General features: G+C 33.0%; 4 protein-coding genes and 1 long non-coding RNA gene across 5 annotated transcripts; 2 read left to right on the top strand and 3 right to left on the bottom strand.

Moving 5' to 3' along the window:
* Positions 1 to 397: 397 nt before the first annotated feature.
* Positions 398 to 9,010, top strand: LOC132717952 (protein MFI-like; the record flags this gene model as incomplete). Its single annotated transcript, XM_060701537.1, has 4 exons — positions 398 to 494; positions 1,092 to 1,147; positions 1,519 to 1,575; positions 6,940 to 9,010. Coding segments are annotated over 4 exons (365 nt in total), but the record flags the coding sequence as incomplete, so codon positions are not given.
* A 1,038-nt stretch (positions 9,011 to 10,048) lies between these two features.
* Positions 10,049 to 82,853, bottom strand: LOC132717957 (spondin-1-like). The gene is made up of 14 exons (XM_060701553.1): positions 82,366 to 82,853; positions 44,043 to 44,155; positions 40,476 to 40,606; positions 31,183 to 31,259; positions 29,371 to 29,514; positions 26,638 to 26,789; positions 20,172 to 20,316; positions 19,619 to 19,725; positions 18,078 to 18,321; positions 17,059 to 17,511; positions 16,236 to 16,406; positions 15,457 to 15,924; positions 15,081 to 15,259; positions 10,049 to 12,719 (listed from the first exon to the last, which is right to left on the bottom strand). Exons 1-14 carry the CDS (start codon positions 82,556 to 82,558, stop codon positions 12,672 to 12,674), a joined length of 2,625 nt encoding a protein of 874 aa, XP_060557536.1. The 5' UTR covers positions 82,559 to 82,853; the 3' UTR covers positions 10,049 to 12,671.
* A 15,499-nt stretch (positions 82,854 to 98,352) lies between these two features.
* On the top strand, positions 98,353 to 107,446 carry LOC132717956 (uncharacterized). The gene is made up of 2 exons (XR_009624013.1): positions 98,353 to 99,061; positions 106,259 to 107,446. It is a non-coding gene; the product is annotated as an uncharacterized LOC132717956 (long non-coding RNA).
* Positions 107,447 to 111,690: 4,244 nt separating this feature from the next.
* Positions 111,691 to 114,898, bottom strand: LOC132717955 (uncharacterized). Its single transcript, XM_060701552.1, has 2 exons — positions 112,646 to 114,898; positions 111,691 to 112,507 (listed from the first exon to the last, which is right to left on the bottom strand). Exons 1-2 carry the CDS (start codon positions 114,882 to 114,884, stop codon positions 111,837 to 111,839), a joined length of 2,910 nt encoding a protein of 969 aa, XP_060557535.1. The 5' UTR covers positions 114,885 to 114,898; the 3' UTR covers positions 111,691 to 111,836.
* A 498-nt stretch (positions 114,899 to 115,396) lies between these two features.
* Positions 115,397 to 116,824, bottom strand: LOC132717951 (TRIO and F-actin-binding protein-like). The gene has a single exon (XM_060701536.1). It carries the CDS (start codon positions 116,822 to 116,824, stop codon positions 115,397 to 115,399), a length of 1,428 nt encoding a protein of 475 aa, XP_060557519.1.
* Positions 116,825 to 118,050: the final 1,226 nt, after the last annotated feature.

Raw genomic sequence — 118,050 nt, 5'->3', positions numbered from 1 at the left:
AAGAGAGAGATCTTATGCAAGAATACAGTGTCAGAATGCCCTTGTGCTGAGAGGGTTGCCTTAAGAATTGAGGCATCAGAATTGCAGCCAGTGTTTATCCCTGTGTGATAGTTAGAGGAAACTAAATGCATTTGAATATATGTAGTCTATGCATCTCTTAGCACCAGCAAGTGATGTGGTTTTGACCCCTGGTGTTGTCAACCTATTATGGAAGGTCAGTGGTTCCACTTAAATGCCTGCTTGTGCATAAAATTATGCATGAAGGGCACCTTAGGTCCTCTTCCAACAGAAAAGCTGAAATGTCACCATTACTTCAGGAATGTTTCAATTTTGCTTTTAGTTAAACCTAAAACAAAAAAAGATATTTGAGATATTTTAATGTTATACTATATAACAGGTATGGTAGCTACAGTAGAGAATTATGGAACAGATGCCCTTGAGGATTGGGAAGTAGATGAACTCCTTGACTGGACCACAAGTCTTAACTTTGAAGAGTAAGCTTTCCTTAAGTTTTTGATAAATTCTGTCTTGAATTCTCATATCACATTACATATCTTGATTGCGATGTTATAGACTCATTATGTATTTCATTATATTGTATATGAAAGAACCTTTCTGATTGGCTGATTTGTGTAAATGCCACAAGACCCCTAAATGACACGTAGACCTGCTGATTTTATCATAGCATCATATTTTTTCAAACATTTACTCATAGTATAGACAGTGGTATACAATATAGCCGTTATAGACTTATGTTTTGATCAATTTATAGTTCTTTTGACCTAATAAAAGTTAAATATTATTTTTCTCTGGTCTGAAAAAACTATATCAAGACCTCAGCATAGACTATAATTTCATATTATTGCAATATGTTAAGCTAAGCCACTGAGTTCTCAACAGTTTACAGTATAATCAGATATTTTTGTAAAGCCAAATTTTTGCAAAATCTATATTTCCGTCAAAATTTGTCAGATCAAGTAATACAGATTATCTACTTTCAATTATGTCAAATTTATATGAAACTTAGTGAACATTTACTTTGTTTCATTTAGAACAGATTGATATACTTATGTACATGGATATATTTTCAGTTACCAGAGTGGATGGAAAGAACTTGCTACCAGTGCAAACTCTGAAAAACAAATAGGTTTGTATAAAGATTTCTTCTATAATTTTTATATATTAGTATTATTTAATATTACCTGCTTTGTATTAATTTAGATTCATATTGATGTAAATATTCAAATTTTCTTACTGATTTTTTCAGGGACAAGTAGTGATATTTTGCTTCTTTATCTAATATATTTTACCATATATTTAATTAATTTAAGATCAAAACTTTTTTTTTCAATTATATGTTGACAGTTTTTGTTTTGTTTTTGGTTTCAATAAAACGGATGAGTACTGTAAAAAAAATAGAAAATAGGATTTTTTTGCAAGGGTTTTGGTTAAGATTATTGAAAATACATTAAAATTAAGATTATTTTTTTGTTAAAATACTGATTGGCCACATTGTAGCAAAAGTTCCTAGTACAGTCTGGGATAGAATTCACACAGCCTCTGAATCCACAGCAGGTTTGTGTAAAAGATTTGAAGTGAACCGCAGCTATTTTATATATTCGGCTGTTTTATATATCGTTGTATCAGTCATGTACATGTATTCTGCTTTGCCGGTCATTTATTACTGCCTTTGTATATTGAGCCTCATCCCGACAAAACTCTTATAGTGTGTTTGCGACCAGCATGGATTCAGATCAGCCTGCACATTTGTGCAGTCTGATCAGGATCCATGCTGTTCGCTATCAGTTTCTCTACTTGTAATAGGTTGGTAAGTGAACAGCATGGATCCTGATCAGACTGCACGGATGCGCAGGCTGGTCTGGATTCATGCTGGACCAGCAAACGCATTATGTTGGTTTTGTAATGGCGTGGCTCATTATGTCTGTATTGTTTTTGTTAATGATCATTATGGCCTGTTTTTAGAATTGTATTGAAGGCATCCTTGTATAAAAAAGACGTGTATGTATCAATTTTGTCTTAGAACCCAAATACTCCTTTTTCCCCAAACTTGCATTTTAACCTGAAACTGCTTTTAGGACAAACAAAAAATCATAGTACATGGATCCATCAATAAGTTTTAATTATTAGGCATATTTTATTGTTTTCTGTGTTTGAAATAATCAAAGAGCAACACAATTCATGTCAGTTTTGTAAGTAATCCATTTTTATGTCTTAACATAAATACTTTAAGCAGATTTACTTCACTTCAATGTTGTTATATTTCTAATCTTTCTGGATCATTAATTTCAGTATTTTTAAGTGTTGAAAATTGAGTATCACTCTAAGTACCCCTGAAGCTGATGCTAGGGGGCGTGAGGGATGTTGCACTTTTTCATTATCCCTTATGCACTGTGAGTGATTTTCCCTCATTTACAGACTCAATCAAACAGAGTCTGTGATTTTCGTGTAATTTTGTTGTGATTAATGCTTTAGAGAGATCATAATTTTCATGTAGATATTACGTTTAGAACTAGATAAACAGACCTAAAAAAAAAAAATCATGATATGTGTTAAACAGAAGCCCAAGTAAAAACAAAATTTCAGGATTCACAAATGGACTCTAGATTTAAACTATATGAAGCATCAACAAACCATACATATTCTTTCCTAAAACATCATTATTATTATACCAGTAAATACCAGTAGTAGACTTACTCATTCCTTGAACATATTGCAGGAGATTGTTGGAGAGAATTGGAAAACTTTCAGTTGAGATTTGTTTGCCTTTTTTTAAACATGTGTGCAATCAGAGCAAAATAAGCTTTTAAAGATGACTAAGAAAATTTTTTCTTTACAGCTTAACTGAGCACAATTTAATTAGTATATCTTATGCAGAATTGAAAAGTAGGTTCAGAGAAACCAGTTCTCAAAGATATTGTTAATCAGATGCCATGAACAGGTATGGGGGACATCTTAGTTTTATCAGATTAAAGCTTAAAACCACAATTATGCCTAGGAAACAAATAAATATTTCCTTCTTTAGAAAGGGCAAACTTGAGTTTTATATTATTTAAATAATGGTGTTAGAGTATTGTTAGTTGCTTATCACCTGAAGATAGCAGTGCTGAATTTGTCATAAAAGTAGCAAAACGTGAACAAAGTAGTATTTTAGCTTCCATACAAAATACTAAATTACTATTATTGTACCTATAGCCAAAAAAGCAAACAATGCAAAAGATGGTTCTAATAGTAAACAACTGAGTGACTGTTTGTAAACAGTTAGTATAACTGGATATTGGAAATAAAAACCTTTTGATATATGCATATTAAAGCATTTCTGAGGATAATGGGCCTTTAAAATTCACCATATAATCTTAAGAGACTTAAAATAATAAAATAACAACAATGGTCAAAAATGTCAAAAGTGAAGTGACATATTAAATACAAGTTTCTGTTTTTAGCTCTGACAAATACTGACTTGTTATATTTAGCCAATGCTTTTTCCTGTACCTTGGAGTATGTCTGTGTTTGATTTATCCTACAAGCAAATTGCTTCAGCCTATGTGTTGTGGAGAGTGATTATAGCTACATATGTATTTATGCTTTTATTATACTGGGTGTTTTTTATTTATTTGGAATTTTTCACCATAGCTTTATAAATGTGCAAAGTTTTATTTTTAATCACAATTTTTAAAAGATGAAGTACATTTTCTTTCAATACAGCTTTCGTGTTTTTTATTTGGAATTTTTCACCTTAGCTTTATAAATGTGTAAAGTTTTAGTTTTAATCACAATTTTGGAACTTGAAATACATTTTAATTTCAATACAGCTTTACATTCACTGTTTCTTCCTTCATTTTCATTAACTGCCTTTTCCTACTGCTGAAATAAAAACTTTTGTTTGAGCGAGGTCTTTAATAAATAATTATGAAAATTTACTTTCAGATTTTCCACTTGAAAAAATCCTCTGTGATATATAAAACCTTGTTATGAACATGCATATTAACTTTGATAACAAAATCTTTTGTATTTATAATACACTTCCTTTTTAAAAAAAAACTCATTACTGACTACTGAGTGGGAGTCAGTGCTAATATTGCAATATTAAGTTTAAACAGAATTATTTTGATTGTGTAGGAAGCTATAAGCTTATTGACACATTTCAAAACCAGTGGCACCAACCAGGACCAAGCAATGGGTGTAATGGTTCTTGCTCAAAGGCTACCACATGACCAGTAATCCCTAGATTACCGTACAAATGTAGAAAAATAAAACAATATGTAGTCTTATATTTAACGAATGCTTTAAAGTGATTTATTCTGTTTGTAATTAAACCATCACACACCATGCATAATCTTCTACCCCCATTTCCCTTGTCAACACCCAAAGTTGCCCATAAAAAAAAAAGAAACAAAATAATTATGTTGAAGTTTTCTGATGTATGTATTCTAGGCTTAACGAAAAAGAAACAAAATAATTATGTTGAAGTTTTCTGATGTATGTATTCTAGGCTTAACGAGGGTCTATCTGTCCTTTCAGGCACTGATAGTACGAATCCCAGAAATTTTCTGATCTTTTAATATAATTGCTTATAAGTCATCATTCACATTTAAAGTTTGTCATCATTTTATAGGTTTTTACACTAGAAGGAACTATACATCAGGCACAGGTTTGTTATATCATATACCGGTATATACATGTATGTGTGAAAACTTGCAGGGTGTAGGTGTCTGGAATTGTTGGGGTTATATCTTAGGCTAGATTGTCACTTTGCTGTCAGGTTTTGTTTTTGTTATTTTTTTTCTGGTTTGAGGAGAACATTGGATTGTGAATTTAATGTTTAATGTGAATTTTTTTTTATCCCCCGCCGAAAAATTTCGGCGGAGGATATAGAAATAGTCTCCGTCCGTCCGACCTTCCGTCCGTCCATCCGTCCGTCCGTCCTTCCGTCCGACATTTTTGTCCGGAGCATATCTCTTAAAGCATTTGAGTTATCAACTTGAAACTTCATAGGTGGATAGACCTCATTGAGGAGGAGTGCAGTGCACAAGAATGATAACTCTACTTGCATGATTTTTGAGTTATTGTCCTTTGTAATTTTTCAAAATTGATTTTTGTCCAGAGCATAACTCAAAAAGCCTATGAGATATTAATATGAAACTTCATAGGTGCATAGATCTCACTCAGGAGGTGTGCACTGCACAAGAATGATAACTCTACCTTTCATAATTTTTGAGTTATTGCCCTTTGTTATTTTTCATACCTAATTTTTCACCTGAGTGGAGCATCACTCAAAAGTGTTTGAGATATCAACATGAAATGTCATAGGTGGATAGATCTTATTGAGGAGGAATGTTGTGCGCAAGAATGATAACTCTTCCCTATACAATTTTTGAGTTATTGCCCTTTTTTTTTTTTCATGCTATTTTGTCCAGAGCTTATCTCAAAAAGTATTTGAGGTATCAACTTGTAACTTCAAAGGTGGATGGATCTCATTGAGGAGGAGTGCAGTGCTTAAGAATGATAACTCTACCCTGCATTATTTTTGAGTTATTGCCCTTTGTTATTTTTCAAAATTAATTTTTGTCCAGAGCATAACTCAAAAAGCCTTTGAGATATCAAAATGAAACTTCATAGGTGCATAGATCTCACTCAGGAGGTGTGCACTGCACAAGAATGATAACTCTACCTTTTATAATTTTTGAGTTATTGCCCTTTGTTCTTTTTCATACTTAATTTTTCAATTCAATTTTTTTCTCAAAAAGTATTTGAGGTATCAACTTGAAACTTCATAGGTGGATAGATTTTACTGAGGAGGGATGCAGCACACAAGAATGATAACCTACCCTGCATTATTTTTCAGTAATTACCCTTTGTTATTTTCAGCCATCAGTATTCACATAGGTTTCAAATCTGTAATCACTATAGCCATCAGTTTTCATTACCAAAAGACCTCTTAAAATGGAATTATTCCGCTCTACTACATATACATTCTTCCAATGAGCAAACACATTTGGCGGGGGATGGCCATGTTGACATGGCTCTTGTTTATTTTATTTTTTTGGTTAGAAGGGAAAATTGAGTCAAGTACATCTGAGTCCAGTACATTTGTATTGTGATGGTTAAAGGTTTTTGAGTGTCAAAAATATCCAGGTTGTATTCCATTTTGATGGTGTTTTTTTTTTTTTTTCTTCTTACTGTTTTTTTTTTTGTTTTTTTTTTGTTTTTTTTTTTGAGTGTTTGACATATTCATTGTTTTATTGGTTTATGGTTTTGGAAGATAATAAGTTTTTTTGACAAGGCAAATCAAATATCAATTACAATTGATTTATAATATTTTTTACTTTAAAAATAATGTTTACTGAAGATAAAAATCAAACATGTTTGTTTTTCATTACAAATAATAGGAAATAAACATATAGTTGGTTACATTGTTTTCAGCCATTTTCATTTACCAAAAGATAATTTCCTTTTTTTCATGTAATATACATGTATAAGCATGATTATGTTTTAAAGAAATTATTATATATTTTAGTACTTTTTACACTTGTATTGTGTTAAAGATGGTATATTTAGTGCTTTTAAATTTAATGGTAGCAGTGCAAGTTGTGTTGTAGTACCATTGAAATATATAATTACCTAATTTTTATACTCATTTACACGCTTTCATTAAAATAAGTATAATTTTGTTTGTTTTCATGTATTTTGGGTAGATAATCATTCAGATCCCATTTTTGCATGCAATTATACTTAATTATCAATGCTGTAGTAGATTGTAACATGCATGCACTTAGTGATATAAATTTTACTTTAGTTTTACAACAGCACTTATAGCACATTTTTTAGCATTTTTTTCTGTAAAAAAAAAAGAACTCATCTTATCATTAATAAAAAAAATCATATTTATTTTTGATCAATATTTTGTTATTTCATTCACAGAGGACAAGATGAGATTGTTAACAAGTACAGGTGACCCGTATGAGTTCACCCTGTCAACCGGTCCCTCCCGCTACCAGTCCACCCAGCAGTCGAGGAACACACCCGTGTCTAGTGTTAGTAGTACAACAGGTAGACAGCAGCAGGCCGTCAGCTGAGTCTTCACACCGTCCACCTAGGTTTTACCAATTGGAAAACTTGATATCTTAAAATATTGATACCTTTATATACATGTATTGATATCTTTATATATTGAAATTAAGATATCTAGAAATATTGATATCTTCAAGAATAATGATATCTAAATATTCATATTTTGAAATATTGATATGTTGAAATATTGATATCTTGAAATATATCGATATCTTGAAATAATTATATTGATATCTTGTAATATTGATATATAGAAATATTGATATCTGAAATTATTGATTATCTCTTCCATTTACGGAACATTTTCCTGATTATTGATTTTGGTCTATAAAATTATGAGATTCTAGCAATTTAAGTTTTAAGTCTTACATAATTGTTAATTCAGAATCTTAAGCGCTATTATTTTTTTCATTCAGTTACCCATATAAGTCAGTGGTTTGTCTTTGTGCCTTTTTCATGTACTGAGTAAATTTGATTGGTCAGTAAGAAGTTAACATTTCAGTTTTTGACCAATTATGTCATCTGTTTTCTTGTATGTAGTATGTGTTTCTATATACAAAAGTATAAAACTGTTTTGAAGTGTAGAATTAAAAAAAAGTTGTCAATTGAATTAATTTTTGAAAGTAATTGTGTATGATTGGTTAACATCAAATATGTCAAAAAGAATGGAAAAAAAGTTATAAGGCACATACTGATGAGATATTACTGACTCAGTGACATCATTTATGACATCATGTCTGACGTTTTCTTTAGTGAATTGGGGGAAATACAACACAATTTTTACCTCTTTTTGTTTATCTGAAGTAAAACAGTGCATTTGTAGAGTTGAGTATGTTTAGTGGAAGCACCTTGTTATGAATCAGTATTAAAATTAATATATGCTTTTCTTCTATTTCTTCCTCCTATTAAAAGTCCTATATCAAAACTTACTATGTTAAAATATCCTTACTTTTGATTTGGGCACAACCATTCATTATTTTTAGGAATTTTTAAAGTACATATTGACTAAAGCAAACAGTGCAGACCATGATCAGATGTCACAGATGTGCTGGCTAATCTTGGTCTGCACTGGTTGCTTGGGTAGATTCTGTTGCTGCAGAACATTTATTTGTCTGTAGTAAAACTGTTTGATTTTTGAAACAAAGATTATCTCCCTTAGAATGACTATGTATCTCGCTTGTCTCCCTTGGAATTGCAAGAACTATAATCTTATAATACTGTGCCTTACATTTCAATAATTTGCATTAAATGCAATTATAGCATTTAGATATTAAAATCATTGTATATAAAACAAATTTGGACTTTATCGAAATATTGTGTCTGGGATTTTGAAAATCATGTTTTAGCAATATGTGAAATGATAGGAATAGTTTACATGACTAGGAAATATGCATGTGCAAAACGATGAATAAATTGCCTTTTGACAAACCTGTTAACTTTTAGACACAATATAATCCTTTGAATCAAATCTTAAACAGAGTTTTGTTTTATTCTTTTCCTTTTAATTCTTTATAGAATTTATTGGTACTTCAATAAGTTAAGATTATAAAAAAAATTATTGAATCAGCATATCAAATATTAATTTGTTTTTCCTAAGTATTGCTCATAAATTGCATTTTTATTTAATATATATTTTTTGTTACCGATTACCATATTTTGTCTCACAAATATTCTTTTTACTAGTTACTAATTTCCTCAAACAAAAACCTAGTCCAATCCGTCCATAGGGGATATTTGTTTGACAAAATATGGTGATTTATTTAAATATTTAAGTTTATATATGAATTATTACTATGTTTATGTTTATTTCAAAGTTACTCTGTATTATATTATTGTAATATAATTGTGATAAATTTATATGATTGTTTGCAGTTGTTAAAGTCATGTAATAAAGAAGGCATATTGCCTAAAAGCATATTTATTTGTCTTTGTTTACTATACACGTGTTTATATATTACAGCGTGGCCCAGTGATAAGGCATCTTTCTTCTAAGCTAGATACTGCTAATTCCTTGTTTATATTAAAAACCAATGTGATAACAGTATTGATACTTTTGTTCATTTGGTATCAACAATCTTGCAACAGTCAAAAAGTCTTGTCGAACTTTTGGTGTTTGTGTTTGGTCAGTCTGCAGTTTGAAGTTCAAAGTAAATTGGAAAGTAAATTTCACTAAATTCACGGTGCTATGCCATAGTGCACACATGTATCGGTGTTTTCATTTTTTTTCCTGGTAGGGAGGGGGAGAGGAAATACGAAAGAAGATAATAAAAATGGAAAAATGGTCTTGATTTATGATCTGGTATGTTCAACAACGTCTTTCAAATTCGGCTGACAAGTAGCCATTGATTATTATCTAGTTCATCTAGTTTTCCTCAGTAAGCAATGTTAGCGTTGCAATTGAAAAATGATCTCTCAAAAAGTTCTTATTGATGATGACAATGTAAGTAGTTCTCAATTGAGTGCATTAAAGTTCATTGCGCAATGTTTCAAATTGTGAATATGTTGTGTTGAGTGGTCAGTTGCATTGGTTATGCGGGGAATGTTTGCGGTGAGACAATCAATACTTTGTTGGAGATGGTCGTTTGTGAGTGGTTAATAAGTGTTCAAAGTGGCCGCTTGGCTCAAAGTCAACCCGTCGGACAGGTTATCTAACCATTTCTGGCCGTGTTGGTTCAAATCCCGGGAGATGGTGAGGCAAGTCGTTGCTTTCTTAAGCAAGAAACTTTCCAGGCATTGCTTATTACTGACTTGTTCCAGGACCGGATTCAAAAGTGTGTGTGTCTACAGGATCGAAAAGTAAATGTTTGCATAAATTAATAATTTGATGCAAATTATTATATTCTTCCATTTTATTGTAACGCACATTAATACATATTATTATGTTATCTGGACAAAACAATCTAATCTAAATCTCGCAGGTTCTCAGAATTTCAGAATTCAAAAGAAATACAAACAATCGTTTAATGTTTTACAGTTATTTTTTTATTAAGTTTAAAAATGACATTGTATCACAATAGTATATAACTATAATAATAATATCATAACTCTATGTACACAATAAACAGTATTTACATTTTTATTTTACTCTTTTTAGCACTGCAAAAAAATATGGTTACCGCTTCAAAAGAAGCTTGAAATGCGCGGAAATATAATTATAACTATAATAAACACAAAGCATAAGCGTGGTATAAGAACTTCCTTTTTTCTCTCTTTTAAAAAAAAATAATTAGGACTTTGTTTTCTTCTTCTTAAAAATCATATCGTAAGTGTCTATACATTTTGAAATTTATTTAATTTTAAATTTTGATATGTTCTCAAAAATATTGAAGAAAGATGTTTTTACATGTTTCTATGATATATTATTATATATTATATGTTTTTATGATATTGTATCGACTCACAAAATTTCATGGTCAAAATAATGAAAGGAATCCAATACGGATTTTATTCGACAGATCGTTAAAGGACTCCACTGAGGTTTTCTACATTACCAGACTGGACATCTTTTTCCCCGAGATAAGTGCACCATTTGATGCAGTATTGGACCAGTTACGTGTGTGCATATTTCCAGATCATTCCCACAATCCGTTTTTCTAGAACAATCGTTTTTATTGTGCAAAATGACTCAAAAATGAAAACCGTTAAGACCATTTCACTCAAATCAAGTAAGGAATCGCACAAAAAGTCGATATTCAATTTAATTCAGATTATATTTACATATCATTCCTTGCAGATATTTTCTGCCTTTGATCTTCGTTAGAATTTCAAATTTTATTGGGGTTTTTTTTTTTTACACTTTTTGACCTCGGTGGATCTCCTTCGTTACTTCTTTTTATATACATGCACATTGTTCATGCTGTTGAAATTTTATCTATTTTTCATTAGTTGGACCAGCCAAAAACTGTTTTCATTTCATAGAACTGTTTTATGATTACTTAAATAAAACTCTACACTAAAATGCACCAATATTATAAACAACACATAAATAAAACAACAGTTATTTCTATAAAATGTAGTTTTGTTTCGTGACTTGAATGTGTTTAAGCCTAATAAAATAGTATTTCATTTTTTTTAAATAAACAAGTTTTACACTCAGTAAAACTAACAGATATTTACAATACATGTACTTTTGTAAACAAGAATGATTTTATTTTTTTTATAAATTTGAACACTTGGCCTAATTTTTTCAGCTGATTCACGTGCTCATTTTTTTACCAAATGGACGAAGCTATATACCATAAATCTCATTTTGAACGAATTGGCCATAATTTGAAGGGAAAAATGGATGTTATGACAACAGACAGTTTCAGGTCTTTTTACAATGTTTCTTTAACATAAAATAAAATGAACGACTATATATGAATTATTTACAAGCTAAGACTAGTAAGTATGAAAAAAGCGACGTAACGATAACATAACATGACTTTATTAAATAGAATCAGCTAAATTATTTTATTTTTTTTACTCTTCGGTAAAATTACATTTTTTTTCACAAACCATATAACTATTCTTTAAAGAAGATCATTTCATGAAATGTAACTATTAATTTATATACTATCTTATGAACGCATACAATTATGAAGGGCAATTAAAGCCAAAATTTTGCATAACTAAACAACACGTTAATTAAACAAAAATGATATTTTGTTATTTAGTGAGTTAACAATTAATAATTTTAAAAGTAGACATTTTAAATGCTCTTATGTACAAATAAATGCGTGAAATTAAAGTGAAACGCTGAAAAGTCGTTAGATATTAAGCATTTATAGCTTGCCAAAATAATTTTAGCATGTTAGACATTGCAGGATATGTAAAAAAAAACGCATTTTAATGATATGTGAACAATATAACAAAACCTACCATAATAACTTTATATAGCTTTCTAATATAAATAACATGCAGAAATCTATATCAATAACGAAAGTTTGATAAAGACCTGCCGAAAACAAAATAACTGGCACTTTACTTTAAACAGAAGTTTAACGGCATCTATAACTACAGCTGTTTATTAGACAAATTCCCTCAAACAAATTTGTCCTGAATTAGACAAATTCCTACAAACAAATTTGTCTTGAATTAGACAAATTCCCACAAACAAAGTTGTCTTGAATTAGACAAATTCTCATGAACAAATTTGTCCTGATTTAGACAAATTCTCATGAACAAGTTTATTTTTCAGTCACACAGCAATAACAGGCACTACTATACTTATAAATCACTTTAAAAAATTCTGATATCTGTCGACTTCGGATTTTAAAACAAACACACGCAGACGACATTTTTTTTCTAAAACACTTGCGCATCCGGATGGATGCATGTTGTTGTCATCACTTCATATCACACGCTAAATATCAACGTGTCAATGCAGTATCAATTTATAATCATCCACCTCTTCAGATCTGGAAGATTATCTCTCGAAATTCACTAAATACAGGAAGGCATGATAATCCCTGATAAATTAAACATGTTCAGACAAACAAAACATGATCTATGTACACTGTCTATTTCAGTTATAAATCACGTGGTATGGCCTTGACATGATTGATAGTCACTATCTATTTGAGGCTTGATCCAGTCTTAGCCTAAAATGGCGGATGTTTTTGCATTTTCTCCATAAATTCTTTCATCATCTAAAATATAAAGAAAATATTTATAAATATACAGGCGTCAGGCGTGAAACAAGGCTGTAATTTGTCCCCGACATTGTTCTCCGTATTCGCTAACGATCTTGCACGTGAAATCAACGACCTTGACCTTGGAGTAACGATTGGTGACATTAAACTTTCCTTGTTAATGTACGCAGACGATATTGTCTTAATGGCGGATAGTGAGGAGAAATTACAGTCCATGTTAGACACTGTTAGTAACTGGTGCCAACGCTGGAGAGTACTTATCAATGCAGATAAATCTAAATGCATGCATTTTCGCAAGGGCCGGGCACAACGAAGTGACTTTGAATTCAAAATCGGCAACAGTACTCTGGAAACAGTTGAAAAATACAAATACCTAGGGGTTATATTCCATGAGAAGAATGACTTTACTTTAAACAGTGAATCTCTTGGTAAAGCAGCCGGTCGAGCTCTCGGTGGCATCATTAACAAGATACACAACCTGAAAGACTTTGGCTTCAAGTCATACGAAAAATTGTATCTCTCCTGTGTTGTGCCTATACTGGACTATTGCTCATCAGTATGGGGCTTTAAGAAATATCAAGCAACAGACAATGTCCAAAACAGAGCCATGCGGTACTTCCTTGGTGTCCATCGCTTCACGCCTATTCTTGCGATGGTTGGTGACACTGGGTGGATACCTAGTGTTCACAGACGATGGGGAAATATTCTGCGACTGTGGAATAGATTAATATTGATGGACGATTCGAGAATTACAAAGAAAGTGTTCAATATTGACTACGCTAAATGCAACAATAACTGGTCTTCCGACATAAAACATGTTATGACTACACTTGGATTAAACTCAAATTACGACAATAGAACAGTTATCAACTTATCACATGCTAACGGTTTAATAGTGACCAAATATTCAAATATTTGGTCAGAAGATGTCCAAACAGTGCCAAAACTAAGAACTTACCGAATATTTAAAGACAGCTTTAAATGCGAAGACTATGTATTGTTGAACTTGAACAAGAACGAAAGATCGATACTGTGTCAATTTAGAACTGGTATTCTACCGTTAAGAATTGAAACAGGACGTTACATTGGAGAACAGCCTGATCAGAGATTATGTAGACTTTGTACCTCGAATCGTGTAGAAGACGAGAAACACTTCCTTTTTCAGTGTGAACAGTATAAAGACTTGCGTGAAAATACGTTCAGAACTCTTTTTGATTTCGTTAACGATCCTCTCATGGACATGAATCAGAGACTATCTCATATTGTTTCAAACTACCCTAGAAAACTTGCAAAATTTCTTATATCCGCATACCTTAAAAGAAGAAGTGTCTTGTTCTCTTAGTAATCAATTAACCTTGATAACTATTTTTGACTTAAACCATTATATACATATAGTCTTATATATTTAATTAAAATGAACCCATTTTGCAATGAATGTGTGTATAATATAATTATGTAATATTAGAATTCAAAGTTTTCTTTGTTTCACTATATGTCTGTGTCCGTACTATTATTGAAACTATGCCTCTTTTTATATACATAAACACGATATATTTAACGCAAGTTCAGTAACGTAATATTGTTATTCGAATATTAAATAGTGTGATCACTCTTTCACCAGTTCAGTAACACAAATTTCTAAGTGATATAAACTTTCAAAAGTAAATTGTTTTCCAAATCCCAACCTTCTCAGTAACGAGTGTTGTATATGTAATTTAAATGTATATAATGCTATGTACTTGAATAATGTATATATATGTATTATGATAATTACAATATTTGTAATATGTCGCCTAAATTATATATGTATAATAATAAGCACAATAATTGTAATATGTCGCTCAAAGTACCTTAGTAACTAATTAGTTGTTGATATTTGATAACGTAAGAAAATATATTACCAGTATTTTGTACATGTACTTCAGATCATCCTATGTATAAAAGAAGTAACTTTGTTGAATTATGTAAATAATGACATCATTGATTTCCCGGTGACATATAGGCCCAAAGGGCCGGGTGCCTTTTCTTTCATCTGTATATTATGTATCTATGTCATTTATGCACATGTCACGATAATAAACTATATCTTATCTTATCTTATATACAAATATATTATTCCTACATATCGTGCAGTTGATATATTTTAAAAATCAATTATTTTATCTAAAAACAAATTTTGATAAATTTTAATTTTGCACATTTTTTTGTAATAATGTGTCATGGAAAACATGAATATAACTTTGAGAAATTGCTTAATCTTATTGTTTGTTGTTGTTGTTGTTGTGTTGTTGTTGTTGTTGTTGTTGTTGTTGATGTTGTTTTTATCAATTTATTTTATTTCACCTATAAACTACAAACCTTTTCATCGTTGCATGGTGGTAAGCTACAAGATTGTCTCTCCATCAAACTTGGACAATCCATCCCACCATTCCGTGGCTTTTTCATAATGGAACGTTTGCGTTCCTTCACAACATCCGTTCCGCAAGTGGCTGTGCACGCGCTCCATTCGCTCCAAGGTGACACTTTACAGTCACGTGCTGAAATGTTACGATAAACACATTATTCATTTCAAGAAGAAATTTGAAATAACAGCTCATGTAACTGTATCCATTACAGAAATATGGATACACCTTTAATTTCAAAGAAACAAAAGCACACTTTGTCGCTTTAAAGAAGTAATTTTGTAAACAGAAATTATTAAAAAAAAAAAGATTCTGTAAATCAAAACACTTACGACATTTTGGTAATTTACATTTCCTCTTCCGGGTCAATTTTTTCGGACACCTTTTCCCGCCATTTTCTGATGCCCTTTTTATCATACGTGTCCGTGTAATGTATTGTTTTCCACATTTTTCTGTGCACTCTTCCCATGGTGTCCAATCTGTTACCATACAGTCTACTGCGTCACCAATAGAATTTGTCATATTTGCCTTCCTCATGCGCATCTTCTCCGCCTTCATACGGCGTTTCCTTTCTCTCATCTGTCTTTTTCTCTCTCTTCTCTTCTCCTTCTCCATTAGTCGAGCCTTTTTCATCATCTTCCGCTTCTTCTTCATGGAAAAATTGACGTCAGTTCCGTCGAGTTGTGGCGTCAAATTTGGTGACATCATTTGCTTCTTCATCATCAGACGCTTAAGGTCCATATCTGAAACATGAGTGACCTCACCGCGATCGATGACGTTAAATGTTGCATCTATATTATCTGAAATTATTTTTAAAAAGAAATGTTAAATTGAAGCTATGATTTCTAATTCAAGTAAATGATCCAGGGGTATCACAATATCTTCTTACACTTTAAATGTCCTCTCAAAACAAAACACTTATGCATTACACTGATTTAATATTTAATATTAATTTTGACAGCAATTGTCAGCCATAGAAATCCCCCGTTCACTTTACGCAAGAAAAATCATATGTCATAGTGAGTTGAAACATACAGACACATTTCATTTAAAAGCATCAAACAAGACAGGAAAAGAACAATGAACTATAATTATAAAATATAACAATTACCCATATAATCGGCACACGTTTGTCGACATTCATCCTCGCTGTCGAACCTGTTTTCGTTGCCACGGCAACCACCATATCTAAATGGAATGCACTTTCTCATACTACTACTATAGTGCCACCGTTCAAAGTCTCCCCTACATGGTCCACGGTTCATTGGAAGACTACAAATGGCTGAAATGAAATGAAAATGCGACTGTAATAAGAATGTGCATCACTCATGGTCTAACGCGAGCTATATTGCGCATGTTATAGCAGTGGCGCTAATGGTGTTTAATTACATTATTCAGACAGTAGTATTAATGGTGTTTTGTTACAAGGTCTTCAAATGAATTAATTGATTTTTGTATTTTCTGATCGCAGATCAGGAAATACAATGACGACATTCAATATCTGGAACAGCGCATCCCGACAAACCGAACAACACAAAGTAGTTCTCAAAACAGCTTAAAACTAGTTCCTCTTTAAAATGGTATAAAACATATACAACAACTTATACACAGGTAATTTAAGTGAAATAATAATTTTAATGTACGCTGAACTTCAGTGTTGATATAGTAAATTGAGCTTCTTTCGAATGATACCCGTTTTTCTTATCTGTCAAATCAAAATCATCTGCTTTGTTAATATAATATTATAATATTTGTAATATATGATTTTATATTGTGAATTATGATTCTGTAAATTTTCATTGTTAAATATCTTCATTATTTAATAAAATTAATTATCACATCTTCTTATGATTAAGACATGGAAACAACTATGCAAATAACTCTAAATTTACAAGTACATATATATGTATATGTAACAAATCACACTCCCTCACCTGTGAAGTTTTTCAACATCAACGCTTTTCTACAATCAGGCATTATTCCATAGCATATATCAGGTTCCATAATTTGTAGCCTACAGTTCGCGTGCTGGGCTTCCTCTCGCAGAAACATACGCCATCTCTCTCTAACTCCGCGGCCGCAAAGTTTCGCGGTACACGGCGACCAGTCAGACCATGGTGTTATGGCACACGGATCGTCCAAATCAATTTCGTATGTATGCCGGACCTCAAAATTATCACTTAGTTTTTCTCTGCCCGTTTTACCAGGCCGATTATTCATACATTTTCCTTGGCATTGTTCTTCTTCCGCCAGACTTAGGTCGTTACACATAGAGGGCAACACGTTTTCGTTTACAAGTCTCCGGTCTCGTTTACGTATTCCGGTTCCACAGCTATTGCTACACTCCGTCCATTCCGTCCAATCGCTTGTTGCACACTTCATCATTTCTAGAAATGTTTAAAGATTTTACAATTAATAAAATATAGTTTGTACATTAAGTATACAACATTCCATTATTTCCAAAACAAGTATAAAGTTGGCTGGCAGTAGCAAAACTGTAACATAGCCTGGACAACTCGACGCAGATCCATTTTTTCACCAAGATTAACTTCCAAGTCTACGACTATAATTAGTTATACTTAAAGTGTTTTCGAAATATCAACATCGTTTGAAGGGCTCTTAAATTACTTCAATGATAAATTCTACCAGGTTACAGATACACAACTTTCAAGCTGCATGCCTCCAGATGGGTCCCTATATTTCAAGAAAAAAATAGTTAGATTTTAAGAAAAGATTCAAGTAATAATTTACGTATAATGTGCGTTTATTGACTGATTTTGAAGTATTTATCACCATAGTTTTAATGCATTACTACTGTGACTGTTTTAAAAACCGTTAAACGTGTTCAAACTTTTCATGAGTATTAGCATAAATTCGAGGCATGCAGCTTTAACCTTGTTGAATTAATTTAAAATCGTTTTTGAGGAATAATGGGCCTTTAATGAAATCATACCAAGTTTTTTGTTGAGCATCATTTTTTGTTTCATCATGTTTATTAGATCTTCCGTGCTCGGTACACCATCTTCTCCCGATGAACTACCGTCCGTACCACAAACCTCCTTCAACTTGGTCAAGGTCAATCGTGCAAACGGTTTGATTGGTGGTCCGCCGAAAAATGGAGAAGATGGGTGCTTGGGATACATGTTTGTAATTCTGTGGATACGCTCGGGTGGGTCGGTAGGACTCCTTCCTCTGTTCTGTAAAACAATTTTTTTTGTATGACATTAATAGTTTATTAATTAAAAATTGTATTGTACTTTTCGTTCATGTCATGATAAATGTGAGAGCATTTAGAAGTATTCGAGTGCAGGTATGGATTTATTATATGCGTATCATACCATTAGAGTGGCTTTTGTTGTTGCAGTTGTTGCTGTTTTAAATTTATTGTTTTGTATGCAAAACAATATTACTAACTAAAGGGACATATAAAATTTATCAAAACCATTTTTATAAACTCATACATTTTTTCTAGATATTGCACATTCTTCGTACCAAATAACCCTAAATTAAGTAAGAAAGAAGGGAGGCTACTGCGAATGAATTTGTGTTTACGTATCACTAAAGTTGTTTCCCTTGCAAATACTTTGGAACTATTGAAAGTGTTCTCGTAACCTATATCATTATGCTTCAACTCTACGTAATGTTTGTTCTAAACTACAAATAACCGACATTTATGTATGTCAGGGATTTTTTCCCTGTCTATTGCTTTAATACATAAAAAATTGTTTAAGATCAGAAGCAAATATGCACCGTTTTCCTACTCAGCACACTATTATCTGTCGATGTTTCATACTAGAAAGGAAACTCTGTGACCTCTAACTACTTTAGATGTAAGTATAAAACACTTCAATCATATTGTTAAAGAATATATGAGCCGTGTCACGACAAAACCAACATAGTGGGTTTGCGACCAGCATGGATCCAGACCAGCCTGCGCATCCGCGCAGTCTGATCAGGATCCATGCTGTTCGCTATCAGTTTCTTTACTTGTTATAGGGTCTGTAAGCGAACAGCATGGATCCTGATCAGCCTGCGCGGATGCGCAGGCTGGTCTGGATCCATGCTGGTCGCAAACCCACTATGTTGGTTTTGTCGTGACACGGCTCAATTATCATAGTGTTTCCTCTCGTTATGAAAGAAGAAATGCTTTTTTTCTTTTTTGTTTAAATCTTCAAATACAGATTACGTGATATATGCCATGATCTTGTGAAGTTGTGCATATTACATAATACGTGATAGTTGTCATGGACGGTCGAAAAATGTCTTTTATAAAACATAGGAATTTCTTTTAGAATATGTTGCTATACATATAAAAAAAAGCGACTTTACTTGCTTCAGCTTTCTACTTAATACTTACAGCACAATATTAATGATTTATCATGAATTTGCAAAAATAAATATATATTATTCAAATTATGACAAGAAAGTTTTCATTCAAGCACTGACGCCTATTACTGATAATCATTGCTAAAATTATTATGTATATCAACTTACAATGTACTCTACGCCGTCGTCGGTCCCGGCATCCCATGGGAATAAATCGACTATCATCTCGTCCGCCCACGTACAGTTCTCATTACATACCGACAATGACGGCACACCTGAAGACAAAAAGTTCGAGCTCCTTTCATTTCATGAAATACATACATTGGTCAGAACACGTTTTAAACCATTCACGTTGACTCAATGCATTTACACACAACACAAAACTTGTAAATATTTATGGCTAAACCTGTCGAAAAATGGAAGTCTACAAAATGGAGGGGGAAGGGAAGGGAAGACATTTTTGTGAAAATGACAAGATATGACTATATTTTAATGCTTCCTTTGCATTTTACAGCCTTAAGTTCAAATAAAGACATTTTACATTATGATATTTCCCTAGAAACGGAAGAAGCATTTCGCGAATGCGCATTCTGCGTAAGACCACACAAAGTTCGGTAACAGTGAGTATTTCCTCTCTCCTAACGGATCAGACTTTTTTCCACGTATATATGTTAAAATAAAATTGCATAAAATAATAATTATGACGGTGCAATAAACATACCAATACACCAATCTGGGCTAGGTCCTATCATGGTAAGAAGGGATAATAAATGGGCCTTTTGGTTGACCTTGAACACAGCTTCTTTACGACCTTGAACATTTCTCCACATCGGACTCGTCTTTATCACAGTGTAAATTTTGTCACTCTGTAAGAATAAAACAAAATAATGTACGTTTTTGTATTGTAAAACGAAAAAAATAAAGATATCAACATAAATATCCTTGTTGAAAAACAATACCCCCGTACTTTTGCAGAAACATTTATCTAAGACAATCAAACGCTTATACATATACATGTACTATAAAACTGCGGGTCAATTCTAAGAGTCTCACAGCAAAGATAAGATATGAGCTGCGTCTCGTGCATGTAGATGATTTTGCATTATTTTGGCGCGAAATAACGAGGCAGTGAGAACACATGACAGAAGGCAGGAAAAAGCTCGATTACGCAGTCCCCGTGATATGAATCAGGGCTAAAATCTGAATAGTGCATTTTGTTTGCACAAAAGTGTATTGAATGTTTTGTTGTCAGGAAATAAACTAATTGAAAAAGAATGTCTTAATCATTTATCCCCTCAAACGTCTATACATTTCTATTTTTAGCAACGACATTCAATAGAGGTGCCAGATATTTCCGCATGCAGTTTTTGTTGAGCACTGGATGACTTTACTTCCGGTTTACAAACAATTCTATTTCCCGGATATCCGAAGCATAATAATAATACTTCCGTTTTTGATAACTTTCGACCGCACTTTTAAAATATCTGTAAACGTCCTGAAAAATATCTGTAAACGTCCTGAACTTATCTTCACCTGTTTATATCTTTCAAGTCATGTGTTAATTTCTCAGGGTTCAGGGACCCTCAGCAACGAAGTATGCAATTCCTTATACTTTTTAATTTCTTATATCATAACCTACTTTGTCATTTCTTTCTCATATAATAATGATCATTTTTATCTCATGCCCGCTATCGTTATTATGAAGCTACCATTACTTTCCTTAGTACCACGACATTAAACAGACCCCGGTGTAATTTTCCCGTCGTTCGGAATGATAGCGGAGTCTTGAGAATCATGTCAACTGTACTCGGATAGATAGCACCACTTCAATTTTAATGAAAGTTCAGACAGGTTCCAGCGAAAGCATACATGTCCCGTCAATTCGGCATAATTTTATAATAAAGTAATAAAGGTCAGATATTTAAGCTTTTATAAAGAAACATAAGTTCATCAAATATGCTATAAGTAAAAGAATCTATAAACGGCGCCAATGATGTTTAAAGTTTTTGGCTTCAGCGGCACTGTTGAAATAAAAAGAAAAAACGAAAAAGAACAGGTGTATATTAGTCGCAAGATTCCTTTTCGTGTGCGGTCTAGACCGTTTTATCTCATTTTATCTTTTTATAACAAACAACTTTTGAGGTAATTATAAATATTAAAGATTGCATTTGTGACCCGAACTTTAAAAAAATGCAATTTCATTCGTGCGTTGTTTTGCCAAGACGAAGACAGTGTTCTCTTAACATTTGAGGTAAAAAAGGAAACTAGTTTTAATAGTTAAACATTCAGGTCTCCCCACCCAGAAGGATATTTTAATTTTTTTGAATAAAACTTATGTGGTAAATCTGTTTAGGTATGTATAATAAAAGCCCGATCTCGTCGGGTGGTCGCTTTGCTCAATGAATTCTCTCAACCAAGTTTAATGTCATTATTGGTAAATTTTATGGCATTACATTGCACTTTTCGGGATTTGATGACATTTGGGTTCTTAATTCACATCATCTTTCCGTCTATATACAACCGCACATATGATTGTTGAACTAATAATGATCTTAGCTTAAAACACGTTAGCGATCAAAATATAATAATTACAAATATTAAAGAATATAAAAACTATCCCGCAAATAGGGCAATAAAATGATGTATGTCTTAATATCTATTTTATGTGAAAATGTTTCTATTCTTTTCAATTGTTCCACTGCTCAACTGGGTGTATAATTTGGTGATAAAAATGAATTTAAGAGAATTTGAGCCACAAAACAAGAATATAGGCTCAAAATGACTTTGTTTGTAATTACAGTGTTGGCAATGTAATATTTAAAAAAAAGTAATAAGTTCATTTTATGGCAGCCATCATAAATCACAAGTTTAGTGTTTGTGAGGATAGCATATTAATGGAAATCGGAAATAAATAATAATAAAATTCTTCTCCAATTTACGCTATAAATGATCAGAGTTTATCTAGTTAAAAGGGATAAATTCGCACCCTTTATCTTGATTTTTTTCATCCACGCTTAAGATTTGATTTTTAGCGCAGAACAGAACAGAACAAATATTTATGAAAAAGGTAATAATCTATCGTTATTCTGTTTTATCAAACGTTTAATGTATTAACGTATAATTACAATATTTTAATAATCATACTGTCAAAGACTTATATTACAAAATAAATATAGCCTTAAGATAATGTTGTTGTTGTTGATGATGATGATGATGATGATGATGATGATGATGATGATGATGATGATGATGATGATGATGATGAGATAAGTAAGACAAGTTTGCTGATAAAGATTAAAATTACAAAACTATTAAATATATATTGATATATATTAAACTATTAGAGGATTATAATTTGATACAAAGTAGAAAATTAAAAAAAAACAATTTATTGAGAGACAAGCATATGAATAACCAAAATTAGTTTGCAAAAGTAACGTTTTTTGAAAAATATATAAGAAAAATCTTAAATCTTTGCGCTTATTGTTTTCAGTTCATCTCATTGTTGTTGTTGTTGTTTTGTGTTTCTTCGCTTTTGTTGTTGTTTGGGTGAGGCGGGCTGAGCGTCGATTATTTGTTTTCTTTACTTTAAATCTATATGCCATGCTATTTTAAATACGTTTTTGTCACAAATACATTGAAAGGTTTCACAAACTAGCTACATGCAGATATAAGATACAAATTTTGACCTTAGTCAAGCCTCAAAGTTCACCTTTCAGACATACTTCAACACCTTGCCACCTTGTTCTCTGTCTTAAGAATATATTCAGAAAATTTAATTCAAGAATTTTAGTCAGTCGGCAAGCTTTTCATCAAGAAATTTTACGATTTCCTCGTTTCTCAGAGCATCATGATATTGTATATTTATATTCCAGGTTGTTGCTATTTTAAAACTTTAATTACCCTCATTATTTTCTTATTTTCGTGTTCAAAATATCAAAACATGCGACATGTCGACTAGGCTGATATTTAATATTCTTGAACGTACGTTGCTTTCATGTATTAGGTGGCCTTCAGTCAGAACGCTTCATGTATTTTCAAACGTGTCCACTGTCATACCGTGGTAAGTTAATTAAGATATATGGCTTTATAATGACCAGATGCCATTGGGCCGTAAAATGGCCGTATTCCCAACCGTGTAAAATGACCAGCATCTTTGACCGTTTATACGAGTCAATGCAAAATATTTCAACGTAGCTTCAATAATCACATGCAATATTTGATATGCCGATAAAACGCTAGGAATATGTAAGTTGAAATAGATATATGATAAATAAATAAAAACTGATAATAATAATGGACTATCCATTGCTAGATTTTATCACTTTTTTTCCAAGATTCAGGAAGAGAACATCATGTTTTCTACATTTTTGTTTGTTTGTTTATTTGTAAGAGATTTCTTTGCTGATACTTATAAAAAATAGTGTCATATATTTAGGAAAAATAACAAATAAAACGTTGAAAACAGTTTGTAATGTCCTCAAAGCCATTCCATATTTCTTGTAATTATATTGTAGTTTATATGAGTGCACTTAAATTTCAAAACAAAAAATTACATATTTTCTTTCACAATTTTTAAGATATTAACATAACACTACACAAACTTAATGTTTGTCAAATGTCCCTTATGCGAAAACGCACTTTAAAGATAATATACAGCTCATAGTTTGATTTCCCTTCGTCTCGCCAAGCCGAGATGGCACTTGGATGAGTCAAACGCAAAAACAAATATTTGTAGAATGGATAAAAAAAATGATACTTTATAAATCTTATAATAAACGCTCGTCACCTGTTAAAATACATACTTAGGGCTTCCCTCTTATTATGTGACGACAATATATTGACTTAATTTAGCTGTGAAAAAGTATTTATTTCAGACGTGTCCTCAAATGCTCTTTGTCCCAAAAGTCTCGCGGTGAAAAAAGGTTCAAAGTTTACAAAGTCTGACGTCTGAAAAATTATCAGACAAGCAACAAAGGTAATTAAGACATTTGATTTAATACAAAAATATTGTAGCCAAAACCTCACGTGATCGATTAACTTGAACATGCTTTAAGATTTATAAGATCTGTCAGTGTTTGAAGCTTCAAAAACAAATAATGTACAGTTGCCCTTACTTGTTATGTAGCAATTGCTAAAACTTGGCAATACGGTCGCATTTGAAATATTTTTTTTTTTGTTTTTTCAAAAGTACGATGGAAAGTTTCTGTTTGCTCCAAACTCTTAGAAATAGATAATTTAAATGTGATATGAATAACACAACATAAATTCCGTCTCTTCTCGAAATATTCACATAAAACACATTCATTTCGAAATGTAATTTCAATACAAAAACATGTTCCCTTACTCCAAAATTAAAGTCATCACTTACTGCAACCGACTCTTATATATTGCAAAACTGCCCACTCTATTTTTATTAAAAATGATGTTGTTTTTTATGATTTGAAGGAGGTGTGAGCTGGGCTGGGTGGGATAGGATGAGATGACATTGTTCTTGTTTTGTTTTAGAAGTATTTGTTCGTTTTTTTTCTTTCGTTCTATCTATCTTTCTGTTTTTCTTTTTTATTTCTTTCTTTCTCTTTTTCATTTATTTATTCATTCATTCATTTTTTTTTTGTTCTTTCTTTCTTTCTTTTTTCTTTCTTTCTCTTTTTTTCTTTTTCTTTTTTAATTTCTTTATTTTTTATTTCTTTCTTTCTTCCGCCCGACCGTTCTTTCGTTCGTTCGTTTGTTTGGATAGAAATACCAAACTACATGACATATCATTGAAAAAGTTCCATTGTCTTAAAATAAATACATGAATAAACATCTTAAAGCATGTTCTCCTTTTGAAATATTTGTTCTTTCAATTTTTGAAAGAATCCATCGATTTTAGAATTTCTGTTTTATGAAAATATCAAATCTTTCTACATTTGACGAAAACCCATTCAATATCGTGAACTTTTAACCTTTCGCCTCAAATACCCCCTACAGATTAAAGTTTGGGCAATTACTAATTTCTTATGCTATATAAATACGTCACACTGTGTCTCTCTATTTGTCCTGGGATTTTTTCATTATCCGTAAATTTATAAAATCAAACTAACTTTGTATCATAAAGAATGAAAGTTTATCAATAAATACATTAAATAAATACATCCAGTTCACTGACCAATTAATAAAGTGGATATTTTGTACTATGAATAAGGGGTGAAAATTATCAAAGCTTTTATATATTTAACAAAATCCTTGTGTATTCACATAACAGTCGCCTAGCTGGTTAAAACCTATCATCGGATTATTATTGCCCTAACATCGTGTTCGAATCACTACAGTCTATACGTGATACATTTCCTCTAATATGTTTTTGGTTCATACAAAATTTATTTTAAATCCATTGTGTAGGAAGCTTTAAGTTCATAGAAACACCCTACTCGTCATCGGATACCCAGGCCACACATTAAAATCATTACATGTTAATCAACAATGGGTATCCGACGATGCACTCTACTGAGCAATGGTTGTAAAGTTTTTTACTGAAGGAAGCAACGGCTTGACTCTAAGAAGGTTTGAACCCACATGGCTAGCGATCCTTAGAATACTAGTCCTACGCATGAACCACTCAGCCAAACATGTCTTTAAACAGAATCTTTTGTATTTATACCGCATTTCTTTCTACATTTTGCTTTTTGAAATTGTTTTTCATACAAAGTTTGGAACTAAATGCATCTTGTACAGATTATTTTGTAGAAAGCTCTCTTTGTTTTGTTGCAATAACAATTGACTTGATAGCGTGTAACAGTTACGCTTTAAATACATTTCAAGTACACAATAAGGCAGTATTTCAAGAGGTAATCAATTTGTGGAACACTTGAATCAATGTTATGAAGGAAATTCCTGCAGAAATGCATTATATCTTCAATCGCTTAACATAGCACTTTAACATATTGTTTTCTTATGTGTTCGAACCAAGCAACCTCAATGTAATTAATCCGTATTCTGCTAAATTTCTTAAATAGACTCGTTCAGCTTTAAATTTTGGAACTGTCCATTATCAATTTTGGGGATAGCAGGATGAATATGTCTAGTTATTCAACCAAGAGTATAGAGTTTGGTTAGTCTACGTGTGGCTCTAAACTGAAGGCGAAGGCTAATCATTTCCGGTTCCGGGAAGGTTGAGGCTTTTTTTAGAAACTACATGTACTTACATTTTCTTTCATGTTCTTCTCAAGTTTTGTGGAATGACCATATTCGCAGACTTCCCTCACTCCGCGTTCAGCGTATCCTCCGTATTCCCATATATGGTAATCCTCCGTGTGCGTAGCACCAACTATATTGGACCAGTGAAGTAAGAGAGCGTCTAAAAAAGAAGCAACGGAAAATACGGGTAATTAGTTAATTGTTCGTTATATGACATTTTAATAGAAACCAAATGAAGCCAATTATCATTTAATCTGAATTCATGGAAAAGTATGGAGACTGATTATAATCATTGTCGCGACTTAATTAAACGGCACGTATTTGCCACCATAGGAGTGTGATACAAAATTTAAATGTTTTAATGATAGTTAATTTGTCATGTTTCATATTTTTTACAAGAGATATCATTCACGGATCGGTTAAACTATTTGGTTTAAAATATGATAATATTTACATTTAAATTGAAGTTAATGTTCCGACAATATTAGCCACTAAAACAGAAATAAATGTCAAAATGATGTGATTAAACGATCTCTCTTCAGCTTTAACCTTTACTATATTGAGTGGAGATATGATATTAAAATATGCATGTTAATTTGTTTTAAAATTATGATTTTTTCGTGAGGATGCATCAAAACTTTTGCACAGCGTTCATTCCCATTATTTTTAAAGTTCAATTAGGTCATGTTTAGAGATATGAAAGTCTTTGAAAGTCCCATATAAGTTTTTAACATATGAAAAGATTCCGTTTCCCCTTTCGCCTCAACAGCAGAGTTATCGCTGTTGGCGTTTGGTACGATGGATGTCAACTATTTTAAAATTGATAGAACTGTAAATAAACAGTAAAAAAACGGCATTAATTGTTTATAGGATACCTTTTATCAAACTATGTCCAAATACGTAAAATTGGTTATCAGAACACTTTAAACTAATTATATATTTATCTTAACATCTGAACATGTAAAATAGCATTGTTTTGTTGTTGTTGTTTTGTTTTGTTTGTTTTTTTGCAGTTTTTTGTTTGTTTGTTTGTTTTTGTCTTGTTTTCTTTCTTACTATTTACAGTATCAATGTTTTGACAGCCCCAGTAGATATTGGGCGGTGAGCAGAGTATTGGGGTAGGGGTTACATGTCAAATGTTTCGTATTTTGTTGATAACTTGATACTATTTGTGTTTTCATGAAGTATAAAGAGCGAAATTTAAAAGAATGAATTCAACATACATGTATACCTAAAATATTGAGTTATCAGATAAGGTTGAAAACATTTGACTTTGACAGTGTTTTTGATGATTTCCATATGTTGTTAACTGAACCCTATAACAAGTGTGAAAATTATGACAGTTTTGACGGTGAAAGATACATCAAAGTAATATACCAAATGATAAACGACGCTTTAACTATGGGCAAATTTAAACGGTAACAATCTTCTTACAAAAAAAATAAAGAAAATTGCCCACAAATATTTTGACGTATTATTGCTGCGGTAATTTTCTTTGATAAAAGATTCAAAATAAAGAAAGTTAACGTTTGATATAAAAGATGATATAAATGTTGAACACGTGATGATATAGACAATAGTGAATTGTCTCCTGCATGGCGCCAAATTTGTCATCTGATGAACCGAAAATAGCGTTCTCAGACTCCGTGTTTCGGTGATCTGTTTGATTTATTCTTTGATAACGGTAATGTCAAACAAATCAGAGCGGGGGCGTACATAGTTATGTTAAACATGGTTTATCATATAAACATGGTTTATCATAAGATTATATAATTTAAAGCTTTGGGAAAAAATAATTCATGTCGAAGTGACTAAGGTGAAAGCCTAAATATTATCTTTTTCGTATCAAATTAAGCTCATAACTGTTTATATGAATACGAGTAAATCTGGTTATTTTACTCCAACACTGACCGTAAATGACCTTTTAAAACGGGCGTGTTACCATATTTCTTAGTGCATTTGCTTAAATCTCTAAAACTAAAATAAAATGCAAAATAACTTCATTTTTCGTCTGCTCGTAAATTATTTCTGGTGCACCGAAATAATGCAATATGATAGGATTATCTTTAAAAAATATGCACCAAACATCAAATACAGTTTTATGATCACGACCTTGTCTCTCACGCGCCTTTCTTGTCGTCTGCTGGAAGTCAAAATATGAGCAATTTCACACCTTAAGATCACTCGAAAACTGTCATGATTATTTTCAGTATAAATGCTAATTTAAATGTTTTTTCTAATTAATTATAAATACAGAAGCGACGAGTGGGAAAGTTTAGAGAATAAACCAATCACACGTCACGCGAGAATTTGCGAGATACGAATATGCGGCCGGATTTTATGATTTACACCTTTTCACTTCATAAACTGGAATGAAACTGAGTTATTAAACGCTCCGTCCATATTCTGTTTTGCAAAGACGGCGTATCATGGCCATGACTTATTTATTATTCTATACTAGACCTAATAAATCCACAAGGAAATGAAATTTCTTATATCATGTCAGACTAACAAACACCATAACGGAAACATAAAATAAGAAAAAAACCATTGAAAGGCGCCATGTTTTTAATTATACATCTAAATTGAAAAATAAAATATAATAGCACAATTAACCTTAAGCGCTAGGGATCAAATCTGCGGGTGACGCTATTTGTATGTTTCCCATTTCACCAGAAGTACTAGGTGGTCTTTTAAGATCAAATTGCTAACGACTACTATATGTAAAATGTGATACTTACTATTCTTGGTTGGGAAACCTTTCGGGTGGGTCTGTTTTGACCAAAGTCCCTGAAACACCATTTTATAGCGTGCTTCCCCGCATGCGCAACACTCCTTTGTTTCCCGTGCCGGAACGTCCCCCTGCTCGTTAATAACTGCTGGGTCTGAAACCAAAATTGTACACTTTGATATAAAACAACAACAACAAGCAAGCCCTTTATGACTATTTATTAAAAATTTTAAATGAACACTTATCGAATAAACTATCAATATAATACCATTCGTTTACTATTTGTATAATCTAGGTGTTCTTTCTATAGAGCCTTAAAATAATCACGTAGGTAAAATCTGTTTTTTACTTCTTCTTTTTTTTATCTGTTTGATACTGCACGGAGTTCTCGCGTTCATTAACACTGTGCATCTGAAAACCCGCTGACAACAGTCAAGAAATCACATATAATTCCGACTGGAACAAAAACTGTACCCTTCAGGCTGTTGGTAGATTATAAGATTAGAGAAGAAATTGAGTGTGAAATCACTAAATAACATTTTCATTGAACGCATCTTGTGATATCTTAAATACGTATCAGAATGTGGTAAATCATTTATACCTATTGTAAAATAACGCAAATACGGATATAGGTCATTTAAACTACCGGAATACAATAATTTGTTGACTTAAATTTACCAAAAAACACCCAAATATAAAAGTTAAAACTATTTTTCACGTGTATGTCATTATTTGACACGCAAGTTGTTCATTTCATTCCCATGTCATGCAGATAATGTGTTTTCTAGTGACATTTCTCACATAACATGCAAAGAAACGTAACCAAAAAAAACAAAAACATATAACTTAAAGGTTAACGAATTAAAGCATTGTGGTTTTCACATCTTTGCCTTTTTTTCTTGAACTGAACTAACATCAGCTTTACTTTGAATTTAACCCTACACTTACGTGAATCTTATCTAGTGCACAGCTTCTATCATTACCGATCTGTTTGCACAATTTGAAGATTTTTATTAAAGATTTTTTTTTAATCTAAGTAATTGGTTTGTAATATACAAGTTGGAATAAGGGATAGACCAGCGTTACGAGATGAGGATCGGAGGCACCAAAAGATTATTTAGATTTTACATTCTAGAAGGGGGCGGATTATGCGGATATCATTAACATTTATCGTTTTCACTGGGCTCATTGATGCTCGTACAGCAGATCAATGATTTATTTCTGAACCCGGATTTAATTTCAAATTTAAGGATTCCACAAAATTGATTCAAGATTACTCTAGTTTATTGTCTCGCTGTTTCTCCTCAGTATGATAATCGACATATTGTCTAGCTCATTGAAACACTTAAGACGATATTAAGCGCGTGCCGACCTAACGGCTGTGCTTTTGCCATCAATAACGTATACACGTTAATAATAGCAAATCACTCAGAAATTAGTACACGTATTCATATAGGTATCTATAGTGGCTACTGTCGGAACACACGGACGGAATACCGACGATGAATATAATTATGCCATAAAATTTATCCAAACTTACACAGATGGTAACTAAATTCTTAAGTATTCTGAGGTCTCGACTTATAACTAATTAGTAAAAACTAAAATAAACGCCCAGTTTCAGAATTATTTTTTTTTCCAGATTTTCACAAAACCCATTTTGTTCAATATTTTACAAAACTTCGAAGATTCAGGCATCCTGAACTGTTATAATGAAAAAAACTATTATATTTAAAAAAAAAAAACTTTTAATATTGAAATGATGAATTTAAATATTCTAAAACAAGGGGGATAATAACTGTATGACCTCTATCTCACTTACCCTCATGACATATTTTGACAGTTAAGCCGCCGTCATCCTTGAACCATCGCGTAGGAATTTCAGAAACCACTGTTGCCCTGAAATTATAAATAATAGTATTATAAATAAAATGTGTTGTCAAATTAATACTGTCATTCGTACTATTCGATTCCATACATAGGCTCTGTGACATCATCATCTTGGCAAACATCTGTATATCCCCACTTAACAAGGGTCGATCCGCCCTTACTGTAACCTAACAGAGTACTAAACCCGCAGACAAATAAGCTGAAATTGCAAAAAAAGGACACCAGCCAAAAGGATATGCTCTTAAGATCTACCAATCAAATTAAAGACTGGTTCCCAACCGAGAAACATGATGACGTATTTCCGCGTTCCTTTTCATGAAAGACATGCATTTCCACGAAATATGACAGGTTTGACGGTTGAAGACTAAGTGAAATCTTAAATAATAATTTAACAGAAAGTAATATTATTTCTGTTGTATTCAAATATATATTTTTCAAGTTGAAAAAAATAAATTATCTAAAAGACAGTCATGAATTATGATAATTTTGACAGCAACGAGTAAATTTTAAAATTTTGTACAATTTAACCACAAGTTCCTTGTTCCCCTCAAAAGCTTATAAAATCTCATTAGTGTATGGAACACGCAGTTGACTGATATGTACTATATATTTAATGACTTTTTGAAACTTTAATTATGAAAATAATTATCAGGAAATTATTTGACATTAAGAGAAATTTTGGATTTTTTTTTTCAGGAATTAAAGTAAGAGATGGTACTTAATAGGGATTGATAAGACATTTCCTAGGAATTAAAATCAAATCTATATCTTCAGTTACAAGTTCAGATAGACCGATTAAGGTGGTTTATTTCCCATTTACACACACTTCAAAGCATTTTTTCTACCGTTTATTAAGTACACTTTTGAAATATTTAATTATAATAGTGATCTTTCTTCTCTAAATTGATACAATTATAATACCCCATATCATAACTCTTCACCATCGTTATATAGTCCTCTTGTACTTTCATTTGATAAATAGATTTGAATATTTTACCCTACGCCTCAAACACCCCACTCCTACCTCTATACCACACTTTTTACCCATCTGGTTTTCATTCTAAAGATATGTTTTCTGTTTTCAAACAGCTCTTGCAATTAAATACAGATTGAAAATGCATTTTAAATGCATAATATAGTTAATTTGAAGTTATAATTTTGTAATTTTGGATCAACATTGTACCCCTACAGATTAAATGCAAAATATTTGAGAAAGCCTGCTATAATTTGAACAAATACTTTTATTTCCATTCTGATTTCTTATTGCCACAGACACTTGGGGTGTGGAGCTCCAAAAGCTTGAAAATCCAATAAAATGTATATTTGTCAATCCCAGCGCATATACTTATCATATATGTAAAAAATCTTAAGCTTAAGCTGTTTTTTTTTTAAATCACATTTCAATGTTTTACATAATACATGTATATGATAAGTTAATGCGCTGGGATTGACAAATATACATTTTATTTGGATTTTAAAGCTTTTGGAGCTCCACATACCAGTTGTCTGTGCTTATAACATGACTTGATCTTTTTAAAACTCAGTTATCACTAGTAAGACTGACATTACAATTAAATTTTGTATAGCAGGAAGAAAAGTAATACTCTATAAAGTCAGTGTTGTACACGTGGCTATTCACACAGTAACGTGTCACGCTAGTCATTAACCAAAGACACTATAACCAATAATGGTTACTGTCAGCAATTTCCGCTTATCAGTCGGATAATTTGGCCTTTATTACATTTGATTTGTACTATCTTTCAGCTAGTTAAAAATGCGTCATGAGTGGTTAGCCACGCCCAAGTTACGTTATAGTTTTATGTCAATCTTGACACAATAACTTTTTTCAGTTTGATTAGAGACTCTATATATAGGTCATGATAAAAATATCCATCTTTCAATGTATAAATACGCTCCATGTATAATTGAATGATGATATAACACGAAACGTATACGTCCACGTCTTTCCGCTCTTTAAAGGTAAAGAGGATGTTTTTTGTTGTTTAGGTTACACGGTACTACATTCATCTTGACTGCAAACCAGGAGACCAAAAAAAACACCAACTTTTCCTCTCAATGTGTTCTATGACAAGCATATGTGGAAATCCTTTTCCGTAAACAAAACTGCAAAATATTCATAACATTTTCGCATCCGAGATCTGCCCGAGTGATTAAAATGTGCGAAAATGCATTAACACTGAAAGCAAGCCTTGTTTTTTTTCTGCTGTCAGGTCTGTTTCATAACATCAAAACTAAAGTAGGTGATTAAACGATTTACAACGCTTTTGTCAAGTCTTTGATGAATTGTTTTCGGGTGCAATAAAATTCGATTACAATGTTTAAAGCTGTAAAATCACCAGTAAATAGAAACAAAAAAAGCCATAATAGAAAAATAAATTCATCGGTCTTGAAGATTTCACAATCTTAAACCGGTTTAAGTAATGTATTGATGTGATTATTTATTAACATATCCATTGAATTATGAAACTTATTATTTATGAAGTAAATAAAGAATATAATCGGGGGTGTAACTTCTTTCTCACTTTTTAAGTTGATATAGTTTTTAAGATATGTCGATTGTAATTTAATTGTTGTTGTTGTTGTTGTTGTTGTTGTGGTGGTGGTGGTGGTGGTGGTGTTGGTGGTGGTGTACTTGTTGCTGTTGTTGTTGTTGTTGTTATTGCTGTTGTTGTTGTTGTTGTGGTGGTGGTGATGGTGGTGGTGTAAATAATACTATTCATATACCATATGAAAGAGGCGCGCGCTGTAAGGATCCATTTAAATTATTTGAATAAAGTAAAAGAGCATGTCAACCAATGGAAATTCGAAAAAAATACATGTACATATTAAAAGAAGTTCGTGATCAACCTTTTCTCTGGATAGGAATTTCCGACAGCTCGTGCATCTCCTATGGTCTGATATTCTCGCTTCAAAGTAAAAGAAAAAAGATACAAACTACTTTAAACAAACCTCGTGAAAACGAACCCGTTGACATTCTCGCCCTATATCAATCTGAAGACGTTAAATACTTTCTTGTTTAAAGTCCTTAAACCCTTAAAAGACGACCTGAAAACCTTTCATCTAATAATTTTGTTTATGAAAAACTCTGGCGCAACACGCAACTAACACAGAGGAACAATCATCGAGTTTCTTGGTGGATTAACATAAAACACTAACCCTAATCTCGCGTTTTCGTAAACATAATTTCAATAAAATGTATTTTAATGTGGATATTTGCATATCTTATCGCAGGGCCCTTTATATCATGTGAGAAGCATTCATTTGAGTAAATAAAAATTTACTTTTTGTTTGATTAATCACGTACCAACATGGCCCGGGTATATGTATTTGTAGGTATACATTGGTGAACCAGGAATGTTTTACGTACAAACTTTGTTGAAAAAAGGGGAAACGCGATGATCTGTAGGTTATCAGCGAAGTAATAAACGTTTAATATATACACGTGCTCTAAACAATGCAAATATAACAATTTTAATCAATTTGTAAAAAAAGAAACTGTCTTAACCTTTGCTCTGCCACGACGTTTATTGAACAGCACAAGATTAAACTTGTTTCATCGGATGTGAACCTTTAATCTTGTGCAAGATGGACACATAAGAAATTATTACTACGGAGTCCTATACGTGTCATTTCGATAAAAAGTGACATAATTATGCGTTAATATGAAACGAAACACATTACTAATATACACATGCCTGTTTGCTTATTTTACTTCATACATTAAAAGGCATTAAATGGCAAAACCAGCGCACGTTTTAAACAGAATGGTCTCTTAACAAAAAAAACCTGTATTACATCTGTAAATATGAACAAGAGCTATGAATGTGTGTTCACCTGCAACAGATTGTTGTGGTGACAAAAAAACACAACTTTTAATGAATGAGAATAAAACGTCATGAAATAGAAGCTTGCAAAAAACGAAAACCACGTCTTTAAAAAAGATATGTTAAATCTCACTTCTTACTTTTTTTGCTGCAAAAATAAAATGAAATATTTGCTTTATGTCACTTTATACACCTAGCATAATCAGTCCGTTTCTCGGTTTTGTCCGGTTAACAAGAAAAAAATATGTTAAAAAGAAAAAAAGCACAAGTGTTACAGTAAGTGCCACCAGCATTTAGGTGTAACGTTACATAAATACATATATCATCGTACGGTTTGAGTACAGAAATTAAACACAGTCAGCTTGGATAATTTATCGTTCCCGCTACGTCTTTTGTACGTAAAAAAAGACATCTAAATTCTGGCCGGACCGCTTTATGTTCGACTATTCTTTTGATTGTTCGCGTTAAACATAAATAATCAGTAAAATCTTTTTGAAGATTTTTGCACGTTATAAATACGACGTATTAAAATAATTACCCCTGTTCTTTTGTAGCGAACATCTGCCTTTTTAGAGATTAAAAGAACAAAAAAATCATGTCCGATGGTGTACTATAATATATTTTTTTTGTTTTCATTTATATTGAAGAAATATTGCTATATCAATTTTTATATGCCGTAAATAATAAAGTTACATTTTCAACGCAAAGAATCTAAACTTACTAGTCCGACAGACTTATCATCCGGAATTAATCAACGCGCTATTGTACATTGTATGCATACTTACAGAATATACATTCCGCAAGTTTGTAACTTTAAGCAATTATCTTGTCCTATTACATTATGTCTGATAAGTTGTCAGTTCTTTACGTTGTTCCCATTTATATTTTTGTCACAGCAACAATAAGAAAAATGGTGTAGCATTTCGTAGTTCGCTAGGTGGTCTGGGTGATTAAGTTTTTTGCTTTTCACATAAAAAAACATAAATTTTGCACATGCTTTGTTTGCGTATAGACAGAAGTTAAAGAATGCATAAGTTGAGTATTTAAAATACAATTTATGAAATTGAAGCTCCTATACAAAGTGAGAAAGCTCCTATACAAAGTGAGAAACTCGAAAAAAGTTCTTGTTTCCTTTACATGTTTATTTTAATCACAAATTATAGAATAGCAAATAATAACAAATGTTATAATAGCGTATTTTCGGATGTCAAATCGCCGCCTTATATCCTAAGATTATTTAAATCACTGGGACAATCAGTAGCAAATAGTTTGAAAATTTAAACGCAAATGTTACATCAACAATTGGAAAGTTTGCCAAAAGTTTAATCGACAGAAATAACAATTAACTTTGATTTATCGATGTAGACGGTGTATTTTAAACATAGCTTTTGGAGTAAATTGATATTTTAAATCAAGCAATTAATGTGTCAATGAACTGTGAAGGGTTCAGTGAAGTTTTCTTATGTTTACACTGACACCACTTCAGCTACTTCAATTTTAAACAATCAAATTACTGAATCTACTTGTTTATGTTCTGTAACAGTTGCCGGCTCGTACGACCTTCACCTTGTTAAATTTGTAAGAAAAAAAAAGTACAAACTTTATCTCCTAGACTGATACAAAAGTGCTTTATATAACCAAATAACAAACTATAGCTTTGCTCCATCGGATTCCTTTTAATGTTGTGTTTTTGCAGTTTTATTATTATCATTATTATTATTATTATTATTATTATTATTATTATTATTATTATTATTATTATAGTCTTAAACAAAATAAATAATACATTTTGTACTGTAGTGTAGGGCACACAAATCAGTTTATATAGGAACGTGCTTGTACTAATTTGTAATTATCATTTAGTTCACTCTATTTTTCATTGAACCCGTAAACAATAATTTAATATTCCTTTGATATTCGTTAAATTTTCCTTTGATATTCATTTGATATTCATTTAATATTCATTAAATATTCATTTGACATTAATGTGACATTATTTTGATATTTATTTGGTATTCATTTGATATTCATTTGGTATTCATTTAATATTCATTTTTTTTATTTAATATTCATTTGATATTCATTTGTTATCATCAATGTTTTGTGTGTTTAATACTATATACATTACATTGGTTATTATGTAAAATGGCCTTCAATCTAGCAGTATGGAATAAAAAAATATAAATATGAAATATATTACAAAAAAATATAACATTTATCAGTCTATCAGCCTTTTTGTTTCAATATAAGAGAGAAATTCACATCATTTAGTTTTTGTTTTCGCGTACAACAGACACCACAAGCATTCACAACTAAAGCTGCATGCCAGAACACCGACATGAAAATATTTCTCAACAAAATCAAAATATTAGGCTTAATGCACAACAACAACAAAAAATAAATATATTACAATTTATCAAACAAAAGTATACACTAGTTATATTCAACCCATTTGTTGTAAATATCATTTAAATCTTTTGAAAACAGAATAAATATTGTGATACTTTATTTATTTTTTAGTTTTATTGCAAAGATATTGCTAGGATATTACTAAAAAAGGATAAATGAATAACTAGTTTCATGGGTAATAACGTCATTTCTTAATTAATAACCGTAAAGGGAAGAAGTCTTAACATTCTAAAATTCATTTTTCAAATCTACTTCAATCAGAGAACAAAGATGCAAGAAAATCAACTAATTTCAACGATCATAGAATAATATTGTAGAACCTTTTGGTTTAAGAAGATTCCATATAAATTTCCAACTTTAAAACATATGAATGACATAATACAAGATTCTAGTGTCAAGGTCAAAGACATATTTTGGACGTCGCTGTTCCAGTTTAAAAACGTGTGTCCGTCCGAATTCGACAAAACTGCGTTACCACTTCCGGTTTTCTTTTTTTAAGGTTGGCGGCGCATTCGGACTCAGTGAAACACATTGTTGTATGTGACCTCTATAAAAAAAGCTTGCAAAAGTGATGGCCAATCAAAATTATAACAAATAATTAAATCAGTTTTATGTAAATGAAGAGGCATGCCACTTTAAAGTCTGTAATTTAAAACATGCACGATACTCGCATGCTGGTTGTTGCCAAAAATCAATTAACAAAGATAACGTTGTTCTGGCGGGGTTCCACGTCCTTTTTTCACTTTTATCATAGTTTTATGACATCAAATTAAGTTTTACAAGTTTATAACACTTGCAAAAACAATTTGATTTTAAGATTCTGTAATAATTTCAAGATGTGTAGGAAGTCTTACTTTAATCATTTTCCAGACATTATAAATCAAGATTTACTAACTCATGCATTTAAAGATTAACAAATTAATCATTAAATCATACTTTATCAAATCAATTTCGTCAGTTGCAGTAGACAAGTTAACCAAATTCCGACAGTTTTGTCTCACAATGTATTCCATAATTTTTTTAGTCGAGTATGGTGTACCTTTAGGATCAGAGGTATACAAGGCGAAAATTTGACCTGTAAAGTACGCCATAAATATTAACTTTTTTTTAAGCATGTTTTTGCTTTTTTATACTTAATGTGTTAGGGATACATGGGTTAAGTGCTCGCGTGCTGAATTCCTGCCATTTATATGTGGCCGTATTAATTGTATAACGCAGTAAAAATGTCATGGTTAACATCATTATTTTAATTTTCCGCCCAGGAAATGCTGAAACTGGGCGCCTGGGAATTAATATAGATGTTAACAATTATTTTAATGATGCGAGGTTTAGCAGAAAATTTGATTTTATTGAAGATTTTGAATCGCGCAGTAATAAAATAGCTAAATTTATCTACGATTTTTGAAGCTATAATCCTCATCAGTATAACAAATAAGCCTAACAATGTTGAACCCTTTTTGAACCAAATTCTATGAAGCACAAGCAACAGTCTACTTTTACTATCTGATAAAGCAAAAATACCAATTTCACTCGAAACATATGGATGGTCAAATGCAAAATAATTTACTTATCTAAATCAACTAGCTATATGCAAATAACTTGATATATATATATATAACGACTTTTAAGCACACTGAACTTATTATTATATCAGTCAGTTTTGGAAATTCTGTATCGGAGGCTTACAAAGCAATAATACGAAATGTTGAGGTCTTTTGAGGATTTGTGCACAGTATTTTTCTCGTATGCGCTTGCGGTACTAACTCTCCTACGTACATGTGAGTATGGACTGATTTTTTATGCTCAGTGTATAAAAAACGGGTTTTATCTATTACAGAGGAGGCTGGTTAATTCCTGTGAATTATTTATACACTAATTAGAAAACTTACAACCTATATGATGTACGTTATCTCCGAGCTAGGATTATCTTATTAGTTTACGATATCTTTAATTTCTACAGTCTTATAACGCTACATGACAATGATATAATAAAACTCTAATGAACATAGACCGGGTTAAATACCAGCATGCCCTGTATTTATATTCTCCACTGATGAAGAGCGTCATTGTTATCAATTTATCATATCCTATTGTTCTTTCATTCATCAAATTCACAGAAATAATGCAACATAAACGAGCCGAGTCTCCGTAATAATGCATTCCTTCAATCATAATCTGATACTTTCTTACAAGATTCCATTACCTAACAATTGCAAAAGTAATAATTTCAGTGATTTATTTTCCCTTGTTATCAAACCGTCATCTATTATCTGCACGTTATTCTCGTGCATTTGCTAGGAATTCTCATGTCATGTTTGCATTGTTTTTACAGATAGTGAAGGATGATATAAAGTCTGGAAGTAAACTGGAATGTTTTCATGCCAGACTTTGCTGACAAACAGATGGAAGACGCCTTCAAGTTAAACAAAACGAGCAAAAAAAGTGTAAATTATCCCTTGCGAAAATTTGCCAGAGAAATGTCCCTATCACAGCATTTCGCTTTAAAAAATGTCGGTGTTTTTATTGTAAAATTTCAAAATAGTTTTGTGTTTTTTTTATTGCAAAGGCGAATGCATTCTTAAATAACCTGGCTAAAATTATATATATATATAACCGGACCTGTCGAATAAGGCCAATATTTGAGAAATAAAAAACATCGTCGCTGTAGAAAAGCTGATTCTTAAACTAGGGAACTTTGATAAAATACTAGATTCTTATTGAGAATTATAATAAGAAGCATTCTTGATTTGTTCTCAATGTTGTCTTCATGCCCAGGTGGTTCTTCAATACAGTTTTTACCAAAGTTGGCCATTTTTATACGATGTTACCACACGACCATTGCTAGAATGGGGTTTTGAAATCAAAATACTAATTTTGATACACTTTGTTCGACTACACAAGTGCATGCTGGTACGGCTAATGATTGTGATAAAGGCATGTCATAACTAGAAACATCCCCTATACCGCTTACCTGAATTCAACACAGCCGCCCTCAGCTGGCGCCTTCCAGTTGACTCTAACCTCGTCTTTTCTATCCATGTAAATATGTGTAATCACAGAAGTCCCACAACCCTTTGCTTCCTCAAGATGATCTGTTGGTACCTGGAAATGACAGAATCAAGGGGGGACATTAATGGTGACCGATGTTTTTAATATCAACTCCTTCTGCGCATGCGTTACATTTGGTATTTCCTTCTCTATGTCTGCTACAGAAACGCTGTACTAGTTTTATATCATCCATAACTGAAGATTTCATATTTAGAGGACGCAACGATTACGTGAACATTGATAATTGAAAATGTAATTTTATATGAACTAATAAAATCAAATTTTCGCACATTAAAATTTACTGTTTTTGTATGTTTTCAACTACAGTAGAACTTCTATGAGTCGAACTCCGATTAGTCGATTTTCTCGATGTGTCGAAGTACTTGAACGATATCGGTCTGAAATTGTTAGTTAACTGTGACATCATTTTTTGAGGCATACATATAAACAACCTGCATTAGTCTGGCATTTACGGAAATGCATTTTCTATGTAATAATGTCAAACATTTGCAATTTGCATTAGTAAAGAAGAGTTTTATGAGTATTTAAAATGCGGTCATTAACGCTGTGTGACGGAATGACGTCTTGACCTTTAAGATAATTCAGAGCAGCTTTCAAGATTCAATTAGGGTCGGTGTGACCCTGTATATCTTAAATATATGTTACAATAACAATAAATGTCAAACGTACTCATTAATCTACATAATTTACACAAATTCTTTACAGTTGACACAAATTCATTTAAGCACAAATACTGAATTACTGTAACACAGAATCGCCAATAGGGTTCAAAAAGGGGAGATAACTCTTAAGATGAATTTTCATTTTACGCATGCCAGAAAATAACCTTTGAAATTTAAAAATACATGCCACTGAATAAATTTGAGAATGTATTGTGTATACATTACGTCAGTCCAAAAGACAGTGATATTTTTTATAGTATTGTACTTTCACTATCATAGAAGTTATGAATTATTCAAAACACGCAACTCTCACATAGACTGTGTAAATTAAATAAATCGTATTAATAATATCTGTCATATTTTGCGGTTCGGATCGGAATATCCGTCCCGAGGTGACCCGCCCATTGGGCGGTAACGAGGCTTGCCGAGTTACCGCCCATGGGCGGGTGACCGAGGGACGGATATTCCGATCCGGACCGCAAACATATGTCAGATATTTTTTCTTGCATATTCTACCATATTCCATTATACTTTAAATTCTTTATCTTTATTTTCAATGAAAATTTATATCATTACAACCATAACTACTTTCTTACAACGGCGTATGAATTACAACTTCATTCATAACGGTAAAATGACGTCATCCTAATCGTGCCATTGTACAGCACGCGACTCATCTGGAACCCCCCATGCCAGATGAAATATCCGGCATGGGTAAAACTCACGGAAACGCCAGTCTGATATGCAAGAATAATAATGTCTGTCATATTTTGCGGTTCGGATCGGGATATCCGTCCCGAGGTGATCCGCCCATTGGGCGGTAACGAGGCTTGCCGAGTTACCGCCCATGGGCGGGTGACCGAGGGATGGATATTCCGATCCGAACCGCAAACATATGTCAGATATTTTTTCTTGCATATTCTACCATATTCCATTATATTTTAAATTCTTTATCATTATTTTCAATGAAAATTTATATCATTACAACCGTAACTACTTTCATTCAACAGCGTATGAATTACAAAATCATTCATAACGGTAAAATGAGGTCATCTTTATCGTGCCATTGTACAGCACGCGACTCATCTGGAACCCCCCATGCCAGATGAAATTTCCGGCATGGGTAAAACTAACGGAAACGCCAGTCTGATATGCAAGAAAGCATTCCTCTTGGAGTGACAGTACAGAACTTTCATCCAAGACAAGTGATTATCTTATCAAGGGTAAACATTTCGTTCTATCACCCTCATTTGGTTTTGATATTTATGTTATTATTAATCAATCAGTTTTTAATAAGCGCCTAAAACGTCTGAGCAAGGGCGGTAATCAATGCAGATTGGAATAACTAAAACCCGGTACCCGGTATTCGCGTAAGGGTGCTTTGGTATTTGCCAGCTGACCGAAACGTGATAATACCATGTGACATTATATTACACCACTATCGATTTGTGGAAGATCATACAATCATCGTTCTCCCTAACAAATTAGCTTCCTCATGTTCAAAAAGGTCAATATTTACCAGTTTGACAAAAACTCAATTGCTATGAAGTCGACAGTCTTATAGCTCTGCCAAGTAACTTCAATATCCGCAACATGTTTTTATATGAACTTTAAGGCGAAGATACGAGTTTTTTTCCATTTTACTTATTTAAGAGACCATAGATTTAAATATATTTCAGTTAACGATTTTAACATTTCTATTTCAAACTATGTGAAATAAAGCGTCTAAATGTATCGAAATGTTAAATTGTTTCCGAATGTAAAAGTATAAAAAAGGTTCGTTTGTTAGGAATAAATTATGCGCATGCATAATGAGCACGTTAAAGTAAATTGTTGCGGTTATAAATTTTAAATCTTTCACATAAATGTCTACTGTGAAGTTATTTACAATTATTTACATAGACGATTCAATGTTTAATCTTTAATTCAACAACATTTTGATATTTGCTCAGTAATTTATGATGTAATAGAAACGATGTTTTTTTTACAATATTTTAGATGTTTAGAATGACTGATTGATTGTAAATGTAACTCATATCATGTTTATGTTGAGATATTTTTTGTTATTTAACATATTGTTAACATGTTACGGGTCTTAGCGTTCAAGTGGCTGTTCAAGGATGTAATGCATAAAAAGGTGGCAAATGTTTGCAGGTGGTCGAACCTGCACGTGCTATATATACAGCCAGTGTTTTAAGGAATGCATATATTAATTGTTTAACATAGTTCCGATTTAATAAATCGTTTATGCTCTACCGCCATATGCTGTTGGGACGCGCTTCTAGCCAGAGATCTATTTCTTCATTGTCAATAAAACATTAAGAATAACGAATTTAAATAAACGCATCTCTGAGCTGTAAACGATATAGAACGTACATTTCAAATGTTCAATCTGTATTAGAAACGAAGCAGAGTTAGGTGTGATGGAATTAAAGACTCAGAGCCAGTATGGTCCTTAACATCAATGACTCTCCAAACATCACTAACTAACTTATGATTGTTGTTCATGTTGAAATTTGTCATAAATGGCGATTGTTGCGGCTTGTGCCCAAAAGCCTTTTTGGCGTTATTTAGGGTATGCTGCAGGACCACCGATTTTCTACAATCAAGCCAGAACATATATCATTTGAATGTATTACTAGTTTTCAGACAACTTTAAAGACTTTTTGCACATTATATCGGGCATGGTGCAGGACCAACTATTTTTTTTAAGTAAGGAAAAACATAAATCATTTGAAAGTATTGCTAGTTGTTAGACAGTGATAGTCATTGTTTGTATCTATCTTCATGTATTTATCTGTACTTACGAAAAATTTGCCGGCAGATTTCGTCTCCTCTACATCACCTTCCGGTACAGCCACGAGCATGATACCGAGTATTTTATCCTGGATCTTGTGGGTGTCTGTGTTCTTCACAACAACTGAAATAGAAAGGGAGACAAAATAGCTACAGGGTTTTGATTCAATTATGTTAACATTTTCTTATGTCTTTGTTCCCTTTGTCGTTTTCATTAGTGGGTATTATGCTAATGATAAGGTCACGCCAATACTGTTATAACGATATGAAGATTTTTCAGTTGTAAAACCGAAGACAAACTTCAGAATCTGGTCATTGCTTTCTTTTAATGCACAAGCGGACTCCAAAGGAAAATCACTTACTTTCGTTCTAGAATGTTAGCTCCCTTATTTGTTATACTTGCTTGCTAAGAGTCCAAATTGTCGAGGGGTAAGGAATTCAACTTAAATAGACCTTAGCCAAGTGGCAAGGGAGTTTCGTCAACAAGACGTTTTAGTTTAACATTGATGTTGGGATTTTTAGTACAGAACCTGGCATGACATTTTCTGTTTTTATGTAGAGTTAGAAAAACATGTACTCATCTATATAAATCAAACGGATGAAGCTACATGTGCTTAAGAATTAAGTTTTCTTTTCAGTAAGGATGACATCGTTCCGAGCTTTTAAAGTGCCGCTCTGCAAGCTAATGTTTGGTCAATACAAGTACATGTACAATTAAAATACCACACTATAGTCTTCATATTTCTTAAAATATCCCTCTATTCAATTGTGAACGCCTGTTTACATCAATCTAGGACATATTTTTGCAGATGTATTTGTTTTGTAAATAAAAACTAAAAGGAAATGTGACTCTTTTAGACGCAGTTCAAATACAATTGTTCCAGTTACGCCTTTATATCAACCGTTTCTGTGAAACGATCTAAAAGCTCGTAATCATATGAACATTGCCTCTATTACGGGCTGTTCGGTGCAGCGTTTAGATAAATTGTGCCTTGATTCGTAAAGAACCGCGTATTTGTACAAACTTACTTCTGATTCACACACGCCCTTTTAAATCTAATGTACCCCCTTTCAATTACGTTTGAAAACCATTCTTACAAACTGCAAATTATGTTATTTGAATTTTGACATTCTTTCGTTAATTTTCAGTATACAAAGATAAACTTATGTTTTTTTCGGTACTTATTTTCTACAGTATTCTTATTGTGTCGAGGTCTACTTTATTTGCTCAAAGCACACAGTTACGTAAAAAACAAGTATGTGATTTTAATAGAATGGTATGTACAGTTATTATTGTCTGTTGTGAGGTAAATCAAGGTCTAAAAGAGAGATATTAACTTGTATTATGTGAGATGATCAGCAGGTTTTACCACACTACATGAATAACAAAAAACTCTATACATTCTGCCATTATTCTAATTGCATCGTCACTGTCATGGACGTTTGTAAAGATTTCAAAGGGTAGTTACGTACTATACAGTTCTTAAGGGTATCTGCGTACTACTTAAAGCATTGTTGTAATATTTCTTTTTTTACCATTTACGTCCGAAATGAAAAGTTTGCATTGTGTATTATTATGCCTCTCAAGTGAATGCATGAGAGTCTAAATTGATACAAACGAGTTTACCAAACGGTGACTTTAAAGTCATAAACGCAAACACAGACTTGAAATAAGTTTCAAAGAATTTGCTTTGCACGTTTATTAAATGAATCAACCACCCACATTAAAAAACAGTTTTTCTTAAAATTTAACAAGCGTCTGTTTGAAAAGAAAATTGATGAGAATAACATTACATAAAGTAACAGATAGTTAGAATTAATGAATGTAGTTTTTTGTTAATTTTTCTTAAATTAATCATAAATAAACAATTTTTGTACAAATACAGTTAATTTCACTTTGAAGTTAGCGCAATATAGAGTGACTGACATTTTCTATTCGTCTGTTGATTTCCCTTGAAGATGTTTTGTTTAATTGGCATAGACTCCTATCATTCCAGCCCGTGCAATATTTCATTTCTCCGTTAGAAGTTTTGCAAATAATTCTATGTTATATCTTTCTTAGATATTTATTTAGAAAATAATTCAATTCTTAACACGCCCCAATCCAACTAAATCAGTACGCGTTGTACAGATGTCACCAAATAACCCGTTCCATAACCGTATAATAATTGATTTAGCCTAGTTGGATAAGTGGACAACAAAAAGTCAATAAGCCATTATGCATATCAAATGTTCCATTCCAAAAGATATATATCGGTATTTAGATTTTACGGCGATCCAAGTATAAAAGAAGTGATAAAATCGCCTCAACAGAAGTTGTCTTTAAAAGTCCTAATAAATGTTCCGCTTTAACTGTAAGAACTGTTGTTGTACAAAATCAAAACAATCTAATTAACATAGAAAGGAAAGAATGAAGCATTCTGGTTAGTTTTTTTCATTTAAGTGGATTTTAATATGCCAATTCAAAAGTATAGAAGAACAACTTCTTCTCGACGCCACACATCCATTGTACACATATACTTTAAATTATTGAATGGGCGCATTGTTCCTTCAAGATGGCCATATTGTTAATGCCATTGAAAATATATGCATTTATAATAGAAGATTTATTATCAATATGAGGATTTTAATATTTAACTAGAGTTCACAACAACAGCGTCGGCCATCTCATTAACTGTAAATAAATATGACTTCGAACCCAGCAGAACGAAATAGATTTATCAGATAGCATATGACATATCAGTATTATGCTTTGAATAAGTGCGTTTGTGGATTTTAAAGAGCTGGTAATGTATTTTCGAAATCTGACATCACATTTTCAGACGCCTTACCTAACTGATCTATCACGTGTCTATCATTCATCCCAGAACAAATCGTACTCATTGACCTATGTCACTTGGCGGGAAATTAACACACCATTTCATTTCAGCTAATGATAGATTCATTACACTTATAACATATGTTTTAACAGTTAAAACATTGTTCTCTTATCTCTGACAATAATCTCAAATCGAGGCTTTAATTACCTACCAGTAGACATGCATCTTATGTATTGAAGATAAAAGCACATATAAAAGTACTACTTAAGGAACGCCAGAGCCGGTTTTTTGGTCTATTTTAGAATCATCAGGTAATGTACTTGTATTGAACACTTGATGTTTTGGAGATTTCGATCTACAAGGCAAAGATTCTTTGGTTGAGATATTTGATAAGCAATGTTTGACGATATATCTGAGAACGCGATCATTAGTTATTCTTTCATGTAAAAGGGGGCATAGGTGTTTGTGTCCGTAATTAGTTTTGTCTTTAAGAAATGCTTCTTATATGCAACCTATCTTCTTTATGTTTACGGGCTCCTCAATTCACCGTTTCCTAGAAATTCCCGCGTAAATCAACCGTAATGGATTCGAACTACATCGAGTAATCCGGGCCAATTGCGTGATAAGAAAATGTATAGATCATTTACGATAACGTATCAGAGTGTTAAATTTCTAACACATTGTACAGTGTTGACAAATTAAAATATTTATTAGAAACTTATTTTCAAAAATTTCATTCGGACGAAATTCTGATGTATTTTTATACAAATTTTACTTATAGAACGACACGACCTGCGACAGAACACTGCAATGCACGGTACTGCGCTGTACAGCACGAAAAGGAACAACACAGAACTGAAAAGTAGGAACAGTACTAAGATTGACATGTTTTTAAAAAGGTAATTTGTTTTATTTGATACAATTAAGAAGATGAGTCCTAAACACTGACAAGAAGGCAAAAAGTACATAATGATTCTGTGATAACGCCACAATGTGTACTCAAAGTTCTATAACTTCTTGACTGAAAGAAATTTTTACAATTAAAATACCTGGCAATAATGTGGTCATAACGATATTTATAGAACCACTAGATCTATTTTAATATTACGCTGCAGAAATATCTAACAAATCTAAATTAAATTATCCAAACAGATTCGCTGATTATAATTTTTATTACATGAATCTTTTTTCTTTCTTAAGTAAAAATAACCCTTCCAAACTATGATAATGATGTTTAAAAAGAAATCAGACAGCGTTCGTATGGCTTGTAATTTGTTTAAATAGAGTCTCGCTGCGTGAAGGTGATACATAAATGATATCAGATCGTATCTTAATTTTGTTAGCCCAAAATCAAAATTGACAGAGAGCGTTTAAGATGAAAATGAATGTTAAGGCCCCGTGATTATATCGCCGATCTATTTCACTTAAATGAGATATAAAACATCTAGGAAACCTGATATGATCTCGGTCTATGATAAGTTTAAATGGCGACATAAGACTTCCGTAGGTTAACCCGAATAGCGAGGTCTTAATACTTTTTTTAACGAAAGAAAAACACATGCTCTTGCCGCATAATAAATGCTTTGGGGGATTGTTTTTATATCTCCTTTAAAATACTTGTTTCTAATTAGATCTATTATGATATCCATATATAAGTTCATTATAGGTTTTATATTATTATTTGTACATGGTCTCGTGAAAAAACACTGTTTGAGGACCTCTGTAAAGGAAGTCTTATTTTTTTTTAATATTAAAGATAAGAATAAAAAAAAACATATATATGTATGTAGTCTTAACAATGGCACGTTTTGTAACGCTTTTTTCATATCATTTTTTTTAAATTGAAGTATTTAAGCACTCCGAACGCAAATTCAAAAGAAGAATTCCTTAACTATGCAAGGGTTGTCAAAACAGTTTCATCCAGTTGTACAGAGTTTATGCACTTTGTTAAACTGTTTTGAGTGGATTATCGTGATGAAAAGAACGCACGAGCGTGCATAGTTTTGTTGGGAAAAAAGGCGTATTGCGGTTTAATGAGATGTTGCGCGGCATACTTGTGGTTAATACTACTGAATTGTGTGTCTATATTTTATTGACGGTTTAGCATTATCACGCCAATAAAGAACTTAATATTGTCTTCTGAAATTTGTCATTTAAAAATTGATTATTTTCTGATAAAAATGGAAATATATTTAACATGTTTTCTGCACAGTTTGGTAATGCTTGAGAACCCTGAGAAATTCTTAGTTTGTGGCAAGTTTTGACAGTTAATTATTGTATAGAAATTTATCAAAGAAAATTTTGTAAATGATAATACATGTAGGGCTATCAATAGTGCTAAAATAAATGTAATACTATAGATACATAATTATAGGCAATTAAAAAGTTAACAACTGCAGAAACTGAATCATTGCTTCTCCCTCCGGCATGCATCCCCTTTTCTCACACGTCCACCCCCTATTTCTCCCCCATGTACCCCTCTTCTCCCCATTCCCACCCCCCCATTCTCCCACATTCATTCCCTCTTCTCCCGCATTCACTCCATATACCCTCTTCTAGCCCCAACCATACCTTCTCCTCCGCTATACGTCAACTCAATTCCTTTCCCTCTCCTCCCCCAACCATCCCCTCTCCTCCTCCATCCATCCCCTTTACTCCCCATACATCCTATCTCCTCCCCCAACCATCTAATCTCATCCCCTATCCGCAACTTCCCTCCCTTCCCAGACTCAATTCTTACATGAGTATGATAAAATATCAATTAACTAATTAATTATCTACTAAATATATGACGTACGTAAATTACATATTTTATTTTTTATTGCACACACAACTATTCCTGCACTTTGGTAAGCACTGAAATCCCTTAATAAATTTGATATTTTATTCAAAACTTTCTATTTCTGATACAAACCGATCAAACTTTAAAGGAAAATTAAATGAACAGCAATAAAATTAAAATTTCAATTGAACCGACAGTTGTCGAATACTTGAAATAACATACGTTTGAAACAATTTTATTTTCACATCAATTGATCAAACCTCACAATTCAAATGCCATTTCTCAATAAATAAACATTAAATTTTATGCAAAACAAATCGTATTACATCAATTAAAAGGTAAATATGCACAATTTTATAATTAATTTTAAGAGCTGATTAAAATGGAAATTATTAGAGTCTGTATATTTTAATTACCTCATTTAAACATATAGTCTACAAAGCATCATCAGAAATAACTTCTTACTTAATGGTAAGGCCAAACATATGAATGTTACTTGTTTCCGGTAAAGCTAAGAAGTCTTGTTCCTATTCCAATCTTTCCCGCCAATATGAAAAGGAGGCTCGCTTTACAAGACTTTCAATCAATGCAATATTTCTATTATATCAAAATGAAATATTGGCTTTATCTCATCAATTTAATTTCGTGTTCTATAGGCTAATAATGCCGTAAAGTTCGGCAGAAACAAAATCAAAAGGAGCGTTCGGAAACCGACAGCAGACAGGAAAACTTTTTGGCCTAACCAGAAACAGACTCTGCTACTTCGTAAAACACTTGTTCACTAATGAATTACTTTAAGAGTCAATTAACATGCATCTTAGCATAGCAGATATCATGTCGAACATTAAAACAAGTAATGAGAAATATAAAAGACATGAAAACTTAACAGAACTCATCCGAAACAAGTGCAAAGTAGCATGCGAAGAGACGAGCGTATAAGAGGGTAATTTAAAGAAAGCAAGAATCTGCTTTTTCAAGCAATTAAAGCTGATACATACAATACGAAATATTCCTGGTAATATTTGAGAGTATAAGTTCTTTATTTCGTTTAGTAATTATTTATAGGTAGCTGGAATGTTGAAAAATAGAAATATGCAGTAGGCTTCACTGTGCACAGGTGTACCTTTCCTTTCCAAGAAAAAAGCTAACAAATGCTCAAGAATGAATGTTTCACTAATTATATCAATTTTATTATCTCATTTATTCGTACACAGCATGTTGGCATTGTCACGGTATTTAAAATTTGTCTTGTAGCTTTTATCAATGAATTTAGCAAGAAAACAAAATATCAAATGACATTAATGGCAGTTTTCTGGCTCGAGTTATGAAAATTGGGTTCTTTTTCAGCGACGGGGCGCATTTAAATCTTGAAATCCTGCCGCGCCTCGTGAAAGAAAAGTTGGTATGACAAATGACCGGTGCAATGTACACTTAGTCTGCACGCATATACATAAAACAGTTTTCAATGTTATTAAAGTATTAAATTTCATCAAATACATAACTTGAGGTGTGAAATGAAAAAGGTTTGTACTTAAAACTTGTTTTACCCATAATTCATCGGTAACTACGGAAAAGTTTGTCCCCCTCTTCTGTAATACGGTTTTATAAAAGCAGATTCTGATATATATACTATAACCACCTTTTAACATGTGTCCCGTAATGCTTCAAAATTATTTAAAGAAGATGTAAATATAAAAAAAAATTCTTATTTCTACTTCAGAAATCGATAATTTATAAAATGATATGAAATAAGATCCCAATCATGTCAGGAATACTAATTCATTCGGATGCATTTTTTCCCATTTCTTAACCAATTTGTAGAAACACGACTTACTTTTGCATATAAATGATACTTTTAAAATGTGGTTTTCCAAATGTAACATTTTTTCAGTAGTATTTCGTAACCTTTTATAGATATAATTACATTACATTCATGGTAACTAGGACTTATGTTGAAAAAAATCATTTTTCAATTTAAATTTTCTTTCAATCTGTAAATATTTTTTAAATCCCCATCTGACACTTTCACGGTAAATCAGCGTTTAATAGAGTCCCAACTGTGTTCATGCATGGCGCAAATCGAGTGTTTCTACAGGATCTACTTTTCCACAATACGTGTCTGTCGCAACAGTGACAAGTCGCCGGATGAGATGTATTCCTCCGCGCGCAATGATGCTGGGACCATTTAACTGCTGTGTAATACGATGATGAAGCGGTTAAAAAAGACAAGCTTGCAAATGTCAAATGCAAAAAGGACGGGGAGAAGGCTACGCATCATGAAAGCAATTTGATAACTAAATTGAAAAATATATAAGTTGATGTCGAAGCAGATGGATGATGAAGAGGATATACACTAGAAATATATATCCTACTTAACGAATAATATACCCTAGTCAGCAATCTTCTTTGAAGATAATAAGATATATAAAAACAACTGTAATCAACCCATGCAAAAACACAATAACAGAAACTATATTGCGCTTCGGTATCTATTTAGTTTTTTTATGACTTACGAAACGGTTTGCTAATCAGTTGCTAATTACATTTTCAATTAACCGTTGAATGTGTATCCTTCTGTTTTATGACAGTGTCTTCTCTCACAAGTTCTGACTAAATGTCATCACCCCACATCGTTAATGGTGCGGAATACTTCGGTTTTTATCGATCAATGACTCCGCATCCGATCAGGTTTCTATAAGAGCCCACGTGAGGCGTGAAATTAGACGCGGTTTTTAATTGTTAAAACACAAAACGATGCGTTTCACAAGAAAAACAAACGTTTCTCCAACCAGGCATTGATTGATGCCTTGAAAAAGGAGAAAAAAATCGGATCGTGTTCACCCAAAAACAATGTCTTTGATGAAAGACTCGATTCGGGGTGAAAGGGGAGCGAACTGCGGGAAACATCATTTTTGCAGATGACAAATACGTGCAAATCATATTTGATTGCTTTTTCGTCCTTTTCCCTTTTAACAGAACACTAGTGTATTACAGACGAATAGAACAAACATCAATAATAAAACCGGAAACGAGTGAAAAAAACAACAACAACAAACTGATAACGAACTTAAGGTCAAAGTCAAACTTGTTTCAATTTCTGCATGTCTTGCAAAATAGTAAAATAATGAGGAAAAAAGAATCGTACACGATATGTATGAATCGGTGTGTGAATTTTTCGCATTACTGGCAGTTCTGTAGACATCATTCGTTTCGATTTAATCGATCAAACAGCAATTCCTTTATGACAACAAGTTATATAACAAATTGTGCAAAAGATATGCATCAAATATGATTAATATTTCTTTCTCTGATTTATTTTATATGTATTTACTTCATACAAAATGGGATGTAGTGATTTTTTTGCAATTCGAGCTATATCGTAAAGAAATGCAAAATAAGTAGTATTTATATAATATGATGTATATTTATATAATTAATAGGGGGTATATAAATGCATTACAATCTCTTTGAAGTGGAGATATTTACAGATGTGGATGTTTGCACATATTAATCAAGAAAGTACTTGGAGAGTTAAATGGTGTTTTGTCAAACATTCAGGGGTAGATTACGTATAAATTCAAGCCCTATCTTTAGTATGACTCAGTCGTATAAAAAATATGAAAGATTGTATTTTGGTAACGAGCACCATAGATACAAAGGTACGCTTTAAAAACAAAGTCTTTTTTTCTTTCTTTAAATTAGCGATCTATTGCAAAGATGTGTTATTAAAGGAACTCTACCACAGTTTTTTTACATGATTGAAATATTAAAATGTTTTTCAAGAGATTTATATACTAGTAGATGTAGCTCATGACCAATAACTTGTGTGCAAATTTTCAGATCATTCCTTCGCTCCGTTTTTCCAGAATCATCATTTCTATTGTGCAAAATGACACAAAAATGTAAACCGTTGCAACGTTTTTCACTAAAATTGAGCTAAGAATCACACAAAAAAAAAAATTTTTGTTTTAATTCTGGACATATTTCTTTATTATCATTTTCATTTGCAGCTGTTTTTTCAGTTCAAGTGCCTCAGTTATTTAATGTTAGAATTTCAAATATATGTTGGAATCTAACTCTATCGTATTTAGATTGACATATCATTCCGCAAGTATGATTGTGTGTCGTCTGCTACGACAATTCAACGGTTTGCGCGCTCATTGGACTATTTGGAAAGTATTACATTTCCTTCGATAGTATGTATATCAAAATAGTTACTTATCTTACACTATACAAGGAGTACTACATTACCATACACTACACATTATATACAGTTTATATTGTAATCTTTTCAAATACAAAAAGCATAACAACTGAATTAAAACTATATAAAAGTACCCTGATATCAAAATACATAATGCTGTGGTGTTGCATATATCAAATAAACATAAATATATAGTTTCATAATGTAAATACATATGTATTTCAAAGATTTGAATAAATTGACGTTAACACTGCAGTGAGTTGTGTGAAGGAAATTAAAAAAATAAACGAAATATACATGTTTGCGTTTGTATGTTTTGGGTCAACAATGAAAAAGTCCCAGTCTAAAGATAAGTACTCACACGCAAGCACCAGTCTGACAATTTAAAGTGCACGCACGAAAAATGTCATTGCAGAAAAAACGAGACTTAAGTATTATACTGATAAAAGTGCACGCACGAAAAAATCGTGAATTCGGCAGACGAGACATTTTATAAATGATCAAACTGAGATATCGCTGTAAAAAAACAGAGCTCATTTCTTTGCATGGCGTCTTTACATTGAAATTGTAACTTTTTCAATAACCACATTCTGCCATATTTAATAATCAAATAATTATTTAAAATATAACATTCCGAAATGTAATGAATATCTAACTCCTCATTTATTCATATAGGAGATGAATATGGCATATGCAATGAAGAGAGATAATGTTTCAATTGAGATAGTGATACAAATCTAACCATGTATTGACAACAATCTTAAATACAAACTAAAAGTATATGATATATTTATACGTATTTTTGTGCTGTGATTCTGCACGTTTTTGTTATTACCCTAAATTCCAAGTTGGTAGCTTTTTTATGTTTTATGCCGTATTTTCTGTTATCATTATGTATCATTTATATGTATTTTTTTGTTATTATCCGGTATTTTGTGTTATATCCTGTAGTTTGTGTTATTACCCAGTATTTGTGTTATTGTCCTGTAGTTTGTGTTATTATCCCGTAGTTTGTATTATTACCCTGTATTTATTCTCCTGAAGTTTTGTGTTATTATCTTATTTTGGGTTATTATCCTGTAGTTTATGTTATTATCTTGTATTTGTGTTATTATCGTGTAGTTTGTATTATCATCCTATATTGTTGTTATTATTCTGTAGTTTGTGTTACTATCCTGTAGTTTGTGTTCCTTTTCTGTACGTTTTGTTATTGCCCTGTGATTTTTGTCATTATGTAGTTTATGTTATTATCCTGTATTTTTGTTACTATCCTGAAGTTTGTGTTATTACCCTAAAGTTTGTGTTTTTCATGTAGTTTGTGCTATTATTCTGTATTTTGTGTAATTTTTACGTATGTTGTGTCATGTAAGACAATTCGAAGAAAACGTTAGACAATGACGTGCTATTTTATCTATTACCAATTTGATTGAGTACGTGTATACGTAAAAGAGCACAAGCATGCGCTGATGAAAAAAAGTGATTTCTTGATGTGAAAATGATTCGATTTACTAGTAGTATATCCATAGCACATGGCATTTCACTCAAAGATTAACAATTTTAACTATATTGTATTACATTATTGACGAGTCATTCTTTCGTAATATCTAAAGAAAGATGAGACTTAAATACAATTGATGCTTATATTTTCATTTGAATTTCTATTTTACCGTCATCTGTACTTGAAAAGATAAAAAAAAATAAAACTACAGATTATACAGTTCGATACCATTCACGGTAGGGTCACGATATTGAATAGAGGGTGGATTCGAAATCGAGTTAAATTAAACTGTCTATATAAGGAAAATAATTATTTGAGTAAATACGACGCATTCAAATACTACCCGAAATACTTTTACATAGTTCATAAATTTTACAATTAAGAAAAACTTTGCCCTGTATAATTAGGGTTGGTTTTTTTCTTGTTCAACATTTTCAAATAAGGAATGTTATTTTAAGTTGTAGGTAATACTTGTGAAATTCGTAGTATTTTCTAAAGTGCACGTGGGAATGTTTTCGTCACCAAATATCTAATATAGTAATAGTAGCATTTTTGTTACTTAAAAATGTATTTGCAAAGAAATACGAAAATCGTACGTGCAGTATACGAAAATGACCGATGATTGTCGATTACGCTTCGGTGGAGTTAGAGTCCAACTGCCACATTATAATAGGAGAATTGTTCCCAAGTAAATTAGCCGTGGCGATAGACAAGATTTAAAAAATTATGGCATTTTATTATAACATTAAATGCTCCGAAGGTATTCTTATTGAAACGCGAAGATAATAAATGACGGCACGGAATTGCTAGATAAAAACCGTGTCCAATTATGACACACCTGTCCTAGCTTTGAGGGGGTTTAACATTCACAATTATAATACTTTTTTGCTTGATGTTTTTTTTAACGGTCTGGGTTATTAAGTATAAATATTCTTCATAAAATTTACTTGTCAGTAGTTTTCATAGATCTTGACATAAGAATATCATACATGTCAAAGGCGGTTTATGATGACACTATGCAATTAGGTATCATTTGGTATAAACGGTCCATGGTTGTACTTTTCTACAAACACATAAAAGAAGTACAGAATAATGAGTGTAATCAAAGCATGCACAGATATTCAGGACTCCATTGTTAAATTGGTGAAAAACAGATCTCTTGCTGATCCTGGCGGTGGTTTTGGCACTTACATGTGGTTGCAGCACAGTTTTTCATTTAAGGGCAAAGCAAAGCCTTATATAAACCCATTGTGGTGATAAAAAACTGTTTGAAAACCAATGAAATACTGATGACCAAGTGACCAGTATCAATGCTGGATATTTATATAACTTTTCTTTATTTAATATGAATATCTATTAAAGTTTTTAAAGATTTTGTTGTTTTTATGCCGATGAATTTAGTGTTCATATAAATAAAATTCTTCTAAATCGTTTAATTTTTCTACAAATTTAGACCCAATTTTCATGTTTCCTGAATCATTAACAAATAACTCCTGACAACTCTATTCACTCATAACTATCTTTTTTTTAATTCATATAGATAGGAAGCTTCTTTGATCTTTATGAGATACGGAAAGTTACGAAAGATACCGAATTTTCACGAACAAGGGATCCCGTACTTCGAGCCTAAAGTTCGAACAAGCAGGTGTGGCCTCTTCCAACTTGCCCCTTTGCCCTTTTTACATGTAACTTTGATAAGCCAGGTATTACAGTCCACTATTTCAATCCTTAACCCAAATACTAGAGCCCAAACGTGCTAATTTATCACTGTGGGCTGTGTTTTTATCATGGTCATTTATCAAGCCTTTCACAAAAAAGATATACCCCATAGAAAAACTAACACCTTAAAATTATCGGCAAGCGATAAAAATGTTTTCGTTTGCTCACTATGCCCCCAATTGCCGGGAAATTAATGGCCCAGGAGTCGGTTAACACATGTATGAGGACCTGATATTTTTGTATCATTTATGAATGAACACAACTTCAAACGTTTGCGAATGAAAACTTGAGAGATTGTCTATCTGAAGTTGATTATAAAAGAAATGTATAAATAAGTGTAAGGGTGAAAGTAAAAAAGTTTTTCTGTACGGTGACGAAACTTCAAATTTACACTGCAATAAATAAGATAGCAATAAAAGAGTTTTTTTCCCCTTAGTGAAATATTTTGTCACTTAAAAGACTTGATACAGGGTACGATAACGACCCATAAAGCATTGAGTGAAGGGGTCTATAACAGTTAGAACACGATGATTGAAAAGTGATATAATGATAAAAACATTTTAAAATTTTAATTTGATACCTGGCAATATTCGTCATATCATACAATTGCATCAAGTCTTTTGACCAGAAAAAAACCTTCCAGGGAGCCGTCTTATCAACGATCGTACGATTTTGGAAATCTTAGCGTACGATTTTGATCTACGATTGTCGTACGCTCGATCGTAAGACTGTCTTATCAACGCGGTCGTACGTTCAACCTAAAATCTTACAATTTTCATAAGCGTACGATTCTTACGCCTGCGCACTAACACGTACTCTTCAAAAAAGGAGGTAACGCGCATTTTAATGTCAAACTTGAAATACGATGTCTGCTACAATTCAGCGATGTCTGACAAGGCAAGAAAAGTTAATTGGACAACTCAAGAGCGTGATATGCTCATAAGCAAGTGTGAAACTGCTGATGTAGCCACCGGCAAGTTTTCACAGACAATTACAGCCGCGGACAAAGCCCGTTTTTGGGCGGATGTACAGTGTAGTGGAAAGGTAACCAGCAATGTTTATTATTAAAGATCATTTACGATATTTACATGTATATTTACATAAATTGTACTTGCAAAACTTTATATATCGCTTTAAAACATCTAAAAGGCTTAAATTACAGCCGTGGTCTGTAGCGGTACTGATTCAATGTCACTCGATCTACTCTCGGATTAGTTCTATTTCACAATATACAAAGAATGACATATCTGATATATACATGTATTTAACTACTTTGACCCATATTTTATGTTATTTCTTTCATTCATTTTTCAGCAAATTTTACAAATTTTTGACATAAAATAAATTCGACCAATTGCCACTTTCTATAAGTTGACCAATTCTATAAAATAGACTGGTTTGGATTATTATATTTTTTCTTTATTTTGCTTAGTTTGTGATATTTTCGTAGACGTTAACGTTGTCACCAGTTGCCATCAAGTACCCTTAGTGTTGCCCCTGCTGTCTTTAATAGTGTTAGGTCGTTCGGGGGACAAATTACATTTGCAAAGCATATTTAAATGACATCTTTGACCAAAAAGTATTTAGGAAATAAAACGTTCTACGTTCGTCATCTATATGGTCATCAGCTAGAATAGACGTTATCCGGACTCGGCAAATGTGCGCTTTCCCAATTTATTTTAGGGGTGCAAACTAAAGCTTTACGGTGCTCTACCGTTTACAATAGAAAGAACAAAAATTGTTACGCTTTTAATCGATATATAAACCAAGCTGTAATTGTAAAAGTCTATTTGTACCCCGGGACTAGACGAAAAAATAACCAATACTCTACAAAATGCCCGAAAATCAGGCATTTTAAACGTTTTAGCAAGCTGTATAACATTTAAACGGCTTGACAATTACAACTTTAGCCGCCGCGTGACCCGTTGACCAAGACTAGTTCTGCTTAAAAAAAACCTAGTTCCCATAGATAGAATTGTAATTAGATGCTTGTATTGTATGGAATTATTTTTCTTCTACATATCCGTGTCTATAAGTGTATTTCAAATTTGAATTGACTGTACTCAAAAATAGTTTAAGTTTGTCTTTAATAGTAAATCGAGACAGGGTTGTACAGCATAATACGAAAGACCAGGCCTGAGCCGTCTTTATCAGGAAAACGGGTATCTCAGGTCAGCGTGGATTTTTGTTATATTGTTAGCAATGGGTCGTTTGACATGATCCTGCGATATGACTACTCCATTCATGTTTGTTTTTGTCAGACGGGTACACAAACATGTTTACGTTGGATAATTTATCTTGAAGATAGGCAGAGATAATTAAAAATACAGCTGAGAATCAGACTGCGAGGTTAAGTCCCCGGATTAATTTAATGTATATTTTTCTTAAAGGATTGCCAAAATTGGTGATTTTTTTTCTTTGATTTGATAAATAGACTTTTATTTCGGCAAAATTTTGAAGCGTTTCTTTGTATATGATTTCATCCATTAAGAACATTAATGTCAGCATGAAGGCTAACATAAATACAGCCTGGCTTTAGAGGCCGTTACCTTCTCTCTTGATGAACAATATTAAAAACCTATTCATCATTGGAGAATAGAAACGCTGACTAACATAAGATGCAAGTATGAGTATTACCTCCCTTTACAATTTCATTCTGTTTGATTTTAATGATTTATTTTATTTACAGAGAAGATGTTAAGCTTGTTCTCCAACAAAAAAAACCCTATTTTATAAAGTGGTATATGTATCAATACTTTTATATCAGAATGATATTTAAAACATCATGTCTTGAAATGCCATTTATTACATTTCTGCTCAATTCGAAGTCCGAATCTTTATTCTTCTTCTATGAGCTATATATAGATCAAGCAGTCTGCCTCTCAACCCAAAGATCGTTGGTTCATTCCTTTCTTTAGACACGCCAAATCTTCCGCATATAACAACAGTACTTGTTTGTTCCGGGAAGCGAACTCCAGCCAGTTTAATAAGTTACAAGAACTTGATTCATCAACGAATACAAATAAGCATGCTTAAAGTAATCGAACAAAAATATTTTCAAGCTAATATTTATCTCCTCATATAAATAATCTCTACAAACATAAAACAGAAATGTGAAAAAGCCGCATTGTCCTTTGCCGAGAAGAAACACACTATTTTCATATCAGAAGTTAAGTATATAACCTTTTAAAAAGATCAGATGATTCTTTGGATGATAAAAACTACTAAAGAGTAGGGAAGAACAGCGGTGTAAATGAATAATTTTCCTATAATTACAAGGTGAAATTCGTTTACATCAAACAGAAAGAAGATGTAATAAAACAAACAAGTAACCTGTTACATGCTTCAAACCGACGGTGAAAAACAAATGAATATCAAGTAACGTTCTTTACTCTATCATCCATTTACAAGGTCTATGAAAGAACTTTTTGTTTGGTGTTAAACTATTGCCCATTCATAACGGTGAATATTAAGCATGTATTCAATGTTGGTTTAATATTAATGCTATCTTTGGTATGCCTTTTACATTGGGAGGTTACGTCATTTTTTCCAGACATATTACTGGTGTTGGGAGAACTTGCATGTTCAAACAAGGAAATGTAATGGTGCAGTGGGTACCGAAATATGCTTTGTTCAACTTTTATTACTATAATATTACTATTGTATTATTTATTTGATATAGTGGTTTGAATGCAAATAGAAACTTCACCTTTTAAGGTTATGGCAACAATTCTGGAATGCGTGCTTCTCTATTGACATAATATTGTCATTCTTCCGGCGTTTCCGCACTGGTGACGTCAAACGGTGCTTATACTATTTAGCCGTCGTGTAAATAAAACAAGACGGACTATTTTTTACAACATGTTCTATATACGATGTAATTAGAAAGTTAAACTGTCATAATTTGTTTCCCAAATACATTAAATAGTTCCTAATCATTTCATCTTGTTTGTAAATCGTTTTATTTTATTATTAAACAGAAATGTAGGGGGCGTGTGCAACATATGAAAAGGCGGTGAAAGGCCTAGTTAGGTATCAAAAGAGTATTTCTAAATTAAAATATGGACCAAGATTGGTGTCAATACAAATTAGCACTTTTAAGTAAGAAACATACAAAGTAAATACCTGAAACTGGGACATAATAATGTATAGATTTTACAGCTATTATGTAGACCTCACAACTTAATGTAAATATTTGAAATGTCTCCAAAAGTTATTTTTCAACTTCCGTAGCTAATGACGAAAGTTTGTATCACATAACCTTTTGCAATTGCAGTCCCCCCCCCCCAAGTAAATAGATTAATTGACCGCAGTGTGTACACATCGTAGAAGTACACTTCCATGTATATAAGTATTAAAAAAAACGTAACATTCATAGGCAATTCCAAAAAAAATGCAAAATTCACAGACACCAATTGATTCAAGGTGATACCGTAAACAAAACTCAAAACTGGTTCTTCTTCCTTCATCAATTTATTCTTTTTTTTTCTCTCTCTCGTTAAGTTTAATAATCCTTATCGGATATTTTCATATCTCAAACCATTTATGATATTTGATCTATTTATAGATTTTGGCGCATAAACTCACGTGCGCGCGTGCATCGGTGCATGGTGTCTCATGGTGAGTTTTGCATCCTCCCACGACTGCGACTATGCAATTTTGTAAACCCGATGAATATTTCATATAATACTGTATTTGATCATTTCGATAATCCCTTTAAACCGTTTTAAGTTGTCAAAAAAGATCAAAGCATTTCTAATGATATATATTGCTTACTTTTTACATCCGCTTCACCAGATAGGTATATGCAGCATTTATAACTTGATATTTTTACTAATTTGATGCAAGAAATATGATGAAGATTTGATACATTTAATGAAAATATTATTGATGCGCAAGAGATATATTAAAGTACTGGCGGGTGTTAGTTATCATCTCTTTATTATTTCAGTCTTACAGTCTAATCTGAATTGTTAAAGACGCCCTTGTTAAAACGCGGCATCATTAGATGTTAGCACGTGATTAAGGCGACAATGCGTACAAACACACGTTCGTCAAGTTTGTTCTACAAAGTTAAATGTATCCTTAGCACGCGACATTACGGTCGCGCGCCTTATTTACTAACTTTCATAGATGTTAATGTATTAATTACTTTTCAATTACCATCTTTGTAAAAAAGAAGTTGGCATTTAGCGTAAAATTTTTGACATTTCGCACATTAAAATAAACATGACGTCCTCGGCCTTCCATATAATTAGAACAGTATCAATAGATGTATATTAAAATCATTTTATTTGTACAGTCAGCGACTTTGACATTTTATTTTCGGGTCATGGGTATGAAAACTTTGTTTACTGTCTTCTCAGTATACACTATAAACTTTAATTTCTTGATAGGAAAAAAATAACTAAATCAAATCATTAACTTTCCTGGCACGACATATTGACTCAAACCTAATAATATAACAATTTAACGTCAATTAGGAAATATTTTCTTCTTTTTATTAACGATTTAGATTAAACAAACTTGTAGAGAATTCTTTAAGTCTACAAAGTAGAATACATTAAATATGATATTTTTTGCAATATTATGTGTGTGAACATTTTGGGGACAATAATGCCAGCGCATTTTTTTGTCGTTTGATACAACATAATCGTTTTTACCAGGTGTTTAATTGTACGGGATTTGAATTAGCTAGAAAAGTTAATACAAATATGCTACTTAAATTAGCTAATGATATGTATGAAGTATTGAGGGTACGGTGTGATTCGGTTCAAAAAGGCGGGAAAAGCACACATTGCAGTAACGTGTGAGGTAACGATATATACATAAAAGTCGTCTGCGCAGTGTTTACATGGCAGACGATAACGTATCATTTGTTTTACAAGAGAAAATATGGTGAAATACACGAAACACAATAATTTCAGTTGATAAAAGGCCAATTAAGCCCTAAAATGCATTTAATTTTATTCTCAAAAGTGTTTTATTTCTGGTGTCCTGTTAAAGATTCGGAAATGTTACTCATACAGGCGTAATCCTGTGAAAATTGTGCTTTCAAAGGTTAAAATGTTACATTTTATAACCGTCTTTTCCCATTTAAATCAATTAAATCACTCTAATTTAAATCAATACAATTACTAGACGAACGTTTTCTTTTTTCATCAAACATTTAGTTATCTCTGATCAAAACAAATTTACAAATTAATTAAGAATGTTTTTCATCTTACACGGAATGTCGACTGTATTGAAGTAAAATTATCGCTTTAACACGAATGACTTTGCGGTTTTTTTTGCTTTGTTTCTGTTTTGATGTTGTTGCTGCTGCTGCTGCTGCTGCTGTTGTTGTTGTTGTTGTTACTGTTGATAATTATTAGATCTTTAATTATAATTGTTGTTGTTGTTGTTGTTGTTGTTGTTGATGATGATGATGATGATGATGATGATGATGATGAAGATGATGATGTTGATGATGATGATGTAGTTGTTGATGTTGTCCATACTGTTTTGCGTTGAACTAAATTATCATCATTTGCCCATTGTAGGGGGTTGTAATAATTCGCTTATTTCATTAAAATAAAAGCTGAACTTTAGAGAAAGACATGTTTATTTGATTGCAAGAATCTTCAATGGCAACAACAACGAAAACATTGTCAAACGGAAGCAAAGAGTTATGTAATCAAAGAACAGTTATTTGAAACGCGCCTTTGATCTTCAACAACTATTTCATTAATAATCTGTGAATATAAATTTATAAGAATCATAAAGTATAAACAATTCGTATTAACACGTAACCTTAATTAAAACAATATTGCATTTGAAAAGGCAGAGTCATTGTTACATTAAAACAAATAAAAATCGTAAAATGATCAAAATTACCCACCTACCGCCGTACTGCCGCGTGAATTAGCCCGGGAAACCAAAGTTAAGACTAAAACAATTACGAGTGTCAAGAACAAAGCGTTTTCATCACAGGAAGTGAGAAAAAAACATTCCTCGAGGTCCTGCATTTTATTGCATGTTGCATGATTTTGTCATTAAGCAGATACATCTTGGCGTCGCAAGTCCTAATCGGGTTATTTACGTGTTGTTTTTCAAACAATCGTATGTCATATTTATATGCAGATGAGCGCATATATCAATTAATTCTCATTCCGAAGTCATTTTCTCTTGTTCATAAAACGACTGATGAAAGAAAAGGGCCCCGAGAAGATGTTTTATTCATACCTCGTTTTTATAAATTATATCAATCGAATGATCATACACTAGAAGGCGGCAACTTAGCCTTTCAGACACTTAAAGTTTAAGATTTATTTATCTCAATCGATACTGAATCTAATGAAACTTAAACATTTAATTACGTCACCATTAATTTTATGCAATCATACTAGTATATTATAGGTTTATTTTCCACTAATTTGGGGACATAATTTTATATTATCTCACTTAATTATATATTTCAAATAAATAATTGTAAACAAATTAAATATGGTCTAGTGCTCATTGTCGCGAAAATATATTACAATTTTGTCCTAGTTTAATACCGTCGTGTTACGTTCTTCTTACTAGCTCTTTCGTTACATTTATACGCATGTTGTTCCGTATGTCGAACATGCAGACGCAAAAATGATATATCTTAAATGTGAATGAAATCTTAAATAAAGCTAATGTTTTGTAATGAAGCTGATATTAACATTTTTTGTCTTTTTTGTGTGCAACATTGCATGTTATAAACTTAAATAACCTATTTTGAAGTGGTTAATTCCCGTGCAAATTATCATAATATCTGCAGATCAACTCGTAATGTAAATTTAACGAAGATATCATTACATTATAATCTCTTTTCATTTTATTTAAGCAGTAGACAATTTCGGGGTATAAATTTTTATAGTTCAGAAAGGACTAAAGGCAAACGAACAGATGGGTAAAACAGAAGAGAATATGGCATATATTCTGAAAAAGACTTTGTCCAGCCCTCATTTTTCATCAACACCATTTAATAAAGGAACCTATATTTTGACAGGATCCAATCGTAAAAAAAATGTAAAAAATAACAAGCCAAACTCGTCGCTCTCCGTAACTTCTGTCGGCCAAATTCGTCAAACTCCGTGACTAATGTCGGCCAGCTTCGTCACTGTTGCTAAACATGCTGTTCATTTATCAAAACCCTTTTTAACACTACAAGTTGTTTTCATATTATTATGGTGATATTTGGAGAATTTGAACAAAATATGATCATATAATTTTACGCACATTAATTATATGAGCCGCGTCACGACAAAACCAACATAGTGGGTTTGCGACCAGCATGGATCCAGACCAGCCTGCGCCTCCGCGCAGTCTGATCAGGATCCATGCTGTTCGCTATCAGTTTGCTACTTGAAATAGGGTTTGTAAGCGAACAGCATGGATCCTGATCAGACTGCTCGGATGCGCAGGCTGGTCTGGATCCATGCTGGTCGCAAACCCATTATGTTGGCTTTGTCGTGACGCGGCTCATATACGATTTTAGAAGATTTGGCATTGTTTTCGCGCATGCGCTTTCCGCTTTATTGAAATTAATTCAATTTATGTAAACTTCGGTATGTTTTTACTAAAACAAATATTCTAGTCATTACAATTAATCTATTTATCATGATTATAGCTTCATACCATTATAAAAGCGATAAAGTAACAATGATCGTTTTAATAACTCTTGTTCACCTGAACGCTTATTAGGTCTTTTTGAAACTTCCTATTGGTTACTATTAATGGATTTCTTTATTATCAAGGGATTATTATCAAATTAAGTGTAATAAAAACTGAACCTGTTTGAATTATGAAAGGATCGTAAAAGTTGAAATAATCATATTGAACTTGGTGCACACAAGACGTGTTACAAGCACACACGACGGATGACCACGAGAAAAACGTGCTGTTTTAGAAAAGCTGCAGCTTACAGAGTTTGGTCCCCAAAACTTTGTATATTTTTCATTATTTTACAGCCTTCTAGGTGAGTAACTTTAATATATGGGAAAAAACAACGCTGAGTACAACGGGAATTTACAATTTTACTATCGGAAGCGAAAAAAAAACCGTAACTGAGTCAGACTTTTACTACGTACTTCATATTAAACTATGCGATTGTAACAACTTTATTATAACTAGATAAAGCATCGCAATATTTACAAATTTTACTAGGTTTTTATGACCTTTTTATGACAATTAAGATGGCTGATAGCCGGTATCTGCGAGTAAAGCGTACAACGGAATTTGACAGGTTTTTGTTACAAAACTTAACTCAAATGCACCCGAATAGCACATATAACAAAACGAAATAAAACATTAATGAAAGTGTCACACGCGTGATTTATGTGCTGCTCGAAATTTATCCAGGATCATTTATAGTAGGGAATACATTAAGTTTAAATGATTTATTTGAGACAAACCTTTTACGTAATATCTGATAATCAATATACCCCTTTCTTTCATCTATGTTTACACAACTGCCCTCGAAAAAAAATGTCGACCAAAATAATGATTTATTCATAATAACATCTGCTGAGTTGACAGGTTATATATATTAATTGTTTTTAACCTACATTCATGTGCTATATACCCAACCATCAGTGCTTCCATGGAAGGAAGAGCCGGGTGTGTGTGTGTGTTTATTTTGGTTTATACTGCGCCGGTTTCTCATATGTCCCAGACTATCGGCCTCTGTTACGTCGCTGGTCCGGAGGACTTAGTTTGCCTGCGACGTCGCCAATCGTAGAGCCCTTAGTACTTTTTTTATCTTTTTAAGTATCATGGTCACATGACTGACTTATCTAAACCAATCACGATATCGGTAACAAACGCAGTACGCATTGGCCTTTTCATCCGGGTGATAATTTTCTTAAAAACATTTTGATTGAATTACGTTGCTTGGCGCTTTAGTGGTATATGACTTCTGTTAAATGAAACTTTTGAAAGTTTGTGTTAGCACCGAGAAATCGTAAACCATATTTATGAAAGCTGGTGTGTCCAGTATATTGCTTAATGGGGATATAAAATGCGAGGGTGATTTGTCAAGTAAAGTTATTTGGACAGCACTGACTGCTTGAAGCTAAAATGCAATATTTCAAATAAAACAAATGATATTTATACCTATGGTGGACATTATGGCAAATATTAACGTTATCTGTTTGCAAAAAAAAAGTTGAGAGAAAGAACAAATAGTTTCAATTATAAAGTGAACGCCCTCTCTAAAGGAAAAAAGCTTATCTCTTTACTACAATCACTACAAAAAGACTTTAAAAAGTAGGAAACCACAACATAGATCTGTATCATCTTATAAAAGATATGAGCCGCGTCATGACAAAACCAACATAATGTGTTTGCGACCAGCATGGATCAAGACCAGCCCGAGCATCCGCGCAGTCTGATCAGGATCCATGCTGTTCGCTATCAGTTTCTCTACTTGTAATAGGGTTTGTAAGCGAACAGCATGGATCCTGATCAGACTGCGCGGATGCGCAGGCTGGTCTGGATCCATGCTGGTCGCAACCCATTATGTTGGTTTTGTCGTGACGCGGCTCATATGTACAATGCATGACTCATTCACACTTTAACGAAATAATAGTTTCTATGGTCATTGGACATTGAAACTTGTTTGTTATCATCAGACAACTGAAACGCACATCCTCTGACGAAATTACCCTATCAAATAATCACTATCAACTGACTATTAATGATATATATCATCTGATGCATTCGAATTTGTCATTTTTGTTGCTCAGTTAGCAGACGATAAAACTGCAACTCTGTTCACACATGCAATGATACATGAAAATGCATTTTCTACCAACGAAAAACTGAAAGTTTTACATAACGATGGATACTTATCTGATACTAGACAGAATTATAACAGATTGACATCGACGTTAAACTTCAGAAGGCGCCGCTAGATGGCGCCTAAGTAATTCGGAACAGCGTTCTCCGGCACGTGCCACCTGCCGGGTTTATTGTATTCAGCGTTGTTTCTAGATATTGAAATAATACGCGTGATTATAAATTATAATTTCACCAAAGGCTGTAGCAGGAAGAAATAAAATAAATGTTTATTTGATTGCAATCGCTGTGAAGCCATTGCTGTAAAATATACGTTTATTAATTAGAAAAGATGGAGAAATATTTCTTTCTATTACCCCCAATCTCTTTCGTTGCTTTAAATAGAATACCAATGGCTTAAAAATAGATATTGTTGTTAATTAAAATAACATGCTTGATAAATAGGAGATATTCCATATTTAACAAATTCGTCTACGTAATCTATTTAGTTACCTGAACAATAATTTACAAATAAACTGAGCATGGTGTGATATCCGTGATAATCCGACGAAGAATGTACTTTATTGTGTCGGGAATTCGTCGTGACCTTATTGTATCCCATCTATATATTATGCAAGTCATCAAAAATAATGATACATGTACAGAGATTGTTAAGTTCATCAGTGTTTTTTGTTGCAGCGTAAGCATATAAAGTTCATCTGTGTGCTATTTCTTGAAGCGTAGGTATATTTTAAAAAGAATATTTCCCTGTAAAAATATCTTAATGGCAGTGAATGGTATTTTAATTTAACTACTGGTTTTATGCAATTGTCATTATTTGGAACCTTAAGGATAACGCACATATTCGAATACACAACACGACTGATTTTCTTAAAATGCAAAAATATGTACCTAAGAAGTGATTTGCTTGAGAAAGTAAATATCTTGTTATGTAAATTGCTTATATAGAATTACAATTTTATACATATAAACGCATGCGTCTGAATGAATTTGAATAAAATCTTATAATTTCACAAGTCATATATTTAGTACGGTTGCATAGTAAAAAATTCCAATTGTTTTAAGCAATAAAGATAGCCAAATCTATGCACCAGACAATCTTCTGCAACGCAAGCATGCGATATGAAAATGAACTCTTATTCAACAGGTGCGTATGTTTGGATTGCCATCAAATTATACGTAATAATGTAAGATTTAATGTAAACAGATATTAAAATAATATAAATTTCACTAATAAGAACAGCTGTGGTTTACATGCACAAGCTTCCGAATATCCGCTACAGATTGTTTTTCTTCCTGTGCATAGCGGCAAACATAACTTGGCAAAGAATTCTTCTTTCAGAATAGTCGACTGGTATTATGACCTGTTGTATGACGTCATCGTATGACAAAAATATCCAAATTAGTAAAACAATCAGTCATGGATATGTGACGGGTATATTTTTTTCAGTATTTTTTATGAATTGAAATGCAACATAAGTGTGACCCATACAAAAAGCAAAGGTGTCGTTACCATTGTCATGCAACTTGATTTAACTGTTTCGTACACATTTATTTATCTCAAGAACATCTGAATATTTCTTAAAAACAAATAACAAAGTAAGTCTTAAAGAGGGGTAGAAAAAAATTCTTTTTTTTTGTATTTTAAGCGCAACTTTGCCGTATTAGATTAGGCATATAATAATGCAAATTCTATACCATTTCAACACAATTTCTCTAAATTGTTCATTCTATGCGCAAACTACAATTGCTTGCGACAACGTGTTTTATTGTCGGCGTTCTTTAGATGTGACACAAAATGGCATTAAATGTCTAAATAAAAGGAATTAAATTTAACATTTTCTCAACCAAGACAGGTCCTTATTCATTGAATAACAAATTAAATGTTAAACTTTAAAAAAGCTGTACTTTTAATTTATATGCATAATTATCTAACACTTTTCTTCGAAAAAGAAAAATCCTGAACAGCTACCCATTTAACTTATTTTATACACAAAAAAAAAAACATACTGTATAGTAAAAAAGAAGAAAAAAATGTATGTGTCTTTTATTTAAAACCTGAAACCCCCAATTTAGTATCGTGACGACAGACAAGGTGGTGGGGATTCCAGTAGTAGTTCAGGGAAGCAGGGAATATGTATATAATCAAGTTGACAGGTTTGAGTAGCGTAAACTGATGTGATTTGAACGGGGTAACGAGTAAAACCCACAATTTACCGGATCATGTTACGCAACAAACATATAGTTTAGCTCAAATTCGGTTTCCAATTCCACAGTTTCTAGTTTTACAAATCAAAAAAATGTTATGTCATGGCCAATACTCTGGGTACACTAAAGTTTGTTTTATTTGCATAAAACAACATTATTATCATTTTTATTATTTTAATAATTATTACTATTAGTCATTATAAGTATTTTTGTCATCATCATCATCATCATCATCATCATCATCATCATCATCATCATCATCATCATCATCATCATCATCATCATCATTTTTATTATTATCATTATCATCATTATTATTATTATTATTATTATTATTATTATTATTATTATTATTATCATTATTATTATTATTTTTATTATTTTTATTATTATCATTATTATTATTATTATTATTATTATTATTATTATTATTATTATTATTATTATCAAAATTATAAAGTAAAACTGAATGACATAAATCGTTGTTGGATAATTAATTATTATACAAAGTACTACAACTTTTTCATATTTCATATTGCAATTCGTTGAGCTACCGGTTGATGACACGTCGCATGTTCTAAGATTTTTTGTTATTTCTATAACAACTGGGTCACTTTAAGATGCCAGAAATAAGAAAGGAAACAATATCTAACCAAATTCATTCTAAGCTAACAAAAAAGGTACGTATAACTTTAAGAAAAAAAACATGCAATTTATAAAAATAATTCGTGAAATGAAAAGAAAAACAGTACGTGGTATGTATACAAAAATGAAAAAAGTACGTGTGAGATGTACACGTTTATGTACATGTATATATATAATAGAAAAATCACGTGAAATATTTAGAATAAGTACGTGTAAATTATTATACAGAAAAGGTACGTGTAATGATCAGAATGTATCATGTGTGCACTTACTAAAAAATAAAGAAGTTGTACATGAAGATAACAGAATAGCAATGTCTGTCGAACAAAAGTCCTTAAAATTGGATAAAAAGTTAGCCAAGTATTATATTTACGAGAAATGACAAACAAAAGAACACATGGGGAAAAATGGAAAATAATCCTTTGAATTAACCATGTGAAACTAGGGAACTGGGATATAAACATTGTTATATTAATCAGATATCAGAGAACAAATGAGAACAAAAAATGTAGGTAAGAGAAAAAATTGGTCCGTCAAAAATCGTGTCAAACATATGCTAGTAAATTAGTTCAAGTTTGTTTTTTAAAAGCTTTGTGACGTGTCTGAGTTATGAGATCAGTGTAATGGCCACGCCGACTGCAGCACCCGGAAAGTCAGACCAAACCTTAAGTGGTATGTTAACCACTATCTTATATAATCTGTGTTAATTTGTCTAAGTCAAAACAACAATACAAAAAACAACAGATACAAGTGTTTACACTATGACCGTTTTCGTGTCACGTCTTACCTGTTAATTAAGTGATTAAATGTTTTATATAATAAGGCGACCGTCTAAATGAGACACTCTTACAAAACGGCCAAAAATGTTGTTTTTATAGCTTGATTTACAGATAAAAAAAAATTGTCGATTTTTATAGATTAAAAGCGTTATCATTTGCATAATAAATTAGTGGTTTAATATCTCTTAAAATAGGGGTTCAAAAGCTCATACTTATTGACACTATCCAGAATATGGGTCATATCCGAAATCGGAGCAAGTGTAGCATTTGCCCATCCTATGCTTTAAGATTTGTTACATTATCTATGACAGACTTTCAAACATCTAAATGCCAATCCGCCAGATCTCCATTGCAAAAAAGCACCCCAAACATTAAGTCCGCCATAATGTCTATTGTTGAGGAACAATATACGTTTCAAAATTCATTTTTATCTAAACTTCAAACGGTATTTATTACGTGATCAGTAATAAAATGACTTGCAATTTTTTACAGTCGTTCTAAATCTTATACAGACAATCAGAATTACCATCACGTTAACGATATTTACACCTCGCTCATTGATAAATATGTACATTAATGGTGGTACGGTCATGCAAGTGTTTCAACTTAAAGGTCAATATCAGAGAAATTAGGTAATAATGTTATATCATGTTGCATAAACTGTTATGCTAATTTATTTGCATGTAAAAGCAGTGGGAGATAGAATTATTACTTTTACATACTTCCATATTTTAATGTCAAACGTACTACTGACTATTCTAGGAAACCTCAACCCACGCAACGCAAGATATTTTATTGATAAATCATAATGCATTGCCAAAATAAATTTAAATTTCAACACATTTTCAATAAAAGAATACACAAAAAAGACATTTTAATTCAGCAGCTTAAATCTTGTAACACATCCGGAATATGGGACTTTAATAATGTATTTAAATCTATAATAAGGGGGATCAGATGAGGTAAAATAAGATCTTATGTCTGTGACATGCTTGTTATTGACGAATCCGTGTTAGTTGTATCCTCTAACAGTAAAATGATAACTTTATCTTCAATGCTTCAAAAAGCTTTCGCTATGCTATAAGGTATGGGAAATAAAATCTGCATTAACATAAAATATGATAAAATCTTTTATACGCATGCAATTTTGATACCGAAATTATTAACAGTATCGGTAAAATAAACTTGTCATACAAAAGTGGGATTTGACTGCATATGTTATGTTACATTAAATGTAAACAGACAAGAAAAGACCTTCTAATTAATTAAATCTAGTCAGAAACGCTCGCTTTTCTATATTATTATTTGTATGATTAATGGATTATGTCAATCAGAATCAGGAACCAGCGTTTGCGCATGCGCAAATAAGTCTGTTATCGTTCCGGAAATAAATGAAATAAGTATTTCGTATTAATAACAGTTATAATATGAAGTATGATGCATTCTCAGAAATTAGCATCGAAGATAAGAAACATTCGTGTAATGACATTTTATCTATGATAAGCCCCCCACTATTAATATGATTTGTTTGTACGTGGAAAATAATACTCTGAAGAAATTTTGCAGCATCAACATTTATTCTAAAAACTATCGTTCTGCACTTAAACATGAAGGAAAAATGTTATGCAAATACATTGTACTCCTATGACTTTAAGATGGAATTTGCGATGTTTTCATAAAGGATGAATACCTTAAATATTTTAAAAATCCCTGAAAATCGGTGTTCGCCATTCTACCTGTTGATGACATTATATCATTGGTATGTTGAGAAATCGGACCTCCACAACCAGGTTATGGCCCCTAATTTGTCAATGTTTAATGGATCAATTGGATGACAGACGGCAGCAGTCAGAATGTAAACATATATACAAAGGTTTATTTCTTCAAGGAGGACAACTTATGATGAGATAATGTCTTTTTTGATGTACATAATCACTTCACTGTGTCAAAATGACCATAAAAGGTAGCAGTTATGGACATAAAATTTTGTATGTATGATCCAACATCCAGCGCTTCTATTTTCTTATTTATGACCTTATTGTTTTCAATTACGGCATTGTTTTAAGCGTATACATTCAACTTTTTATGATATTTGTGCCAATATTTAGAATTTTTACTCAATAAAATTTTGTGTCAGAAACATTCCTCCGCGATGGTCTCTTTATGTTCGTTAATGTGGATTTTAATGAAACTTGACTGCAACCTATCAAATACATATGCTTTTGCTTTGTTTTGTTTCCTAATTTGTTTGGTTTTGTTGTTGTTGATGATGATTTTGTTGTCGTTGTTGTTGTTGTTGTCGTAAGTAGTGATAATGGTAGTGGTTTAGGGGTACTTTAGTTGCTTTATTTCTTTTGGGGAGGGGTTATTTATTTTAGAAAAAATACTATTAAAACGGGTAGGAAAATTTTAAAAGTAAAGTAAATACAGTTTGAACGCTCAAACGTTTGCAACCATTTAATACAATCATATAAAAATATGATGACCGTAAATCTATCTGACTAAAAGGCGACATATTTTTCCACTTCTGTTTAAATCTAAAGAAACATAAATCATCTTACAGTGGCCTAGATATAAGGTTTTTTTTATTCACATTTTCATAATAATTGAAGAAAGACAAGAAGAAAGCAGTGAAAACACGTGTTAACAGCAATTAGTACATTTATACGCGCGTATTGGTAACATTTATTACAACTGGACGTCACGTGAGGCGGGACAATTAACGCTGATTTACGTTAACGTTCCACCATAAATCATTTACGTAATTGACGTCCGTTGAAACATGACAAGGTTCAAATCGACCGATATCAAACTATTATAAGATTTAATGGTCGCATCTGTTGATGGTTTGAACTTTATAAATTTACGGTTTTGAATGTTATGTACAAAGTTATTTCTATAATTACCTTAGCGTTTGTATGTACGAGGAAAATAAACATCATATTGCCCAGTGGCATATCAAAACTCGGGGGGGGGGGGGGGGGAGTCAATTTGCCAAATGCAAGTATCGTGTGGATTGGTCAATGACCTTAGAAAAGGTGGTATAAAGGAATTAAAATCCGTTTTAATATCAGCATAGAGTAGAAAATGATAATGATAAGAGTTTTTCACGAAAAGAGGCCTAAAAAATGACGATGTCATGGAAAAAGAAAAATACGAGCCTTGTTTAATGACGTCACTACACACATCTGTTGAATTAACATGAATTTATTGGTGTGTCTAATATGGGCTTATAGAAAAACCTTCAATGTTTACATTTCTAAAGCTACAGATATTCTTTATTTAACACAAGCAGACTCAAATATTTCTTTTTAAATCCAGTGAACTATGGACTTGTAGATCGATGTATATTCTTTTATCAAAATAAATTCGTTTAATTTTTTTCAATATGATACAATAGGATTATTTTTTTGAAACGTGCCTAATCCCTTCAGTCCATCAAAGATATTTATTTTTTCTAAAAAAAAGTTACATTTTTTTCTTTCATACGTTCAATGAAGGCGGAATTATACATTTATACGTGTCACTGATTTTTTAAACTTATGATTTTTTAGCTTCATGCAATATCAAGAATTTAATGAAAAATATCTCTCTTAACCACAGAGCGCAATCTGGCATCGAAATTAATTGCTTACACAAAAAAGTATTTGCTTAATTCTTTTTTTTTCTTTTTCTTCTGTAAATTTAAGAGTATGTAAATAATGCCACACCCTGAGAGTTTATATTCGGCTGATTAGATATTTTAATGACACTAATTTCAATAATTGTATGTTTGTTGGAAGTCGTTAATTTTGATCAGGTAAACACAAATGATTGAAAATAGTTCCGTGTTGCCATGTTTCTTCCACAAAAGCGTCCTTTCATTTTGCAAAAATGCTGCCAACGTAAATTTTTTTATTTCTATTCTGTATTTTTAACAGTCTCAGGTTATGCATTCACTATATAACAGTACCTCTCTTCTCTGAAAACTAATTAAAATTTCCATTCTAAAGTACATTCACATCCTTGGGTATTAAAATATGTGTGGTCAAGGCGGATGACGAAAGCATTGTTAAGAAAGTTTTGTTAAGAACGGGTCATGATACTTGTCGATCAAAATGTAATCTTAAAGCCAACGAGAATAACAACAAATCTCCAAGATGAATGTCAAACCGTTTCAAATTGTTACATTTTTATAGGAAACCCTGAAAATTCTGCGAAACCTTAACGTTATTGTACCCTCATTAGTAGAACACCACTATATGCATTTCTCTTAAGAAAAGTATTAATTTTTTAATGTGACATATTAATTGAAAAGTCAACTATTTAATTACGTTTCATTTACAATATAATGTCGTATTTATATTACAAGTAGACGCTGTCAAAATGTTTGAACAAACGACAGCGTAATATTAGTCATTCGCTTATCAATGTTTACTTAAGTAAGAAAAAAACAAAATCGCTGTTTACATAAGTAGGAAAAAACAATATTAGCAAAAACGGCTTCCCATACTTATAAACAGCTTGCATATATGAAAGACCGTTACAAGAAAAAAATGGGAACATATTGAATTATCTTCACGAGAGCGTTCTCACTTCCGAATAAAGTACACGTCACACTAAGTCTTCATTAAATTGTAATGAAATACATCATTTAAAATTCCATTTTCATTTAACGATTTTTAAAGCTGCAGGCCGCCAGATTAAGGTCATTAAATACAAAGGCGTCCATCTTTAAGGCTATTTAAATTGATAAGATGCACTTTAACATATAACGAGTAGACTTTAATTTGACCTTGATAATATTTAGGTCAAGGTCAAATAAAATTCTATAGCATTAAATTATAGAACCCGCCAGTTTCAATGACTGTTTTAAGTTGTAATTTACCGTTCCCCCGACTTATGCAAATGTAATGTTTAATTTTGCTTATTGTAAGATTTATATTTAGAATAAAGTCCACGTGCGAAAAAAGATAATCTTGACACGGAGTTTTACATTATGGTTGTAAAACACACTTGCTGATAATAAAACAAGAAGTGTTTTTTGTTCAAGATAAACAAGATACATATCTTCATTCTAGTCTGCTAGTTGAAGGTCTTAAATCTTAATTTTTATCTCTATAATAATTTTAGAATAAACACTCCGGTATTTTCTTGGCACGCGCTGACCTAGAGGAAGTGAGACGGAATTATATAAGAAAATAGCAGACGATGATTTTGCGTGCATGATCATGGCGGAACAATTTATTTCTCTCTTTTTTTTACAAATTCCAAAATTCTCAAGGTTATATAAGTCTGTTTGAATTAAGAATTATAATTGAATGAAAATATTGCCAATACTTTTTTGTACTCTCAGAGAAACAATTTACGCACGGAAAACATGTGTGAGACTTTCTCAAATATATTGCAATTGGAGAAATAGGCGTCTGAAGAATTTTAAAGATAAAATCTTCATGATTTATATTAATCAAGAAATGCACCAAAATACTTACCACGAAAATATTAACATGGCTCTGTACTTACATATCCTAGATTACAATATAATTTTACACAATAAAGTAGAGTAAGATATTTTAAACGGTGATAGGATTGGGGGGTTTTCTATAGCTAAACACCGTCACATTACGTATAAGCGACTTTCTCTATTTACCCTCAGCTCGCATTTAGGCAGTATAACTTTCAAGATACTTAATTTTTCAAGTGGATTTACTACAAGCCTACATTTCAAAACATATACTTGAAAGACTGCCTTTCACCTCAGTCTAGGGGGTCTAGCATTGAAATCAACTTATTGTGTCTAATCAACATGGCGGGTTTTCTTATATTTTTATTACCATATTCAAATCCGACAAGATGAATTATGATGGGTTATATTATAGAAACTGTTCTTTCTTTATGCGCAACTATTGTAAACCGATCTGATGATGTGCCCTGTCGCCACCGTAGGATCAAGCCAGGTCTAATAAGGTTTATGATTTATGCCTGTCATCTATGTATTATAAAATGATATCCTAATTTATCATAATTAAATTATTAATCATGGGTATAATAAGAATTCATGTGCATTAAATGAGCTTTTGAACTGAAAATTTATTAGCGTTTGATAGATGTAAACATCCTGCGAAGTCAGGTGCATTATGGGAATTGTGCAGATTCGCACTTACTACTGTTCGACCTATTAATAATATCTGAGTCACAAAACATCATTGGAAAGGTCAAATCTAATTTTTATCGACGCATAAATATGAATTTCAATAACCTGATGTGACATAGATTTTTAGAAGTGATCTTTCACATTAAAACATGAGATCATAACAAAGTTCATGGATATTTTTCTCAACAATGAATAAAATTAAACTGTTTGTTTAGTCACAGATATATTTGATTTTTCTTTGATTTAAGATATAATACTATGCGAATGCGTAGTCTGTGTATGGCAAAGGCGAGCTCGTGTAAAACCGGAAACCATCGGCATCGTCTTTTAGTAGGGTGATGTATTACATTTTAGTGACACAGTACTGTAAATTTGTTTTTCGTTGTGGTTTCGCGTACTAAAACATTTTATTCTTATTATGTTAATCATATCAGATATTTCCATGCACGTTACATGATAAAATAACATTCAAACAGACACAATGCATGGGTATGCATAACTACATGTTATTTAAAATGCAATTATGATGTATAAACAAATGTTCTTATGGGTGTTGTCGAAATAAGGACACACAAAATATTTTAGAAAAATTCTTGAAACACAGACACAATTTATGAACTTAACTTAATTCAGTTAAACATCTGGAACAAGCGACTCTATATGACGTAACAAACGATCTATTAATAGATTAATATGTCTCTAACGACGCACGGATTTTGGTGCAGCATCACGTGACGAATTGTTTGAATTACTTTATTTCAAGACGGAAATTTAACTTAACTGTTCCAATAACATACAAATTGCATAATGGAAAGAAAGACAGTTAAATGTTTCGCTGATAGCAATTTTATTTGAACAATATATATTGTCCTATCAAAAAGGCTGTTTCTGCTAGTATCTGTGAACCATGACCATCATAAAAGAGTCAAGTGATTTGATTAGCGGATGAAAAGTATCCTTGAAAGAGCCAATAACTTGAGGCTTTTGTGCTCCTAATGACAGAAAACTAAGATAAACAAGAAAAGGAGTTTGTGATGGGCATATTGTCGACCTTGACCTTGATTTCCGTAAGCCCTCGGTAACCTATCAAAACATCATTTATGCGTATGCACGACTTCAAATATGCAATGCTGGTCGTCTGCTAGTCGTATAGGTCTTCATCTTTTTAAACAATAAAACAACTTTGATAGGAGCAGACGATACTTTATTTTGATTTATAAATAACAGTTCCGCAGTAAATGGGTCGCGTTATCTGGTGATATTAGGAAATCTTCTTTACTTACACGTCCCTCTCTGACTTCTTAATCCCCTGTCAGGTTGAACATTTGGTCAAGATTCATTTAAGGGTTTATTCAAGGATTTTTTATGAATGAAGTCTCTCGAAAAGGCTATCAGTAAACAAAAGTCAAAAACGAAAAGCATGAATAGCTTCGTTGTCAAACATATTTTTGCGTTTAAACAGAAGCTCCGTTTGGAATTTAAATAATTTGAAAACGCGATGTTCAATACGAACTCAAAGTCATACTCCTGTTAAAGCTGTATGCCTCCAGATGAGTAAACTATTACAAGAAAATCAAACTTGAGAAAAAATGTACTTACATTTAAATAAAAGAAAAGAGATTCAAGATCAAAGTAATAATTTGCATGTTATGTGCGATTTATGACTTATTTTAGAGTATTTATCACAATATTGCTACTGCGTGACTAACGCAGTAAGGGCTATTTTTGCATATTTCGCCCTCATTTTGGTAAATTACGTTAATTGTAAGTGTCGTTTGCAGTGTGTAAATGACTTCCTTTATTCCTCTCACCTTTTTTTTTTTAGATTTTAGATACATTTTCAAAAATTTCATGAAAATTAGAATGAATCTAGAATGTTGATGAGCAATAACAGTACCGTTGCTAATACCACTTTTATTTTATAATAATTTGAATTAACTTTGATATATAGATATATGCTTTTAACTCAACGATCGATGATTAGGATCATTATCATTTTTCAATGTATTATTGTGAAAGAGATCAATTACTCTCGCTCTATCTATCCACTTGAAATAACTACCAGTTATGTGGGTAGGTTCACGAAATCCTATACGAACTATTAGAGGAATTACAAAAACGATAAACGTTTTACAAATTTTGCGCCAGGTATCAATAAATACCACCAACAGATTGTATCGCGACATTTATATCTCTCTTATCAATTAAACATTTTCCACTTAAATAAATATCCTGTAAAAATGTATGAAAATAAAGATTCACAACTTGGGCGTTTCGTTTCTATCAAACTCTCACAAAAATGCTCTCGGTTAGACGAGTACTGTTAAGAACGAATTCGTGTTGTATTAAAATCGCAAGTATTAAAGTTTAATGATATAAAAGACTAGTAAATGATATTTTCGATTTCAAAAGTAACATTTTTACGTGTTTGTGTGTATGTGTGGGGGGGGGGGGGCAGTGGTGAGGCAATCGTATCATGTGTTTTATTCAGTGAAAGACTGTGGCTCTTTCACCTACAGCCACATTTTATGTGAATGAAAGAACGATAACTCTTACTGTCCCCAAGTTCACTTCTAATGGACACTGTGTAGAAATCTTGAAGCAGATAGCATTTTATTGTTGAAAAGTTTCATCCCAAAAATGGACCAGCTACAAGTGTTTATTCGCTTTGCCCTGGCGTCGTTATTTCAATGAATACAAAAATTTGAATTGTCATGAAAAGAGCAAAAGAAACCTGCAGTTATAGATATGAATCTATATTCATTCCAAGTTTAATAAGAATTTATGTATCTGTTTCGGAAATCTACAAACTTGCAACTACTGTTTCTTCATACAGGTAAACATGCACACATAGATATAGATATAATACAGAAAATAAATTTACGGTATTACATAAGCATGCTATTAAAATATTCTTATCTCAGCCTGAATACGTATCATCTGGTCTCTAATTAATTTCCAGAATTGTGTCTTACTAACGCTCCGATATTTGTGATTTTTATCATACCGTTAAAAGACTGGAGATCTTCAAACGACCACAAAAATATAATTATTATATCAAAGAAATGGAGATAAAAAGATGATCAAACGTTATACAGGCGATTATACATTTATATTTTACTGTCATTATAGAGTGATTTCGCATCTTTTTATAAGCAATTACAAAAGTTCATTCCAGGACAGTGGTTATGAAGTCAAAATTAAGAAAGAAAAAAGCCCTGCGGATCAACGTGGTTCACACAAGAGACACTTTAACGTGACAAGACGACCATAAATACAGATTTAAGAGGTAATTTTTAAGATTTAGAGACTTTGAAAAAAAAATGGAAGAAAAAAATCAATGTCCTATCGACAACACGACGCGTTTTTTTATTTTATCTTATGTTTAAGGGTAGATTTTCCGTAATTGGCGGTTTCTACTTCACTCAAAATGATTAAATCTAGTTATCACCAATAGCGGATATTTATTTGTTTGTCAAGATATTGGATTAAATTGTTTACATCATTTTACAGGATCTAGATCTTATTTTTATACATTATTTCCTATTTAATCGCTTAAGTTATGGTAACTTTTATCCCTTCCTGTTTGCATAAGCACCGCTTCTTCAGAAGTTAGTTTACTCTGAGTCTCGGTGTCCCAGTATGCGTTCCCTTATCTCAGATTACAGAGGTAGGTATGATAATTATGCAACCTAGTGCAACCAATGTCATTAACGACACAAAAATCTCCCAACTTTTGTTTTCTTTCGCCTTCAATGTTGACATTAGACGGTTAATATTAGCGCAAGTCGCGTCAGAAGTAAGAAAAAATGTTAATTAACAACGTGTAATTCATTATCGTTAAACAATATTATCAGATAATTACATAAATGATCAATAAATGTGTTAGTTCATTTATTTATTTTGAAGTTTGAAAAAAACACCCCTGCATTTTTTAACTAGTAAAGATCGAGATTTTACGTGGTTGGGAAATTTTTTAAATCTAATTAGCTACTTCTACGTCGAAGATAGATATAATCAGTGAACAAATAGTGAAATCGTGTGAAAAAAGTACGTATCTTGTAAAATAAAAAAAAGGCATTTAATAGAGAAATCGTATTTAAACTTGCATCGATGACATTCAAAATCAAGTACCGGTAACGTTTCAAACAGGTGCGATTATAGTTGCATTTTAATACTTGGTCCGTTTTTGTTGAATTCTTTCTTCTCTCTTTATTTTTTATAATAGGTTTGATGCCCGAGCGTAGAAAGTGTGATATATGTGATAATGTCAAGGTCGGATTTAATGGTATTTTGAACCAGAACAAAAATCATATATCGCTAATAAGACTTTGTTTGTTATATATAATCGAACCCTAAACCTACTGAAACCAAATTATCAGTATTTGCCACCAGTATAGAGTCAGGCCAGCCTGCACATTTAGCTGACAATATTTCATTTTGATATCCCAAAAATGAATATGGACAGTTCCATTAATATGGACAGTTCCATTAATGAGCTAGACAAATCCAAAGAAATTCAGTAGGTTAATGATGTGGGTTAAAATTAAATTATAAAAGTGTAAAAGGCGGTGTTTTTATATAAAATAGGCGAACTTTTATATAATACAATATACCTCTCTAAACAATATACCTCTCTTAAGCGAGAAACTTTCTTAAGCGTCAAACGTTAATTTCTTTATAACCATCACTAAGTCCTGTAATGTTTAATTAGATATCATCTTGTTTAACAACTTACCACTATAGGTCTCGCCGGGTACATAAATTCCACTGATAGGTAATCCTTCCACAAGAATACTGTACCCGTTATCCCCGACGGTACGGTTAGCCGTCGTGTGATTTGGTAACCGTTTACATATTCTAGGTTTTTGAACACTCAAAACTTCCCCGAAAACTCCCAAAAGTAACAGAATCACCACTAAAGAAGTCATTTTGTTAGTTTCAGTGGTCCGCACGTTTTTTTTGTGTTGTTTTTTCCCCCGATTAAAAATTAACTTAGTTTATTTAAATCCACTTGTTAAGGAGGTGTGAATATTCAAAACTTAACGAAAACAATCACATATTTCTCATTCCCTCACATTCTGCCCTTAGATATAAATCCACTTTCTCTTTTCTCTCTGTGTTTTATTTTAAGTAGAATGTAGCGAAGATGCACACTATATAATCTTATAAACATATGAAAATAAACCACGGTCGTATAACATCTCAATGTCACGCTATACAAGAAAATTATCTCTACTTGCAAAATACAACTGTTGTACTGCTTTACGCAACTGTTTTCATTGGCTACTCAATGTCTTCAAACTCCGCCCATTTACCTGTCGTATAATTGTATTATTTTTTTTTTACAAAGAATAAAAAATACTTTAATTTACGCTATGGTATATATACGTATATACTATACGAGTAACAGTGTATTTATTTGTTTATTTGTATATATTAGACACGAAATTTTCGATAATAACTTTAAACGGATACCTGATCCATTTTTTAACAATTAATTTATTTAAAAAACGAGCGTCCTTGTAAAAAAATGTGAAATCGTTTGAACAAATTATTGGATTTAGATTCAAATTTATTTAATCATGTTGGCTGAAGATTTTTACAAAGTTACAAACTATTAAAAATACGGTGAATTTCGGCCCAGTTCAAATATTTTAGTCCAATAATTCAAATATTGTATGATCAATGCGCACTTTAGCTCTACAGTATTAATTTTGTAAAAAATCGATTATGATTTTAGATATCACAATCGTTTCATTTCTACTACATATGTATCTTGCGACATTTGCTTGAAAGAAAAAAATGTGTCTGTTTTTGCGACATTTACCAAAAAGTGGAAGAAAATGTTTCGTCTGCTTTTTGCGACATTTACCAGAAAATATAGAATATGTTGCGTCTGTTTAAGAATTTTGAAAAGAAAATAGTTTTGTTTTTCAGAGGGGTGTAATTGTTTTGTTTGTTTGTTTGTTGTTGTTTCTCTTCTTGTTTTCTTTCTGTTGAGACATTTGTTTACGAAAACTGCAGCTGTTACCAAAATGATAAAGAATATAATTATTGTGTCTGCCTGGTGCGAGGTTTACCAAAAGATGATTTAGCAAATGTTGCGTCTTTCTAGAAAATATAAATAAAATAATACGCCTGTTTTTACGTGATATTAACCAAAAAACGTACTGCACAGAAAATCTTTTTGATAGTTTCCCTCATAAAACGATCATTTTCGATTTTCCTCTTTCTATCATTCCACCACCATTTAGAAACATAATAAGTCGAGAAATAACCTTTGCTCTATTTTAAACTATTTCGACTGATTAAAAGCATTAATTTAATGCATAAATATATCAAAGACGCAATTCAATGTAAATTCACATATAAAGATTAATTTAAAATAAATGGCCGCCTTTTATGAAAAATAAACTTATTTTGACGATTTTTTCACCAAGCGGCCTGGTAGTCTATATTTTAAGAAAAACCGTCTGATTTAGTCGAAATGCTTAATGATAATCCGTAATCCATGCAGAAGAAAGTCGAAAAATCATGAAAACAGTACAGTATTAAAATATCGAGGCGTAAATTTTGTCTACATTGAATAACACAACGTCGGCTAATGCAATGGCTTGTGAAAATCAGTGGTTTGAACTGTATTTACTTATGAAATCAAAAAAGTATCAGATTTTATAGATAAATTTAATGAAGTGCACTAAGCGAATATATTTCCCAATAAAATGCATAGAAATTTGAATTAAAATATTTTGATATTTAGTTAAGTACTTTAAAAGGTAAATTTCTCTCGTGTTGTCATAACTTTTAAACTTTAAATCTGTTTTCTCGCTGAGAGCCAACAAACTCTGTCGAAAGTAAAATATAGAAAAAATATAATATAACATTCAGTTCTGATATGAAAACGAAGTACTAGTAATAAACTATTTAGATCTACATTCAGAGAAAAAAAGATAACGTTCAATAAAATGACTTTTCGGTTGGAATGTTTATATATCATCATTGATGTATAAACTTGTTGTATCTGGTAAAAATCTGACAAAATCTATTTTATATAATTTATACAAAATTGTTGTCTGTTTTTTTTATTTATCATGTGCATTTTTGTATATCTAATTGAAGATAGCTGATTTCAAATTTTCAAAAATTGTCCGACAAAATTTGTCCGCTCTGCGAATTCATTCATTAAATGAAGGTACACGTATCCAGTATATGTTACACTAGAAAACACCAGCTAATGCTTGAAATAATTCGCATAGGATAGATAGACAAACAAACAAACAAACAAACAAACAAACAAACACACAAACACACAAACAAACAAACAAACAGACATACAGACAGACAGACAGACAGACAGACAGACAGACAGACAGACAAAATATTTTATTCACGTTAACACTACAGTTTTTTGTCATACATTTTACATATGTACACACATATACACAAAAAAAATACATTTTTTCACCATAAATAAATAAATTTCGTTGAGGATGAATCAACAAAATTTACAATAGGGACATTTGGTAGTGAAAAATTTAACAATATTATTTTGCATGGAAAAGCATCGTAGTATTTTATAAAGTGTGGTTTTAGAATAAGGGTGAGAATACACGAACATGTATCAAAATGTATTTCTCCGTTTAGCAGAGGAAAATGGAAAGAAAATTCCTAACCAGCTAGTCTGCTAGTATTATAGATTCCAGTTACTAAGTACATGTTAAGTATATATAATGGTGTGAACATCAACACGATAAACCCACGTACTGCTGATATCTCGGCTGGGCGGACACCTCAACATGTAACATTTATATCACCATAAATGCTATAACAAGTACCTTTTCCGCCTTATAAGTGTGTTTATCCAAATAAATACTATATAAAATCCTCAAGCGTTATTCATTAAAATGGCTAAATACGAGTATTGTAACTTCTTGTTGATGAAAATGAGAATAAAATAATGTATTTTGTGTACATGTATTCATTTTAATTGATAATATCCTCTAAGCATCTTTAACAGACATATCAATCATTAAATCTGGACAAAGCCATTCATTAATTTTAGGGGACAATCTCAAAATTTATAGTATCCGCGCAGTCTGATCAGGATCCATGCTGTTCGCTATCAGTTTCTCTACTTGTAAAAGAGTTGGTAAGCGAACAGCATGGATCCTGATCAGACTGCGCGGATGCGCAGGCTGGTCTGGATCCATGCTGGTCGCAAACCCATTATGTTGGTTTTGTCGTGACGCGGCTCATCTATATAGCTTAGATTGAGTTTCTGGAAACTGCAGTAGCAAGATACCAAAACTAAAGTGTTTGAGAAATAAAAATGAGGCATAATAGGCCTTTAACATGTGTCGTATGCATATAAAACTTGAATATTAATGTAAAAACAACAAGAAAAAAGGTGAAAATAAAGATATTAGACTCAACCCTTGTGGACACACTATGTCTGTGTCACATTATCTATTCGTACTGTTTTGCATCATTTACAAAAAACTGTGGATAAAACAAGCAACAAAAATATTACGTCGATTAAACTATTGCATCAAAAAGAAGAATACGTACAGTTAAGTAATTAATGTTTTTGTCACAAAACTTAGGTTGTTTTACATATCATTATGTCAACTCATATAAAAACTTGGCCCGATATATGTTTGCAGCTCACCTTAAGGCGAGCGTTCTTCTTTGACAGTGTGAGGTGAATTGTTAATAAAGCACGAAAAAAAAACGTGCATTTTGACATAGATTTTATACGATGGATAAGTTGCGCTAAAACTTAAAATGCAATGCGCAATATGCTTAAGGTACAACGGTTATGCACCGTCATGAAAGTGGTTGCAATGTTCCAAATTTAAGATTTAGGTTTTTCTTTGATGTAATCTTGAAATTTCATCAGCCTGATATCCCACGTATCAAAAGATGCTTTGAATTAAAACGAGATCAGTAAGTAATAAATTTCAAACATATACTTATCAACAAAACAAACTGAAAAAGTATACAACTCACTAGTCTACAATCCGTTGATTTTGCTTACGAGTTATTTGGAACAGTTCGTTCACTTACAAAAATCTGAAAAAGAACACATTAAAATGAATTTGTATACCTTTTCTTTGTATTCAATTTGTATACGATTGAAAAAAATCAGGTGTTTAATGTTATAAATATGGTCGACCGTCCGTCTGTCCGTCAGTCTGTATGCTATTTCGTGTCCGCTCTGTATCTTGAACCGATGCAAGGAAATACTATTTGGCAGAAATGTTAATGATAATGAGAAGATGTATAGAACGTAGAACTGGACCTTCTCTTATTATAATGGACCGCACCCCTTGATAAAGACTTATAAAGCAAAGCATCTGTAAGTGTACATGTGGAAAACTTCAAAGCCCATAGCTTAGATATTTGGCTTTTTATAAATCTTCTCCGCTGAGATATCATTGCAAAGAGAATAGGTATTTTGGCATGTAGCATCAACTTGTGGTCTTCTACAAAAGTTATATAAAGTATGCCCTTATGGTCATTATTGCCCGAGAGTCAAAATTTACCTAGCACCGGAGTTCACTTATTTCATATATTATGCTTTCTTGTGTGAAATTAAAATGGTCAGAGCTTAGGTATTTTGCATATAGCATTGCCTAGAAGAGTTTTACAAAATTATATAAATCATGCCACTGGACTAAAAAAACGGCCCAACCGTTTTTTGTGGGTGGGTTCATATATTTTGTGTAGCCGTATGTAGTAAACTTATCTTTAAAGTATTTTTTTCTAAACAATAATGCTTAGAGCATAGATATTTTGTTTGTGGTATGGTATTCTGCAAAAGTTACATAGATTATGACCCTGAGGCCAAATTTAAACCCATTATGTCACATTATATATATAGGCTCATATATAGGAAAACACATTTTATCTTTCTTGTTGTTAGAGCCTAGCGGACTTCTACTGGAATTACATGATTCATGCACCGTAGGTAAAAATGACCCCGCCCTTAGGGTCACCTATTATCACCGGGATCATTTATATAGACCAGATTCATGAATCGGTCTTTCACAAATTGAAATTTTATTTTGATTACTCTAATAAATTTGCATTTGGACATTTATCGACCCACTTTTGCGGTGCCTTTGTTATTTTTTTTTCTTCAAGAATAGTTACCCATAATGTTCCTGATGATATGATATAATTATGCATGGTAAAATGTTATAGAAAATTTCCATACAAAGTTAAGCATGAAAGGTGTAATAATTGTTAGGTATGCCTATACTCTTATTTGTAAAACTCATTTTGATTTATTTATAACAGGTAAAAGTTGCAAAGTTAATATTAATGTCTTGCAGCATGTTAACTTGTAATTGACTGGCAAAAATCTACACAAAATTCTCATTTGAACGAAGGCGTTGTCGCAAAACTCCTGCCGTAAAAACGTCCGCGTGAAAACACAAATGTATGTCGTAAAATGAGTTTTGTTTTGTTTGTATTAGAAGTTGACCGTGTATTGAATTGTGTGAGATATCCTTTCTCTTCTATTAGAACAGTATACATGTATCTAATAATTCAAATCTGAATCATTTTAAACTTCGAAACAGTTCTTTAATTGCTCTTAGACGTATGCATTCCTGCTGAAAATTTTGAAACGTTGAAAGTACTGGAGTCGCATTTGACTCTATTTAAAAATTGATACCATAAATACTGTAAAGTTTTATTATTTTCTGTCATTTCTTAATCAATCTAATCTAATATTCTCAAAAGAGAAAATCAGGAGATTTGGCATAATGGACATAGACTGGACAATTATTAGAATTCCGCTTCTATAATCAGCAGACAACGTACATGATAGCATTGTGCAGTGCATATAAGGACACTTTATTCGTAGAAACATGCTTGACTTTTAAACTTTGACAACCTATTGCTATTCGATTTATTTCCGGTTTCGTTGACAGTACATGCATGTATAGTACACATTACATGAAATAGGTTTATAGTATGTTTGTAATCAATGTTGTTTTATAAACATTTTTACCTTTCCCTAAAAATAGTGTTCATACCAAATGTGTCCACGTTGACCGGCACACAACCTGTATCTGCATCAACACGCGGTTCACATGTGTCCCCAGGTGACCATTAACCATGTTTTATGAGGACAATAATCGTAAGTAATTTATAAAAGTGAAAATTTATTAACCTCGGATTATAGTGCAGGTGTGGTTTGTATGTTAGACAGAACACATTTTCAATTTCAGGACGATATATGTTTTTTCCATACCCGTTTTCACGTTACTGTATATCGAATGTACGTTAAGGTTTTACGTCAAAACGCCCTGTATATTAACGTCAAATAAAACGTTTGTAAATAGCAAAAATGGAGCTAAATAGGACCGTAGTTATTGTTGATTGACAGTTTTTGAAGCGTTTGCTTACAGTTTCGACAGAAATGTTTAGCAATGTAATATGTTGGTTAACAAAGTATAACGTAATAATTTTGCAGACGACTTTAATGTTTGTGAAAAGTTGTTGTAGTATTTTAATAGAAACGCATATTAAAGCTAGGAAACAGAAAAGGTTGCATGAGATTTGGCATGGCATTTTTAACATCAATGGTTCAAGATATTATTAGTTGTATTATGTTTATTGACCTTTACTGAAAAACAATTTCTTTATCTGGAAATATAGTTCTTATAAAAAAATCAACTTCTTGACTTTGTGTATGTTTTTTTAGGAAGAATAAAGAAATATATCACACCAAAAGCGTCAGCGCTTTTTTCTTGCTAAAAGCGTGCCACCGATTCATTGCTAAGACTTAGCTAAACCTTTTTTTGTTATATAAAAATACACTTTGTAAACTTAAATAAATGAGGGTTGATGTGCTATTTAATTCATCATGCGAGTATTTTCACTTTTCGTGACTTAAAACTTGCAAAAAATTGTATGGCAATAGAAACAATTAGACACATGATTGATATTGTTTAACAAGTTGTAATTTACTACCACTTTCCCGCTTCTCATATACGTCTGCTTCAATAGATTACGTAATAATTCCGTAATTATTGCAATAAATCTCTTTCCAGTTTGTTTACTGTCAAACAAGCAAAAAACATAAAAGTATACAGCAGAAAATTGTTTATCCAAACATATGAAGAAAGTTTTTTTTACTCTAAAAAGCTTCTTATGGTTTTGAGCGCGATTTAAACTGTTATAAGGAACGACATACCGGATACCGGTGCCTGGGGCCAAGACATACCTATGGACAAATTATAAAACAGTTTGCTAAGATGTTTGTGTGACAGGGCTATTCATTTAATCAGTGGCCACAAGTTGGAAAGTCATCAACCGCTATGTATAAGCCTAATAAGACTAGAAAGTAATGGGATATGCCAAATAACTCGGTTTAAAATTTGGAAAATAGCCATTTTTACTCATTTACAAACCTATGTATTAAATTTTAATCTGAAATATTCTATTTTGTTTTTAATTTCTTTATTTTAATAAAACAAAGCATTAACAATTTGTTCACATGAGAAATATAACTGATTCTCACTTTTTGTTTGCTTGTTGCCTCTAAGAAAACCAGGAATTGAAATAATAAAACAGTAGTAATGAATTACCAAACATTCAAAGCTATTCCAAAAAGGTCATCTTTGAAGAAACAAAAGCAGACGACGTAACGTTCTGTAGAAACATGGCTAATCACTTAAGATGAAAAGATTTTGTTAAAATTACAATGATTGATAGGTACAATAATCAGTATAAATAACCTACAAACAAAGATTTATAGGCAGCTTATTATCTTAATTCACTCTCATCCATTTCTGCTCAATTTACTCGATTAAATGTCAACATTTTTCCATCATGCATCGAGCGCAGAAACTCAAAAAATCACATTTCTCTGGTTAATCAAGCAATTCGTGACATTTCACATCCCACATTCTGTAATCTTAAAATTAATTGAATTTTGTGTTATTCTTCATGACTGTAATTAATAAAGTAATTTACTCACGTATTTGTAAAGTGGGTGTGTATACTATAAGTTTGTTAGTCATATTATAGTAAAGTTACTTACGATGTGCTAATAAACTTGTCACAATTTACTTGTTGATCCCGTTAGGGCCATCGCGACACACACAACTCGAAACAACGAAAACACGAAAATATGATGGTGAATGAAAAGTCGAAATAACGAAACTTCGATGAAGAAAAGTCGTAGGAACGATAAGTCGCAAGTACGATTGTGAAAAGCCAAAATAGCTTTACCATGATGGTGAAAGCTCGATATAAGTTCGTGTTTTCACCTTCGTTTTTTTTTTGACTTTCACCTTCGGTGTGTCGTTGGTGGGTTATTTCGACATTTAATGAAAGTAAGTTGGTGTAAACACGAAATTATATCGAGTTTTCAACATCGTGGTTTCGTTATTTCGACTTTTTCCATCGTATTTTCGTTGTTTCGAGTTATGTGTGTGTCGCGATGCCCCTAACGGGACACCGTAGAGGATGGACCCGTTTATGTACAGAGGAACCAATAAAGAACAGGACAGCATTTGAAGTTTAAGGCAACAGACATTTTAGATAAAGCGCGAGAAACTGTAATATGTCACTTGTTAACTTTTTGTCTTGATCATATAATCTATGGATACATTTTGGGAAGAAAGTTCAAACTTCAATGCTTTTCTATGGTGGGCCTGCTGATGAGCATAATATTTTTCTTCTCAGGAAGAAGAAAAAAATAAAAATTTACGGAACGAGTCTTTGGTCAAACAGCCACAGTAGCTGTAAAGGAAATGAGAACATGCCATGTATAGCATTGTTGTGATAGTTGTGTGACTGGCTGATCGCAGTCGTAACTTTACTGCCATTTCCGTCATTCTTCGTTAAATAATTATTGGTTAAAGCTACAGATCGATTATTTTGAAATTGAAGTGTATGGCTGAGATTCTAAATATATATACATTATTGTTGCTAGTGTTGTTTCTGTTGTTAAGTAAAACTGTTTTGAGTGATGTTGATTAATGTACATGCATTTTGAGAAAGAACATGGACATTTATTGGACATGACGTGCTTGTAGGAGATATATATGTGTAATAATGTTAAATATGAAGTGCATTTATTTGCAGAATCATGTAGAAGGATTTAGATTGTGAGGCGGCCAGTTGTTGCACCTAAGAAAGCGAGCCATTTTGTACTTAATGTGCTTCTTTAGGTTGTTATTCAAGAATGAACAATAAGAAAAAATTAAAATTCATTGTGATTACGAGTCATGGATTACTCAGAACCATGGTGTCAGTTCGACCTTGACCTTAACCTTATAGTAAGGTCGAAGGTAGAATATTAAACATAGCTTTTCACATAGAAATATTTATAAAAAAAAAAAAACGTTTACAATAATCTAAACTTGAACTCATCAAATCTATTTAATCGCAACTCATTTTTTAATGATTTTTTTTTTATTTTATATAACTAATGTGAAAAATGAAACAAACAAAAAAAACACTATTAGGTTTGGAAATGTGAATATGTTCAAGTAAACGAGAGAAAAAGAATCAAATAAATGTTAGGCCAATTCACATTTATTATCATGGACTTAAAACAGAAATGTGTTTTGACGTGCACGTTTTTTCTGTCTTTATTCCAAATCAGCATCTATCAGCATTCACAGAAGATATAAATGTCATCAAAGATTAGTGAAACCAAGTTTTCCAAGACGATGTCAAAATTTCAATTTGAAAAAAGAAAATGAAGGAAAAACTGTTTTTTGTCAGTTCAAAAAAATAGTATACAGCATACGAAGAATTTGCAGAACTTTGTTTTTAATCCGTGGATATAACTACTTGAAGTGTCGTTACATCCAGAACATAACTGAACATAGAACTATCTATAAATAATCAACACTTTCTTTGTCTTTATTTAAGTACTAATAATATTTCTAAACATTTTGATAAGAACGTCCTTATGTTGAGAGAATGCTAATAAAGATAATCAAATGTCCGTCCTGCCTTGACCATTCAACACTCCCTAAACCTTGATAAATGTACATGTTGTGGGATGGACAGTCCTAAATGACGGACTATGATGATCACTTACGTTTACTGACTGTTTTAACCAAATATAAATGTAGCCTGTCATTTTTGCTTTTAATTTATTTCCAGCGTATATATATTGTACACATTGTCCGTAATGCATGTTGTAAGGTGTCCAAATTCGCCCAAATCTTGTTTTACGTCCAAAATCTAAGCGTCTTTTCATCACAAACCGGAGTTTGTTTACAATAAGTGTGTTATACATAAACTCTTTCCTTAAGCAATGTTATAATGTTTTAACTACTTTGATATTTTTTTCAGTGAAAGAAGATATTGCTCTTTTGATTTAACTGGAATAATATTTGTCCTGCCGCTACTTTTCTAATTGTTTTGTTGTTGTTGTTGTTGATGATGACTGGTGGTGGTGGTGCTACGACTGATTAACGATGATGATAATGACGGTGAATAAAAATTACGATCTCGATGATAACGATGATGACGATGATGATGGTGATGATACTGATGTCAACATTGTTTTTGCTTTTGTTGTTAGTAATATGATGAATTTGTCGAACCGTTTTTTGAAAGAGTGCGATTTTCATTTATTTTGTTTATTTATATTACTGACTTTGCATTTCATCAAATTAATGGTTAGCAAAAAAAAGCAAACTTATGCTTTCAAACAAGATGACGCAGTTTGTGTCGAGAAAGTGTTTGCTTTACTTTCTTAATAAACAGTAACATATTCCATAATTATTAATAAATACGAGTACATTCCGATTAAATGACCCCATTACAAATGTATATTAAATAAATGCATAAATTGTTGCCACTTTTTTATTTGATAACGTGAGTAGTGCCGGTGTAAGAAGACATTATAATTATATAATAAATATTATTTTCCTACAGACTATATACAAATATGAAGTCGGATTCATACAAAAATATTCTCTATACAATGTAGACAGTAAACTTTGAACTGTTATAACACGACACGCCTTGTGTTTACACATATAATGTCCCTTATAGACTTCCGTAGATTTTGAAAATATCTGGAAAAAGTGATCCCTCGGAAGCATTAAAATCAGCAAAATCACACGGAAATTGCAGACTCGGTTTGATTGAGTCTGTACATGAGGGATAATGAAAAAATGCAACATCCCTCACGCCCACTAGCACCGACTTGAGCGGTACTCAATTTCCAACACCTTAAAGTGCTGGAATCAATGATTCCAAAGGGCCAGATAAATATATCAAATCATCATACTCAAATGATTTCTACATTTATCCCTTACAGAAGGAACATAGGCCTAGTGGTAAATGTGATAGACAGTCTGTCTCTCAAACCAGGGATCGTGGGTTCGAGTATGACCTTGCTTTCTGCTATGGCATCAGTAGAACCTACTGGTTAGTTCCAGGAATGTAAGCATTCCTCATTACTTAGCTTGGATACATATGTATACCGACAAGTTGCCTAACGAACAGGAGATCGACCTTGAAATGGAATAGTCTGGTTCCCTGTCTGCATTTACCGTAGTGTAAGGGGAAGGAACTCTAGACTAAGCCGGGAATATAAAAGTTTAAACTTCGGCTAAGCAAAATATGGTGCGGTGCAAAAATGGCATTAAGATATCTTTACATGTGTGTCGAACAGCTCATCTAAAACCTTACTCCTTTCTAGTTGTTTAGAGTGTTGACCTGTATTAAGTTTGTCAAAATGACACAACACTTTATCAAATACTGTGTCTAATTTATCACATCTGAATAAAGCCTCGTACAATCATGTAGCATTTTCTTTTCAGCAAAATAAACAAGATTCTCTGCTCAACGACTGATCCTTTTATCTGGACGCTTGTTGGTTTAGTTTAATAAGACTTTATTTGTCTGATAGACGAATGATTCACCCAGGAAATACCATGTACTCACATTTTATTTGGCAACTGAACTATACATGCGATTTCGTAATATATTTTACTTAATACACATTTGATAAGCCTTGATTTAGATTCATTTTTATCTAAAGTTCTAGTACAAACGTAATTTAATTGGGATAGAATGTTAGCGAACTACATGTAAAATGCTTAGTGTTTTGTTGCTGTATTTGTTATGATGGTTTTTGACTTGTTGAATATTTTTTGTTGATAAAAACTTCTTCATGAGATATAAATACCCCGAAGATAGAAAGACTAAAAGTACAAATGTTAAGTTCGACCCTGAATAAGGGACAAAACTCTTGCATATTTATAGCAAGGTGTATATGGAGTTGTCTCTCATTACCTTATTCAGTTTTATACAGTTTTGAATAGTCTTGCTTTTTTTTCTAAATAATTTTGTTTGTTCACGTTGAAATATATTGTTTAAATTTAGCGGAACAAAACTCGTTTTTGTTTGTCTTTATATAGAAACAATGATCGTATTTTAAGAAACATTACGTTTGAAATCCTAGTGCTAAAATAAAAAATATGAGGTAAAATTTTAGTCTCAATGAATAGTGCCCTCTTGTCACACGGAAATATGTGATATGCAGCAGCATCAAAATCATCAGTGTCATCATCAGCACCAACAATGACATCATTATCAACTGTCTTCGTTGCTGTTACTATCAACATCTTTGAAAGGCGATACATTTCAACTTATGTCACCGTCTTCTCTTGCATTAGCCACAAAACAACAATATCCAATATGCGCGTACACCACAACCAACATTTTTTTTCTCTTTTTTTTTCTTTTTGAAAAAGTTCATTTGTCATTTCATGCAAACTACTAAAAATCAGTTGTGTCCTGGTGGACGGTATACATCTGACTTCATAAATAGCTTACGTTTAGTTTGAGCTGTATACGTACGTGGTGGGACGGTGAGATACGTCCACTTTCGAAAAACGGTATATTGTCTGAAATTATAAAGCTCACGCCAAATAACAAAATAAGAACCATTATTATTGTTATCCTTTAATTTTCAGACTACAGAAAATGACCCCTTATAATATTCAAATCAGTTAATTAAATGCCAAGTACACACTGACCATTACAAAAAACAAAAACAAGCAAACAGAAATGAAAGAACGTTTTTGCCTGAAGTCCTACTGGTAATTATAAAGTTCGCAGTTATGGCCTGAGTATATGTAGTGGTGGTCGTATTTGTACTCGTAGAAGTCTTTGTAGTGGTAATCGTCGTACAATTGTTATCGTAGCCTTAACGCTGTGGTCATGGTTGTTATCGGAGTAGTTGTGGTTGTAGTCGTATAAGTCGTAGTACAAGTATCCATCCAGTAAGTTGTAGTTGTAAAAGTAATAGTGGTAGATTAGAACACACGTGGTCTTTTAAGTAGATAATGACATGTAGTCGTAAATTTCGAGAAAATCGTGACCGAAGTCGTAACCGTAGTTGTTGTGTAGTCCTAAAAGTCGTGGTCGTGATCGTTGTCGTTACCGTGAATGTCGACGAAGTCTTTGAAGTCGTCAGGATCGGGGTAGTCGTCGTAGATAACGGCTTGTAGTCGTTTTTAATCGTAGTCTTCGCAGTAGCAGTTGAAGTCGGTTCTGTAGATGTCGACGTCATGTCGACGTCATTATAAATTCGTAGTAGTGGTCATTGTCGTTGCCACTGTTACCTGTGTAGTCATTGTACTCGTGTTCCTGGTTGATGCCGATGTCTTAGCTATGCTCGTAGTCGTAGTTTCTTTAGTCGTCGTTGCTGTTCTTGTAGCCATTAGTTGATGAAGTCATGTTCGTGGTCGAAATCGTCGTTGTCTACGTGGGTTAGCCTTATTGTAGTCGTGCAAGTCATAGTGATTTTTGTCGACGGCGAAGTCGTAAAATCTGTTGTGGCAGACGTTTTCATAGTCGTAAAATTGTCGTCGTAGTCGAAGTAACGGTCGAAGTGTTGTTAGTTACGTAAAATGAAATGGCAAAGTTGTAGCCTTAGTTTTAATCAAAATCTTGGTAATAGCCTGGAAGAAAAAGTGATGACGATCTCTTGCAAAATGAGCTAGCTATTTAAGGCGATATGCAGTTAACGGTAAGCTGTAGTCGGTGTAAGCTGTAAACGGCGTTATGTACAGTCCATGTACGCAGCTTGCGTATATGTCGTAAGCTGTATGCTACGAAGACGGTGGTGATATTTAAACTTCTTGAATTCTCGGGTTCATCTTTATGAATTCACAATTGCAACTTCATGAATTCAAGATATCAACATACAGAACTCCGGATTTCAACTTCATGACGTCAATATTTCAACTTCATGAATTCAAGATTTCAATTTCACGAAGTCACGATTTCAACTTCGTAAAGATAAAATCTTAAATTCATAAAGTTGAAATCGTGAAGTTCACGAAGCTAAAATTGTTAAGTTAAAATCGTGAATTCAACGAAGTGGAATTCGTAAAGTTGAAGTCGTGAATTCATGAAGATGAAATCGGGAATGTATGAAGTTGAAATGTCCCCACCGGTCTTTCGTAGTTTACGGTGGACAGGAATCCGCAGCAGTTACTTCCTCTGCTCATCATAGTATCATTAATAATACTTTGGTCACTATTAATCGACATACTAACAACAATCAAAACAACAACAACAACATCATCATCATCATCATAATTTTCTTTCTAATTAATTTCCTCATTTTCTACTTTCAACTTTTTTTATATATCTTTTAAGATCATCGGCTGCAGCGACGGACATTATTGCGAGCAAACATAAATGCATAAAAAATTATTAACATGTTAAACATTCAAGTAGAACACTCTAATTCACGGTGGCACAAAGGTGACATGTGTGCGTTTTTATTTATCTCGTGCGCACGAGATACTACGTCGTGGCCACGAGTTACTTAGTCGTGGCCACGAGATAGCTAAGTCGTGGCCACGAGATACTATGTCGTGGCCACGAGTTACTGAGTCGTGGCAACAATATAGCTAAGTCGTGACCACGAGATAATATGTCGTGGCCACGAGTTATTAAGTCGTGGCCACGAGTTACTAAGTCGTGGCCACGAGATAGTTAAGTCGTGCGCACGAGATAAAAAACCAATCAGATTACATTATTTATATGATTTTTTGCGTTTTTATTTATCTCGTGCATGATCGTGCGCACGAGATACTACGTCGTGGCCACGAGTTTCTAAGTTGTGGACACGAGATAGCTAAGTCATGGCCACGAGTTCCTAAGTCGTGGCCACGAGATAGCGAAGTCGTGGCCACGAGATACTATGACGTGGCCACGAGATACTATGTCGTGGCCACGAGTTACTAAGTCGAGGGAACGAGATAGCTAAGTCGTGTGCACGAGATAATTAACCAATAAAAATACACTATACGACATAGTATCTCGTGGCCACGACTTAGCTATCTCGTGGCCATGACTTAGTAACTCGCAGCCACGACATAGTATCTCGTGCGCACGAGATAAATAAAAACACACATGTCACCTTTGTGCCACCGTACTAATTGACTGTATAAAAAGTTAATATAAAGGAATTTCCTTTTATCTGTATTGATGAAAAACAATTTCTGTAATATTCATATTGTAAAAAATGTTTGTATTTGTTGTTCTTATTACCACACGGAAACATTATCATTAGGAAACTATCTACTATAGATTTGATTTATGTTCAAACGAATACTGAACATCTTTGTAAGTAGGTAAACCGCAACAAAACAACAAAATATTTCACAAATATCTTAAGATTTCTATTTATTCACCATAACATAAACATAGATTGTACAGCATGTGATGTATGGTGAATGTTTTCACTGAAGTGCAGACTGGTATCAAAACAAGATTTTTATTTTTGTATTCTTCTATGAAGCAGGATAAAAAAGCAATAAAGTTTGGATTAACGAAACGAAACTTTTGATGAAATTAACCCAATTTCTGTTATAGAGGCGTTTTGTTCGTCTGCTATTATTATAAGACGCTGATGTACACAAAAAGATGATGAAATGTAGTTAACGTAAAAATGTATGATATCTTATCACGTCAGTTGTTATCGGCGGTTACTTCAAAGCGAACTTCTCGCTTAAAGGCATGCTTCAATCATTGTTTTGGTTGATAAATATTGCACTGAGTACATCATAACAATCTTGTTATTTTGTTTCGTGAAAGCGGCTCTGCGCATGCGTAATCAGCTCATGAATAATGCATTATTTAAGGAGAACTAAATAAAATAGTACGTGTGATGCGCGCTGACAGCTTTATTTCTATAGTTACTAATGAACAGTGTTGACTTTTTATTTGAAACAAAAAAATGATTTCGCAAAAATATGTTTTAATTGTTGTGGTACTTTTATGTATAAGTGAGGTAGCTAAGTGCATATTGGTAGACTGCCCTCATATAAGACATACACATGTTAGAAACAGAAGATTTGCATCTTGCATGAGGAATATACATGGAATTGTCCGATTTTTGTGCTCCATTCGAAATCAAGGTAGGTGCCATGGCTCAATTTTATTTTTTTATAAGTAATATTAAAAGGGATATAGTTACAAAATGCACTATTACGAACAGATCCTTTTGTTTCAAAACATATATCATTTCCTATAACACAATTAGAAATTATATGTACAGTCATTTACTATTTTTATCCGAATATATGAATATATCAAAAATCATATATTTATATTATAACTGGACACACGTTGCAAAAATAAAAATTAAGTCCATTTAAATTTTTATTTTAAGTTATTGAAGATCCTGTATGTTGTAATTAAGGATGTAACAACATGTAAAAAAGTATATATGTATATAATCATTCTTCTTAAACAATTTCCAAACATCCAAGAATGTTAAATATGTGATGCAAATGATCATGCGCATTAAAAGTAATCATTAAAATCTATGGACTGATTTCTTATTGAAAAAATTGGTTTTCTAATTTTCTCCATTTATTTACATGAAATGTAAATTCAGTAATATCTTTTCAAACATGCTTTTTTGAACGCATAATATTGATAAATCTTTTGAGTATTGGATTTATGTTATATAATCATAAAAATATTGAGTTAAAGGATCTTTAATTTCTATAAATATTTTTTTTTTTTCGGGTTAAAAGATTATGAGAATGGTGACTTTCAAATAGAAACGTATAGCATTTAAGAATATGGAGAAAAAAAGCAACATAAATAAAATATTTTTCAACAAGCATTGCGTATATTTGAGGGGGCGGAGAGGGATAGTTTGCCAAAATTACGTACACATATAACTACTTTATAATAGTAAATATAACTACTTTATAATAGTAAATATAACTACTTTATAATAGTAATAATACTAATCAATGAAATAGCATCAACATTGCTATATGTTCTACACAAGAATGTCCGACCTGCATTTAAATGTTTATGTCCTAGGAGTAAGTCTAAAAACTACTTTAATATGCATACATTCAGCAATGAAGTTCATTACTTTTAACATTGACTTACTTTATTTTCGGTTACGTCAAAACTAATTCACATTTAGCTTAAAGACCAAAGGTTTCCGTATCAAACAACGATAGGTTTGATACCATTTGGTCATTTGAAATATTAAAAAGGTTAAAAATCTCATATGATATTTATTATTAATATGAACGTTCAAGAAAATTCATGCAATATTACAAAACTAAAAGACTTAGATACAATTAAAAGGTCCTTTGCGTGTATTAATGTGCATTTGCTTAATTTGTATGCGTTTTAAACTTTTCATCCTGTGTGTATGCATATTTAACGTTAATTTTCAGCCTTAAATATTTATCATTCTGTATTCTGGATATATGCAAATAAAACTTTCATAAACCGAAACAGAAACTCATAAAATAAACTGCCCAAAAATGAAGGCTCGTGAATCAACCGAGAGCAAAAATAGCGCGCGCTTATCCTGTCATATTGGTGATTTAGTTTCTATCATGATAACATCTTTAACCGCATGTAGTGCGGAGTCAAGGGTTTGTTGTTATTTTTGTTGTCAGTCATTTGATGACAGTCTTATTTCTGACATTTGTGTGATTAATCCCGGAAATTTAAACAAACGAGATAAGAATCTTTTCAAGCCTCGAGCTGTTTTTGAGAACTAACTTGAGACTTACCGGAAATTTTGAAAGTAAACATCATTTATATTTTAAGTTATAAAGAGTTGTATTGCCCTAAATAAATGGTTGATTGCATATATAACACAAACCGCAAATAACCGTTATATTGTATATAACCATTTAAATACGGCCATATAATCCGTCAATAATATTTATAATGAAATTAAAGTACAGCAAACTTCCTTGCTAACATGTAATTCTGTTGTTCTTAATGCTTCTAAGATTTTCAAGATTTTTTTTATATATTTTAGCGGTAATTTATGATTGTTTTTTCTTTTCCTTTTTTCTTCTTCTGGATAGTATTAAAGCTGCGAAATGAAATACTCAACCTTGAGAAAAATACTTGCAAATTGTAGTTTAAAAATAAAGGCAAATGCAATGCAAATATTTGAAATTTTATGCGGGTATACTAGCTGCATCGTAACTTACTATTGTAGAATGTCTTAAAAGCTGTGTAAGGCCACATGTGTCACAAATCACATTCGTCACAATTGTGAAGAATGAGATCACATTCGTCACAAATTTTGTGATGCATGTGATCCAATGTTTTAGACAATCACATTCGTCACGAGTTTAAAATCACAAATGTCACAAATTTGAGATAAATATTGTTTTCTTCAATGCTTTTCACTGAGTCACAAACGTCACAAATTTTTAGGACTGAAATCAATTATTGGAACTAAAACTACAGACATTTTTATCCCCTCCCCCGCTGATGAAATCGGGAGTGATGGGACTGTTTTAGCGTGTTCGTCCGCCTGTCAGTCCAGATTTAGTTTCCGCACTATCCGGCCATTGATTAGTTATTATACACTGTATATGGAATCATTTCGTTTCCACGCTATTTTTCAGCAACTTCTGGATGGATATCGATGCTGCAACTTTGTAGGAACCTTCATTCACAAACCAGTTGCACATATAACCAGCATATCTCCATTTCTTTTTAAAAACAGACTTATTGCCCCTTGTTGTTGTTGTTATTTATAAAACACTGTATATAGAACTATTGCTTTTCTGCGCTCTAGGAATTTCAACGAAATTTAGTTTAATATAAAGAGGAGATGCGCATCTCGAAAAATCTCGACGGGACACTAAAGGATTTGGTCCGACTTGAGGGTACGGTCGCTTATATGGGCTTTCCGGCGGCGACTTTAGATAAACACATAAACAAACAAACAAGATGTGCATATCATCATCATCATCATCATCATCAGTATTTCCCGTTTGGCCGTTTAATACAGAGTTATGATCCATAATTTATTATCATTTATTGTTCATAGAAAAGCATTAATTCAACCCTATTCTTCAACAAATCTGCTGAATAATTTAAACAAAACTATGTGGGTACATCTAATACCAAGCGGAGATGTGTATATTGACGGCACTTACCCGAAGTTAAGACCCCTGGTTGCTTAATATTCAGTCAGATAACTTAAGTATTTCATGTCTTCAAATGTTAAATATATCTAATTTTAATTGTGTGGGAACCTTCAATACAAAAAGGGCATGTGCATTATCGCCGTGACCTTGAGTGATATGGGCCCTGATAATTTATGCTTTAACCGACTATTTCCCCGGAGTCTTTATTCGAAATGTATCCTGCAATTGTTTAATTTTCAATCAGTATATGATGCTGTCGGCGGTAAACATTAATTCAGCGAATTTGCTTGCAAGATATTTGAATGACCTCGTGTAATTATAGCTTCGCAAGACCAATCATATTCTACAAGAAATGTTAAGTTTTCTTTAAGTTTATTTATTCAACTTCCTTCATGATTCTCATTTAACCCTTTCCTTTATAGATATTACTGGTAAAATAACTATATGAACCGCGCCATATTGAACCCTAGATGAGCCGTCAGTACTAAAGAACTCTGATATAATATAGGAATAACGCATGTTTCTTTTTTCGTGTTAAAATATCTGTAGAAACCCAAGGGATTAGTTGGTACCCGACCCAACGTATCCCGAGGGTTTCAGCAGTTGTTATGACACGGAACAAATCATTCGTTAACGCTATTCTAGCATAAAGCATGCATAAATCTAACACAATCCATACACAATCAAGCAACATCACTGATTTTCCTCGGATTGCACGGGAACGTCAGCGTTGTATGTGACCGTGACGTCATTTCCGTTTTAGTTAAGCAGCGTCCGGGCCACAATGTATTGACGCTGTGCCACGGAAAACGTATATCAAAAAGGTGTTTTAACAGCGCATGAGCGCTAGAATCTCCTTGTTAAAAGACCTTTTTGGTCCTGTTAAAACACCCCGAAATCATGGTTATAACGGCAGTTTTATGCTAGAATATAAAGTAATGAATAACAACATGGATTCCAAGAAGACTAAAAGCAAACTCACATTGCACAATACTAGCCGCAATTATAATACTGCTAATAAAGTTCACGAATTTTCATTGGTTTAGAGGCGGGATATATTTATAGGTTATTACAGAGGTCTGATGTGCCTTTATTCGATTTTGGCCCACTAAAAGAGCCCGAGGGCTAATACCGATCTTGTAGACCCATATCGCATTAAGGCACACCAGACCTGTTCTATAACCTTTTTATTGCATGTGCTCATTTATGTTTTGGTTTTCATTATAGAATTAAAAAAATCGTTTGAAAACATTGTTACGACAAACTGTGGATTTGTCGTGTCTTCGGTTTTTCTTTTTTTTCTAATCTTCGCGGCGAAGAAACGAAACAAAAAAGACACGGCGTAAATCAGCAACAAAGTGTTTTATTGAAACCGTGTGGACATATAACACAATTCGTAATGTTTGATTATGCGTCCTTTTCAATATTTTGAATTGCTACACGATAATATTACATTACATTACAACTTACATGCTATCCTACTTGATATGTTTAATAACGTTCTGTACTATACAGTCGCGCAACAACATTCTGTATTACACAACACTTTTCAGCATTTAACTACAAAATAATTATTTATCACGTTTGAAGTCGCGGGAGTGGAATAAAGCCATTACATATTTTCCATATTACACTAGTGTAATATCGTTTTGACGTGCTCTTCATGTATACTGAAGGAAATAAAATATCTATCTACGTTAGCGGACGTTGCTTAATTTTACCGCGCTTATAAGGGAAAATAACGACAAGTTTTCGCTTTTTCGGCGGCAAAAGTTTACCTGTGATAAAAAGAATATTACATTCGTGTCTTTTAACATTGAATTTATTAAACTCGTTGAATAAAATAATAAAATGCTCGGCAGAGCCTCGCAATTTATTATTTTATCAAACTCGTTTAATAAATTCAATATGAAAAGACACTCATGTAATATCCTATATTTATTTGATGCTAACTAATGAAATACTGTTCTATCAATGAAATATATTCATATTATATCAGTCACAGTGTGGTGATATAGATTTGGGTGATATAAGCCACGCCCACTCTGCGTACGTATTTATAAGTCTGGATTCCCTAAACATGCATTAAAAATAACTGTTTAATTTCATTCTAAATGACATATTTCTCGATTCAAATGTCCGTAATTTTGTAAGATTGTTGACAATGAGACCGCAAAAAGAAATATAAATAAATAAGGATTATTTTGCTTGCAGCGTTAACGTTTGCCGTCATATTGTTTACGCGCGCGTAGTCTCCGCGCTTCAGTAGTAAACGGTCTAAAAGCACTTTTCAAAAGGCACATAAAATAAAAAGAAAATGTGTTTGCTTTTCGTGAATATGAACTATATCTCACATCGAAGTGAGAAAATGTTCATATTTTCACTCGCGCTACGCGCTCGTGATACATATTTCATTTTTTTTCTCACTTCTCAGTGAAATATATTTCATATTCACTCAAAACAAACAAATATCCTCTATAAAATTCACTAAACACCGTCGTTTGAAACTATCTAATCATAAAAGGCGAAAAAAGCTAAGACGCGTCGAAACGATAAAGCGGCCCCGCCACAAAGACACGATCTGTTTAAACGAATTAACTATATTATTATTACTAGTGGAATAGATATGGAAAGTTCCATAGAGCGTCTGCAAGCAATTGGCACAGACTTGCAAAATCGTCTCAGGAAAGAATGTTCCTAGATGTCAAAATGTCATACTCTTTAATTGAACCAAGATTCCTGAAAGTCTGCGGAAGTCAAAAGTCTGTCAGACCAAAAAAGGTTCATTGATGTCAAAAGGTCATAATCTCTAATTAGATATCCTGAAAGTCAACGGGGGTCTCAGCTACTTCCCAAACAATCATATATGGTCTCATTGGTGTAAATATGGTCATAATTTGTACTGAAACTAAGATTAAGTCTGTGAGATTCCTTTAGACTGTCGCTGTATGGTGGGAAGAAATTTGAGGGTTCACAGAGGTAAAAGATCACTTCCAGTTGAAGTCTGATACTATGCCGTGCATTGTCACCAAAATTTTTTGAAGGTTTCGAGAACGTAAGACGACTTGATAGCAATACCATTACGACAATGCGACAGTTCTATGAAGACAATACAATGCCGACGATACGATATTGCAACAAGTTAGTACGATGGCGATAATGCAATGGTGTTGAAAAGATATTGGTATCGTGATGTCGACATCACAATATCGATTTATTGCATTGTCGCCCTTGTACTATCGCACTGATATAACCACGATTGTCCTTATGATATTCCGTGTATCACATATTGAAAAATAAACTTGTGACATTTGTGATTCGCCTGTTTAAAAATTCTCAATTTTGCTTGTGACGTTTGTGATTGGCATTTTTACCCGATTTTGGTCAATCACATTCGTCACAAAAGTCATTTGTGACGAATGTGATCACATTCGTCACAAATTCATAAAAACTTGTGACGAATGTGATTTGTGACACATGTGGCCTAACAAAGCTGCATGCATCCAGATAAGATAAAATAATTCAAGAAAATTAAACTTGAGAATGTAATAAGATTTTAAGAGAAGTAAAATAATTCAAGATGTCTGATTTTGCAGTATTTACATGTATCATCATATTTCTAGTGCGTTACTAACGTAGTTAGGGCTATTTTTTGCATATTTTGAACTTATTTTGGTAATTTACGTGGACTGTAAGCGCCGTTTACAATTTGTGAATTACCCTTCCCTTTTTCTTTTCTTTTTTGTTATTGATGTTGTTATTGTTGTTGTCGTCGTCGTCGTTCTTGTTGTTGTTACTTCATAATTTTTTTTTTTAAATAAATTTTTAAACTTTTAAGAAAATAAGCATAACTATGGAGACATGCTGCTATGTTGCTTTAATATTACTTAAAATATATGAGCCGCGTCACGACAAAACCAACATAATGGGTTTAAGACCAGCATGGATCCAGACCAGCCTGCTCATCCGCGCAGTCTGATCAGGATCCATGCTGTTCGCTTACAAACCCTATAGTAAGTAGAGAAACTGATAGCGAACAGCATGGATCCTGATCAGACTGCGCGGATGCGCAGGCTGGTCTGGATCCATGCTGGTCGCAAACGCACTATGTTGGTTTTGTCATGACGCGGCTCATATCAGTATCTCAATATAGGTCTGAAGGAAAACATATATTTTCAGGTGGACATGTTCGTCGATTATCCCAACCTGAGATTCAGCGACATTTATATTGTGAGTGCTGTGCTACAAGATGCGACCGGCAAGAACTCCTGAGCCTATGCTAAATCATAAACAATTTGACCAGCCCTTATGCTCGAACTTCATACCGTCTTACGTGTCACACAGTTACAATGTTACCATTGGAGTTATTCTGGACCTTTACAACATCTGCATCCTGATGTAATCTTAAAAAGTCATTTCTGGTTTATACTTGTGTAATATTGATTTTGAATACCTGTATTACATATCAAGACCTAATTTAACTTAAACCTTTCTAAGACGATGAGTGTGACGTCAGTATATATCTCATTACTTAGAACTTTAAAGCCTAAGGGCGTATCTCTATTCCTGCAAACTAATAACTACTATAAGGGCGATTTGCGAGAATTAGAACGGCGGAATATAAATTTCTAATCTTAATACTTAATGGTAATGATGTTGTTTTGCTGCACTAATTGACATTTAAAGATCAAATTATCATTGCATTGCAGCAACTTTGCTTTAATGATATTTCATCTTGTTTGTGTTGTCCCTTGCATAAACAAATGTTGACAAAATCAGTTTAGACGGACTATTATTAGTTCATAAATAGCTATCGAATTTAGATTTGTTTCCGTTTCCTTGCTATTTTTTCTCTTGCAAAAGTGTATTTTGTTCAACAAAGGAGAAGAAACACCAGTTAAACCCGTAGTAAAATCCCACTCTACAGTATTTTATTTGCTATTCATATATTAGCAATGAATACTCTGTGTGCAAAACATTATATCCTCTGGATAACGGTCACCTGCACACAAAGACTACAACACCTATCTCGAAACAGACAGGGTTTTTTTGGGCAGAGTATGTCAATTTAAGGTTGTCGATCAATTAATTTGGTACAGAAGAAAATAAATAAGAAAAAACGTAAGATCTGTAAGGGCATATATTAAATCTGTTTTAGTGCTACATTAAAAGTGCTCCAAACTAATTCTGTGATAAATAAAATATGAAGGCCCCCGCTGAATCTTTATGTTACTTCATGAAGTAGTTCTTTGACAGTACTTTTGTTGTTATTTATAAGTCTACTTGACAATAACTGATCCTAGTTTATAACTGTTAATAAAACATGAAGAAAAAAAGTAATTTGAATAAAAGGAAATCCAAAACTTGCGTAATTGTTTTTATTTGACAACGATTGTACCAAGCATGGTAATTCACAGAGTTCGTTTATTTCCGGATCTTTTCGTATGTGTCCGGTTATATCTTATATACTTTGTGTATGTGTGTGTGTGGGGGGGGGGGGGGGGGAAGAAAAAAAAGAAGCATCATTTAAGAACGTTAAAAAGGTTAAATTGAAAGTGTTACAAGTTTGGTTTGATTGAATCTGTTCATGGTCGGTACTGAAAAATGCAAGCTACCATCTACGCCCCAAATATCGACTTTAACAGAATTTAACACGGATTGGTAATATTTTGAATATAATAAGAAACCAAGCGCTGTCTAACCCAAAGAATACGATGTCTGTGCCTACTGTTGCACTTTTTGCAAAATTTTACCTGTAGAAATAAAAATGTCTTGATATCTTTAAATGTTTACCATCGTAAAGTTAATTGCTTTTTCTTCTTCTGACTTATTACGGATGCCAGCACTATTAAGTGTTGAGAATTGAGTACCGCTCAAGCTGGTGCTAGGGGGCGTGAGGGATGTTGCACTCATTCATTATCCCTCATGCACAGACTCAACCAAACCGAGTCTGCAATTTTCATGTAATTTTGTTGTGATTACTGCTTCCGAAGGATCACTTTGTTTCTAGATTTATATACTTAACAGACATCTTACCAGTTTTTAAATATTTGAAACTATACCGTAAGATGTGTCAAATTTTACAGTTTTACCCACAAACAAAAACAGTTTGTTTTTTTAAAAAAAAGGAGGGGGGGTCAAGGAAACGAGACGATAACGTAAATGGGGGAGCCGCCACGGGTATTGTCCAGCAATACAACTCCTCATGGTAAAAGAGAATATTCACCAATGGCTGGAAACATTTAAAAACATTTTTCTTATTTGACACTTGTTAAGTTTTATGTAGCACCAACACAGTGAGGTCATACTTTCTAGCTTTACTGGCGGAGGAAGACCTCCGGTGCCACTCCGTGCGTTATTTCAGACAAGAAGCTAAAAAGAACACTGATTTTTGAAAGCAACTAGATAGTTCCTTACAGAAAAAATAATACCCTGGAGGGGGAAAAATTGTTTCAGAAAAAAAAACCCGTGCGCATTTAACTTTACCATTCGAATTTAACAGCAAAAGTTTTGCGACAAACGGTTTTTAAAAACTAGCGGAAGTGGCATTTACCCCTTACGACATTTAACGGGGGCCCGCACGAGTTATGTATTTTAAACATTTAGTAATTTAAATTTTTTTACCATAGCTGACCCCTCCACATTACGAGTTAACTAACACCATGGTATTTGCATAAATATGCGCGGGGGTTAATTTTCATATAATTTTTTGTCGATTAATGGCACGCCGTATACTGGAGTTCAATTGATAACCTGTCAACTTCCATCCATCACCGCGAGAAACAAACAACGTTAGGTATTGTTTGTATAACTATATAAAGTAATAATGATTTGCTTGGTCAGCGAATTAATTCTAGATAACGTAAATATCTATCATCTGTTAGTATGATATTATATGAGCCCCGTCATGACAAAACCAACATAATGCGTTTGCGACCAGCATGGATCCAGACCAGCCTGCGCATCCGCGCAGTCTGATCAGGATCGATGCTGTTCGCTTACAAACCCTATAACAAGTAGTGAAACTGATAGCGAACAGCATGGATCCTGATCAGCCTGCGCGGATGCGCAGGCTGGTCTGGATCCATGCTGGTCGCAAACCCATTATGTTGGTTTTGTCGTGACACGGCTCATATGGCTTTGCGAATATTGTTGAATCGAGTCTAGGTCCGGCGAAAGTGATATAGCATTTCCAGGTTTTTTAAGTGAATTTTAGAATTACCGTGATATTATTTGACAAGCACTCAAAGACTTTGTTAAGAAAAATACCCATAAAAATTCATCTAATTTGAAAAATAAAGAGAATTAGGCTATATTGCAAGTATTAAGATATTTACTTATATAAAATTACAATGAATCGAGCTGGGTTTTTTACCATATCTAATTAGCTACCGTGACCGTTAAAATGATGAATTGTTACCTTGATTTGTTTGATAACCATTGTTCTTCGGTTGACCTAATATTAAATTTTAATCATGAAAACAGTATGCGTAAATCATCTTTGGCTATCAAATGAAATGATAATAATAATGATGATGATGTTTTTGTTGTTGCTGTTGTTGTTGTTGATGATGATGATGATGATTATTATTATTATGATAATGATGATGACGACGACAATGATGTTGTTGTTTTTGTTGTTGATGATGATGACGAAGATCCTCTTCTGAATTAGGAATATATTTAGGTAAAGAAAACTGCCATCAATTGTCAGCCTTTATCACAAAATACTTAAGTGCAAAGTTGCAAAATTTTGGCTTCCTACTGTGAACAAGTTCCATTTTAAGAAATTTGTCTCCGTTCGCAAATTACTCCTTGTAGTCCAATTTAATAAAAAGAAAACCTCCACCGAAATTTTGACATGGGCGTGGGATGATGAAAATATGGTGAGTAATAATCTAGGTAATCAATAAACTACTGTTTACTCATAACTATCATAAGAGATAAACATTAACTTAGTATTAATAAACTTTAACTTAGGATAAATAAAGTTAGTACAATAATATTAACTTGGTTTAATTTAACTCTTAACCTGCCAAATATATGAAATGGACGTCTGCATCTATAAATGAGCCGCGTCACGACAAAACCTAGGACTTTAGGACTTTATAAGTCCTACGTAGGACTTTATAACTCCTACGTAGGAGATAAAAAAGCCTAATTAGGAGTTTATTACTCCTACGTAGGACATTATAACTCCAACGTAGAAGAACACTTATAAAGTCCTACGTAGGACTTTAAAACTCCTAATTATGTTTTTTATCTCCTACGTAAGAGTTAAGTCCTACATAGGACTTATAAAGTCCTACGTAGGAGTTATAAAGTCCTACGTAGGACTTATAAAGTCCTACATATGAGTTATTAACTCCTAATTAGGCCTTTTTAACTCCTACATAGGAGTTATAAAGTCCTACGTAGGAGTTTGTAGGTCCTACGTAGGACTTTAAAACTCCTAATTAGGATTTTATATCTCCTACGTAGGAGTTATAAAGTCATACGTAGGACTAATAAAGTCCTATGTAGGACTTACAAAGTCTTACGTGGGAGTTATAAACTCCTAATTAGGCTTTTTTATCTCCTACGTAAGAGTTATAAAGTCCTACGTAGGAGTTATCTTTTTTATAGAACATGTTAAATTGGCACCAGGACGCTTCCGTATGTTTTTAAGTGTCCCAGTTGATCTGTTAAAGAAATTCATGTTATCTTTTTTTTCAAGCTTTTGGATCTTTAGACCATTTTGACACAATATAGACAGTTGGCAAAATCTCTTTTAGTCTTCGTATATTTCTTCATCGATCTTTGCATATGATTTTTTAAGTGCCCCAGTTGATCTGTTAAAGAAATTAATATAATCTTCTTTTTTTTCAAGCTTTCGGATCCTTTAACCATTTTGACACAATATAGACAGTTGGCAAAGTCTCTTTAAAATTAGTGTCTTAGTCTATCTAATAAGTTACTTCATTCGTACATCTGACACTTTATTAACTACTTAGAACACACTCTAAATTTTCAGAAAATAGCTTAAATATGGAGGCGTGCTGCTGTTGTTCATCTTTCACATGTCACGTTTGTTGTGAAAATAGAACACTGACCTACATATCATTTTACTGCGCCATCTCCGCGTGTCACATAAGTATATAATAGTGGCCTTTATTTGAGTCACGTCACGACAAAACCAACATAATGATTTGCGACCAGCATGGATCCAGACCAGCCTGCGCATCCGCGCAGTCTGATCAGGATCCATGCTGTTCGCTTACCAACTCTTTTACAAGTAGAGAAACTGATAGCGAACAGCATGGATCCTGATCAGACTGCGCGGATGCGCAGGCTGGTCTGGATCCATGCTGGTCACAAACCCATTATGTTGGTTTTGTCGTGACGCGGCTCATTTAGTTCTCACAATCGAGATAGTTATGTCAAACGTGGGCTTGATCAATTACTCATGTATCAAAACAAAGGAAATAAAAATAAATTTTTAGTTGATGACCTAAAGCTTGAAAGAAGTTCGAATTGTGGTTTTAAAAAGGGCAATCTTTGTTTACATTTGACATTTCAGGAACAATGGAAGGTTTACAAACAATCAAATGATAACAACAGAGCCATTTTATTAGCAACACATTTATTTTTAGATATGAATGTTTAAACAAAAAGAAATCTAATTTTTCAAAATCTAATTTATGTTCTTTAAAATCTTTAAAAATGTCTTTTTACAGTCTTAAAAAATGTATTGTACTGCAAATTTATTTTGAAAACATTAACGACGCCGTTTACAGTCCTTTGCCTTCGCAACGTCGTTATCTTGATTATTTCTAGCTTGTCCAGATGTATTCCTTTCTTCTAATCTTGTTTTAACAGCTCGTCTGGTATTAAAGGTTATACTGTCATTATGTGTAGGAAAGACTTCGTTTTGTACATTAACAAGGTTGCTTGTCATGAATGTTGTTGTACCAGCAATGTTGCTATTTATCGGCTTCGTTCCATTCTGATAACATCCATTATCATTATACTGCAGGGAGGAATCTTTGTTACGTGCGGAGTCCACTGCGTTATTGCAGTCAACAATTACGCCATCATTTTGCAGGTTTGCACCTTTGTTATTTGCTGTTGTTGTTGCGTTGTTATCATCAACACTTTTGTCGTCAGTATTCCGGCAGACATCTTTGCTACATGCAGCTCTACTTGCGTCAAAATCGACAACATTGTAATCAAAATCAGATTGTAAACATGTATTTTTACTATGTGCGGTTGTCACTGCGAAATTTCCGACAACATTTAGTTTATTATTATGAAGGCGGGTATCTTTGCTATGTGCAGTTTTCATTGCATAATTTCCAATATAAATGGAGGCATTGATTTTCAGGTAGGCATCTTTGCCACATGCAATAGTCGTTACGTTATTGCCAACAATGGGGTCATCATTTTGCAGGCGTCCATCTTTTGTGCTTGCTTTTGTTGTTGCGTCATTGCGAACAACAATAGGGTCATCATTTTGAAAGCAGCCATCCTTGGTGCGTGCGGTTGTTGTTGTGTTATTGCCAGCAACAAAAGGGTTATCATTTTGCAAGCAACCATCCTTGGTGCGTGCGGTTAATTTTGCGGTATTGCCAACAACAATGGGGTCATCATTTTGCAGGCATTTATCTTTGGTACATGCGGTGGTTGCTGCGTAATTGCCAACAACAATAGGGTCATCATTTTGCAGGCATTTATCTTTGGTACGTGCGGTGGTTGCTGCGTAATTGCCAACAACAATGGGGTCATCATTTTGCAGGCATTTATCTTTGGTACGTGCGGTGGTTGCTGCGTAATTGCCAACAACAATGGGGTCATCATTTTGCAGGCATCTATCCTTGGTGCGTGCGGTGGTTGCTGCGTAATTGCCAACAACAATGGGGTCATCATTTTGCAGGCATTTATCTTTGGTACGTGCGGTGGTTGCTGCGTAATTGCCAACAACAATGGGGTCATCATTTTGCAGGCATTTATCTTTGGTACGTGCGGTGGTTGCTGCGTAATTGCCAACAACAATAGGGTCATCATTTTGCAGACAGCAATACTTAGTGTGTGCGGGTTTTTTTGCGTTATTACCAACAACAATTGAGTCATCATTTTGCAGACATCTAACCTTGATGCGTGCGGTTAATGTGGCGCAATTGCCAACAACAATGGGGTCATCATTTTGAAGGTATCCATCCTTAATGCGTGCGGTGTTTGTTGCATCATTGCCAACAACAATGGGGTCATCATTTTGCAGGCATCCATCCTTTGTACGTGCGGTGTTTCTTGTGTTATTGCCTACAACAATTGGGTCATCATTTTGCAGGCAGCTATCCTGGGTGCTTGCGATTTTCGCCGCTTTTTTATCACTTATAATAGATTCATCATTTCGCAGACAGTCACCAATCTTGCGTGCGGCATTCGTTGTATTTTTACTCACATACTCAATAGGGTCATCATGTTGTAAGTGTGCGGTATTTGTTGTTGTATTACCAGGAACTAAAGGGTGATCATTATGCAGGCTCGCATCGTTGATGCTTTCGGTTTTTGTTGCGTTATTACCACTTACAACAAGCTTATTATTATGCAGACAGGCAATTTTGGAATGTGCAAGTTTCATTGAGTTATTGCCAACAATTTTTTGGTTATTATTTTGCAGACAGGCACCATAAGTACGCGCAGTTATCGTTGCGTTACTGCCATTCATAACGGGGTCGTCGTTTTGCAGGCAGGCATCACTGGTACGTGCGATTCTCAGTGTGCTGTTTTCATTCACAGTGGGGAAGTCATCCTCCAGGCAGGTAATAATTGCGTTGTCCTTATTTACAATGGGATCGTCATTTTGCAGGCAGGCATCATAAGTTTGCGCGGTTACCGTTGTGTTGTTTTCATTCATAATGGGGTAGTCATCTTCCAGGCAGGCATCATAAGTTTGCGCAGTTATCGTTGCGTTGTTTTCATTCACAATGGGATAGTCATTTTCAAGGCAGGCGTCATTGGTACCTGTGGTTATCTTTGCGTTGTTTTCATTCGCAATGGGGTAGTCATTTTGCATGCTTGTACGCGCGGTTATCGTTGTGTTGTTTGCATTCACAATGGGTTTGTCATTTTGCATGCAGGCATCATTAGTATGTGCGGTTATCGTTGCGTTGTCCCCATTCACAATGTGATCGTCATTTTGCATGCAGGTATCATAAGTTCGCGCGGTTATCTTTGCATTTTTTTCATTCACAATGTGTTTGTCATTTTGCATGCAGGAATCATAAGTTTGCGCGGTTATCGTTGCGTTGTCCTCATTAACAATGGGATCGTCATTTTGCATGCAGGTATCATAAGTTCGCGCGGTTATCATTGCGTTGTTTTCATTTACAATGGGGTAGTCATCTTCCAGGCAGGCACCATTGGTATGTGCGGTTATCATTGGGTTGTCCTTATTCACAATTGGATAGTCATATTCCAGGCAGGTATCATAAGTATGTACGGTTATTGTTGCATTGTCATTATTCAAAATGGGATCGTCATTTTGCATGCAGGTATAATTAGTACGCACGGTCATCTTTGTGTTGTTTTCATTCACAATGGGGTAGTCATCTTCCAGGCAGGCATCATTGGTATCTGTGGTTATCGTTGCGTTGTCCTCATTAACAATGGGATCATCATTTTGCATGCAGGTATCATAAGTATGCATGGTTATCGTTGCATTGTCCTCACGCAGAATGGGATCGTCATTTTGCATGCAGGTATCATAAGTTCGCGCGGTTATCATTGCGTTGTTTTCATTTACAATGGGTTTGTCATTTTGCATGCAGGTATCATTAGTATGTGGGTTATGTTGTTGTTCCTCATTCAAATGGATCGCCCTTTTTTGGCTGCGGGTATCATAAGTTCGCGGGGGTTTTTATTGCTTTGTTTTCCTTACAAGGGTTTTGTCATTTTTGCAGAGTATCATTGGGTAACGTGCGGTTATCATGGGTTTGTCCTTATTCAAAATTGGGGTTAGTCATAAATCCAGGCCAGGGTTTAAATAAACATGTTGCGAAACCGTTGCTTGTCCTCATTCGCAAGGGTAGTTATTTCCAGACGGCATTCATTAGTAATGTGCGGTTATTGTTTGCTTGTCCTTATTCACCAATGGGAATGGCATTTTGCAATGCATATATTAGTAGTAGCACCGGTTTATGCTGGCGTTGTTTTCATTCCAAAGGGGTATTATACTTTCCGGATGCTCATTGGGTATCTGTGATTATATCGTTGCGTTTGTTTTCATTAAATGGGGTTTATTGTCATGTTTCCAGGCATCATCATTAGTATGTGCGGTTACTCGTTGCGTCGGTGTTCATTCACAATGGGATCGTCATTCGGCATGCAGTCATCATAAGTTCGCGCGGTTATCGTTGCGTTGTTTTCATTCACAATGGGATAGTCATCTTCCAGGCAGGCATCATTGGAACCTGTGGTTATCGTTGCGTTGTTTTCATTCGCAATGGGGTAGTCATTTTGCATGCTGGTATTATAAGCACGCACGGTTATCGTTGCGTTGTTTTCATTTACAATAGGGTAGTCTTTTTCCAGGCAGGCATCATTAGTATGTGCGGTTATCGTTGCGTTGTCCTCATTCACAATGGGATCGTCATTTTGCATGCAGGCATCATAAGTACGCGCGGTTATCGTTGCGTTGTGTTCATTTACAATGGGTTTGTCATTTTGCATGCAGGTATCATTAGTATGTGCGGTTATCGTTGCGTTGTCCTCATTCACAATGGGATCGTCATTTTGCATGCAGGTATCATAAGTACGCGCGGTTATCGTTGCGTTGTTTTCATTTACAATGGGTTTGTCATTTTGCATGCAGGTATCATAAGTTTGTGCGGTTATCGTTGCGTTGTCCTCATTCACAATGGGATCGTCATTTTGCATGCAGGTATCATAAGTTCGCGCGGTTATCGTTGCGTTGTTTTCATTTACAATGGGGTAGTCATCTTCCAGGCAGGCACCATTGGTACGTGCGGTTATCATTGGGTTGTCCTTATTCACAATTGGGTAGTCATATTCCAGGCAGGTATAATAAACATGTGCGAATACCGTTGCGTTGTCCTCATTCGCAATGGGGTAGTCATTTTCCAGACAGGCATCATTAGTATGTGCGGTTATTGTTGCATTGTCATTATTCACAATGGGATCGTCATTTTGCATGCAGGTATCATAAGTACGCACGGTTATCTTTGCGTTGTTTTCATTCACAATGGGGTTGTCATTTTGCATGCAGGTATCATTAGTATGTGCGGTTATCGTTGCGTTGTCCTCATTCACAATGGGATCGTCATTTTGCATGCAGGTATCATAAGTACGCGCGGTTATCGTTGCGTTGTTTTCATTCACAATGGGTTTGTCATTTTGCATGCAGGTATCATTAGTATGTGCGGTTATCGTTGCGTTGTCCTCATTCACAATGGGATCGTCATTTTGCATGCAGGTATCATAAGTTCGCGCGGTTATCGTTGCGTTGTTTTCATTCACAATGGGGTAGTCATCTTCCAGGCAGGCATCATTGGTACCTGTGGTTATCGTTGCGTTGTTTTCATTCGCAATGGGGTAGTCATTTTGCATGCTGGTATTATAAGTACGCGCGGTTATCGTTGCGTTGTTTTCATTTACAATAGGGTAGTCATTTTCCAGGCACGCATCATTAGTATGTGCGGTTATCGTTGCGTTGTCCTCATTCACAACGGGATCGTCATTTTGCATGCAGGCATCATAAGTTCGCACGGTTATCTTTGCGTTGTTTTCATTCACAATAGGGAAGTTTCATTTTTCCGGGCAGGACATTGGTAGGGGGTTATCTTTTGGGGTTTGCCCTTATTCAAAATTGGGTAGTCATTTCCCAGGCAGGTATAATTAAAATTGGAATCCCGTTGGGTTTTTTTAGTTTTATTAAAGGGGTAGTCATTTCCGGGCAGGGCCCCTTGGTAGTGCGGTTTATCTTGCTTTGGGTCATTTTAAAATTGGGGTTTTATTTTTGGGGGGCCCTCTTTTAAGTCCCGGGGGGGTTTCTTTGGCTTTGGGCCTCTTTTACGGGGGGGGTTTTATTTTCGGGCGGGTAAATTTTAATGCGCCCCTTTTAATCGGGGTTGCCTTTCTTTCCCCAAAAGGGGGGTAGTCTTTTTTTAAAGGCAGGCATCTTTAAGATGTGCGTTTTAAAAATTTTGGTTGGGTTTTATTCCCCGGGGGAAAGTCTTTTCGGGCAGGAAATAAATAAGAAAATGTCCCGAAATAAAAATGCTTTGGGTCCTCATTAAACAAGGGGGTTTGTAAATTTTCCCGGCAGGATTTTTAAGAAATGTGCGATTACTTTGGGTTTGCCCTCATTCAAAAATGGGGTGCCCGTTTTTCCAAAAAGGCAGTCATTAGCATTGCGTTATCAAGAATGTTTTTGACCTTATTCACAATGGGGTAGTATTTTCCAGGAAGGCTATAAGCATGTCCCGTAATAAAAATGCTTTGGGTCCTCAAAAAAAAGGGTATTTTTGCGGTAAAAGTACTTTGTTTTGTCCTCATTTAAAATTTGGGGTAGTCTTTTTCAGGAAGGTCATGTTTTGGGGGCGGTTATCGTTGCTTGTTTTAAATTCACTAGGGGAAAAATTTCATTTTCCCATGTAGGCCCCATTGGTATTTGGGGTTTATTGTTTCTTTGTCCTCATTCACAATGGGGGGCTTTTTTTCAGACAGGATCATAAGCATTTTGCTGTTACCCAAAAATGCTTTTGCCCTCATTCACATCCCGGTAGTCATTTTCCGGGCAGGCATTTTGGGTTTTGGGTTGGTAATCGTTGGGGTTGGCCCCCATTTACATTGGGGTGGGGTCCATCCCCCAGGCAGGCATCATAAGTAAAGCGCGTTTTGTTTTCTTTGCCTCATTCCAAGGGGGAAAGGCCATCCTTTGGGTTTGGGGGTTATCAGGGCGTTTTTTCCCC

This window comes from Ruditapes philippinarum, unplaced genomic scaffold (genome assembly GCF_026571515.1).
Source record: "Ruditapes philippinarum isolate M1 unplaced genomic scaffold, ASM2657151v2 ctg1439_1_1_1_1, whole genome shotgun sequence".
NCBI lineage: Eukaryota > Metazoa > Mollusca > Bivalvia > Venerida > Veneridae > Ruditapes > Ruditapes philippinarum.
This window is presented reverse-complemented; position numbering and strand designations above follow the sequence as displayed.

Bases quoted from the DNA above. Each gene is read 5' to 3' on its own strand.
- LOC132717957 (XM_060701553.1), bottom strand. From the start codon at position 82,558: ATGACTTCTTTAGTGGTGATTCTGTTACTTTTGGGAGTTTTCGGGGAA. The intron at 31,260-40,475 runs GTAAGCGGTATA...TTATAATTTCAG, and splicing joins GGCGGCTGTGTTGAATTCAG to GGCAACAGTGGTTTCTGAAA. The intron at 29,515-31,182 runs GTAAGTGAGATA...TTTTGGTTTCAG, and splicing joins TGTCAAAATATGTCATGAGG to ACCCAGCAGTTATTAACGAG.
- LOC132717955 (XM_060701552.1), bottom strand. From the start codon at position 114,884: ATGCAAAATGACAAACCCATTGTAAATGAAAACAACGCAATGATAACC. The intron at 112,508-112,645 runs TGCAAAATGATA...AAGATGGACGCC, and splicing joins ACGCACCAAGGATGGTTGCT to TGCAAAATGATGACCCCATT.
- LOC132717951 (XM_060701536.1), bottom strand. From the start codon at position 116,824: ATGCAAAATGACGATCCCGTTGTGAATGAGGACAACGCAACGATAACC.